The sequence below is a fragment of the Patella vulgata genome, chromosome 7 (genome assembly GCF_932274485.2).
Source record: "Patella vulgata chromosome 7, xgPatVulg1.2, whole genome shotgun sequence".
NCBI classification, from domain to species: domain Eukaryota; kingdom Metazoa; phylum Mollusca; class Gastropoda; family Patellidae; genus Patella; species Patella vulgata.
In genome coordinates this window covers 33,997,523-34,115,831 of record NC_065885.2, presented here as the reverse complement: position 1 = coordinate 34,115,831, position 118,309 = coordinate 33,997,523, and the positions used below count along the sequence as shown (strand labels likewise).

At 33.4% G+C, this 118,309-nt stretch overlaps 3 protein-coding genes and 2 long non-coding RNA genes across 12 annotated transcripts; 1 reads left to right on the top strand and 4 right to left on the bottom strand.

Annotated features, from left to right (window-relative positions):
- Nucleotides 1–2,037: 2,037 nt before the first annotated feature.
- LOC126828631 (activated Cdc42 kinase-like) lies at nt 2,038–81,684 on the bottom strand. Of its 7 annotated transcripts, XM_050558517.2 has the most exons (18): nt 48,264–48,545; nt 39,042–39,280; nt 30,865–31,062; nt 29,900–30,052; nt 26,739–26,930; nt 26,087–26,184; nt 24,986–25,112; nt 24,392–24,541; nt 23,823–23,929; nt 23,359–23,504; nt 18,505–18,757; nt 17,974–18,082; nt 17,501–17,701; nt 14,862–16,344; nt 14,103–14,106; nt 13,380–13,388; nt 8,565–8,616; nt 2,038–6,931 (listed from the first exon to the last, which is right to left on the bottom strand). In XM_050558517.2, the coding sequence occupies exons 1-18, from the start codon at nt 48,388–48,390 to the stop codon at nt 6,716–6,718; spliced, it is 3,864 nt and encodes a 1,287-aa protein (XP_050414474.1). In that variant the 5' UTR covers nt 48,391–48,545; the 3' UTR covers nt 2,038–6,715. The 7 variants fall into 7 exon arrangements, with proteins under 7 accessions (XP_050414474.1, XP_050414472.1, XP_050414473.1 ...); XM_050558515.2 differs by lacking the exons at nt 13,380–13,388; nt 14,103–14,106; nt 48,264–48,545 and adding exons at nt 10,014–10,051; nt 81,540–81,684 and having other exon boundaries at nt 6,793–6,931; nt 18,505–18,772; XM_050558516.2 differs by lacking the exons at nt 13,380–13,388; nt 14,103–14,106; nt 48,264–48,545 and adding exons at nt 10,014–10,051; nt 76,924–77,108 and having other exon boundaries at nt 6,793–6,931; nt 18,505–18,772.
- Nucleotides 49,625–92,263, top strand: LOC126828634 (COMM domain-containing protein 7). Of its 2 annotated transcripts, none has more exons than XM_056102561.1 (9): nt 49,625–49,651; nt 87,215–87,268; nt 87,812–87,914; nt 89,014–89,070; nt 89,175–89,212; nt 89,752–89,842; nt 90,669–90,718; nt 91,078–91,126; nt 92,107–92,263. In XM_056102561.1, exons 1-9 carry the CDS (start codon nt 49,640–49,642, stop codon nt 92,181–92,183), a joined length of 531 nt encoding a protein of 176 aa, XP_055958536.1. In that variant the 5' UTR covers nt 49,625–49,639; the 3' UTR covers nt 92,184–92,263. The 2 variants fall into 2 exon arrangements, with proteins under 2 accessions (XP_055958536.1, XP_050414476.1); XM_050558519.2 differs by lacking the exon at nt 49,625–49,651 and adding an exon at nt 86,583–87,000.
- Nucleotides 84,653–86,161, bottom strand: LOC126828633 (tRNA pseudouridine(38/39) synthase). The gene has a single exon (XM_050558518.2). The coding sequence runs from the start codon at nt 86,054–86,056 to the stop codon at nt 84,701–84,703; it is 1,356 nt and encodes a 451-aa protein (XP_050414475.1). The 5' UTR covers nt 86,057–86,161; the 3' UTR covers nt 84,653–84,700.
- A 10,501-nt stretch (nt 92,264–102,764) lies between the features above and the next one.
- LOC126828270 (uncharacterized) lies at nt 102,765–104,361 on the bottom strand. Its single transcript, XR_007682969.2, has 3 exons — nt 104,228–104,361; nt 103,444–103,572; nt 102,765–102,829 (listed from the first exon to the last, which is right to left on the bottom strand). It is a non-coding gene; the product is annotated as an uncharacterized LOC126828270 (long non-coding RNA).
- A 698-nt stretch (nt 104,362–105,059) lies between these two features.
- Nucleotides 105,060–106,838, bottom strand: LOC126828489 (uncharacterized). Its single transcript, XR_007683100.2, has 3 exons — nt 106,717–106,838; nt 106,271–106,411; nt 105,060–105,131 (listed from the first exon to the last, which is right to left on the bottom strand). It is a non-coding gene; the product is annotated as an uncharacterized LOC126828489 (long non-coding RNA).
- Between the last annotated feature and the right edge of the window lie 11,471 nt (nt 106,839–118,309).

Below are 118,309 nucleotides of genomic sequence, written 5' to 3'. Positions count from 1 at the left end.
TATTGATTCGGTGTTGAAAACATTCCGTAGCATCCAAAGCAGATTATAGATAGAATTATTTTTTTTATGTTATCTTAAATGGCCACTAATTATAAAATCTTTAATGCGAAAGAGATGCTTGTGTGATATGTATCTATTAAAGCTGGTTTCCATTACGATTACATGTGATTGTGTCATCACTTTTTAATTGAAACGTTCTGTCGGAGTTGTGATAATATGCAGTCGTAAACCAATAATTATATGGGAGAGAAGAAAAGTTCTGTCCTAGAGCGATAATGCAGATCACTTAAACATGCATTATGCAAGAGCTAAATCTGCCTATCGCAGGTCTTTCTTTAGGCCATCCCAAACTTAGGCTGCCTATCTACAGCTAGCTCCGGCTGAGAATAGGGGGAAGTATGACGTGGATGGGTCGCTGCGTGCAGTATGTCTTTAGGCCTGAAATGTTATCAATCTGATTAAAATATAGATCTATCGCTAGTCTGCAATATTTAGCAGATTAGAATACATTTTTTAAAAAAATAATTAAACGTAAAAGTAGATAAGCGAGACTTTGTTTTTTTTTTATCGTACCGACTTTAGTAGTAGCCTAAAATTCAAAAGCTAATATCTCGGTTCAACGTGTTCCAATATGACTGAAATTTTTAGCATATTCTATTTATGTTATTTATGTTTTACTTTTATAGCGAGATTTGTCAACTCTTTATCTAACCTCCCATAATGCCCCTTTATCATACTACTGAATAATGAAAAGTCTATAGAAATGTTGAAAGTTTTGTACTGAATGCCTTTAAAAGACGAGGAATATAAATATAGCTTTGGCAATGAGAGAGAGAGAGAGAAATGGGGTTTAAATATAGCTTTGGCAATGAGAGAGAGAGAGAGAAATGGGGTTTAACGTCCACTCGACACAAACTAGGTCATTTCGGGACTAACATATGGTTTAATTTTATTTCAATAATTCGCTTGCGCGTAGGGGTCTTTAGCAGTGGGAGGAAACCGGACTTTAGCAATGATGATCAAGGATAGACTAAAAGCTAATATCTCGGTTCAGAGTGGAGCAATTTAACTGAAATTTTGAGCATATTCTATTTACGTTATCTATTTTTTAACTGCTGTTAATGTGCCTTAACCCCCAACATATCCCATAGCATATACGATGAAATCAGACTATTAAAAAAAATCAGTCGTTATTTAATTATCAAATGGTTAACGTGAATAGGTGTGAATGTGATATATCCTTTCAAGCTGGGTTCCATTACAATTAAATGCGATTGTGTTATGGCTTTTTTGAAAGCCAAGAATTAGGAGCGTACTGTATAAATCAGGAACCGACCATGACATCATTGCGCAATAGTAAGTCCTGTATAAAACAGGAACCGATCGTGACATCAGTGCGCAATAGTAAGTCCTCTATAAAACAGGAACCGATCATGACATCAGTGCGCAATAGTAAGTCCTCCAGGAACCGACCATGACATCATTGCGCAATAGTAAGTCCAAGCATATAAAGCATGCGAAGTTTCATGTCCATCTGTATTCGAATGGGTGTGGCCCAGCAAGAACAAGTTCGACAGCTGGTTTGCAGCGATGTGTGGTCATGAACAGCCGATTCTGGTCATGGACAGCTGAGGAATAGCTCGTAGAAGCTGAATGTCCCAAATGGGTCGCTTTACGTCTCCGTTAATTCTTTGGGTGATGTTCCAAATAATGTCCATGGGTCATGGGATAAAAACAGTACATTTTACGGGCCAAAACTGTAACATGGAAAATCTCCACACGATCAATAATTCTGGCAGTAATTATCAGAAATGAGGTTTACCGTCCCACTTTTCTGCACCAACTGGGATAATTAAGACGGGCATGTGCCATGAGGGAAACACTGTGTATAAATTCAAGGTCAACCGGGTGATAATTATAGCTTCTGGAGCAGCGACAAGCAATTGTGGACGAGGGACAGGCAGAAAAGGGAGACAATATGACCACATTTCAATGTGAGGTATAAAAAACACTCAAATAATTCAAGGAAGAAGGATGTTATGTTTGTAAAGTTTAATAAGAAGTAATTGTTTTACTACAAAAAACATATCTATTTACAAGCATATGTTTCAGTCAGTATAATGGTTTGAATATGAAGATTTATTCAGATCTATAGATGATAACAAATTATTTGAAGCCTAATAACAAGACATGTTCAACTTCTACACATCAAAGAAGAATTAATTCACAATTAAACAATTTAAAAATAAATGCAATTGATGGTTTTTGAGAGGGTGAAAAATGTGCACAGGCTAATGCATTACACATCATGATACTAGAAAATGATTTTTTTTTTCTTTTTAATAACTGCAGAAAATTTATAAGATCAAAGCTTGTTCATTTTCTTAATATGTCAAAATTAATAAACAATGATTAAATGTATGTACAGTTTTGAGGTCGTATGTAATGTTGTTTTCTATAATAATGGAAAGCTAAAAGAATAAGAAATGTCACTGCAAAACCTTACATTGTACATACAAACCTTAAAGATAGAAGAATGTTATGAATTTCATACTGAGCATTGGTATTAATTAAAAGGCAAATATCCACATATGCTTAAGATAGAAGAGCAGAGATAAGCAATAACATTTACAACAACTAATGGTAGGTAATCAATAATTAATTATTTGAAGCAGCAGCATTATAAGAAGGGTTTGAATAAGATGTCTATAATACAAACATGAATTATTTAATATACAGTATAAAATAACAGCAATATACAGGTTAATACAAATAACATAACAAAAACAACTTAAACTATAAGAACTATTATGCCTGGAGAAAAATATGATCACCTCTTGTTAGTTGGGAGCTTATATAAGGCCAATATCTAAAACATTTTAAAGTAAACTTGAATAAAATAGCAATGTAAGGGGTTGAAACAATATTTCTTATAACACAATTTTCAAATATAAAACTCCCCATTGCTCCCCTCTTCATAGAAGTCTGTTCTGTAATGGTTATTTTCTTTTTTGATCAGAATCATTTACAATGTGTTTTAAAACATATTTATCATCTCCTAATAAATTCTTTTATGCCACCCTTATTATGAAAATTCCCAGGTTTTGTTTTAAACCAAAAAAATTTTGATTGATTGCCTGAAATCTTCTAAGAAGAAAATTTCCTAAATGTCAACCTGTGATTAGACATAATATAATCTGTGAGAAAATAATTTCCTGACACTATATCATGGAAAATATTTTTTATAACTCATCTTAAAGAGTCTTAACCCAAATTTGCTAACCAAATACAAGACAATGGCAACGAGTCATTTTGTTTTAGCTCCAATCGGTTGTATTCACTTCAATCCATACTTTTCAATTGACAATCTGTGAACAAATTAACTGCTTAAATTAACTAGTTATACAGATATCCCCATCAGAATAGCTATTTGGAAATACGGTGACTGTGATTTAAGAGGTACAGTAAATATCCTGTAATCATAATTTTACACCACTCACAAAGGTGTTTTTCCTTACACAAACTATTTATCTCATTTTGTTGCTATGGAAGCTATAAAATTTTAACCTGGGATTGTAATTTTCTATATTAAAACATTAAATTACCTAAAATGTTGCAGTTTTCTCAATATATTATCAGCATTAAGAAGATTATCTATGAATTTAGGGTTTATTTGAGAATGACACCCTGTCAATAAATCTTATTTTAAATCAATTTAATTGAGGTATGTTTTTAATCAGATATATAAGGTAATGACATGATGAACGTAAATTTGAAAGATATATAGATAATATGTTAATATTTCCAAATAGTTTCCTATGACGGAATGTCTTTCATTGTTTAGTAAGTGCGTATAATTAAAGGAAGAAATTACAAAATTGGTTGTTACATGAATAAATGAGTCCATTCAAATTATATATGCTGATATGCAATTTGTTACAAACAAAAAAAGGCAATTGAGCATTCATAAATATGGTCCAAACTAAAACCCTAGGTATAAAAGGCCCAATATACAGGACATGTTATATCAGTTACCTGTCCTCTTGGTAAGTGATAAATTATTAGTTATGAAAATATATTACATTTATTCCTACGCACTGGTAAAAAAAACATTAAGAGAGCATGTACTTATGTGACCTGTACAATCACATTAATAAATAATTCCCTATTAACCTTCTTCAGATATTATTAAAAGTTCTATCAAATGTTGATTAGCAAAAAAATAGTCTGTGATAAATTGGACAAATTCAGACATGATTTAATTATTTTAATCAGTTCAATGATGATTTTATTGTCTGTCGAGCAATCTGCACTATATTTTTGCCTATTACTAAATGATTGCTTTTTTCTAACAAATGATCTAACAAAGCCTACAAAAAACAATTGAAGCACTAAATTTTACCTCTTAGACATTTAATGTATGTTTCGAAATACATTGCAACTACATGTATGTTTCTGTATTTCATTACAAAATGTTAAAATTTATGACTAGTTTCGTTTATAATCAAAATACAAAATTATACATATACATCCATTTAAAAAAAAGAACTCTAGCTAAATTATTAACGGCCAAATATATTGCACTAAAAAATTGGCAAGTCTAATAAAGATAAAAAGAAAAAATTTATTTTTTTTATACATATCTACATTATAATTTACACTTTGTTTTTTTATTCCTTATTTGTTACCTTGTACAGTTGTAGCAAAAGTAGTTTTTTGATTTTCGAGTAACTCTACAAGTACCGGTATATTATTAAGGTTCATTATAACTACAGAAATTATTTAATTTCCATTATTTTTAATATTGGATAGGCAAAATTAAAAGGAAGAACTATGAATTTATACAAAATCAACAATGGCACAATATTCATAATAAATTTCAAATTTTCTATGACCAAAATTTCTTTTGGCAAAGCATACAACATCAATTTATAAACATTTACCTAAATGTACATACTTTTATAAAATACTAGGAACAGAACATCACTGATAATGAAAATCAAATTTCTTATTGGATATCAATCGTGCACACTGATGTATTAATAGGGAATTAAAGATACATTTCCAAGAGCATAATTGGATAGCTGGTTCTTTAAACTGGAAGGATTATCTTTGTAATGACTACAATTAGTTCAAACTGCCTAATAAACAATTCAGCTCCAGACAGTGATCATATATATATATTATATATTATATATATATATATATATATATATATATATGGCAGCCATTTTTCTATTGTATTTCATAATAAGTCCTTTCAAAGTGCCACTCTTTCTCAGTGACATCTCTTCTTTCTAGCATTTGTAACAACATATTTATATATGTTATGTTCTACATTTATACAACATTTACTTGTAAATATTCAGTGAAATTACATATAGTGATCTCCATTATAACTGTGAAATAATCTATTCCAGCAGTTGTTTAGGACCTAAATGTTTAATTTTAGTATGAAGTTGCTATAGTTACAAACAGAAAGGAAGGGTATTGCTCACTGACTGCCTTTGTTACAATATTCTTAAGTCTTTTGTTCCTACTTAGTCATTGCATAACAATTCCTTTGAGATTTTACCATAACCATTTACATTAATCATTAAAGACATTTGACTTTAATTCTACTTCACTGAATAAATATAAAGGATGCAGAAGCAGAAAATTAAATTCACTTTGTTGCATTTTTGGCTTATTGTATCAAAATTTAACACAACATACATTGTATTTCAACAAAGAGGTGTAGCGTTTTAAGATAACAATATAATGGACACACAATCTACTAACCTATACATTCACTTCTAGAATAATAAAATTTTATTGGAAATTAATCAGCTTATTACCTGGAGTTCTAATCAATAGCAACGAGGAGAAAACAATACTTGAATTGTGAATTAAGTGACTACTGAAATGTTTACAGGCTTACTGGTTGATGGTTTGATACTTATTGTCTTTGTGTAATAATGGCAATATATTTCTATATAGTATGTACAGTATAAATATTTAACTATATGTTAGTAATACCATGTTTCCTATTCACAAACCATAATGCTGACATATTTAAAAAGTTATACATACATAATGAATGATACCATAACATAAAATATGATATCTGTCAATGGGCTAAAGTTGAATAAAAAGAAAATAGACACCGATAAATAGACCCAGTAGAATAATATTGGTATAAATGTGAATTGCAACATATTTTTCACCCAAAGACAATCTTGTAAGGGAAATAACTCTTATCAAGTTATAGTTCTCCTTTGACAAAACTTTCAGTCCATAATTTTAGTATATGTTGTACAATATCCTTAATGTGGGTTTTATTACCAAAGTATATCCATAAATTCACCAAATATGATTTCTAAGTTAGGCCATATATGTAATATTCCTTTTAGTACAGCATACAGTCATTCCATATTCCAGGTAAATGAGATAAAACTGTATGGTGCCAAAATATCCTTGGTTGGAAAGCACAAAAGACCCATGTATTATAGCACTGAATAAAAACATCAAGTTTTTGAGCCACTGTTTGAAATCTATTTACCAGGCCAAAAGATGTAAAGAAAACGATAATGCCTCTTGAAGAATTTCACAATCTCATTTGATTATATTTTGATGATGATCCGCAGCTAAATGTGTAGCCAGACTAGTTTTGTTACAATGAATATCCACCAAGCTAAAAATCACATAAACACTCAATTGGTTATTTCATTCTGGGTCAAACGTCCACTGTTTCAGGGCTTGTCAATGGATGGCTTAACATGTAATTAGCCGCCTCCCGTACATCCCAGTTTGTCCTTAGTAATGCCTCTTTACATTGACTAACGTCACCTAACTGAACGCTTAAAAGTTGTTTTAATTTGACGTATTTCACAGCTTTTTGTAAATCCCATCTGGTATCTTCCAAAGCTTTCATACACTTCTCTACACTAAGCTGAAAGTAAACATCAATACAAATTTAAACTTTGGGGAAATACATTCCGTACAAATGAGCGTACATTGCAGGGGCTTATTGACTGATATGACTACCAGCACTAAAGGAAACTATTGGGATTGCAGTGTTTTTTTATTTATTGAGTTTATTAATCATTTTCAGTCTTTAATTATTTTTTGATGAGAAGAAGAAATATATAAGGTACTATATATGATACACTCAAAGCCATTAAAATCGCAATGCCAAATGCACAAAACCGAAACGTCAGAGAACCATGAAACAAAGCAGGGGTCAGCTGAAGTCAATATCGGGTATGTCCACTCTGAGCTCTTACACATGCCTGAAGTCGCCTTGGCATGGATTGGCACAGCTGTCTCACTACGTGCTGTGGGATTGTTTGCCTACTATGCAACAGTTCGTGGTGGCACGGCTTGAGTTTGAACCCGTCGTACAAGTTCATCCCAAAGGCGTCCAAGTTCATCCCAAAGGTGTTCGATCGGGTTCATGTCGGGAGACACAGCGGGCCAATCCATAACACGGATATGATGATTGTTCAGAAAGTCTCTTGTCAACCTGGCAGTGTGGGGTCGGGCATTGTCATGCTGGAAAACTATCTGTCGATGGACGCCATGTTGAGCCAGCAATGGAATCAACACCGGACGAAGGAAGGCGTCAACATAATGTTGAGCGTTGAGATTGCCTTGGACCACCACCAAATGGGACCGGAAGTTAACTTTGATAGTGGCCCAAAACCATGACGCCATCTCCCTCGAAACGATCCCTTTCCAGCACGCAGTTACGAGCAAAGTGTTCATGTCGACGTAGGTAGATACGGTGACGTCCATCAGGTAAACTGAGGTTGAATCGGGATTCATCCGAGAAGACGACAATTTGCCATGGTGTGTTGTGCAGCTACCCCTAATTTGTGGCCCATTTCTGTCTGGCAAGTCGATGACAATGCGAAAGGATTTGACCTTGGTAAGGTCGACGGCAGCGTAACCCGAGAGCAGCCAGGCGCCTTCGGACTGTTTGAGGGCTGATCTGACATTGCCGTGTTCCAACAGTTCCCTGGCAGTAGCAGTAGCTGACTGGAACCTGTTGCGCAGATGCTGTAGTTGGATGTGGCGATCTTAAGCGGCAGTTGTTACAGGTGGTGCTTCAGGTTGGGGTCGATCGGCAATTCTTCCAGTGGTGTGGAAGCATTGTCTGAGGCAAGCAATGGTTGATGGGTGGACATTACAGTATCTGCCGACGGCTACCTATGAATCTCCCTGATCCAGCATGCCAATAGCTCTGTTCCTGTTTTCTTGTGTAAGGCGTGGCATTTTCCAGAAGTGATAAATGTTGAAATTTTGTATTTAAAGGGCCAGAGTGCAGGGAATGCACGTGCAAAACATGTGACATGCTTAAAATCGTGAAAAAAGACAAGTGTTGCGTTTGCATGAACAAAGTTCATTACCGAGAACTGATATTGGATACAAACCCAGAACTCCACAAAAAAGAGACCCATCACAAGTTTCACCTATTTGCCATAAGATAGGAAAGCCCAAAAAACGTTTACCAGAAGTATTTCACGAATTAGACATTGTGTTTTTAATGGCTTTGAGCGTATATAATGAAATCTTTAACTCACTTCATTTGAAAATATTTTTTGCATGGTTTCTATCTCTTCACAATTCTTCTCCCTAGAAAAATGTAATATTAATATTATGAGTATAAATCATTAATTTATGAAATACAGTTGGTCACAAAAAAATATATCCAAATTCTTAAAAATCCCCACAAATAATAAAAATAAAAATAATTTAGATATAAATAGCAAAGAAATTTCATAACAATATCGTCAAGTTTTCAACATTATCCCTATCAGTCACATAAATGGTGTCATTTAAATCTAATGATTTGTTTCTTTTCTATTTGGTCTTAAAACATGTACATTGGAAAATAATGTACTGGTCTCTAACAAATGCACTATCAATTTTGGGAGAGATGCCATTCCGATTTTTATTTTTAGGTCTCTTCGGCAGGTTATAAGATGGCATTGTAGCAATACATATACTATACATATAGCTAGCATGCATCATTCAGTCCTTGCCTCCCTTTTTTATGTACTCTAGTTGTTACTAGTTTGTACTGATTAAATAATAACAATGGTATATCATTCTAATATCTATCAATACATACAAATGATAAATCTAAAAGCATTAATGGTTTTTTTTTTAAGCTGATGTTAATATCAATCAGGAAAATGAATTATATATAAAAAAAAATAATAATAAAAAAAAAAATTATCAAATTGTCTACATAACACTTTTGGTAATATCCTAAAATTCTATATATAAAAAGAGAATGTAATACAGCAAATACATGATTTCTAAATTCATCATGACTCTGGATCTTACAAATATGCCAGCAGTCAGAGCTATCAAAAATAATATTTTTAGAATTAAAATACTAGAGTTGTTAATTTTCTAAAGATGGAGTAATTAGCCACCAGCCATAAGGTTCTTAGACAACTTCTGGGGAAAATACAAGATACATGTACTGTAATACAAACTATCTGAAACCAACTTTACCTGTACCTTTTTTACCATAGAAAAATTCTTATCTATTTTGGTTCAAATATTGGAAGGGTGCAACAAAAACCAGTGTTAGCATAACAACAACAAAATAACAAGATAACAAGAAATTCATAACTGAATCAAAAGATATAACGAAAGAATAGAAGAGAATAGAAACAAAAGTAATATATTTGAAGTTTAAATTTTATTTTTACTTGAAGGGTATTTTTTTTTTTTAGAAACATGTCTTTCTGAGGGATCAGAACCAATCTAGCAAGATGAAGTCATTGTTAATTGAAATGATTTTCCATGCTTGAAACACTGTCAATAAAAATTATGTGTATATATAACGATATATTCATGAACTTTCGTGCAGAAAGTGTTATTGTTGTTGTAACAAAGGTATTAAAGGGTATAAAGATGATTTTTTTTGTTTTATTTCGGTCTTGTTAGCATTGATAAATAAAACAAGATAAATTATAAAATAAAGAAATCAGAATGGAATCAAGTGGAAATCTTACGTCATTATACTCTACCATAATAGTAACATTGTTTTGTTCTGAAACACAAAGTCCTATAAATCAGTGAAAGCCAAAAGAAAAGAGAAAAGAAATTGAAGATAAACCAAAAATAGAAAAGACACCTCATGATACACATACACATATACTTAAATACTCGAGAAGAAAAAGAAAAAAAAAATAGAAGAAAAAAATTCAACAAAAATTAAGTACACATTTTACTTTTGCAAAATAATTCAAGCTTATAAATTTGCTGTGGACATAATAGATCTATTTACGAGTGCAGACAATTCAGTTAAGGACTGATTATTGAACATTAAATATAACAACCTTTAGTTCTTTTATCAAATATGTATATTCACTTTTAAGAATAAAACATAAAAATATCTTAATTAGTAATTCCCAACTTCTGGCCAAATTTTTATGTTTATTTTTACATTTTTGATTAAAAAAAATAAGGGTTTTTGACAAAATAAAGGGAACACTATCCAAGACAACAGACCATGCCTCCTCAATCAGTAGAAATGACATCTTATCTAGTCAAATTCTTTCCATAAATATTATTACATGTACTTCAATGATGGGAGTAATGAATTATTGAAATAATAATGAAATTCTTTATCTGAAATATACAGTAATAATTGATTATTAAGAATTTGACTAAATAGAAAAACCAACAAAATTAACCATGCCAAAGGAAAACTGAACTGAACATTAAAGAAATATCAACAATGTAAATACATGATTAATAGTAAGAAATGGCTGTAAGTGTGATTGTGTTAGTTGGTATAGGGCTATAGACATATTAACAAAGCTGTTACATTACTTTAAATATAGCAGAACAATTTCAGTTCCATAGTTACACATAGCTGGGTAGATTTGAGGCATTTTACTTTTTAAAAAACGAGAGCATCGCTAACGCTGCAATATACGTCCACATTCCAGCTTTGATTGATATGGTACTTTTTAAAATGAAGAGAATGAAATATGAAATGGCTGTAATATGATAAGAGGCAAAGTAGGCTAGTCGTTGGGTTTGTTTTGCCAAATTTACAGACAAAATACTAACAAAAAAGTGGGTGTGACACTGCCCCAGGAGGTCGGAGCAAGCATCAAAATAAATAGTTGCTGTCTTTACAGTATAAGGAATAAATATGCAAAGTTCCATTCAGAATTGCAGCCTGTAGACGATAAATACAAAAAATGGGCGTATCTCTGCCCGTGGGGGTTGAACATGGAAACAATATAAATAGGTACCACCCTGTTATTGAAATGACAACATCAATAGTTGCCGTCCTTAGGGTATAAGGAATAAATATACCAAGTTCCGAGATAATCCATCCAGAATTGGGGCTAAAGGCAAAAATTGGGCGTGGCTTTGCCCCTGCGGGTCGGGGCATTCACCAAAATCAATAGTTGATGCCCTTAGGCTATAAGGAATACATATGCCAAGTACCAAGTTGATCCATTCAGAATTCCGGCCTATAAACGATAAACACAAAAATTGGACGTGGCTCTGTCCCGGGGGGTCGGGATATGCAGTTGTCGTCCTTAGGCTATAAGGAATACATATCCCAAGTTCAAAGACAATCCATTAAGAATCGTAGCCTGTAGGCAACTCACAGAGACACAAAGAAAAAATGGGTGTGGTTCTGCCCCTGGGGTTGGGCAATCACCAACAAACAACAGGGGACATCCTTAGGGTATAAGGAATAGGTATGCAAAGTTTCAAAAGGATCTGTTAAGAATTGCGGCCTGTAGGCGACACAACAGGCACACAAACATTGAGTGTGGCTCTGTCCCAGGGGGTCGGGCATGCACCAAAAATAATAGAGGTCAGCCTTAGGGTATAAGGAATAAGTATAAAAAAGTTTTTAAGATGATCGATTAAGTATTGCAGGCTGTAAGTGACATACAGACACACAAAAAGAAAATGGGCGTGGCTCTGTTCCTGGGGGCTGGGCATTCACCACAAACAATAGGGATGTTCCTTAGGATAGAAGGAGTAAGTAGGCAAAGTTTCAAGGTGATACGTTAAGAAATGCGGTCTGTAAATGACCAACAATGAATACAAGAAATGGGCGTGGCTCTGCCACTGGGGGTCGGGCATGCACCAAAAACAATAGGGATCATCCTTAGGGTATAAGGAATTCATATGAAATTTTTTCAAGACGATCGATTAAGAATTGTGGCCTGTAGGCGACACACAGACACAAAAAAAATGGGCGTGGCTCTGTCCCTGGGGGTTGGGCATGCACCACAAACGATAGGGATGTTCCTTAGGGTACAAAGAATAAGTATGCAAAGTTTCGAGATGATACGTTAAGAAATGCGGCCTGTAGACGACAAACAAACAAATACAAGAAATGGGCGTGGCTCTGCCCCTTGGGATCGGGCATGCACCAAAAACAATAGGGGTCATCCTTGCGGTATAAGAAATAAGTATGTAAAGATTCAAGATGATCACTTAAGAATTGTGGCCTGTAGGCGACACACAGGCACACAAAAAGAAAATGGGCGTGGCTCTGCCCCTGCGGGTTGGGTATGCACCCCAAACGATCGGGATGTTCCTTAGGGTACAAAGAATAAGTATGCAAAGTTTCAAAATGATACGTTAAGAAATGCGGTCTGTAGACGACAAACAAATACAAACTAGAAATGGGCGTGGCTCTGCCCCGGGGGGTCGGGCATGCACCAAAAACAATAGGGATCTTCCTTGGGGTATAAGGAATAAGTATACCAAGTTTGAAGAAAATCCATGAAGAATTGCGCCCTGTAGGCGAACCACAGACACACACACACACACACACACACACATACATACATACACACACACACACACACACACACACACAGACAGGGGCGACGGCATAATACGTTCACATTATGAATGTGGACGTATAATAAAATTGATCTAATTTATTCATGATTATAATTTATATATCTATAAATGATTCATGTTATGATCTATTCTAGTAGTTATATTTCATAACCCATGCATTTATTAAGGGTATTATGGAAATTAAAATCGTAGTTTCACGCTAACCATTTATCGGTAGTGGATATAACTGTTGGATTTAAATCTAATAAGATACACTATGCTTGTGTTCTATGTAATACAAAACTAAAAATTCAAAATTACCCAGCAAAACCAATAACATAACATATAAACTAAAATTGAGAATGGTGACTAGAGTATCATCCATGCTACCTCACCTCTTTGCTGGAGAACAGCGTCATCGTATTGTTAGAAGGAATAAAAGGGGTGTGGGAGATTTTTTTTAAACAGGGGGAGTCTACAAACTACTCAAATTAAAATGCTATGGGTCAAGCATTCACACTATAGCAACACGCCAAACTGTGGGTCACCTCACATCCCTGACCTTGACAATGAACTCGAGACAGCTTAAAGCTCAACAATGTTTTATAATAGCTAAATTTACGTTTTAAAATGCTCAGGCATATATGATTGTTTGGTAAGATAATTAAAAAATTCCATTCCAAATCTGCACTTCGGAATGGAAATTATGAAGTGCAATTATCAGCAGGAAGATCTATGCTGATAAAAAGTGGGCAATCTATGTTCTAAGATATGTAAACTCACATCTATCTTAAAGAAATCTATGAAAAATATAAGAAATGAAATTATGGTTACTCTATGAAGTGACACTAATCAAATCACACATTAAATTATATGAATACTAGATGAATCTGTGCTTTCATGGATAAGAAATTTTAAAAATGAGATTACTGAATTAAATGTGTTTTGTTGTAGCAACAACATCGTCAAACTAATTAATTCTTATATCAAATCTATTAATGATTTGACTGAATGAAATATTTTAGATATCATTAGTGTATCAATGAGAATATATGTTGATTATACTAGTATGTTGATGTTACAAGTTAGGTGAAAAGTCTGAAATATATAATGAACAATGAAAATGGTGTTCCGTCACAAAAAAAGTAAGTGATTTTATATCAGAAAAATAATTTCTCTCTTCAAACTACAAATACAGTTTGTTTTAATAGGATTCCTGACTTATAGCATCATCGACTTCTATTCAAAATGAGTCAGATTTTGCACCCAACTTGTCTGTAGGCAACAAAATAAATTCAAAGCGGTTATTGGAGTTGGAATTTACCTATCAAGGGCCAAATCGAGGAGATCTTCGTAGCTGACACCCATTGAGTGCTTGTAGTGGGATAGAAGTAGAGGTGATATATCATCGGAGCTCATTGGATCAGAACTATTCCTTTCTGGCAGTAAAACCCTCTCTACCCAAAACTGGTCATGACTGTTATAAAATCCTAAATTCTCAAGACTGCACTTCACATTATCAAAACCAAACTTTTCTCGTGGAAAAGTCGGGGAGCTTATACTTATCATATTTGGGAAGGTTTCACTTTCAGTAAATACATTATCATCATTATCATCGGGATCAAGGTCAAGGTTAGGGTCAAGAGGTGGGGGAGGGGCAGGCGGGAGGTTAGGGGTAGGATCATGCATGGATTTATATCTCCTAATAACAGAACTAACAGAACACATGCCAGTGCTATTGGGACCTGAAACACTGCTGAGTGAAAGAGGATATTTGCGTTCTCTAGGTTTAGCATTCAGATTCCCTGGTCGGTTTGGATTTCGGGGAGGAAGAGGTAGTGGGTTAGCTGAATCATCCCCAGTACTCAAAGACCGTGTTGGTATTTTGGATGCATGCAAGGTCTTCTCTTTGGCAGCTTCCTGGCGACGATGAGCACTAGAATCCACACTGATAGAGTGCTGAAATGTAGGATTTCTAAATTCTAATTTAGGTATTCGAAGTGAAGACGTAGTAGTAACAAGATTTGTACCTGCACCACCTCGACTACTTCGCAACGGCAAAGCACCACCACGTAACATACGTAGAGGATTTGTATCAACTTCATCATCTTCTTCTGCTGTAGCTAGAGGTACTGATTTAACAGGAATTCCTTGAGGTTCTCTTAATTTTCGTGCGGCAGATAATTCCTCTCCAGTAACACCACGTTGATGATCTGCAGTTCTTCTCAAACGACTTTCCCGTGCAAGTTTATTCATAATCTCTCTTGGTGTGGGTTCTGCGATATCATCATCATTGAACAAAGAATTAATGATGGATTCTTTCTTTTCTTCTGCTGGTTCTGATTCTGCTTCGGAAGATAAATCTTTTTCAGCACTATTTTCCTCTTCACTAGGTTTATCCACAATGTCATCAGGTGAATCCATTCGTACAATTTCTATCGATTTTTTTACAATCTCGCGATCGTACGGTTTGACGGATTCTGTTGGACTAGATGGTAGAATAACAGAGGATTTTTTCTCCACTTTCAAGTCTTTGGGACTGCACTCCGGAGAGGGTACAGAGAATCGAGGTACAGGTTCAACACGATTTACATTGACCTCAGGTCGAGGTTTCGGAACTGGGATCTCAGAGCGATGCATTGGGGGAATTTCTGGTCGTTTGATGTCTATTCTAGGCTTAGGCATGGGTTTAGGAGGGGTTGGTCGGATATCTCGAGTAGGGATTTCACTAGAGCTACGTAATACTGAGTTAGAATTGTTCGTACGGTCCACTGTAATAGTACTATATGTAGCGGTTGTTATGTTCGATACGGAACGCTCTGGAGTTGATCTGGGTTGAACAGCAAAACGTTCTGGGGTCGTTCTTGGTTGAATATCTGAACGTTCCGGTGTTGTCCTGTTAAGTGAAACAGAACGTTCCGGTGTTGTCCTGTTAAGTGAAACAGAACGATCAGGTGTTGTTCTAACTTGAGTTATGTTTACAGAACGATCTGGAGTGCTTCTTGCAGCAATAACTGGACGCTCCGGGGTTACTCTGCTGAAACTTTTTTCTGTGCTACTAGTTGAATTAAAACTTCTCTCGGGACTTGAACTTTTCAAATCTTCAGTTCCTGAATCAAAGTCTTTCGAACCTTTAACCACTAGCATGTTGTATGCTTCTTGTTCCTCAGGTGGAATTTCATCACTTAAATCACTCTTTGTAGCAATATCATCTGAAAAGGTTCGTTTACGTTCTTGCTTAGGGCTTCGTTTTATAGAATTTTTTAATTTCGAAATTATATTGCCCGAATCATTAAGAGAAGAGTCAAAGTCAATGCGATTTTTATCAGTTTTAGGGGTATCAGGGGGACTTTGGGAAGAACATGTATCATTCATCATCTGATTTCTAGATGACTGGGCTGCAAATTCATTTGCCATGGCAATGGCATCCTCCATCATCTTTTGGTCGGAAGCAGACATAGGTTTGACTTTTGCCTGTTTCTTGGGTTCTGTTCTAGAATCTCTCTTGTTTTCCTGAAATAACAAAGACATATTTTACATTCCAATAAGTTTTGTCATGAAGAATACTAGATATTGTTTTATGTGCCTGAGAGAGAGAGAGCATGCTTCATTTTTCTATAACTAATCATTAGTTTACTATATTTTTATTTTATGAAAGTTCAACAACAATTTGGGGTACGATATGTCCTATATATTGAGAGAGGAAAATGAAATAGGTCAATTTTGAGATTCAAAACAAAATAATCTGAAATTCTATAATCGTTCTAAGAAAATGTTTATTGATGATATTCATGAACGTACACTTGATACCTCAAAATAGCTCTTTTTTTTTTTAAGTAACATCAGAAATGGACTGAAATGGTATCACACTATAGAAAGTGTTTATTGGCTGCCTTCATGACAAAACTTATAAATTATATTAACTTCAACTAAACTATCATTAAAATAAAGGGGTTTTCCTAAAATCATTATCATTTTCAAAGTAACATCAAATAAAGCAAAACAGCATGATATTAACAGAATATACACTGATAATTTAGATTCTGCTAAATTAAATATATAGAAGACGAAAATATTAAATACAGAAATAATTTTTTTGAGTCTAGGAAAACCCACATAAAAAAGTTAAAATTTTTGTGCTAAAGTGCTAAATGTTTACCATCTATTTACGATTAGAAATTTCAGTGCTCCTTCTAAGGTTCTACTTTTGCACTGTAAAATGAATTAATCTAAATACTGTTTAATAATAATGTGAGTTTTACCTTTAATAAAAATAAACCCTAAAAAAAACTACATTTCTGTCTCTATAAAGGTTAGTAGTAAAATCTTTATTTATAACTAATACCAAATATTAGGACGTCTCTCACAACACTAAATATTTGACTTACATGTAAACACAGTCTCAATTAGACTTGAACTGATGTGATCAGTCTGATAGAATCAATTTCAATAATAAACTATTCCTTTCAGTAGATGTATTGTATCTGTTAATTGGAATTAATCAGAGGTCAAGTGTCAATAGAAGTTTTACACCAATAACCCAAACAGGAAGACAATCTGATAAAAAGACCAAATTCCCTTTTACCATAAATAAAATAACTGTGCTTGTGTGACTAGCTGCTACTTTGTAATGTTATACAAGATTCAAGTATGTGATGGAAAAACTCACAGTTCTCGGTAGAGTTGTAGGTAATGGTGGGGGACCAGGACGTGAATCTCTATCATCTGGAGATGTAGATCGACTATGATCTTTGAGAGTTTTGTCTGGGCTTCCAGAAGATTTATCTGATGAGGCTTCCAATTGTTTCTCTTTTTCATCCAGTGCTCGTAATACTTCATCCATAAATGATGGTCCGAAATCAAAGCCTTCCTGAAATTCATAAAGCATCGTCCTTGATTTTCTTTAACAGTCAAAAATAAAATCTACATTATTTAGTTAAATGAATCAGAGAGATATAGATTTAGAGATGTATAAGACAGAATAATTCACACAAATAATCAGGGTTCAAAGAACTGCAATAAGGCTGTACAAAATGGGTTAATTTTAGACACAAAACTGTCATTATCTGCTTCACAGTGGTGTTTATGAGCACAATGAAAAAGAGTTACATGAGTTAGGCAAGTAAATTAAACTTTTATTACTGAAATGTCTGGAATTTTAAAATCAAAGAGAGCATCATCATTGATATCTTGATAGGGTGGGGTACCACGACCATTATGAGCATGACTATCCAGAGATTCTTGACTCATCCTGAAAATAAAGAGAAATGATTATAATAATCTTTAATTTTAACACCATAAATAAATAGTTGTCAGGTAACAAAACATTTGTACATAGCAGCATACTAACGTCAAGTATATAGCCTCATTTCATATCAAACCTTATCTTTACATTGTTCACATTAGTTGTATCATTTTTGGGAAACTCATTACACCTAACTTGTGCCATATTCTAACATGAAGAACTTGACATACAAGAATTTAATCATGGCATGTACTTCTTGTCCTTTGTTATCTTAGAGGGGGTGAATGCACAGCATCTATGTATAGTTATGTAAGCTGAATGGAGCTTTACAGTAAAATACTTGTGAAATGATTTCTTGAGGGTTCTAAATGACAAAAGCTCATTTTATAAAGGATAACTTGTGGGCGATCTTCTCAACAAATACTCACCAAGAATGAGCATAACCATTAGTTCCTTTATGACCATTTTCTCTTTCCGGACTATCACCATATCTTGGTATAGATGCCATAGATGATGCCTGACTGCTAACTTGAAGTGGTAGTTTATCATAATTGTCACCAATGAAGGAGACATCACCGAACACAGCACCATCATAACCAATGTGTCCAGTATGACGAAGATCTTGCTGTGGGCGACTGATCATATCCGCTCGTATCTTCCGTCCTGATTTACGACCAGACTCTGCAACATTAGAATCTGGATATGTTTTCATAAGAAAGAATGGTTCTCATGCCAAGACAAGGTTAGTAAAGTGTTAGAAAGCAGATTATACTATGACTAGGTGGAAAAGGTGATTTTGAGATTATGATTATACATTTGATTTTATTAGCTTTCCAAGTAGATCTCATCATTCTTCTCACAAAACTTTTTACAGATTCAAAATCGGATGAAAACTTTTTTTTTTATTGAGGCTCAAAGTTGCGATTTTTGACTTTTCGCGGAAGAAAGGTTTTTCAACACTTTGAAAAAGCCATTTTTGGTGTTTTTTGTGATGACATATTTCATTTCATATCAAACCTATTAAAAATGAAGATGTAAATTCATGAAATACAACTTTAAGGCTAATTATGCTTCAATTTTCACATTTTTGTAATAATTACACCGATTTCCACAGTAACTGCAAAATACATAGGTTTTCTCAAAAATTCCATTTTGTCAGAGCGATTTTGGTCAATTTTTTCATCAAAAATGGTCTTGTGCATGTTATATCTGAAATTTTGAACCTGGTTGTTATGCATTTTAAAATCAGTAGCTATCAAGTATGATTAACGAAAAAAAAAGAGTAAAAATATATATATGCCTTCTCTCAAGAGCTGAATATATGTTCATTTTTGAACAATTTTCCGCGGCACACAATTGCCTATTTTTGGGGTGTTTTTGGGACATTAATAAAATAAGAAGGAATGGAGATACACATGTGAAATTATGGGAATATGTCAAAAAGTTTGTGAATTTTTAAAATCACTTTTTTCCAATCCGCCATATATTATCAATTTTGGTTGTCATAGCAACCAAAATGGAAAAAATGCAATTTTTGACCATTTTCAACGCTACTTACCATAACCCAAAAGGTCATCACCACATTTTAAAGTAAGCAGTTTAAAATATTTGAAACCCATGTAATATTAAATGATATGGATTGTGTAAGTTTGAGAAAAATATGAAGGAGTTTGGGCTGTTACCATAGCAACCACATTTATTTTTTTCCGAAAAGCATTATTTTCCAATAATCATGACATCAATATTGATAATTGTATTATTTTAAAAACAGAAGCTATTGGACAAGATTTTAAAAAATAAATAAAATGAAAATATTTATATGTCTTCTCCCAAGAGCTGGAAAGGGGTTCCCTTTTGAAGAACATTCTGCAGTAGCTAGTTGTCCATTTTGGCCATTATTAAGACATAAATAAAATATAAAAGGAATTAAGATCTTGAAGAGAAATTTTGTTTACAAGTAAATATGTTTGTGAATTTTTAAAATTACTTATCTTTACTCTTATATATTACTTAATATTTGGTTTTTATAGCAATCAAAACGAAAACAAACACCCCAAAAAAGGCAATGTTATTCCATTTTCAATGATGTTTACCATGACAAACCAATTGATCGCCACATTTTAAGTACAGTAGCAGAAAGCTTTTTAGCATATATTTATAGCCCATGTAAAACAAAATATAAAGAATTATATAATTTTAGTGAATTATTAAGGATTTTGGATGGTTGTCATAGCAACCACATAATTTTAAAAAACGGACAACTCTTGTTGCATTATCATTGTTCTCAGCATTCCTTGCTTACATTATTGTTAGAATTCTGCTCAGAAGATAACATTGACCAATAAAAAATTATTCTCTAAAGACTAAAGAGTAAAAGTAGGTTACTCAGTTACTGATAGGCTATGGTAGGCCTAGTCATGTTTATAAAGGCCTAGGCCTAAAAGCTACAATTTAACTCAAAGAATTGTTATGTTTTTACTTTACTTTTGAATATTTATATTATTCCTTCAAATTGGTATGTAGCCCATTGAGCAGCTTCCTTTTTTGTATATTTTAATCAATGTAAACAAATATCGAATCAAGGCCCAATTAAGGCCTTAGGTTTGTCGGTTCATTCAATTGTTTAACTGGCCAACAAATATGTGATACTCGAGGTGTTAAATATATTTTCCTAAAAAAAAGAATTAAAATTATAATAATAAGTATGACAACTGTTCTATAATGCTAAATTATTTAGTAAAAACTAAAACGTTTTGCGAAAATTGGGTATCCGTATCAATACTGAGTGATGATAGTAATAGTAATTAGTATTGACATGACTGACCTAATTCATAATCTATGTTGGTTCCATCATCTCAAACGAAATGTTGCAAATCGCCAAAGGCAAATCCAGAAATTAAGCCATTTTTCAAATTATTTCAGCTAGTTGGTCCAACTTTATATATTTGGGTATAATATCCGTTTAAGTGGATAGAAATCAATGTACTAATTATCAGTAGTACCTATACTGTCTTCCTCACGCCTGCTGTCAGTACCAAGACCCGTGTGGATGTTTTCCGGTTTCATTTCCATTCGTGTGCACAGAAATGCTTTAAAATTGGGCTTGAATAATTCAGTGAACAGCGAATTTATGATTTCAGAGCATTGAAACATTCGTCAATTTTACGGAATTGTTCAATTCTTGAAAAATGTTTGGTGTTAAAAGTAAAGACGTGTGGTCGCCGATAGGAAATTTCCATTCGATTTTATATTTATATCCTGTCACATGGTTATAAAAGCGCGCGAATATGAGTCACGTGATGTAAACACAGTCAACCCAGCAAAGCCAAAAGGCGTGAAAAAAATGGAATTAACTATCCTTATTTATTTTCAGGCAAGTCCTTTATTCATATAACATAACGCTTACTTCATAAATAAACATCGGAGTTGCCTTTCGACGTAATTTACCGCGAATATGAGTCTAAGGAACATGGAATACATTTTAGTTTTGGTGTTGAAATGACGTCATAACAAGGCTAAACTACGCGATTTATTTTTGACAAAATTTCTCATTGTATACCATTTTCAATTGCTTGGCGGGCGCACTTGCCATGCTCCGATTTTGTTGATTTTAATAGCATCAAAACGACAATAAAACGAACTTTCAATTGGTCGGGGGTGCTATATTGACAAATCGCCTAAAAAAAAGATTGCGTGAATTGAAGCGTTCAACTTGCAAAAAATGCATGGTATTTCGAAATGCCAACAAAGCACCCCCGACCAATTGAAAGATCGTTCATTTATCTTTCTAATGATATTAGAATGAAAAAATAATATTAATAATAAGTGCGGCCGCCGTTCACTTGAAGTGGGGTACCCTCGTTTAAAAACGTGACAAAATTTTTCAGCGTAACGTCAAAACACGGGAAATTAACATTGTTCAACTTACGTTTATGAAATTAATAAAATGAACACATATATAAAAATTATATCAAACAAAAGAACAGGATATCGGCTTCCAAAATATTTTAAAATTATTACAAAATATTAAATAGCCACCGTATGACGTTAAGTTGAAAAGGGGTTACAAATCGGGAAAAAATGACTTTCTTCCAACGTGGGCAATGGAGCTGTGACACCTACTATGACAAAAATGAATGACTTATAACACTATAACACAAAAAGTAAAGCTTACAACATATAAATAAATTAAGTTTATTTTTTGCCACAAGAAGCACACAGAGGTCAAGACATTAAACTATGACAAAAGAAAAAGATTTTTGAATAGCAGACCATGCAAATCTATAAATATTGATAAACACTTTAAATTCAAACTTGGAAAATATCTTAAATCAATTTAAAATTCTTATATGCAAGATTTCAAAATCATGGGAGAGAGAAAAATAGACGTTAGGGGCACACCATGTTCCTGAAGCAATGACCGCGAGTTTTACAACATCTAGCCGTTGCTTCAATACTCAACAATTCCCAAATTTTTGTGCTCGTTGTGTTTACACGTGACTTATTAGCATTGTCCAATCAGAGGTCGTGGCACATAACACACTGTAAACAAATAGGGGCACACCATGTTCCTGAAGCAATGACCGCGAGTTTTACAACATCTAGCCGTTGCTTCAATACTCAACAATTCCCGAATTTTTGTGCTCGTTGTGTTTACACGTGACTTATTAGCATTGTCCAATCAGAGGTCATGGCACATAACACACTGTAAACAAATATGGCGGCCTCCATAGAAAAAGAATTAGACAAGTTTACAGCCTTTGTTGATCAAATATGATTTCCAGCAACCTTGACATTGATCAAACCTTGAACTTTGCAACTCGATTGTCACATGTAGACATTTTAGCTAGAAGTGCGAGACTTGATAATCGTAACCATATTTTTAACGAAGGAATCTGATAGGATCACAAGCTGGGCTTATACCCAATTGAAATTAGTGCTAAAATATGCGGGGTATTACGTGAAGGGCTTGATAAGTTGTACGTAGTTAAGGCGAGATCAAGCCTTCTATTGAAGATGGGGGCACACAGAATCTGGACAAATATGGCAATATCTCAAACTATCTGTAATGGTTCTCAATCTATAGTTATTCAAGACTGCAGCAGGGCATATTCAAGCACACTTATTTGATTAGGCATTTGATAAAACTTGTCATTTTAAACCGTGACCTCAACTCCCCCGACAATATTCATGCCAAACCAAACCATGCAAAAGAATAATACAATGATAAACCGTATCCAATGAGAAGCTGAAGGACCAAAAATAAAATAAATTGAACATACCTTTTCTAACAAGTGAGGTTTTTGGTAAGGCTATAGGGCTGGTTTTTGGTTCTATAAAGGGTACTGTATTAGTTGGATCGAACCAACCACATTTACCATTATTTAATACACCCTTCCATAAACCTGGTATTGGTGGGGCAGCTGGTCTAAACAAGAGAGAAAGAAATTGGTTTTTACAGATGACAAACTATTTCATAGTCCCAGAAGCCCTAGATAATATCTCTATTTTGTGTAAACAGTGAGACAAAAAAACTTACACTAATAAAAGTCTGTAAAGAGTAATCCTTTAGAACTGATCCGTCCTTATTGATTATGTTTATATTTATTATTTAAATTTTTGACCAGACACTCACTGTTGACAAGAAATCACCACACACATTGTGAAAGATGATTGTTCACAAAGCATATATTATGACTTGGAAAGGCTGTCACAGTTACCTGGTGTATAGACTTATCATACTCACTTTGTATCTAGCACTATTATAACATCATAAGCTTTATAATATAAATAATCTTTCTGTAAAGTAACCGCAGGAAAATCTTTCTGGGCTTTAACTTGTACCGGCCTCATCTATAATAAATACAATTATTATTAAAGATCAACAACATTACATTACTTTTGTAGTGGTCTCAAAATTGGTTGCAAGGTCGTAGAATACTGAAGATCAATAGAGTTCATCCTCTGATTATGATGACTCCAAATGTTGTTATTAACATCCTGACGGGTTGTGTTTATTTCTAAGATAATCCAGATATTCATTGTACATATCAAATAGTGGTGGCAGATTCTAAAACCTAAGCAAACCATTCAGGGAATGTTATACTCTATTTCCATTTTTAGAGGTCAGAAAATGGGCCATCCAACAAATTGTGTTAAGCTTAAATATATTCAAGGACATGGAATGTCAACAGTGGGTGTATGAAGCGAATAAATTACTACAGTGTAAAATGCAGACTTAACAGCTAGAGATTTGGTGCAGATGTCTAGACAAGAGACATCAAATATATAAAGATTGTAAAGTTTATTCTATACCTGAGGTATTTTTAGAAATATTTGACTAAATGTTGGTCTATCTTCAGGTTCATGGTCCCAACATGTTAACATAAGATCGTAATAGTCTTTAGGACATAAATCTGGTTTCTCCAATCTCTGACACTGTGGTTTATCAATGGTATCTAAAATCTATATAAAAGATAGAACAAAGATAATACAACATAATAATTACATATCAACTTTCAAATTCAAGACCAAAAAAACATTCATGAGTTAATTTGTCACTGTTTTGGGTTTTATATTACACACACACTAACAACCATGCCTGTGTTTATTTTAGAATGATGTATCAGAAATATGTCATCATGCCACAAGTCCCTTTTGAGAAAATATTCAAATGCATAGGTTTGAATATCTAGACACTATATAATATGGAATGCTGTTCTATTTGGGGTTGACTAGCTGAGACATTAAATATTTACCACCTCCGACAAGGGAAGGCTGTGTTGGAAAACTATTCCCAGCTTAGGCTGCGATTCAAACCGAGGATATTCTAGTTGACTACCACAACCCCCCTACTCCCCTAAGGCAGTGCAAAGGAAAACCTAGCTATTCATATGTAATTTAATATACCTGTTGCCCCGTTAAACCAGACCAGGGTTGGAAGCCATATGTAAACATCTCCCATAACGTAACACCAAACGCCCAAACATCACTAGCAGATGTAAACTTTAAATAATTTATACTTTCTGGAGCACACCTGTAAAAAAAAACATTATTACATTACATTACTTCTACCCAAAAAGTATAAATAATTCTACCTCCTTGATTCTACAGCAATCAAAGATTGAACAATATGATAACAATTTTTATTCTAAAAGTATAAATGATTCTACTTCATTGATTCCAATACAATCAAAGATGTACAAAACCGTTTCAACTTATAAATCTTATACATTAGGTTTTTTGTAAATTTAGTTTACCGGTATTTAATACCTTATCAACTAAATTATCTTCCTCAGCGTTCAATTAAAAAAAAGAAAATTTTTTTGCATACACTCCAGACTAATTTTGTGATATTACTTCAAATACTAAATAAATGAAAATATAAATTCCTTTCGGTCTACAATTATTCTGGTCTTAAAGGTCTATTCCAATTTGTTCAGATCAATCAATCATAGCAATATGTAGGTCCACTGCCACTCTGCTGGAATCAATTCCAAGTCAACTTTGAGGCTTTAGATTGATTACTAAATAAATAAGTATAACTATCCGTCTAGGACATTTTGACATCAATTATTGTCATCGTAATAATAACTAGTCAGTCCTCTAAATTGACAATTTTTGCCAGTCAATTCCCAATTGTGAAAACTAATAGTCCATCAAGTAGAATGCTAAGAAATTCAAATATTTTACTTAATTCCACTTAAAGGGTACTAGTTCTTTGAAATAGCGGATACAAGAGTCAATTACCTATATTCAATTTACCGAGTTGCTTTGAGGACTGCCTATCTGCCCAAAATTACATTTTCCTGTCTGTAGATCAAGTCAATATCTAGCCAAAAATGATACCAATGTTAGGTAACAAACTGATATCGGTTTAATCTGACTCAATGAAAACGTAATTGTATGGAGCTCTCCATCACATCACATCAATCCCATTCAACATTGTATTTTTACTTGCTTTAATAGCTTCAATTCAATTTTTTTTTAAGTAAAAGACCTGTGACTTACCATGCTATAGGAAGTTTTAAACTTGTACTAAAATTACTTTGATAGTAATCTTTACCAATACCTAACGCTCGCGATAATCCAAAATCGGAAACTTTCACCTAAAGATACAAATAAACAAATAATAAGTATAAATCTCAAATATTTCAAAAGTATAATTTTTTTATCCGGAACTACAAGATCAATCAATACCCAAGGGGAAGCAACTCTTTCAAGCATAGCAAACTGATATGCATAATCAGCTGCGCATTTGTCAAAACATGGATTCCCACCCATATCAATATCATTAAGTAAACAGGATTAAACCCAGTGTTGGAACCTGAAAGTTTGTTATACTGCACTGTCGTCCGCATAATTACGTTAGGCAAGATGTCTTCACTTAACCCATATTTTACAGCAAGATATTTATTTCAAGATAAATTTTTAATTCAAACTCAAATTCTAAATTCCGACAGCTTATTTCTAGCAATATTTTACGCCCCAAACACTTTGCTTAAAAACATATGCTCCCCACAACACTATGAACAAACATATCAAATTATATTTAATATTTTCTCAACCTCATATCATGTTGTTGACTTGAATTCTATCTTATTTTGGAATGGTATATAAATGTCCATATGGAAAAATAATCAAGCAAATGGGCATCTCATACCTTATGTTTAGAGAAGACCAGAATATTCCTAGCTGCTAAATCTCGATGTATTAACCGTTTACTTTCTAAGTAGCTCATTCCATCACATATCTGTTGAGCGAAGTCACAGAGTCGAGGAATGGGGAAATCTAAACGTCTTGATGGTTCTTTCAGACATTCTAATAACGATCTCATAGGTGCTAATTCTGTTACCTGAAAATATTAACATTGATTTTGTATATAGAGTATTTGACTAAATAGGAGGTCCATCATATTGCTTGCAACAGATAATATAGAGAGTTACATGTGACGAGAATGAAACATGCAATGTCCAGTCAAATTTCTTCCTGTGTTTATTTCTGTCCACCAAATAGTGAAATAAAAGGCACATGCTCACTATAGTAGCCTATATGTGCACCTAATTGGCCAAATTGGATTATGTTGTTTTTGTAATTCACAGACAGAACTTATGTTTTCGTACTATAGACACAAGTAATTCACAAATAGGACTACAATGTTTTCTTAATCACATAAAGGACTACACAATGTTTTCGTATTATAAACACAAGCAATTCACATCAACAGCCACATCAACACATATTGATAGGTAATAAACACGCTTTTTCTACACATGATCCTGAATAACCATTAGTTCTTCAATCTTATAATTTATGACTATATGGGTGAAAGCAAATAAATCTCTGAATTAGAGCCCCATGAAGATAAGACATTAGCAAAATTTGTGCTGAAAAGCATAAAAATAATTCCCAAGTTTGTTAGCTACAAAGTCGTCTAATTAATTATGTTGTATTGGACACCATCTTATACCTTATTAAATCAATTTTCTGATTTTCTAATATCATAAGAGGAACAATTGATTATTTCCTTTAAACCTATCTCTTTGATGCATTATACCACTTTATACAAATTTTATTCTGGTGTAAACTTAATTATTTAAATACTTTTAAAGAAAATGCTAATCAACAGATAAAGGCACTTGAAGTAAAAGTGTATTACACGTCTTAATGAAGCCTCTGATTGCGATAAAAGGGATTTTGAATAGCTTGCGAACTACAATATCATTAACGAGGAATTTCTAAAAGGAATATCAGTTCAAAAATGGATCAATTTCATTCAGAATATCACAAAGATATTATGAAATGAAAATTCCCCAATAATCAACAGGCAATATAATGAGCCCAGTGTTGGGTAAATTCTTTTTAATCTGATTGAATCCAAGCTGGGAGATTATCTACTGCTAACAATTTAGTGCGTTTCCACTATGCCGGCAGACTGTTAATCCTTTAATTGATCTTAAAACTATACTCTGTTTAAAAGTAGTCACTCAAGAACTGATCACTAGTGTTCAGCATTAGTGTTCAGTGCCATCCTAATATTTACAAGTTCATTAACTTAATAAAACAAGAACAATCTTATGTCAAAATCACCATTTCACAGATATTATTTGGTGGTACCAAAAGGCCTTGAGTTAAGAAATATCGACAACTTTATACAAGAATTGACCATTTGAAAACACAGTTATTAAATGGCACTTTAAGTGTAAATCAGTATGGAACAAATATTTCCTATTTAGTAGGGCTGTAAAATGATTGTTATGTTGTAAGGCATTTATTTATAAATTATATGATGCTATTTAATGAAAGTTAAATGTGTAAATTGTAATGCCTTTTTATGAGTAAAATATTTAATTTTATTTAATAAATTTTAAATTTCATATTAAAATCAATACATTTTTATATGTGTAAATTATTTAATGTTATTTAATAAAAGTTAAATTTGTTAAAATCAATACAGTTTTATACTTAAAAAAGATATGGACTATAGTTTATAACATCATTGTTCTAGGATTAACGGCAAAATTTGACATCAAAGCCTGCCGGCAAAGTGAGTGGGAACACCCCGACAATTTGAGTACATTTTAGAGTTGATTATACTGTAAATATTAGATAATACAACTGATGATCAGCATCTTTAAAGCAAATATATAAGCAACCAAATTCATTTAACGATTTTGATATTTTGAATGTTAAAGATACATTCCCGGGTACAAACTGGGTGATTAGATGATATATTTGGACTAAAAACATATTCAAACTAATTAATTTATCATAATTTTGCTTCAAATCCTTCTCAAAACATTGCAATTGTCAGGGAATACCCTGGCTATAAAAAATCGATCAAAAGAGGTCATATTTGTGTCTCGTGACTTACCTCTCGCTGACTATTTATTACAAAGAGAGAGAGAGAAATGGGGTTTAACGTCCACTCGACACAAACTAGGTCATTTAGGGACTAACATATGGTTTTAATTTTATTTACACAATTTGCCTGCGCGTAGGGGTCTTTAGCAGTGGGAGGAAACCGGAGGCCCCGGAGAAAACCCACGAGGTTGGACAGGCGACCCTACTCCTTGCCACGTACAACCGGGGATTCGAAACCACGCCAGTCGACTCAATGACAGACTTTATGATACAGCGCGCGCACGCTAACCATTCAGCCATCCAACCCCCCTATTTATTACAAATATCGAAGCCTAATTAAATTTTGGATTATCCACTGCCCGCGTCTTTTTCCACGATTTTTATCTCAGAAAGTGTTGTATGTCTAATTCTTCATAAAGTTTAACAAAATGTACATCAAGCGCTCAGTCTCTGCATGCAACCTTCGACGTCACACGTGCAGACACTCTTAATCGTCGGGATGTCGATTGGAAACCCTTACATTTTTGTCCTGTATGCGCTCCATGAGTATTTTTCTAGTAAGATTGGATATTTCTACTTTGCATATATACCAAAATTGCCATACTTTTATTGGAAATAACCACCCGATAAATACTTTTCTGGGAACGTAGCTTTAAGCAAGTTCAAGGTCAACATTTATAATCAATGTACACCACTTTACATTGACAAATATAATCAATATGATACCAAATCATATAATATCCAGAAGACATCCAATGACAGGAATATTGTATAGACATCTATCTAGTCTTGGTTCTTGGAGTAAACATATTAATCTTTGTATTAAACACCAGAGAATATCTATTACTTAAAAATGACTCTCCTACTACTCCTGTAAAAGTTGTGCACATTATTTTTACATTGACAACGTGGAAACTGACTTTGAGAATCCTGTTTTTTTTTTCTTGCATCAACACTTACCAACATTAATGAATTATCTTTATCTAAAACTACACCAAACATCCGAACTATATTTTCATGATCAATTGTCTGCATATTAGCTGCTTCTTGTAAAAATTCCTGGGTTCCATTCTGCATTCTTTCTTTACTTAAACATTTTATTGCTACTTGAACCTGCAGGCAAAAATTAAAAGATGTCAAACAGCCATATCTAAACATTTTTATTAATATTATTTTGACAATTGGTTTTCATGCAACACACATGACACTTCCCATTTATCACGGATCTCCCAACATAGTCAAATCAGTAATCTGAGTATAACAACTATTTTTTACAATTGTTTGACTCATTTATAAAGGGGAAGTCACAGATTTCATAAAATGCATTAAAGATACAGTATGGGAGATTAGATAAAGAGCTGGCAGTTTTTACTATAGTTAAAAACTAGATAATGTAAAGGGAATTTGCTGAAAATTTCAGTCAAATTGATCCACTCTGAACCAAGATTTTAGCGATTGAATTTTCGCCCTAGCCTCGATCATCATTACTAAAGTCGGTACGATAAAAAAAATTAGTCTTGATTATCCATCCATGTCATGATTAAATTACGAATGGAAGTCCAACAAATCGGAACCTAATCCAACAAACATTGCAGACTAACGATGACATCGAGAGTTGATTATGGTCTGGATAAGTTAAATAATATCTAATTAATAATTTAGATAACATTTCAGGCCTAAAGAAAGACCTGCAATAGGCAGATTTAGCGCTTCTATAATGTACATGTATGTTTAAATAGAAGTAGGTTAATGCCAAAAGTTACAAAGTACCATATCTCAATTGCCTGGTCTGAAAGTTTCAAATCCTGTGGTGGACAGCTGGTGTCAAGCAAAGTTTTTTAGCATTACAATCTGGGTTTCTTTTTCATAAGTTTGAAAATTAAAAGAAATTTGGATGTTGATGTTGCCATTTTAACATTTCTCACCTTATCACCATCCTCAGTCGTCCAGACACCTTGTTGAACGACACCAAACTCTCCTTCACCTAATGTTTTATTGATACTGATACAGTCTGCTGGTATAATTTGTTTACCCGGTGTACGAATATAAGATACTGGGCGATTTTCTGGTGGTGATGGACTTGATGGTCTGTTTTGGGCTGTAGAATTACCTCTTGTTATAGCCTGTAAATAAAGTTATGACATGTCATATATCTTTATTTCCATGTTATTATTGCTTGTTTTGGTAGCAGTAATGAAAATGCACCATAACCCACAAAATCTAGAAAGGTAGACTTGTTGTTCCAAGAAAACTAAATAGTGGGTCAAATTTCAAGTTCAGATATGTACTGTACTATTAATTTACAGTTTCATTTGATCATAAATGTAACAGAAATTAATTCCCACAGGATCAAATATTCATGTTGCCATGTAGAGAAGACCTAAATCTCTATCAACCAGTCTAGATTGAATCACAACCAAAAACAAATCAATATGTTTAGAAGTGGGTCAGTTTTAGAAATAATATACAACTTTCACTTTGGTCGGTCATTAATCAGTTTATTATTCAGTTTAGGATATTAAATGTCAATTGTTATTAGTACTATTACATGTAATTTCCTTTCAGTAATCTTAATTTTTCTTTTAAATACCAATAGCTCCTAATATCCTCTTAGTCTAAATGGCTTCAATCCAAATTGTTTCTGCTTGGACTGCAATGAATATTGGTCTGGACAAGCAACAACAGTTGTGTAGGAAACTGTCTGCCTGGCTGTTGCAAATACAGTTCATGTAGGGATTAATGGAAAATTTTGTCTCAATCCATCAATTAACAATGTTTTCTGCATTCTTCCAATTCCAAGGCAGAATTGTTCAATGTTATTGTTTGAATTACAATTAAGATAACATAATTTGGTAATTATCAAAGCCAAATGCAATAATAAATCCATGCAATGTATATTACAAGCCACTCAATTTGACTAGCAATATGACCATTTATAATCTCAAAAATATTTAGCCGATTTTTTTTATCACTGTCTTTGTGGACTACACTATATTCCTCGTCAACCAGTCTACGTGCAATCTGATTAAAATACAGATTTTTTTGGTTTCATTTTTTTACTGGAAGGTCACGTCAGGAGTCAAACAAGTGGCTTTTGACCTTATGACATCAGACATTGATTAATCAATCAGCGCGGGTTTGCCCAACATTCCGTGCAGAGCACGCCAAGAACTCGCTGTAATAAACTGTTTCATTGGCTAATTCCTCACATCAACTAGAATGCCTGTTATTTAACAACTTTTCCAGATCCTAGTGTTGTGAAGACAAGTAAAATGAAATTTTGAACTATAAAAAATGAAACGAAATAGAATCTGTGTTTTAATCAGATTGGTCTACTCATACTATGTAATTAATTTCCCAAACATGGGCTTCAGGTAAAAAAAAAAAAAAAAAACGTTTGAAGATCATAGAAAGATTTTGAAGCACAAGAAGTTCATTTCAAAGAAAAATTTGTTCAGAGCTACTTAGCTCTGGTGGTGATCACAATTACTGAATGGTTAGGTGAGAATCTGCATATATAACAGAATAAAACACTGGGTAACAAAACAATAACAATTTTTTTATGTAACTGTTTATGTTTGTTTTTTTGCTAATCATTGGAAATATTATACATACATGTATATAAGTTTTGGCACCTTATCTAAAATATATTTTTTTTTTAACAGATCGTTTCGCTGAATTAGTACCTACAAATTTATATAATATCGAAAGCTAAGTTATTTTCTAAATGTACATCTAAAACTAACATATTTAATAAGGTAAGATGTAACCATTTATTTATCCCTATTTCATATGTTTTTGAAGATGTTACAGGTCTATATATATGCCTCATTAATTTTTATCTCAGCTCCAAGTACTATTAAAGAGGAGATTGCAAGACAGCACCACCCACTTCCTGCATAAGGTACATGGCCTAAATCTAAAGATATGAACACTTCAGTCAGAGTTAGTTTGAAGTAGTAGACTGTGGAAATATTTATTTCAAAATGGCTGATAATACAATATCTAGTTACTGATAGGTAGTGTTTTATTATCAGATATAGTTCTGATCTTTGATAACCCACAGAGCAGATAAAAGCTTTAAAACTCATGGAACTTGTTAACTAAATTTTCACCAAACTTCTTTGAAATAAATCTTTCAAGAATTTTAATTCAAATCAGCTTTTCAATCATCATATTGCAAAGCTCAAATCAATAGAAATACCAAAATTTAAGCAAAACACTTGAGGATGAGTTTATAAGTGTCAGGGCAACTAAAATTATTAAAATAGGTTAGGTCAAAATGATCTCTTTCCACAACTTTGCAAATTATGAATGGTTCAGTTATATTTTATAGATTAATGATAACAGTAATCACAAAATTTATACCAATTTTACAATTACAGCTGTGTAAAGGATTCATCACTTATCAGTTAAAACAGTTTTCCAATAAAAATAAAATGTGTATATATATGTATGTATGACAACTAAGGTTTAACACAATGAGAACATACCAAGCCTCTTTATTTCCTGTTAGAAGCACACAAACACAATATCAATGTACTCTATATGTCGTTTATCTCACACAAAAAATGATTGTACAGAAACCCTGTAATGTCAATATTAGTTGAAAACTTGAAAGACTTTGAAAAAGTGATAAATTAAGGAAGAATATATGAGTAAGATAGTTAAAATAGAAAAAAAAAAGGTGTTACATTTTGCTGGGGCATGCACTGAGATTTGAGCCTTTGAGTTTAGAAGTGAAGCATGTGTAACATTGTGAGATTTGCTGTGCGAGTTCACTCGACTCCTGCTGTCAAAAAGATGATTTAAACGCGAAAAGCAGATGTTGGTGTTCATCTTGCATAACCCAAATCCTACTTATTTTAGTCCTGTGAAAACTTGATGTGAAACATTATCAAATTTCACAATGTTGTAGCTCTGGGTGGCCTAATCTTTTCAATGAAAAACATTCCTTCTGATTAGTTATATGCAAATTTAATTCATTAGAAAGTATTAATAGGTTAATGAGAGTAATTTTGGAAATGAAGAAATAGTCTAATATACTAATAACTTTACAATTTACATGTATGTTTATCAAATTTACATTACCAGGATATTTTTACACAAAATATCTATTACAATTACTCCTTATTTAGAAACTTATTTTTCTTACAGTTGATTTTCATCATATATCATAATTGATTGGAATAATTTGGATTTTATCATTAAAATTAGTGTGCTTTTAATTGAAAATTTTAGTCTACAATGTATATATTGATTTTCATTAGAAATAATATAAATATTTCCAAACACCAACACAAAAACAACAGCCAGTGAGAAATACAAATTGGTCCCTGTTACTAACTTTAATTAAATGAGATCAAATATTTTAAAAACTAGATACTATTTCAAGTGAATTCATAAAACTGGGTTTACGATAAATACAAATAAAACAAAAACTATGTGCCTAACACACTCCAAGTTAACAAATAACTCACATAATTTTATGTATAATGGAAAATATTTAGAAAACGTTCATGAATTCAATTATCTTGGAACCGTCATATCAGACACTGGCTCTTGTTTAGCTGCCATGGATAACTTGACACAGAAAGGAAGTAAGGCATTTAACATTATGATTAACAAATTATAAAAAATAAATCCAGATCCGTATCTTGTAAAGAAACTTTTTATCTCCCAAATTCGGCCGATCATTACATATAATTCGGATATATGGTTCATGGATATAGACGAAAAACAACAAAAAGCTAAAAACAGATGTACTTTAAAAGACAAATATTTTGATCATCTTTCGTATATAGATTCAACAATGATAGAAAAATTGAACATTAAAATGTGCAAATATGCCTTAGAAACAAGCAGAAAGAGTATCAACATAGCTGTATGTGCAGAAATGGGATGCACGCCAATTGAAAGCTTTATTAGATGTTTAGCACTTAAAAATTATGAAAGAATTACGAAACTACCAACTTCAAATTTAACAAGACTTGCTTTGATTGAAAATCAAAAGATGCATGCAGACGGAAGATATAGCTGGTTTTCATTTATAAAGAATTGTGAAAATATAAAATCAAGCATAGATTTGAAATCGTACTATAATAATTTACTGTCCGAAAAAATAAATAATAATAATGGCCGTGATGGAACGTCCTTCAATAAGTTAAGGACATATGCAATTATAAAAAATGATATAAATTATGAAAATTATTTAGATGTGATAAGAAATCGAAAACACAGAAAAGCACTAACAAATCTAAGAATAAGCGCACATAAATTGAAAATCGAAACAGGGAGATATTTAAAATTAGAAGTAAACGATCGTTTGTGTAATGTATGTCAAGAGGTAGAAGACGAAATTCATTTGATAACAAATTGTAAAAGACATGACGAAAAAAGAAAAGAACTGTACAGATTAATTCTAGTTCGTGAACCAAATTTTTATAAACTGAATGATTTACAACAATTTAAAATACTGATGATGAATAAAAATACAGAAATTTTAAAATGTTTAGGAGCATTTGTATACAATTCGTTTATGTCTTTGTAAAGCTGTGTATCTTTGTATAATTATGTCCATGTATGTATCCTTTGTTTGTTTCATGTATTTTTTCTATTATGTTTATTTGTATATGCACATAGCCTTGTAAGGTTTTTATGCAATAAAGTTTCTTCTATAATCTTACAATTTTGATTTGGTTCCTTCAGTTGTTAACAATTAGTTTATTAAATATCAAATTACAGAAACATGATGCTATAGGAAAGTATATATAATATTTAATGGTTGTGAAGGTGGAAAATATCTCTTATCACCTTATAATACAGGCTAATTATTAATCTGGTGGTATGGTATTAATCTTGTCAAGATATAAATACATGAACCTATATCCAGCTATCATTAGTAAATTAACTTACTCTGACATACCATATTTACCTCAATAATTGATAAGATACAATAACAGGGAGGATTCATAAAATTTGGGTTTTAAAGGGATGGGAGAATGTTAAAATGAAATGGGGTTTAACGTCCTACTGTTCTGCTCTGACTGGGCTAATGAAGAGTCATATACCATACAGTGTGCTGAGAGAAATTTGCCAGGACAGCGGCACTGCGGCCTACTCTTATATAGAATTCCAACTGCCAAGGGATCTTTAGCATGCACGCCAATGTGAACACTTGACCTTGGTTTTTCATCCCATCCAAAGGACTATACACTGTCCGTTGCCAGGCCCTCTGTCCTGCACCACTGACAAGGGGAACCACAGCGGAAAATTCTCAATGAACTTTCTTGGCCAGCGCATGGATCAAACATGGAACCTCCGGGTTAGTGAGCCAATGTCTTACTCACTGAGTCACCGTGGCTCCCAGGAGAACTACAATGTAACATAGGCTTTGTCTCAGTATATAGGCCCTAAATAGTGAATATAAATTTCAAGTAAATCTGATTATAAGATTAGTTTTGCTAGAGTGCCCCAAGGACCTTTCAATGAGATCAAGGGACATAACTCTACCAGTAATAATCAGAAATCACTGAAAATCAGCAAAAAGCATATCATGTCAAAAACTATTTAAATCATTTAATGCTTGAGTATGTTTATAGACATTTAAATTTCATATTACGTTCTATTAATTCCATGAGGTCATCTTCAATCTTTTGTTATTGTCTGTCAATGTGTGAACCTGGTTTATCCTTGAACATCAAGACCAAGAATGTTTAATCACCTGAAATACTCTCTCTAAGGGACAATTTTCAACCCCATATATTTTTTTTTTAATTTAAATAAGGAAAATATTTAATGGCCTCTGTATTGTGCCTTTAATATATGGTACATTTCACATTCAAATCAGTTTTATTTAAATTATGAACCATAAACAGGATCCATCAAGCTAAAGCTGTAAGTTTTTAAAGTCTCTTTAACTTTAACAATGTTATGCATTACAATTTTGTTTTCTTGTCTTTTGCTTTAGAAATACGAATTTCAGCTAATCTGCAGCTCAAACTCATAAATAATATAAAAAATGTAATAAAATTTTATTGCTGTATTAGCTTAATGTAATTAAAGTTTTCCACACTAAATAAATTATTGTGAATTTACCCAACTCCTTGTAATCAATAATTGTATGTTTTGGATTAGACGATTCCAGAAGGCAAACATAAAAGATTATTTGTTTTTCTCACTATCAGGAGAATCTGACTTAACTTACAGATCACTTAATACAAAGTTACTTTATTCAAATAACATCTAAAAAAAAATCTATTAATCTTTAACTGAAAAGAATGCCAATATATTTTAACATTGTTTGGGGTTATAATAATTGAACCAATTAAAGACTCAAAATGGACAAATACTCTTCTGTCACCAGCCTAACAAAGATCTCTAACAAATTAATAATGTATGAGAAGAGAGAAGAAATTTCAATCAATCAATCTATGATCTCTATGTACATGATACATTATTTACTTTAAAAAAAGCTATGCCATACTGTATGTTATTTGAAAACCATCAATCACTTCTATAAATATCTTGACTGACAGTACTTCATATAACAAGAATGTAGACTGAACACATATTTGACATTGTCAGCTGAATAATTTTAAATGTAATAAAAATGTTCTATTTTATTAACAACAAGTAGGTCAAACTTGACATTTATTTTGATTATACTTTGTAAATTGAATAAATTAAAATATTAACTGGATTTATTCTAAACACAGCTAATCTCGAATTGTTCAAGCTGCTGATTATCCTTTGTATTTTCGAATAACATCTAATTTTTCACAGCTTAATAATAATCCCATGCTAAAATATATTCAAATTAATTATTCAACATTTAATGAAATAAACAAAGCCAAATTATCAATGGTAGGTTATCTTGTGACATGGATTCAAATCAAATTAAAAAGGGTCCATCAAAAGATTAACCGATTTACAAATTCAATTTGCACAATATTGTAGTTAGCAAGGAATTTAATCCCTCAAATGACAATCAGAAGCTTAAACAATCATTTTTCATTGAACAGCCATTTCACGTTATAAATGAAATCAAGAAGTAATGTTTTAGTTTGTTTTAAACTGCCTTAGGATATATATTTAATGACAACACCGCCAATCACTTGCAACATCTATGATGACGATTTTCAAATTTGTACAGCTTAATACGCACATTTTTTAATGGCTAGTAAGCTTCTTGAGCATGACGATAATACCTGTATGTATATATATGATTCAACTATAAATCCTTTCCTTGTCAAAACAAATATATTTAAATACCATATAATAGAATATTAACGGGGAAGATTATATTACAACAGACATAGGGGATTCATTGCAAATATTTGCAGAAATCCAAATTTGTTGCTTTATGGAGCCAAAAAAATTGGAATAAGCATCATCTGAATAAAATGGCTACTGTACTAAATTTGAATGCCATAAATGAATTTGTTTCGGACAAGATATCAAAGGTGACTCTACCCGGCACCAGATCAATCTCAGTTTAACAAATGTAAATTACTGTCATCCAAGCCAAGCAACATACCATCAAATATGATTTAAATTTATAACGTGGTTAAGGAGAAGAAGTCGTTAATGTGAGAAAATGTCTAAATTTTACCCATATAAATGTAGCCTTGCCCCATCCCAACAGTGCTGATCAACTTCAGTTTTACAAATCTGAATAAGCACCACACAAGCAACATACCTACCAGCTATGTTTAAAATGAATCAAGTGGTTTTAAGCAGAAGTTTTCCAAAATGTATGAAAAAGTCTAATATATTTTACATTTAAGTTGTCCTGTCCTTGCCCCACCCTGTCCTTCGCTTCCCCCATCGCACCAATCAACTTTAGTTTTATAAATCTGAATAAGCAACATCAAATCAATATATATGTCTCAAATATGTATGGAATAGTCTTTTCTTGTATAATGGGCTTGCATGTTATAATGCAAATTTTTATTTGTAATAAATTTGAAAGATCAATAAAAATCAAGTACTAAGATAAGCGAGAAAGTTATTGTGAACTGACCAGGTACATTCATAAACACATAAATAAAACAATCAGTTTGATTGATAGATAGGCTAAAACATAAATATAACTATTTACCTTTCTTAATTTACCAAATGTGCCTTGTGGACACTCTTTTTTGTAGAATTTTTTCAAACGTCGCATTTCTGGCTTGGCCATGCCGACAGATTCTAAGTCCTCTTCCTTCACGTACTTGAGGTGATCAACACAAGTGATTTTGAGCTCGTTTCTCAATGCGTTGTAGTAGTGACCTAGCTGGGCCTCCATCAGGAAGTCCTGAAGATCACGACTAGATGACATAGCCGCTGCTTCTTGGCCTGGATAACAGGAAATAAATAATAATGAATCATAGTGTATACATTTAGTATAAATAAGCTTATTACATTCATATAGTCAATACATCATATTTATATACAGTAATAAACATTTAGTTATATTTGTTTATAATCATATAAATAAATAACATACTTGTCATGATACAATATATATATATATATATTATATACATAAACTGCCATGATACAATGTAAGGACTATAAGTACATGTATAATAATACATAAATAAATATATATATATACTATTGATGGTACTGCTTTTATTTATAATTCATACTATTACTATGCCTAGCATACATTAATTGTGCACACAATATTAAAACTGAAAAAACTGTTTATTTTTAATAATGTTCATACAGACATTTACATAATTTTATTGGGACAGTTTCTCACAGACTTTATCCTCACAATGTCAAGGAACATGGAACCCACTGGCATGATATACATATTTAGATGTTACATTGACTGTGTTAGCTGACTTGCAGCTTCTAAAACAAGTGAAAAGTGAAATAAATGTATTTCAGCCCTATATTATGCACTCTTTCTGTTTTCTTCCACATAAAACAAAACATGAACGGAAGGTAATTAAGCAATTTATCTACAATTGTAGGATGACCAATAATAATAATTGTATGCCTCTACAGCTACTTTTAATGACATTTCCAAAATAGTTTTTGAATGATGCATACAGAATTTGTCATGATATTCTTTGATATATGTATTAATTCATATCCGTGTCTATTATTTCCTGTGTTTTATATTCAAACAATATACCATGTATCTAAACAGGATAATTACATGTACATGTACAACACTCTGGTTATTATCTTTTTGTTGTGTCATTGCTAAATAAAATTATATTCTTACTACAAACTATAAACAACTCAATCTAGGTTGCAGCAATGTTACATGTAGATATCTCACGGTATGGTAATAATTTGATTGACAATTATTATCCCAAGCACATCGCTCATGCCCCGCAGATCCAATCCAGTGAAATGAGGTTCTATTCCTCAGTAAAAAAAAAGTTGCAATATCAGCATATGCTTCACTTTCAGTAATCCAAAATCAACCAATGGCATAATTTTGTCCAATTCTGGACAGAAAATCCCTCTACTGCACAAAAGTTACAGTCCTTATGGTATGATAATTTGAAAATGTACATTCAAAACAGAAATATAGTCAAAACTGTAGCTATCATGTAGTTTTAAACTAGGAAAAATTATATTCAATAGAAGAATTTGATTCAGACCCGGAAATAAAGACAATAGTTGTGCCTAACTAAAAAATATCAATGTCTGATAACAGCAAGTACAGAAATAATAATTGCACCTGACTGGCTGTTTTATTCCAAGCTTAATATTAATATGCTTTGAACTTTAGCATAAAGTACACAGATATTGCATTCACTGTCATATATCTGACAAAATTACATGTTATCTTAGTTATACCTTCTTCATCTGTGCTGCAACCAGATTTTCCCAATTCTTCATTATCAGACATACTTATTGATACGCTAGAAAATTTGCTGCCTTAACATGAAGGTGAACAGTAATAATTTGAAAGGGGTTTGCTGAATTCAAGGCTATACAAGTGTACCTCAGCAATTCATAAATAAAGCAAAACTGCATTCAAACAGTTGAGTTGCACAAGTATCTTCACAATACGTCCATATATACCCAGTAATATTCACTTCTTTGTGATTTATAGCAGGGTTTTTTCTACCCTTTTATGTCCCACTTATATAAATGTAAATCCAGTCTGGGTAAACAAACATGTGTATGTGATAAGCTTACAAGATAAAACTAACATCCACTTTTGTTTCGTTTTCCTATGTGAAGTCGATTAATTTAAAAATGAAGAATGATTCATAATAAAAACATTGGGGGGGGGGGGGGGGGTTAATGTCCACACAACACAAACTAGGTCATTTTGGGACTAACATATGGTTCAATTTTATTTCAATAATTTGCTTGCACGTAGGGGTCTTTAGCAGTCGGAGGAAACCGGAGGACCCTGATAAAACCCACAATGTTGGAAAGGCGACTCTACTCCTTGTCACGTACAACTGGGGATCGAAATCACGCCAGTTGAATCAATGACAGACCGTATGATACAGCGCGCACACGCTTACCATTCAGCCATTCATACCCCCCCCCCTCCTACAATAAGACAACTTCAATGACAACGAACTGATCTAGTTAACAACCCATTTAGTGTTCATTTCAATATTAACCGCTGATCTGAAGGTAAATTAGGTACACTTAATATGTTCTGAGTATATGTTATTTTCAAATGAAATTATAAATGCATCAATCACCTATTCATCACAATAACAGACTTAGCATGTCATCCAATCAACAGAAAACAATTTAAATGATAAATCAGGTCAATTAGTTTAATATGATCACAGTTCAAATATTTATTACTAATCAATATTTACAAATCAAATAAACTGATTGACAACATGGGCATATATTTTCTTGTTTGTCACAATTCTAAGTATGTACTTTAATGGAAGCTTTATTTGGACTATCTACAAATTTTAAAGTAGCCACAATTTTTTAGTATATTTGCAAGACACTGGTTTTTACTATGGTAACAACAGCAGATTCAGTGGTTGATGCTCTGCAGTATATCTTTAAACAGCTAAATGCTACATATGTCCGACAGGTATATCTTATAAAATACAAATTGTATAACAATTTGTTACCTATATAACTTACATATAACACATTTTTACCTGCATGTATGATGCGACCTCTACAAATACATGTAACTGAGAAGTGGTATCAAGTGCTTAGAAAGAATAAGCATGCCATTACCTGGAATCCTACATATAAATGGAGGGAACTTTAGATCTGAATAGTAGTAGAAAGTACCACAATTCTCAATCAGGTTACACAAGGTACCGGTACATGATTCTTTTTGATCTTCTAGAACATCTGATATCAATTCTCACTAAAGTTCACACAGCAAAATATTAAAGAACTCTAATCTGAACATCATTGATAACTGATATAGTGGTAGGGGTAAGCTACATGTACATACGATATATGTATATGACCTCATCTTTGCAATCAGTACTCATCAAACAAGAATGAGAAACAGGAAGTCATTGAAGGAAATGTCATTTTTGTGACAAAGGCTTGTAATTTGGTGTTTTAAAGTTCAAGTTCATGTCGGTTGAATCAGTTTTCTGTGACATAAACTATTCATATTCTTTATTCAGGATGAGTAAAAATATGAATTGATTTTATTACTTCAAAGGAAACTAATATTACTAATGTTAATTATCATTAATTTTGTCAAATCCAATATAGTGTGAACATTTTTCAACGGATTAATAAAAAGCAAAGTCAGGCATGTATTTGGGGTACAGGGTGCCACCCCACTATATCTTCTCCACTACAGGAAGACGTTTACGATTATACAATTACAAGTGTAGACAACATAAACATTTTCAAAAAAACCCTAAAAACTCATTTTTTTAAAGAAGCTTTTGTGATTCCTCGGTGCGATTTTTAAACTTTTTCCCCCCCACCATTATGAATATTGTAACCGCCCACTAGAGCAGCTAATCTAGCTGGATGTTGGCGCTCCATAAATGTCCATTATTACTATTATTATTATTATATCATTATATTGTCCTATCAATTTTATAACTAAGTCAGTCTAAAGTGCATTTACTTATCTGTCTTTAGGATCCAAAAATTTCCTATATAATATAATTCTTGACTATAGGAACATTGGATTTTTATATGTGTGTGTTTGTTATGTGGGGGATAAAGTCCAAAAACGCTTTTGACTCCCTATGCTCGGCAAGACTTTCGGTTGCGGTCCCTTTTTCCAAAATCATGTATCTAGCCCTGCAAAGCTGCTAATAGTTTTTATTAAGATATTTAAAGTGTTAATCTAAAACAGACCACAATGGAGAAATATCTTGATTTTCTTAAAAGAAAAGATATACAACATAATTTTGATGTGATGGATTCCACCTGTATATGTTCAGTTTCATAGATAAATTAAATTGTGTTGATTGTTTACAATCTGTTTCATATTACAAGGCAGATGCTAGTACTAGCATAATGTTCTATCAAAATTGTTTAAGTAAACATATTATACATGTTGTTTTTTGGGGGGTTATTTTCGTAAAAAGAAGAAAAAATATGTACATGTGCATGTGATTAGTGACTACCTTTATGTATCTGAACATGTAGGGAAAAAAAGGTGTCCTGGTTTTTACAGGGTCACTCACCAATACCAAATAGTCTGTTAATTATGCTAATTAAATGCCAAAATGTACACAGAAGCAGTCACTCAAGATGTTCAGGCAATCACGAATTGATTTTGAATCATGAAGCTTGTCTCCAACTCTGAGGAGCGACTCAGAGAGAGTGAAATATTTTAAACATTTCAGAAGCTGTAAACGACTAACAATAATAAATACTGCATGCACAATTGCTTTATCACTGTTTATACATGAACTGCACAGTTTGAACAGACGAAAGATTCTTTATTAAACATCAGAAAGGCGAGATATGATCTTATCTCTAGCATTTATGGCACCGCTTAAATTCTGACTTCATGTTGCTCTTGATAAGGTGTACCAAAGTCAGGTAGAGGTTTTTTTTAATCATGTTCTACAAATCATGAATACAGGTATATTCTTTCCTTTTATTTGTTAATTCAGATTCTGTATATGGTCTTGTACCTTCATAAGCATATTTCAACAAAATGTTATGCATAATCCTGCCATCTGTTAGGCAGCCCCTTTTAGGCCTAATAGTGAAATGCAGTCTGGGACCAACAGGGAGGTTTATCATGTTTACAATTTTTCTGTCAAATACCTTGAATGGATTATATTTTGATCCTTTATCTAGAATTTGAAAACCAGTCTATAGAAAATTGGATCTTTTAGCAAGATTATGCATTCTACTCTCTAATTTGTGTCTTCTCAATGTAGCTTGAAACCACAGAATCAAATAGGGATTCCAATTGAATTAACGTGGCATCTCTAATTTGTCTCTTTTCAGTAACTTGATTTCTGCCAATTTGATCATTACACTTGATCGAAAAAACATAACATGTGATTAAAAATAAGAAGATAACTAGTATCATGGAGGCCAGTCCAACGTCAGTGTGGATTATTCAAGAAGTATCTTATCATACATGTGGAATATTATTAGCATCACTGCTCAAATAATTATCAATGATTTTATAAGATTAATGAACACCCCTGACACTAAAATGAAAATGATGATTTTTCTCTAAATGACCCAGTCTGCAAAATACATTTCTAATTTTATTTGAACTCAATCATCACATGTGGTGACCCACTATAAGTATATATCTGTGTAAACTTCCTCAATTAAAGAAGAAATTTACTTTAAAAGATTACCAGGTAGAATGATAAAATGTATCAATGTGAACATCTGCTTCTGGCAACTATTTTGGTCGATGGTTAAGAGGTTTTTTTTACTTTTACATCATGGCTTGTTCTGTGTTGTTAGTAATAATTTTCTTTTTGTAGAAATATACGAGTAAGATAATATTTACTTGATAAATGAAATTTGTTAGTGTGTCTGTTTAATGTATAAGACTGACAAGTCCTCATTGATTTATACAAAGATACCTAAAAATTTAAGCCAAGTTTACATGGTTAACTTCTATTATGGATCTACAATTAATAAGAAAAAGAAAAGTTTTTTGTATTTTCATTAAGACAATGTGCCTCTTCAGAACCAAACAGATTCTTAATAATAAACAAAATATTCAATGGATTAACCAAGACTAAATATGTATTGGGTAATGCTGTGCAAGTGTATGCTCAGTCAAACAATTCAAAAGTAAGATCATACAAGGTAATCTCTGCTTCAAGCTAGCTCCAAGAAAATTGCAAGGTCCATTCTTCATCTATGGTTCTTCTTGCACCTGGCAAGAAAAGCATTAATTAAGCTTACAAAGAACACTTTTTTTCCAAGTATTTCTGTTTTAATCTAAACTGGCACATATTCTAGAGCAGTTTAACAATGCTATTTCCATTTACATCTATTTCATTTCAATAAAAGTAATATTTAAATAAAAAGTATAAGCTTAAAGATAAATTATGTAAGATTTTGATAGATAGCTAGCTATTCTTGCTATAATAGTTCAAAAATAGATAATGCAAAATGAATATATTGAAAATTTCATTCAAATTATTCTGAGCAAAGATATTAGCCTTTGAAGGTTTGACAAGATGTGTGCATTGATTGTAATATTTAAGGCCTAAAAAAAGACCTGCAATACACAGATTTAGCTCTTCCATAATGCCTGTTTAAGCTTCCAAATAACTTACTGACTGAAATGATGAGTTAACCCATATAGAAAAATTATTTTAATTTACCAATTTAGCTGGGTCAGTATTATTAATTTTCAACATTATATAGCCTACAATAAATGGCAAAGGGTCCTCCCTTCAAACCCTTCATTTAATCATGTAACAGGAAATGAACACTCTACTTCTGTACCTAATACACCTACATGTGCATGTAAGTAAAATTATACTTACAATGTATGTCAATGACTTTAAATTAATGCCATCAACCCACAGCAAGCTAAATTACATGTTATTTTCAATCTCCAAAATTTTACATTCTCTTGTACTGTTCACTTTAAACATTAACTATTATTACCATTTAAAATTTACGGTCAATTTCAATATGATGTTATTGTATTTGAATGTGACATCCATTTTATAATCACGTATATTAAAGGAACGAAGTCTTTAACTCAATATCATCCACAGTTTTGGACATAAACACAACTTATTGGTCAATTTAAATCAACATTGATGTTGTTATCTTACGGTGAAAAGTTGGGCTTCTGATATCCAATATTTAGGACAAAATGAAAATTTAAAATTGAATGCTTTTGAATGCCAGTTGTATGAAGCGACTCAATGAGCGGGGCTAAACATGTCACATGTAGGAGAATACTACCAGTGTAGACTGAAATAACCAGATGCCAAAGACTGGCAGTCAATTCAGATTTTTCCTGTATTTTGCTGAACGTAACTGATTAGAAATTACAGTAAAAACAGAAACGATTGAATGTAAATCAGTTAAAATACATTCATATTACATTATTTTATGCACTGCAAACCATTTGTGTCCATTTCTTGGTGCCAAAGAATAGAGATTTAGCTCCTTTAAATATATACCATTGTCATGTAATTTCATCAGTAAAAGAGTTATTATGAAATATTGAAATATATTTATTTAAATTTAAATATTCTAAGAGATGTTCAAAATAGAACAATAATTTTTACTCTTATCCAGGAAACTTTTCTCCAGTCATTATCATAAATAAGTCTATATCAAAATTTTTGTGTAAGTTTCACATCATTCTGAATCTATACAAAATATGATATTCGAGTCAGTGTTTATAAACAAAGAGCTTGAGGTTCAAAATCTGGTGAATATTATCTGATTCTTATATACATATATAATTTAATCTAACCATGAGAAAATATGTAAGAACATTTTGAAATTGACACAAAAACTTCCTGTTGTCATACTTGTTTTTAATTCTTGTTGACAAGCAGTTTCTCAACCTACTTTTATTTTCAACAGACTATTTGGCACCTTCATTTAAAATAGAGAAAGAGTTCTTGAAGAGATGTTGTATTCAGCATTGCAGAGAAACAATACAGTACAAAAAACTGTACTCTATATCTTTAAAAATAAACAGAAAGAATATCTGTAGATTTAATCTTGAAAGTTAATAGGAACTGGAACCAGATGAATTCAAGTAGAAGGGCTGTCAAAGAGTAAAAAAGACAGGATATGTTGGAACTGCTTTATAATATATACCACATACGTAAACAATAAAATCTATAATTTGATACATAAAAATAATATCCCCTTAAGACAAGGAGCTTAAACTAAAGCTTAAATATCAAAGACTTAGGAAACACTGGCAGTTAAGGATTTATGGTATACTCTTTTGATAAGAGCTTTCTAACCTTTCTTATACTCTTACCTATTGTTTTGAAATAATAACTGTTCTACTAGAGAATAGGGATTAGACTTCTCAACAAATAACAGCATACATAAACCAATTTAGTGTGAAGGTGTACAATAAAGAGGACAATTCCAATATCTGCGAAAGCTTACCATGCATTATGCCAGAACATGTACATTTCACGAGGCATTCCTGATTTTATGAATATTATTGGAAACAGAACTGCTGATCCAGATAAATGAAAATGAAATGAAATGGGGTTTCATTGCATTATATGGGTTGTCACAAAGAAATTGTTACTATCAAATATATTTAATATGGCATGCGTGCCTTCTGTAACCCTAGATCTATTTCCAATAACACAGATAAATAGTCCTGGATTTACTTAACTTATGTAGAGCAGCCTACAGGATACAATGTACATCAATCCACATTATTGTAAGTTACTACAGATCTAGTTAATTATTGTAAGTTACTACAGATCTAGTTAAACTATCTATTAAAGTTTAGTAGTAAATACTTTCAAAAATCGAACTGATCTAGTATATTACATTTTAGTCAGTCTTGCTAGATTGGGCAGAAATGTCCATTACTGCTTTAGTAATTAATATCAACATGGGCCTCTACAGAACATTTCGCAAATAAAATTTACACACAGAGAAGCTAATGGAATCTGTTCAAAATTCAAATAGAGACAAAGAATATATATTAAACTGTGCTCCTTCAGTTAAATCCAAGAGAGTCTTAAAAGTTCTAATATCACAAATATTAATTTTGATATTATGTAAGGTCTTTTTAGCACATCTTTGATAATGTCTGTTGTGACCAAGAGCCAGACTGACAAACAAAGAAAATTGAGTAGAAAAGAAGCATTAGAGTTGAGCAATAATCAAGTCTGACAGCTCTATTACTACACAGGCATTGATAGCCTACAAATAGAAAATATTAAAAACATACCATTAAGATCACTGTCATCATTACTCCAGAAATTGAATGTCGACAGCTTGAAATTTTTGGGCATGGAGGGTAAACTGAGAGAAAGTTTTCTCAGTCGGGCTAACGAAAGAGCCGGGGAGGAAGCCATTGCTGCCTTCTTAAAATCACACTTCTTTTAATAATTATATATCCTGGTATACACAAGAGGGTGAATATAGCTCAAATCCATAGAGCAGACGGCTTGTTACTAGCAGAAATCCAGCTGCCAGTTTACAGAACTAGTGGCTAGCTATATCCATACAAAACACAGTAGCGACTAGCTCATCTCCAGTAAATTATTGAAACTGTTCAGTTAAGGCCGAGACAAAAACTTTAAGATTGGTGATGTAATTTTGAGTATGATCTGGCTTTGTTATATTAATGGCTACACAGCAATCAAGTTTTTTTTCCTTTGCATAATAATAGTATAGTATGCATGGACATGCCATAAATATTAGTAATTTATAATCTAGGTTACACATACAACAGTATTTGTATGAGACATGACCATATTATATTCATAGATTGTTCAATATAAAAAAAAAAATTAGAAAGGAAGTTTATTTTGAAAATTTAATTTTTTAAGATAACCTCAGTTTACAGAACTGTACATCATTACATGTATGTTATTTAAAATTCATAAAAAAAAGAGCTAAACTTACATGTACATGTGACTCAATATATAAAATTTAATAATGCTTGTCATTCATTCCATCAAAATCACTTTTTCTCACTAAACATACAAGGAAAACTTCAACTAAATCTAAACAAATAGTTATTTTTGCTTTTAGTATTTTTCAAGAAACTTTAAAGTCTAAAATTAAATTTACATGTAACTGGATCATAAACACAACAAATTTTATTTCCTGCTTATATTAATTTCTTGATTTGAATAGTAGTTATTTAGAATTAGTATATATTTGTACAGTAGAATCCAAATCATACTAATTTAAGCAAACAAACAGTGGATAAAAACATGATAGTCTGATTCCAATTATCCCATATTTGAACTCGGTCATTTGACTGCTATATATAACTTTCAGGAAACTATTAAATACAAAAATTGATATTTGTAGATGCTCAAATTGTAAATTAATGCATACACGCAACTGAAGTATCCCAGTGCCTCAAATTTAGTTAAAATATTTTAAGAAGCAGATAAGTTAAAGTTACAACAGGGTGGCCTTAGTATTACTGATAGAATTGGTGTTGAAAATTTCTTCAATGATGTGTTATGTGTCAGAAGTTTAATAAGGCTTACATAAATAAGTAAAGTATTTCACTGAACTAATGATATGTAAGAATTAGTAGGATGTATTACAAAATAAATTTATTTGGATTTCTACAATGTGATTAAAATGATTTTCCAGGTAAGCTGTTTTTAATTAACTTTAAGTTTTAAAAATTGCTTTTGAAACGCCAAATATTATGTGCATACAATTTATAAACTTGAGCATAACAAGGATTTATAAAATTGACAAAAATCACTTTTTCATTTTGCGCAAAGCCTGTATTATTATTACAAGCCCGGAACTGTGCAGTGCAGTGGACACTTACAGCTAGTTCTCCAGATCCTTTCACTTGATCTGATATGTGGGTTTGTCTTGTGTAATTGCTGGTGTGTTGTGCGGTCCCTCTTCACTTACTATTAATCACTTAAAGGACAATATTGGTGCCAGTCATTATCACATATGTGATAGAGCTGGTTAAACACAATCCAAATATAATTCTAACACAGAGATCATTGCTACGCTACGATAGCTGAGTAATACAGGTTTCCTGAATCGGAAGTGACGAACGCCTAAGGAAAACACGAGTCATCTCTCTATATAACTGACTGATGTGACGAGTGATAACAGATACACGGCTGAATTTCTGCTCACTAATAATTCCTAAAAGTTGTTATATGGGACTGTAAGATGATACCTGACAATTGAATGCCATTAGATAAGAGAACACAAGAAAAATAGAAATCGTCCGTACATTCCCTTGTTTATATTCATTCTATACCTTATAAAAGCATGGTAATGCACAGACTTTTTCTGTTTTTCTTTCGTGTTCACTGATCTAGTGGCAGTCAATTCTTTTTATGAATTGTCAGATATCCTCTCACAATCTCACACAACAACTTTTGGTCTTCGAAGGAATTATTAGTGAGCAGAAATTTGCCCGTATATCCGTTATCACTCGTCACATCAATCAGTTGTATAGAGAGATGACTCGTGTTTTCCTTTGGTGTTCCTCACTTCCGATTCAGGAAACCTGTATTACTCAGCTATCGCAGCAAAGATCTCTGTGTTAAAATTATATTTGGAATGTGTTTAACCAGCTCTATCACATACGTAGCGTGACCCACCATAAATAAATATCTCCAAATATCTCGACAATTACGCCACAATATTTATATATATGCCAAGCCTCAAATCAGTTTCACACAATTATAGTCACTAAATAAACGATCATGTTGTACTTAATAAGCTATGACCATTAATCATCTATAAATACTAGACTGAAAACTGGTTCCAAGTTGCGTCCATAACATCCAGACACTTTTGAGTAAAAGATAGGTTACGTGCCCTTGTTTTGAAATTAGTCTCGCTTAACCAGTCTATCGACCATTCTACGTCTGATTGACAGGTCGGGATAATCAAGACTACTTTTTTACGAAACATAACAGAAAGCTAGAACAAGAAATTGAATTTAGAAATAAGCACTTTAGACAACTCAACAATTGTTTTAAGAAACTTGTAAAAGTAAAATGAAACTACTGCTAGTATCATGTTCCTGCTAAAGAAAGTGATTCAGAGATAGTATTTGTACTAAACCAAAAGATGCCGCTCTTAACGGTACAGTTAATGATAAAGCAATTTAAAAAGTAAAACAAACGTAATTACTAAAGCTGCTGTAATAACCAAGAAGCTAAATTTTACTGCTATTCAAAATCGTCAACAATAGATTTTTTACGGCTGTAATAGTTGATATATTTGTAGAGAATTGCACGTGCCATGGCTATTTATCGACTCAAAGCGAGTGCGGGGTAGTCAGAAATCAGTTCGAGACACGCAACTGAAGCGTGCACATTTAGCCGTGTCGAGACCAACTTTCTGTAAAGTGCACGGGTCATCCTAACATACGTGATAATGACTGGCACCAATATTGTCCTTTAAAACCCATTATAATTCAACAATGATGCCTAGTTAACACTGTATATAAGGTGTCAATAAGCCCCATCAAAATTATATAAAAAAATACACAGATCCTTAGTAAAGATAAAAAGACATGTTGTTTGAATACCAATATTATTATTGTTATTAATGCAAATCACGTTTGTCGTCCAGTCTATGTGGAAATATAATATTTTATGGCTATCTGCAAATTATTGATCTTACAAAACTGTACATAAGCAATGGGCATTATTCAAGGATGTTCAAAAATATTGCAAGCACCTCTGTAATGTGCCAACTCAGAAACCTTTAGGTCCTGGGTGCGATCTATGTGTTGGCCAAGAACATTCGTTAGGATCAAGGGCGTGACAAGGAATGTAGTCTTGATGTGTGAAAAGGACAAAAAAACTGAGCTCCCATGTACAAATTGGTGTGCATGTAAAAGAAACCCTTGACAGTAGGAACTTCTATGAAGAGAGTAGGCAGAAATGCGTCTGTCCAAGCAAAAGTTTTCCCCATTGTACACTACTGGTGAATGCATGTCTTCCTTATCCCGGAATGTGCAAAAAAGTAGGACATTAATTACTCCATTTCATTTCATAAAGCGTAGTATGATAAAAGTTTGTATGCACTACATACATGTAGTAATACTGGACACATCAAAACCGAATACCATGTTGTTGGAGAGGTAATAGGGAATATTCAAAACCAAAACATTGGGTATTTTCATATAATGTAGGAGCCAGTCAGTGAGTCACATAGCTGCTGGTATTTTTATTCATTCATAAAATATTGACCACATTATGCTCTACATGTAGCTACGAGACTGATGACCAATAAATATAACATTTCATATAAAGGTGTACAAGACATATCACAGTTATGAATGATTTGTGTCTTTAATGGTTTTAATGTTAAGCACAGGCCTCAATACAGTAATATACATGTAGCAGCCTCAAATGTTTCTGGTAGTCATCTTGTTTCCTAGGCAACAAAATGCTTGTCTCGCTAACACAACCTAAGAACTTGCACCAATTGCAATTAAAAAGCTGGACTATCAAAACTAACCAAATTATTATGCCATTCAGCAAGTTTAAGCATGCCCTGTTTTTGAGCAAGAAAACTAAGGTAGTTGCAACTGATCATGGTAAAATAGAACATGTGCAACTTAACTGCTACTGGCTTTTTTCAGTCGAATCAGATTGAAAAATCACTTAAGAGGCATTATGGGACATTAGATAAAGAACTGGCAGTTCTCGCTATAATTGATAAAAAATAGATAATGTAAGTAAAATATGATGAATATTTCAGTCAAATTGCTCCACTCTGAATCAATATATTAGCTTTTAAATTTTAGGCTAGCCTCGATCATCATTACTAAAGTCGATAAAAACAAAGTCTCGATTATCCATTTTTATGTTTAATCATCCTCCACAAAATGTATTCCAATCTACTAAATATCCCAGGCTAGCAATGGCATCATGATTATGGTCTGGATAAGTTAATTAATGTCTAATTAATAATTTAGATAATTCAGGCGTAAAGAAAGACCTGCAAAAGGCAGATTTAGATCTTGCATAACTGTATGTTTTTAAGTTGCCTTTTTCATGCAACTCTCAGTTGCATTCAGTTGCAAAGCCAACCCAACCACACTATTTCTGAACATAAGAGCCACATAAACATGGTGAAGTTGGGCTTATAAACTGTTTATTTGACCTGTAAAACATTTTCAAGAATTTCATGACTTTATTACCAAAAGAGTTATTTCCCTTTAATAAGATAACTCTTCATGTCAAACATTTTCCACTTTAGCAACCAATCCTAGAATTTCTGACTTATAAATTATATGACAAATATAGATTAATTATTTCATCATGGGATTATTACACGATTAATATGTTACTGCGTTTGCATATATAACCAGGATATCATTTTAATACTAGGCGGCAAACATTTATATTCATCTACTGAGCAATTCTAACACAACAGCAGAGGACCACATAAATAATATTTTGAATTCATGTCATAAGTTTCAAAATATTAAATTTAAGGCCACAGCTGGAAAATACAGATATCTTATTATTAAATGATCAGATAAAGAACCTGTAACTTTTATTTAAGAAGATGTGTTTTCAGTTTCCATGTACCTGAATAACAAATTCTTTAATATACAATAAAGGAACATATTAAAATGCAGCCCTTTTATATAAAATTTACGAGCGCTGTACAACCATCAAAAGAGAAGTGTCCAATTACTTTATAATGAAATATGTCTATACTTTCTCAAATAATAAAGGCCTGTAACTAAAAGTACCAGTACAATGAATTGTGAAAATGGTGTTCAGATACCGGTGAATAAACAAATGGTTGACACATCAAGCAAACATAATTATTAAATTACATGCATACCACATTCACATAATTGAATAACCATCATGAGACAGAATGATATTGTTCATTGTCTATTCAACTGCTGAAAACAAAAACTATTCATAACGAGAAAACAATGGCCTCTAATCAATTTTTGTCATCATCTACAGCAGAAACTATCTTTGACAACGTATTCTCCATTTAATGGAATATTGGTAATAAAAATATTTCAAAACTTAATTGATCCAAATTCCAATCTACAAATACAATGCCATAATAATTGATTATTATAACATTAACAATATGGATAGTTCGTTATATTTGTTTATACTAACACATCAGCTATTTCATTAGTCAAAGATTAAATTGACTCCTTCCTGACACCTCAGATTCTTCTATGGTCAAGAAAGACAAATTTTCGGTCAGAATACAAAGTACTGATTGATGTGCGTCACTTGCATATATTGGACAAACTAGTAAACAACTTACTTCCATACCAGTACCCAATTCAATCATTCACAAATATATGAAATTAGAGAAACAAGATTCTAACCAAGTAAATAATACACACTTATAAAGAACACACATGGACAATAAAAAGTTGTAACTTAATTTACATATAATATATGTATATGACCTATTATAAAAACAATAACTCAACCACTTCAAACTTACTCAAATAAACACAATATAGTTTTTGTCCATCAAAGTCAACATCAGAGAAAAGAACATTTGTTTTGGGTTAATTATAGTGTATAAATCAATAAGGAAATGAGCTATATGCACCCTATAAACTATAAATATGTTACAATCTCTATATAAGATAGTAATAAATCACCTATATAATTATCTTAAACAATTACTTCTTGTCTTAATCAATTATATCATAACTCTATAAATAATTAAATAAGAACAGAAAAGGCAACTATATGTTATCTCCCACAATCTCTCAAATTATCTCAATATTATTTGTATGATGTCTTTATGATAAATCAATGTACATGTACATCATACCAATTCAATATAGCCCATTTAATATCCAATCAAAATAGTTTCAGTTTAAAATCTGGATACTAGAAGTTTCTCCCACATGTATTTTCATTAGTGTTCATATACAATGTTTCATTTTTTTTCATTTTATGTAATTGACTGGTATTTGTTATAATTCATGTTAGACTTTGTCAAATAATTGATAGAATTTGGAAAGTTTTAGGCCCTTTCTTTCTGATTAGAATGTGGGAGCTATTTCTCTGCACAACAACATATATTAGCAGAGAATAAAATGGTCACAATGATTTGTATACATCATGATAGTCATAATTTCCATGTACAAGTTTAATGATGTTGGTGACCTTTAACTGATATATACATTGTACCTGCAAGCTCATTTATATATTAACATGGTCATACAGATGGACAACTAACCCACTAGCTTTGACCAGTTAATTAGCTCATAGAATACACATGCATCAACTTAAAAAATTTCTCAAAATTTCAATGCAATTTCAACTGCAACCACTTAAGCTAAAGGAAAATCTGAAAAATGGATGGGGCTTATTTATCATTTTTGTAATCTTTCAATTGGTCATATGCTTTACAAAGCATGACATATTTTGACTTTCCATATGGTGAGCTTTGATCTAATCACACTAATGGTTTGCCAAATCATCACCGGAATCGGCCAAGCTTCCTTAGCTTCTGGCCTTATTCCACTCATTAATTACTGCTAATGTGATCTACTTCAAAAAAACAATATTTAGGATAACCCTGGTCAGTTCAATCTCTGGCATGGCATCAAGGTTCTGTATTAACTATCACTATCAGCATAACTAAATGCATTAATCCTCAACAATATCAAGGATCAAAAGATCTGTGTTCAGAGATTTATAACTAACTTTCAGTAGAGTATACAAGCAGACAGGTCAAATTAACCTGACAATAAACTATTAGACATGTACATGAACATGTATTGATGTATCACATACCCAGCATTAAAACAACTGACAGTGCTTAATTATACTTATTACAATAGTGTCAAAGTTTTTCCTCTAAATGGGATATTAGTCCAAAATCAGTTCAATTCCGTTTATTATTTACAAAGATATGACAAACTGAAAATGTGTCAACATTTGGCATTCCATACAGACAATGTAAATGGAAAGATATCGTCAAAAGAAGCCAGTGCCACCTTCATAATCCATGCTAAAATCGTTTCATGGACCACATTTTAACCAATTGAATCCAAAGTTGGCAATAACCCATCAGTAACATTTTGATTTTATTTTCTAATTAATTAAATGTTAAACAATCATGGTTTAACCCGTGAAAAATTAGATATTGTGGAAAAATGCAAATGATGATAAGCAAGTTCAACTAATTGTTAACTGAAAAATCATTGACAACCTATTTACTTATCAGTGACAATAGACAAATAAATTCAAGTCTTGTGTATACACAGATTTTTGGAAATCGTGCCTGTCTTAATGTACAGATACATGTAGATTTGATACAGAAATGGATGAGAACTGGGTAATAAGTTTTTCAAGTAGAGAATATATCTGACCCTTGATGTCTATTTATAATAATAGATAATACTATCTGTCAACAAAACATAATTTATCACAATGTAACCAATACACAGGGCTGGTGAGGCTGGCAAGGCTAGCAAAATGTGTGGAGGCCTACTTTACAACTTCAATTTCATCCCTTATTATCAGAAATCACACCAGACACATCAGATACAAAGAAATTCACTGAGTAAATATGATATCTCCTTAACTGCCCACTTTAAGAACCCTTTTATAACAGCTTAGAAAAAATAAATCTACCCTAAGACTGAACAAAGGTAGACATGTTTGTCTTTTAGTTCATCTCATGAATAAAATAGGACCAAGTAAATCTCCTTGTCGAACTCTTAAAACACAAAAGCCTCATCTTACTGTTTTCAATGACCTGCAGTTGAATAATAAATTAGCCACATCAAGAATCTGGTTTCACTTGAGGGTGAAGAAAAACAAATAGTTAATCTACTCCAATATGGCTTACATTTTGACATTGATTTACTTGGTATACTGTACTCTACAAGCAACTGTTTAGCCTCTCAGTCATAAAATAACCTTCTTGAAATACAAAAAAATATTAAATCATGGACTTTATAATGTATTATACAGTCCATGATAAATTACATTATGTTAATTGATTTAATTAAAGCATATCAAATACCAGTATATAGACATTGTTTTCAGTAATTTCGTGTTCAACACTTAAATGTTACCACCAGCCAACAAAAATATTCAAATCCTTCTTGGCCACAACAACATGGAGAACAGTGTCCGGTTGTCACTATAAACTAACAAAAATATATTGTTAATAAAACCACTAATCTAAAAGACAAATAACAACCATTCCTTTCACTACTAGCACAACAATCCTAAAAATAACAAAACATGAACAAAAATGTCACTTGAACAAACAGTGTTTGTGTTTTTGGTTATTTCCGGATCACTGGACAGTTAATACATTAGTATACAGTCCTTTAGATTACGGTATGATATTGGAAACATACATTTTATAAAAAGTTCATTTTATAAAAACATCATTTTATATGTTGCCACATAAATGTGTGCACTTATGTAGGTTAATTTACCTATTCGATGACGAAGATTATTTCACAAGTTTATTGACTAAATAATTAACTGATCTTTACGAATATCATTATTAGTACACAAATCTTATAAAATATCATACTACAAACCTGCTATAATAAATCCACTATGACCTCTATGGTATTGCTTGAACCGTTAATGAATGGTTGCTGAATATCACTATATTTTACACTACTTGTATCCACACCTTAGTTTAACAATTGATGAACTATATTATACTTAACATACCTTTGTTTACTCATATTGTGACCTACGTCACTTGTGAAATAAAATCATTTTTATGATATAGTTTACTATACCAGTGTAATAAAATATTTTAACTACGAAATTCTTATTGTTTATGAAATACAACGCCATGGTTGATGATTAGGAAATTCCAATTAACATCATTCTTTAGTGGGCTATCATCAGATATTAATCCAAATGTATCTTAAATCAGAGATCAATACTAATATTCACAACTTCTTCACAACAGTCATAATAAATAACTCAAGTCTTATTTACAGTGATGGAACCAGTTACCAAACTAAAGGAGTAGATATTCATACTGATTTATTTATCATAAAATATAGATTGTTATTATTTAAATATCATGATTTAATAATAAAAACGTAAATATCAAAGGTTTATTTATAATACTCATACATGTGTCAGCAAACCACTAAAATAAAATATAAAAGTTCATAGATATTAGGATTCACGAAAATTCATCAGCATTTTTTTCCATTTGTAGCCGGTATAATCAGTATTCTTATTGTTTATTGAAATAAAAAGGTAAAATTATATCAAAAATATGATGATGAAATCATAGCCACATGTACATATAGAAGCTGTTGTTTGCCATTGCCAATATGCTAACATGTGCTTTCAATAATCAGTCATATTGCCATTAGTTATAATACATGTTATGGACCTCTCTTTTTTTCCTTCTTTTCATTTAGTCACAAAATTTTTAAGTACCTTAAATTGAATTAGACAGAATAAACATATTTACCCAATTATCAAGGTGAATAGTACAAAAAATATACCAACATCTTTATCTTCCCTTTGACCAACACACCAGATCATTATTGCCATGGGTTATAAAATTATTTGCCATATCCTTCAAAAACAAAACTGCTCTTTCATGTTTAACCACAAACAATTAAAGATGATTGACCTTCCTACAAACTCAACCAACCCTAGATCAGATTGCTGATGTGTTGTCTGCTATGGTGATGATTTTCTAAGTTTTAAATATCAGAAGCTTTGTCATGGTGGGGTTGTGCTATTCACTCAATTATTTATTTAGTGTTCTGTACAATCGCCTGTGATCCTGGATAATGGTCCAGAATTACACTGATTAAAGAATATTAACCGGAAATGCTACTTCACTATGATCAAGAGTTTTTCTTCAGAGAAGGCGACTGGCTTACAATACAACTATTGATTACTATCCACTAACTGTTCTTCAATGATATCGAAGTGTTCTAAGCTGTGTGTCTGGTAAAAGCAGCTTGCAGGCAGTAGTTTTTGTATAAAATAACCGTGAATGCCTTTATTCCATGAGGAGTTGAATTTTATGTACGTATGTAAAATAGTGTTCATATTTAATAGTTTCGGCAAATTTGCCCTTTTCTCAATGCGAATAGAAAGGTTGGGATTAAGGTTGGTTAAATTGTGAAGGCAGCCTAAATTGTACCCTTGAAATATTATTTAATGACTTCACACAATCTGACATGTCAGATACATTGATGTTGTTAATCATATAAAGTCATAAATGTATACACAGCTGATATTTACCTCTCAACACTGAAATTAGTCCTTGTAAAACTTACACGGAGGACAGACCGTCATCCGACAAAAAAATACACACAAAATTCAAATTGCAATTGACAATTTTATTTTTCCCCCCGTAACCAAAGGTTTAATCAGGTGCAAGTACCGAACATAAAATATCAAGCGATGAATTTAATAATTCAAACATTGTGACATTTGAATTGGATCATTCAAATTAGACGGTTTTATGATTACATCTTATTTCACTGGCCCTAGGCAAGTACACTGACGATTTTCAAATACACCCACAATCAACCAACTGTTTTTACTATCATTAACAATCAATCATTAGTTTAAACTTTCAAACACTCTGTGTTTACATAACCACTAAATCTCATCACAGAGATGAAATAGACAAAATATCAAAATTTAATACAGTACAAATGTATATTATTTTGTGACTAATAACATAAATAATTTCATCAAGAAGAAATTACTAATTTGAGAGTACAATATATGTATCGCCAAGATAATAGCTTGTTAAATAGTTGCTATCTTTCAACTTGCCACAATAAAAGTGATTTGGCAATGTTAATGAAAGGTTATATTCTGCTTTTAACATCATTGATACATGTAGGTATGGTAGACTATTTTTCTTGTTATTGAGGAGTGAAACAAGGTAAAACTAACAGCTGTATATATACATGTATATATATATTATTACTGATACTACTAACTAAACATCAGTGTGGTGGATGACAGTCTGACACGATTTTCAAGTCTACGTAGACCTAATAACTATGGTTGTGTTGATTATTGGATTAGCATCAAAAGCTTTATCAAATCCAATTGGTGTACAGTATGTGTACGCAGTATTTCATGTAATTTGTTTCGTGTAAAAGGTAGGAGCTAGATCTAAAGTTCTTGGGTACAATGCTTCCTACAAGAATTCCAATCCATGCAGTATTAACGCAAACGTTGGCCCTTTTTGGTTGGGTTATATGGTTCAACTAATGCAGCCTAACATATCTGGTTCAAGTAATACCAATGTGAATATAGTAGCCTAAACCTATTTGGTTCAGGTAATTTGGATTGAGTTACACCAATAATGTGAATGTAGCTTAAACTTTTCTTTGCATTTACAAAACGTAGAAATGAATGGGGTTTAACATCCTACTTTTCTGCCCCAACTGGACTAATGAAGACGGGCATATATATGCATGTCATCGTAAAATGAGGGTAATTTTTCCTGAACAGCATCGTTTACCTACTCTTTTTCAAAATTCTAGCTGCAACAAGGTTCTTTTAAGTACACACTATTATAAATGTGTACATGACAGCTCCTTTTTGTCTCGTCCAAACAACTTGACTACTTCCATCCTACATCACTGATATAAGGGGAAACCCTACTGAAAATTGCAGAAGAACATTCTTGGTCAACACCAGGATGGATCCTAGAACCTCCAGGTCAGTGAACCAGCACCTACACAAGTCACAAATTTGGTTGAAATCTATCAAATTATGGTTCTGAAGAAGATGAAAATGTAATGGCAAACATGAGTTACGACATAAGCCCTTTTGTTGGTGGCCCTATGAGGTAATAAAATGAATCGGATTGCATTGGCAGATCTTTGCTGAATTTTCGTCTTCGTTCTGTTAAGCAGTAAACCTACATTGTCTAGAGTGCATTATAATAAGTAAATTACTACATCATAAATATGTATTATTTTATAATCATTACAGACCTGTCATAGAAAAATCTCTAATACTCTTTATCTAACAAACACTGTACAGTAAAAGTTATTTTCGTTTACTAGACTTCTCATAATTCATGACTTTATCTAAAATACTAACCATGCCAAAATTCTACAAATTACCCACGATCCTCTTGGGAGATTTTCTGATACATAATGTAGCTACTGTGTAATATCCTACCATAATATTAATATCTTTATTGCCACAAAACAAGTGAATTTTGCATCAGGTCATAATCAGCATACAATCAAAAATTCTGAATAATGCACTTAAGTGTTTCTATGTCAATGGGATAAATAACTTTAATCACAGTTTAAATAGAAGAAAGTGACCTGTGGTCAGCCACTGAATGAACAAGCTCATCAAAATGCAGCCACGTTTTAACAAACATATGGCTTTAAATCAAATGTTTGACTAACATGACATGAAATATAGCACGAGAATACAGAACTGAACTATATAAGCTGAACAAATTACACTCAATTTAAAGGATATGTCCCAGATTTATCAGGGTATACATTAAAAGTGGGTTTACTTTAAATATGCAAATTAAATGCAAGAAAGCCATTTATCAATTTTCTTTGTTCAGTTGTATGAATGACTTGATTAATTGCAAACCTCACTCACCACTGTGACCCAAACACTTAAATAACACAGAATTTGAGAACTTACAGTCAATGCTTCATTGAAACTGAAAGTTTGTAGTTATACTGGACTAGTATACAGTTCTTCTAAGAGTCAGTCTTTTGCTTATAACTAACAAGTTTTAGTAACTAAAGCATAAATGAAACAGTTCTTTTAACTGACCTTCTCTCTAGAAATGTTATGACAACAACTGACAAAACTGCAGGCCTGTTCCATAGCCAGTGTTTACATTTATAATTCATAATGCTATGAATGCGAAGACAAATATGCTTGCAAAGCAAATAAACAACCTTTGTGGAAAAAATATTGATTTATCAAAAAAACTCATCTTATTCACTGCATACTAAATATCTGAAATTAGATTTGGCTCAATTTGTTATATTTTGTAAACCTAACAAAGTTCACAAAAAACAAGTTAAAGTAAAAGTATTCAGTTTGTTTGAATCATGAGATTGGTGGCTTTCAGTTCTCAAATAACCACTACTAACATGAGGGAGCTGTAAATGCAAAGCTGTCAGGAACTCTAACAAGATAATGGATAGTAATTTTACCTCACACTGTAACACAATCACCATCATTTAACAATATACTGACATGATATATTGTATTCTGTCATCGTACTTACCTTACTTTACAACATACACAATTTAATTACTTACCTATATAGAATAACAATAGATTGTATAGGCCAACTACTGTACCTATATGGTGGTAAGTATAATATGACCTAATCTATAATAAGATAATAGTTTGTTGACATTGTAAGGTGAGACGACAGGTAGATTAAAGATTATAAGAAATCTTTCTAAACCTATCATATAATCATTTAGAAACCAGTGTTAAGAACCCTTCCTTGCCACATTTTGTTCTAATGTGATGAAAATTAATCTGTAAAAGGAATCAGTCGAAAAATGTTTCAATACTATTTGTGCTTACAAAGATATGGTGATTTTGTAATATTTGGCATCCTCTGCAGACATTATGAACAAGTCAGCACCCAAAACAAATTTGTGTTCTACAAAACCTTTTATTTTAGCATGACTTTAAATTTGTATTTGAATCAATTGCTATACTACATGTATGTATAAATGTAAAGATATTGTTTAAGCCAAATTTTAGCAAATCGGTCCCAGATTAGAAAAGGATAGAAAACCACTTTGATGTCCCATCAACATTAATACTTTGGTTATTCAGATTTTCAATCGCTTAGTATCGATACTAAGAAGGAGAATTTTACCCCGACAGCTACATTTCCGACTACATGTATTCTTCATCAAATTCCAACTGCCAAAGGCCCTTCTGTGCAAAAAACACTGCGAACCAGTTTTCAAAATCCTAAGGTTCTTCTTGGGCTAAGCTGGCATTCAGACCAGGGACTATTCAAATGCATGTCCAAGTGCCCTTACTGCTAGACTACCCATTTCCAACCATCAGAGTTCCTCTATCAATTTTCCTAAATATTAATGATTTTAAAATCAATCCATAACTTCATGTTTCACTCATGACCTGTCCATCTGATAATAATTTGTGGAATGTCACGGCTAAATTAACAAACAATTTGATAATCAATGTGTCTAGCACTAACCTAATTGACCATGAACAAAATCATTAGCAGCTGCACAACAGCTATTTGATTTACTTGCTTGTCCTAAAAGACACTTCAAGTTTTGTGACTAAATGAATGTTTAAAGACCCTGGGATTAAAGGTCAATTTCTCAACTAACACAAAACATTCTTGAACAGGTTTTTAAATGAACTGAAGAATGTTACACATGACTTGACCATACTGTCAGGTGTCTACAGATAAAGGTGAGATACATGTATATACAGTGTTAGTAGATTGATGGCTAGCCTGTCTTATCACTTTGTCTCACTCTCAATCAAAAACAGTTTTAACATTCAAGCCGTATTCTTTTTTTTAGCTTATGAAGTTCCAACCAATTGCTAGTTTCAAGCTGTGTATGACCACAAATGTTTTAATCAGTCAAGATCAACTATGCATCAGAAAAATAAAGCCCAAAAATACATCTTTAGGTATAACTAATTGTTTGTTGAAGAATTAACAATATAAGCCAAAATGAAACTTAAATTAGTACATGAACCAAATTAAACATTAAACACTTTAATTTACAAAGTGGTTCAACCCCTTTAAATTGTAATTTTTTAGAAAATTTTGCAACAATTGTACTATCATTACATTGTTTTAAGTTACAATTAAATACACAGTATGTCATTTTTAATAAATTAAGTCCATTAGGTTTCCAACATTAATATATGTCTTTCGATTGATGTAGTAAGCTAAGGTCATGTCAGTGTATTTTCAGTACAACTGAGTTTCCATGGAACAAGCAAATCAAAGTATCCAATATTTTGCTAATAATAATAAGCCATGAATGGAGAAATATCTGACCATCCTTGGCATTTGTACCAGGAACTCGATTTGATGTATCAATGGATCAATATATAAACTACCTGAACTCCTACCAGCAGCTGAAACCTGGATAACCAAATAGTTTATAGTTATTTTGATTCAAACATGAAACCTGGATAACCAGAAACATAGTACAGGCTTTTCTCATGGTTCTCTGGTATTAGGGTTACCAGATTAATCATTGAAGAAACCGGGACATGTATTATTTTAAGCAGACTAAAGCTAAATTTAGCACGGAGCTCCCGCAGGATGCAACAAAATGAGTGGCCAAAGGGCATGATACATTGAGCGCCGCAGGCGCAAACTTAGTAGGGGGGTTTGGGGGCATGCCCCCCCAGAAATTTTTTCATTTCTAGAAGCCGGGAGATGCGGTAGTTATTTTGTGGCGGTAGTTACACTAGAAATATATATATGTTGTTGAATTGGTCATTGACGGGCATAATTTCAATTGTCATATGTTAGTAATATTTGTAGGAAGCCATCCAGTTTTAAGCCATTATTATGCACATTCGGCACACCTCAGTGAATTCTACAAATCTAGATGTACGGTACCGCAGCCTGCCGAGGTTTGCCGAATGTATTGTGCACTGAACAATTCGCATCAGAAGTGGTGTGCTGAAGTTAGAGTGTTTGTAGCAAACGCTGTTTTATACATTAATATTAATCACTAGTTTATGTGTTTTGTGTTATTATTTTCAATTGAAAAACACCTGATTTAAAACCAGGACGTATGGTAACCCTATCTGGTATCCTCATACCCCTAAAAACCCATGCAAGTAGGCAAATTATTGAAATAAAGATATAACATGTTAGTGTTCAGTGGACATTACCCCCACCACTCCCTGCTTTATGGAAGTAGTACCAGGTCTTAATAAACCCTATTGAATTGACTGTAAATTTGTCAAATATATTGATGCACTGATACCAATGATCTCCATATGACATGAGATACAATCTCCACATGTAGGTATTTAACCACAGCTGTATTACTTCCGATATCTACAAACATTTATATTTTAAATGGCCAATTCTGTTTGTCTTGTAAGTGATACAGACGATGATCTAGTTTTATTTCTGGTTCCAATCCACTAATAGCATGCAAGTCACAGACAACTATATTAAACACACATTGGAACCATTCTATTCCTAAAACCATGCAGCACAAGGATTGTTTATTATAAACCAGTAGAAGCGAGTGAAGCAGAGGCAATGCGCAATTCTGACTCATTCGTGAATGCCAAAAAATCCTGTCTTTCTTATTTTGGACTAGGTCAAATAAAAACCACCATATGAAATTAAGAATTTGACAACAGCTTAGTTTTATTCTTGCAAAGCTTTCACAAGTTCATGTAATTTAACAGACAATTTGTAATCGAATAACACATTGTTTAAACAATTATTGCAAAAATCTAAACACATTATCATGGAATAAACATGCTGGAAACCATAGAAACCAGAAGCTATACAGGCATTCACTATCTATAAGTACAAAATTTCAAGAATAGATTTCTTTTTAACATCAAAAATTGCTACTGTAGATATCCATTAAAGCTGCTGATCATAATTTGAGGGATTCTGTTTCCCTTGTAAAGTACTACATATATATTGTGTCCAAAATGGTTCAATTCCAATCAGTATCAACACATGAAAGACATGATCAACTGAAAATTTCGTAACATTCTGCATTATCTGCAGACAACATAAATATGCCAGTGCCATCTACAATTATTTGTTAGAAAAGTTGATCTACAGATTTTTATAACCCATATTTTCATGTGGACATATATTGTCGTCGCCAGATACAATACAGGTCATAAATTTTATACCATTTTGACGAAACTAGAAATATAGCCATATCCAAAAGATCTTGGTTCCTTTTGATATTGGCATGTATCGGACTGTAACTTCATAGATTATGTAATACCAAGGCTGTGGACCCTTTAGAAGTCAAAATTTTTACACTATTTTGATGAAACTTGAAATGTATGTTCATAACCGAAGATCTTGGTTCTCTTTGATATTCGCACATATCGGACTAGAACTTCCTGGATTATGGCCTCCGATTGTATGAAAAATTGATTTTTATTTTAGCTTGTCCTCTATCCATCTCTTTCAAAATGTGGGCGTAACTTGCCTGGCAACCGCTCATTTTCACCCGCGTAACATTGCGTAACAGTAACACGGTAAGTGGTACATGTACTTAAAACGTAATGGCACCACAAAACATCATATCGTTGTATGTTTATAAATGCATTACACGTAGACAAATCAATGAGCAACTATTTCTATTATTGTGTAATTTGTTCAATGTATATGAGTACATGTAAGTGTGGGTGTATGTATATTATATTGTCATTTATTGATGTGTTCTCGTCACAACATGGAAACAATCTTAACAAGATCAATATATATATATATATTTTACATACCAAATACATGTCTATAGCAAAAGATTATAAATAAATTATCAACTTCTTCTCTGCACTTGTACATGTAGTTCCAAATCACTGACATCTGCAGTCACGCATATGTCTTGTTTGAAGATATTAATTAAAGCATGATGATCTACTCTGTTTCTCAATAAAATTGTGAAAGTTAGCTATCTGGAAGAACCCATCATTTACAAACCAAATATAGTCCAAAAATTAAAGAGGACATAAACATAATAAAATAAAGAACCTCATTTAGTCCAGGTAATCAATCTCTACTCAATACAAACTAGATTATTTTGGGACGAACATATGGTTCAATTTTATTTCAATAATAAACTTGCACATACGACTAGGAGGAAACTGGAGGACTTGAAGAAAACCACCTGATGTTGAAGCACCTACCCTACTCCTTGTGATGTACTAACTTGAGATCAAAACTATGCCAATGGACTCAATGACAGATCTTATGAACTAAAGTGCAATAGCCACCCAACACCCAAGCAAAAACTGAGAAACAGGTTGACGCATTTACATTGATCGAATTTAACTTAGCTTTATCGTTCACCTAAATGTATAATAACAATTCCCAAAACATTTGGTAGTCTTGGCAATATACAAGCTCAGACACAGATCGAAAACATTTTTCATGGAATGAAACATAGTTACATGTATTCTACCATAAATTTAAAAGGGTCTCTAAAATTAAAATAAACTGATAAAATAAGCAAAAGTTATACATCACCTTTTGTTGATACACATCCCACTAAATTTAAGCTTCGGCTTCTTTTTAACATAGTGCAAAATTTTCTCACAAAACCACTCAATATTTTTTATCAACACATTACATCAAAATAATGTTTGGTGCATAAATAGCATTAGCAGTATTAGCACATTAAATTTGTTCATTACAAACTGTTATTCGTATCAGTTGATATAACGATAAAATCTTGTATATTCAAATAGCTTCTGTAAGTTCTAATCTACGCATTCTTTAAATACCCAAAGTATTTGCAGCAGAAATTATAAACAGCAAATATTCTGCCTATCTAATTTTTAGAAGAGTTCTACAAACATTCATAAAGATGCAAGGGCTATAAAAGCTAAAAAGACATTTTTAGGGTTATTTGACATCTTCTATTTACCGAATAATTGAAAGTATATATAATAAATGAAGTAATCTATGAATCTATGTTTTCAATTAAACAAGAGTTCAATCGGTTTAACAAAATATTCAATCAATAAAGCAATCCATTCAGTTTAAAACATTTTTGTCGACTGCTCATGGCTTTCAAACTTTTATTTAATTACTATATCCATTTACTTCCATCAAGATGGGAGAGTGGTTCAAAACAACCATGGCGGAAGTATATATAACTCCATGTCATCTAAAACTGTAAAGCTTCACAATATCTTTATCGTCCTAAACAAGCTCACTTGCAAAAGTCACCAATAGTTCCAATTTCGTAATATTATAATAGAATACCTTCACATTTCCCAGATAGTCTAACACAATCTATATTGACTGCCTTTCACTTCACCGCTGATCCAATCAGATTATAACATTGACACATTTATTATTGGTTTAAACCAGTTCACAAAACCCTTAATACAAAATCATAATCTCAAAAACCTCTCAATTACCATCATAAACTCAAGCACAAGTACATGCTCATTATTTATAGCCTGCCAACATTTTTGAATTATTAGTAATGCAAACGAAGTTTACACCTTAAATAAAAGATCAATATCACACGATCAATATTCAAAGAATTTTTTTATAGCCGATAAAAAATGCAGGTATAGGATGGCTGACCCAGCAGTAAAATGCTGCAAACTACTCAAAAACACTCATGAAGTGGAAAGATATTAAACTTAAACCAATCTTGAAGATCTCTTGACTAATCAACATGAACCAGACAATATTATTATTATTAAATCTCGCTGAATAAAATGATACTTACAGAGATAAACAGAGCGAAACGAAATCTTCACCGACTATACAATAATAATATACAGCAATCATTTCTTCATGTGTGTACTATTAAATGAACATTTAATGTTTAGAAATGGATAGATATATTTTATGACAAGCTTGACAGGACATTTTGTCAAAGCAAGATTTCTATCAAAAAGTATTCACTTGGGGCCAAGCCGCAAAGACATGACTTTCTTGTTGTGCTAATGCTGACCCAACAATTTAGCTATTTGTAGACTATAGCACTAGACTAAAAACTTTCACAAAAGATATATAAGCTTTCAACACTGTATCTAAAGGTCATTCCATTATCATTTCATCAATACCACAATAAAAATATTTAATGCGATCCAATTAATATTTTTAAAAATCTCACCCTGAGAACATTTTAAACAGGTATACATCTTTTATAATCCTTATTTGATAATATAATGGTCCTTGATAATAAGGAGGAATGGATTCAAGAATGAGACAAGGGCAATCAGATAGAATTCTACAACAGATGCACATCAGATGTTGTGGATTCTATCTTTAGAATCGACATGTATATATGTAATATGTAGAAAAATTTTGCATTATATATAGACCAGTATTTTATCATGTTCATATGATTGCATACCATTCATAATGATATATTTACATTGAAACAAAGTGGCAGACTCCTCTGATTGTGGTCATTGGCATGATACATGTAGCTTACATTACATGTACCACCAAGTACACATGTAGCTTGGTTTCTATCTGACATCAAATCTATGCTCCTGGCATAGTGACCATTGTCAAACATCAGGCAATGTGTGCTTACTCTTTCTAAAGCACCTGATACCACTTACCAAAGTCTACATAACAATATTAAATTGCCATTGTATTTTATTTTATCTAACTTTTGCATTCTAACTTTCAGTGTTTATTACATGTACCGGTACATTATACATATAAATCTGATGCACCAATATTTTCTTTTTCTGTTACGGAATTAGCATTCTGCTATTAATTCACTGAAGTCAATAAAATTGATTGGTCAGGCGACCGAAAATTACAGTCATCGAACTGGTCATTTTACAGCACCACTTTATGACATATTTATGATCGTAGGGCCAACAGTACATGTAGCTTATGCATGATTAAACCAATTTTATCTGTGAAACTGTCATGGTGTATCTTTATAGCTTTTATGTGCATTATTGTCGTATAGAAATCTAGTCATAACTCATAATAGGTTGTTAACGCTCCTAGTAATCATTGACCACAACTCAATAAAGTTGTATAGTACAAGGAGTCAGGACAGAGAGTAGCCATTTATTCATGGTAATTTGAATTCTTTGAGCTTATCAACCCAACCATAAATTACTGTTAACCACAAATAGGATCTCTTCATGACAAATTTGAAATATATTCAACCCTGGTTAGATGTATTTTAAATTCATGTACCTACATGTATTTAGAAAGGATGTCATTTAACAAAGCCATACAGGTGGAAGTGAATGTGAGGGTGTAGAGGGGTGAAGAGCGCACAGGGTAGTAAGTTTAAAAATACACTTAGTTTAGGAACTTGTATACAAAATGGATGGACAGGGGGTCTACATAGGCTTCTGCCTGTTCTCCATTCCAATTTCTGTGAATAGATATTGTTCAGAATTTTTTTTTTTAAAAATGGATGGGGTGGGGAGCATAGTTCTGCACACCATTCTTGATCCATACTTTCAACCCTCCATACACATCACACCAATATCTCTGGAGATGTCAATTTTACTTCAAAACTAACATGTTTTCGAGTACTATTTTTACCTTGTTGTGCTAGCACAATTCGAGGCCTAACAGTCGCTCACATTCTCTTATCCTCTCTTCGGTGGACAAAGATCACTGAAAAGTGGAAACCACAGGGATGTTCTAGCTGGAGTTGAAATTGTTCAGCACATTTTAACAGTTGGGACTATTGTGTGCAATGTAATTGGCACGCCTGGATTTTGTTAAGGAAACTAAGCCTCACTTGATTTCATTCAACATACTTGTATCCAAGAGGTGGCACACCCTTTTTTAGGGTCTAAAGGCAAATGTGGTACTCAAGCCCCTCTAACCTCTACCTCTTCAGTGAGCTTCTGGTATCCAATGTGAATGAAGTTAGTTAGCTCTGAATAAAAATTTCTACCTCAACTCTAGTAGTGCCAAAAGTTAATTCCCTAACAGTCCTAAAAATAAAACCAATTTTCACAAACTAACAGTAATGGTGAATCTTATCAAAGGCAGCAAAAGATAAAGGAAACTATTTTAATGAAGATGGAACTGTCTATTTTTATTTGTGATTCTATTATAGTTAGACCGACTACTAGCGCTACAGTGTAGCTAATATTGACTTTATTACACAAACCCAATTTTCTATCAGGTCTATTGATCTTATTATAAGACCACATTCCATCCAACGCATGGTTGATTTTATAGAAAATAACAGTCTAACATCTAACAACATATTTCAATGTAACACGTAGATCTTAAAATAAAAAATACTACCCATTTGATATATAATCTATTATGATGTAAATTCATTTGAAATGAAAGAGTTCAACACAGAACAGGGTACTATACAGTACATTTTAATACGATATGCATCATGTCGAACAATATAGTTATTTGTTAACTTTTTTCCCCAAATGTATATTTAAACATAAATACACAGTGTTAAATAAAACCATAATTGACTTCAAATCATAGAAGCGCTTTCAAATGTCAATAACCAATTGAAGTATTTTTTTATGTATTTTGTATGGCAAAACATTTTATAAATGTATGACTACAAAGTCTATGGAAAGTCAACAGCCAATCCATCTAGATTAGTTCAAAATCTGATTTGCACGCATTGTTTTTTGTACATATACATGTATGTATTAATATCTTCCACCCTAATAAAACTAAAAGGATGCAATAATGACTATAAAAAAATACACTAATAAAGACTACCTACCAGTACCTTAAAACCTTCTTAATTCTGGTTTTCTGATAAACATGTGTAAAACAACCATATATATCCAAATTATGTACATCTAGATAAAAATGCTTACCTAAAAATAAAGAAAAATTAAAATCAGTTGCTGCTACAGCATGTTTTAATCCTAAACTCCCATTGATAATACAGTTAGACAGTGACCAGATGGTATAACATCATTGGTGGTTACAACTAACAGATGGTTTGACTAAATACTAAACACAAACTAACTGTTGCCACATAGTCATCATCATTACACAGGCTACCATTCTTTATAAGGCCAACCAAAGACAGATATTTGTTTCAGGCGTTGGCAATATGGGTGAAAAATAATGTATTTTTAAAACATTTCCATCTAATTTATTCGAAAAAATGACTGCATATTGTTTGTTGAGCTGAAAAAGGAGGGTTTTCATTAGACAAATATCCTAATTAGTTACTATAGACCATAAAATTAGCAAATTACAACATACAAAAATGTGAATTCGCAATTGTTACACACACTATCAAATTTACAGAATTTGGTCTTATGGGTCTGAACAAAGGTGTTTAGTATCCCTTATTAACATGCTCTATTAACATTGAATGCTGGAGAAATAATGTCTAAACATAACCAAGAATGGCCTAATTATGTTGACACAATACCTCTACAAGTTCTGATATGTTAATTAGTTTATTCTGGGATAATTTGGCATGGTCAACTATTTAACAGACCATCATCTGAACATCTTCAGTGCAAATTATAATCATTATTTACCAATATCATCTTTATGTCTTACAACTCATTGTTGTCTTAACAGCTTTAAGTTTTAGCACAACTACTATATGAACTATTATTTGAAAATATTTGACGACAGAGAGATCATTAATTACATTTAAAGAGATACTACTTGCTGGTTAATTGCAACCTCCAAATGTATATTTAAATCAACTGAAATTTTTACTCCAGAAAAATCAGCTCACAATAAATAAATAAAAATGGTATCCTATGCAGTCAACCCACTGGAGGTCAAGGGTTATTGTGTATAATTAACACTTAGAAGTGTCAATTGTTAAATGTAATGGCAATATTATACTAGATTTGAAGGAGAAAAAACATCCCAATGAAATATTCCTAAAACTTACCATTTTGAGAAACCAATACATATCTGAATAATTTGGCAATAAGCTTATATCGTCTTATCGATGGTTACATAATTAGAACTTAAAAAATCTAAGGAATATAGGCATATATGTCGAATTCATAAATTATTAGGTTTGGATCATATAACAAAAGATAATTACATACCATATATGTACTTATATAATTATAATACATCAGTAGTTTTATTATTGTTGTGAATAACCTGACAATGAGTCACAATATTAAATCAATGATTTAAATTTATTTATCATAATCTATTATAATTATGTATCTATTATACATCTAGCCAGTTTTAGTAGGCAAATAATCTATAATTTTTCTCGGGAAACCATTTATGAAATCAAATGAAATGGAGTTTAACGTCCTACTGCTCTGCATCAACTGGGCAAATGAAGATGAGCATGTCATGTGTGCTATGAGGACAATTTTGCTCGACAGCATGTTTCTGTTTAATCTTCATTGAATTCCAACCGTTGAGGATTCTTTCAAGTGAACACATTGATCAGCAAGTATACAGGTGAAACTCAGTTTTCCGTACCATCCTGTCGACCAGACACTTATTATCTCTTTCATAGCTGACAAGGGGGAAACCCGGCTCATAAATACTGAGGAACTTTCTTGGCCAAAATAGGGATCAAACCCAGAACCTCCTAGTTATTGAGACAGTGGGATAATCACTGAGCCAATTGTACATGTAATTCCCAAAACCATTTACAATATATTAGCAAATTATGTTTATAACCTATTATAAATCACATTTCCCTTCAAAAATTTCAAAATCATAATTCTCGTTTTTCTTTCAGAATTGTGGAATGTTATATCCTGTATAGCTATAGAATTCATAATGGCATTTGATTATAAAACCTATTCAAATATACATTGATAAAAAATTCCAATCAATACACATTCCACTGTTTGTTGCCTAAAACATTGTAATCTCTATAAAAGCTCAAAATAAACTCAACTAAGCTAACTCATAACAGACGGGTGAATTTCAGAGGCACAGACTTAGAGAAACCTGACCATGCTAATTTTCAGTAATCAAGTCATCGGGAACAAGAACAGAGATACAATATAAGAACTTTGTATTTCTAATGAATTTTTTCAAGATACATTTTCATACCTGGGAACAATGGTTTCTTGGTTCTTGAATTTTATCTGAATCTTTTCGGGTCCATTTTGTTTTCAAAATGAAATTAATGACAGTTCATTACTTTTGCATGGACATACATGTTCACATTTAGCATACCAAAGTTTGCCATCCCAAGAATGACAGGCCATGGGTTTGATATGAGGACCTGTACTGAGTTTGATATCTGTGGCATGTGAAGCATAAGTTTTCTGTGTTCCAATCAGGATTAGATGTAGATTAAGCCATCTGATATTGGGGGGGGGGGGGGATATTGTTACTAAGCTACCTCTAACTACACCAGAATGATAAATTTAATGGTTTACCCTAGTTGCATGCAACTGTTCACCCAGCCAAATCTACACAGAATCAACATCGCAACAAGATCAAATTTGCATATTTCATGAATGGGCAGACATTATAGTCAAATATTGATTTTCTTTTTCCAGTAGTAAAAGGCACTCAACACAAATTTGATTTTAATTGAGAATACATGTATCACTTAGCATCTGCTTGCAGTTTGTGACTGTTAACATCTGAACATCAGACAAAAGTTTTTTATACATAGATATAGTAGATCAAGCAGTGGAAGTCTAGATTTACTAATAAAAAAAATATCAAATTTCACATAAAAAACACCATTTGATATAAAAAATAAAGAAGACTGTTGTATGAAATTGGGTGAGTCTGGTGAGTCATTATGAGACAAGCAGATCCTGATCATATTACTATCGATAGTGTTCATTAAATAACAGAGTGGTTTATCTTCCATCTCATCCTTAGGAGAAGCATTAAGGAACTTGTACATTGCTGAACTTTGGAGCATTGTTATAATATGTAATTTGTACATGTATATATGATTGATGCCTGGTTCAGGCTTTGTTATCAACAGATTTTGACTATAACAATATAACTGATCATATTTATGCCTACCAACAAGTGAAGTACTGAAACTCAATGTAATGCATACCAATTCAAAATTTCTATAAATATGGGGATGACAAAAAATGTATGCATTACAAAGCTTGAAAGATGTGTTCAATATAATTATAGTAAGAATGACATGAACCTATATTTACCTTTATTCAGGTACAAAGTTTATTCTATTTGAGCCTAGTTTATGCTAACAATGTATCTACAATGTAGGTATAACACCTGAACATCTATTTAGGTTAAATGGGTTTAGTTTATTTTCGGTATTCACAGATTGAAATCAACGAATTTATCTCTCATTTCTGGAGGGCTTAAAGTACAATGTTGAACACTCTTAGTGTAATCAAGTAAAATTTGTTCAATCTACAAAACCTACTTTTATTGAAACTATGATACTTATCATGATCGAGAAAAATAAAATTATAGCCTTAATTGTAAATTGCACAATAACATTTTTTTTTTTTAAAGTGACAACTATTGTGTCTGTCACTTCTACATGTATACTGTCAAATGCATTACTTACATGTTGCCTGCCAGAAGCATGAAAAAAACTACGTAGAGTACTTTGTTTCATTCACAAGATTCAACAAAGTGAAACAAGGGCCATAACTCTAGACATAATAAATGGAAATTGCTGTAATTCAATAGGATTCTTCTTTTTACTAACTTAAAAGACGCATATAAATTTCATACAGATTGACCGATAACTTAAGATGTTAGAGCGTTCACGAGGTGTAACAAAGTGAAACAAGGACCATAACTCTAGAAGTAATTAACATAAATTGCTGAAATTCAACAGGCTTCTTCGTTTCACTAATTTAAATAATGCATATAAATTTCACAAAGATCGGATGATAACTTTTGGCATTAGAGTGTTCACAAGTTTCAACAAAGTAACTCTAAACATAACAAATGGAAATTATTGAAATTAAATCATGTAAACAACATCAATTTTAAAACAATCGGATGATAACTTTTGGCATTAGGGCGTTCACAAGAAGTTGTAGACAACGGATGGACAGACCGGCAGCATTTCCATGTGGGCGTATAGAAAGTCATACACTGTCAATCGATCAAATTAGAATATTGTTATGAAATAACAAGTATTCCCCTACACTGGAGGTCAGTCTAGTACTAGTAGCAGCACACACATAACACAGCATGACGATTTACCAATAACTACCCAAACTCACCACATACATTGGGTGGTATTGTGCAGTATTGGGTAAATCGTCCATCTTCATATATATAACCCATGAAATGTCAGATATATTTGCAAGTCAGTAAAATCTCAAAATGCTGAATGGGTATTATACCTGCTATATTTTACTGCTAAAAAATGTTTTCACCATAAAATGTCAAAACCTATGAAATTATTTTCTCCATAATTTAGATAACATTCCTCAATGGTATAATTACGTGACATCATTCTATTACTGTCACAGTGTTGTCAAAAACATTAAGTGTACATGAACAAGGTCTACATTTTAAGTCTGTGAATAATCCTTTTATATACTATAGTAAGAGTTTAAGCTGACATTATATAAGCAAACCTTTGATCTTATCACAGTTTTGGCCTACAAGAGAAAGTTCTAATATTTCTTCAAGTACCAATGGTGTCAGATTCCTATTATAGTGTGAAAATTCACATTTTTGTGGAGGTGTAACTTTTAACATTCTTAATAGCAAGCCTTGCCTTAATTAGATTATTTATATTACCATTAGTCTCATGTACATCATTGTACATGTTTAATAGAAAATGGAATTAGAAAAGTGACAGAGAATGTACAGCTATTTTGATTAGTTAACAATAAAATTTATCAGATCAATGCACATAATTATTAACTGAATGTGGGATGGTTAGTGAGCACATAATACGTAATATCATTGCTGTAAATAGGTGTATGTACAAATGTACTCTGGATGTTGCATGTTGTGTTGGGGGGGGGGGGGGGTCTGAGCCACCCAAAGATAAGTTGTATCATCTCTGTATGTGCTGCCAACACTGCTACATGCATACAATGATAAAAAAGGTATGGTCTAATTTTATGGAATGTCTGTAGTGAGGCCACTCCAAATATCTGACTTTCATTAGGAAACAAATAAACACAGTGGAGAAAATCATAGACATTTTGTAGCCTGACTTAGGTGTTCTGGTTATTAGAATAATAGCACTTGGGTCAAAGCACAGAATAATTGTAGCCCATTACTAGAGCCAGTCTTGAATATATTATAGTATAGTCTTATAAACCTAGCCTTACCTGTTAAAAGATAATAATCTACAATCTTTCTGTGCGTTAATGGTGTAGAATATGACTGCTAATGTTTACAGAAGTACACTGTTACCTAGCCATGATCTTACATGTATATTCCTTGATATGTAATATATACACACTACCTCGTATTCACCACTCAACACAACATTTCAGCTATACAATCCTATTTATAGTAATTCAGCATCTGGTTAACTGCCAACAAGTGAATAAGAAAGGTTTTAGACTGTGTTTATGTTCTCTTAAACCACTTGTGTTTATACATTTTCCTCTCCAGAAAATGTTGTTCTACACATTAAAAACTGTTAAATTCAATGTTACAGTAAGAGACAATATTCCTTTTAACTGGGAAACAAAATATCTTTAAATACATATTGTCTGTATTATTGTTGTATTGTTCCTGTTAAAAATTCTAAATTATTCAATTGAAATGAAATGGGGTTTAATGTCTTACTGACACACTGTTCCGACAGGGCTGCTGAAGACGGGCACATACCATTCAGTGTGCTATATGACTAGTACGAGGGAAATTTTGCTCGAAATGGCCTACATGTACATCAAATTCCAACTGCCAGGGGATCTTTTACAAGCATGTAAATGTGTACATGTAAATGAGACCTCAGTGTTTTGTACCATCCAAACCAGGCCCTCTGTACTGCTCCACTGACAAGTGGGAACCATGTTGGAAAATCCTGATGTATTTATAAATATGCACAGAGACTAATATATAATAATAAACAATAGGTAATATTAACAAAAGCTATATTCACAACATTTGGCGCAACTCATTGTTTTTGTAAACCTCTAATCAATTGATTATTCAATATATTTTTTAAGATTTTGCATAAATTTGACATGAATAAGACAAATCAGATTTTTCCGAAATTTACACATAGTATTTTACACTACTCATACTTCATTAATAGTGTAAAGCAGAGTTACTCAATGACAGATAGATCCACAGATAAACTGCCTGTTGCCTGTCTGTGTCAGATCAACATATTCACTCAGCAGTATTGATTTTAACCCAGGGTGCTTCATATAGTTTTCTCTCATCTTGGCTGCGGAGAATTTCATTATTTGACACATGTGCGCCACTCATTCAGAGATAAGATCGCCCCCGAAATCGATTGTTTGATTAGGTAGTGATGCACATTGTTCGGAGATCAGACTTCCATACTATAATTTATTGTTAATATTAGCTTGATAATAGCCAGTTAAATAACATTAATACATTATAATACAAATCAATTCATGCTCTCTGTTATTTTGACAAAGCTTTAGTCCAGCTGATTTGAATGTCTATAGAAAAGAGGCAATATTTGTATTATTTCTCTAAGTAAATGTGATTCTTTTGAATTCTTCTGAATGCTTTCAGCATAATTAGGTCAACTATTTGACCCACAAAACGTACAAAGTATGATACATTTTAATCTAATACCAGACTGGAAACTGCTTAATAACTTTACTTTTTGCAGATTGTTAACAAGTGTTATGCTATTTGGTCTGTGAAGTATGATTTATTCGGTCAGTGACAGGCAACCCCAAAAGCCCCATTCCATAAAATTTTATTTCAGTTGACAAACTGCAAGCCAATTTTTTTTTTTAACTTTTTTCACTTACTGTTTAACTGTCAACTGGTGAACAAAAAATAAAAAATTGAGATACATATCAATATTGGCTTAATCTGCAGACCTAAAATTTTCAATGTTCACAGATTAAAGTTGGTTATAAAGTATCCTAATTCCTAATCCTTTTGCATTCACCACATGTATGCAACAAATCTTATCAGCTTCTGGCAGCTGTAAAATCTTATCGGCGCTGATTGAATAGCTCTGAGCAAGGTGTAAAAGTAAAATCTAACTCCCAGCAAATACATCCCTAAATAACCTTTGAGATATGATGACATAAGACCAAACTCACTGACATTTAAGTACCATTGCTAGCAATTAAAAAATGTTCTTATTTTTAATACTGTGATACCAGATTACAAGCTATAATTATAAGCTAACATGCTCCTTAATTGATATATGGTAGTAACCTGTACCTGATTACAGGTGTTTAGGTTAATTAGGGCAGTAAGGTGATACTATAATTATTGTACAATAGACCAAAGAATTATCAATCACTATAATATTAACATTAAAAGGTTATCCAGGTGATAACCGATTTGTTCAAAATATCCTTTTTAGTCCTTTGTGATTACAATGTAGTTAAAATATCTCCTTTTTTAGTACTTCAGTTTAGTTAAAATATGTAACTATTCATACTTTATAAATTTAGTATAATAACCTTAACAGAACCCTTACCTTTTTCTGGACAGCAAAAACAACAAAATTGACACAGAATTGACATTCAGTTGATCTTACCAAGACATACACATGTACCCTTTTCAGTGTTTATCAATTTGAAACCAGGTTCAAGGAGATGACCTGTGGATGTATACTACTGCATCCTAGGCTAATGTTATGAGGATACATGACATAATGTACTATTTACCATGTGAAATTGACGTTTGTGTGAAGGAAAAGGTGAAATTCACTGCGCACTAAACTATTCAGCATCACCAAATGTCACTCCCCATCAAAACAAATTATGCAACTCAGTTACTCACTAAACCCAGTTGAATTTTAAACATTGAAAACCTGTTCGAAGCCAAAGGAGTTTCACCAATCTAATCACAACTTCCTATGTACAAACAAGCCAACCCAAGAACTAAACAATACATGTACATCTATGATAAGCTGGACACATCAGTTTTTATTAAAAAAAAGTATCATGAATGTCACACTTAAAAAGACATTTCATCTTGTTACCTATGAACAAATGTATTTTCAAAAGAATTTGTTTATTTCTCTAGGGAACTAATGATAGTAAGCTTAAGCCATAGTAAATCTTACATTCTCTACTGTGATTAAGTCATAGAATATTATCTCATGAAAACCACTATATTTCTATTTAATCACTGTTATCATTGCTTGAAAAACTGATAGTGATAGCAAAATGAAATCTACATGTTGTACATTGTTTTCAGCCTTGTAAGTATCCATCCATGCCGGACAGAAGTAGCCAATGACACCATCTTAATAGTACCATAATTAACTAATTTGGTAAAAAAAAAAAAAAAAAAAAAAGAAAAAAACCGAAAACAAACAAAATCGGACCTTGTAAAATGTATGTTTATCCAGAATTACATGTAGTTAATTCTCTTGCGTGTGTATGTATCTTAACATATAATACGTTTCTATGAAATTATAGCAATTTTGCCTCACAAAATTGTTGGCTCAAATATGTCTATTAAAATACAATTTTGATGTGTAATTGTATGGAAGTAAAATTCTGCTTGCTCTGTCAAAATTCTCAGTTAAAGCAATGCCACAATAATGTATATAGAGTAAACAATTTTTATGTAATCTCCAGTGCCTGTGATTTAATTTATCCTTCTGCTCTTAAACATGTGACACCCAATGACTCAATAAAATCAAACATTTATGTCTGAAAAGACAATCATGAAAAATATTCATAATGTTAAGTGCTAGTAAAAATCAAAGGTGGTAATCAATTCCAATACAGTATTTTAAAATATTACAAAGGAAACTAAGCAATGGACAAGATAAAAGTTACTACAATGTCAATAAACCGTAGAAATAAAAGACATCAGGTTTATGTTGTAATATATCCTATACACATGTAGCCTAAGCTCTTCAAATAAACAATAAATTATAGTCAAAAGGACAATTCCTTGATTTATCTCATTCAGCTGAACTACATGTATACCAGTATTAAAATATAAGTAATGATGTCGTTCTGTCAACATGTATACATTTTAACCAGACTATCAATATTTTGAACTTTTGTCCGGTTAATTATATTTTAAAAATAGTCACAGAAGAGATACATGTACCTGAATTGTTATACAAAATTCTCTACCCACTACGAAAATACATTTTTCAATTGTTGACAGATAAATCTCTTCAGTTTACATTTACAGACATAAGGCCTACCTATTTTTTATTCTACATTTATCACTTTTAGTTTGGGCTAAAACTACTTTGGACATGATTTCTGTGTTTGTTTACTTTTTGTTTACAATAAAAATGAATAATAAACCAGTTAACTTTATAAAGTTTATGTAGATACCAAAAGAATTATACGGGAACAGAATAAAAGAGAGAAAAAAAACAAGAAAGGGGGGAATACAACTCCATTATAATGGGCGTAAAATGATAATTCAATTACAGAAGTCAGAATAGAACATCACCAGACTCCCGAGGTCTGTGGCTGTGGGGCAGTGTTTATAGGATAAATTATACTTTCGGTATCAATCCCATACGATCGAGACAGGGCCATCGTAACGGTAACAGTCTAGCTTCATTTGGTGTTTATAAATTTAAAATACCATTTAAAGTGTGGGAATCTGTTTTAAGAAAATTCACTGGTTGACAGTTAAAAAACCCTATTATTATCATCACTATTACAGTATACACAATCAGGAGACAAAAGCTGGCTCGTGATCGGTGTCGGCGAGACAAGAGAAAAATAACAAACACCTGCAGGCTGTTATTTGTCTTTTCAAACAGAAGGAAACAAATAAGAAAACCTACCTTTAGTATTCTAAAAATGTTAAGTATACTGTCGTATTTCAATGTCACAGTTAATCAATAAATGACTCATGAAAACCTAGGTTTGTCAATAAGTACGCCAACATCTTTCGAAGAACAATCCTGTAAATTCGCAGCCATTCATTCATCCAATCATACCGGATATAGGATATTTATGTGCGCAAAAAGCGAAGCGCAGAAGTTAAATTGGAGTTGCCTCCCCTGCATCAAACACTGACAAAGTTGCCAGCACCTAGTGTTGCATCCCAAACTTCTAAGGCTGCCTGTCTACAGCTAGCCCCGGATCCCTGCGTGCAGTATGCTAATGTTGTTATATTATTGGACACAATTTATTAATAATATTACTATTTAGACTACTTCCCATTATTCAAATCCACAGATACAATTGAATTGTAAATTACAATCACAGCTCGTTTTTAAGAAAAATTATTTTTACAGGCTAAAAAAGGAATTTTTTACTCAGTTCCACTGTTTATTTTTATGTGTTTTATCAATATCATTCATCTTTCAAATTTTATTTTTTTTATTTTAAATAATTTTATTATTCAGTTATTTTGTTAACATTTAATTGTATGTGAAGCACATCATACTACTTCAAGGCGAAGACATGCTGCGCAATAAATGTTTTGTAATAATAATTCCAGTAGGGCAATTATAACTTCAGAAAATTTCTATATTTCATAAATTTCTGTACTGATAAAAGGGAAATTTTCTGAATTTGCCGATCTGTATATATATGCACAGGTGTCGCAATTCAGAAAATTTCTGAATTTGGCGATCAGTATAATATACGAAGTTAACAATTCAGAAAATTTCTGAATTTGGCGATCTGTATAATAATTAATATACGAAGCTAACAATTCAGAAATTTTCTGAATTTGACGATCTCTATAATATACGAAGCCCACAATTCAGAAAATTTCTGAATTTGGCGATCTGTAAAATAATTAATATACGAAGCTGACAATTCAGAAAATTTCTGAATTTGGCGATCGGTATAATAATAATAATATACGAAGCTGACAATTCAGAAAATTTCTGAATTTTGCGATCTGTATAATAATTAATATACGAAGCTCACAATTCAGAAATCTTCCGAATTTTGCGATCTGTATAATATACGAAGCGCAAAATTCAGAATTTTGCGATCGGTATAATATACGAAGCTCAATGTGATCTACCCATATCTCCTACAGGAAGGATGTATGTAAACAGCATGGGACTCAGGAAGGACTTTGATGACCCAACGCCATTGAAAACCACAGATGGGAAACGATCAGAGGGACGGGATTTTATCCATTAGAGGGCATCATCGGTTATTCCTATTCGCCTTTCTGGAGTTTGCAACAATCAGCAATCCCAAAATTTCGCCTAAAGTATCAATAACAAACTATTTGAAGCAGTCTTGTTGCCAGGGAGTATAGGGTTGCCTGCGGTGCCTGACACCCCCTCCCTCTATAATAAATATGTCCCCTGAAAAGCACTGTTTTAGGCATAAAGGTTTGCCCTCATTGTTGTACAGATACGTGCCAGAAATCCCCAAGGACTTTCAAAATATCAAATTGGGGTGTTTGGGTTCTGGTATAGGTATTGTTTTCCACATAAAACCATTGACAGACAATTGAACACACAAAGAATAGAATGGATAACAATTTCATTTAAACATGCATTATGTAAAAGCTAAATCTGCCTATTGGCGTATTGCAGGTCTTTGTTTATGCCTTAAAGTAGTGATTCTCCACCAGTGTGCCGTGGCTTCGTATATAATACAGATCGCCAAATTCAGAAAATTTCTGAATTGTGACATCTGTCCATATATATTATACAGATTGCCAAATTCAGACAATTTCCTTTTTATCAGTACAGATTATTAAATATAGAAATTTTCTGAATATATTAGATCCCATTCCAGTATGGTAATAAATTAATGTAGGTATAGTAGTAGGTTATGAAACAAGCACAATCAAAAGTCAAACTGTTAAAAATAATAAATTGGTTTGTTTACATTTAATACTGATCTGATGAGGTGATTTTATACCTAAGTTTGTAATAGACAGAAATGCAATATGTTTAAAATGCTACATTTATTTTGTATATAATTTCAAATGTTTTAGGAATGTATTTGCAGTGAATAAAAATTAATTAATATTGCTGGCTCCGTAATCTGGCCTTATTATCTTTCAGTGATTGTAGTGATCAAGTGAAATTTTACTGTGGCTCAGCTTCATAATGAATCCAGTTAATAATTTTAGTACGGTGTGAGTTAAAGCAGGGTTGTGATTCGTGAAGATGTGGAAAATGGTTGTTTTTTTTCACGTATTTCCGGATACACACCCTCCAAGTCATCTTGCTTATACCATATTGTTGGCACATTACTTAAACCTTATTACATCCCTCTCAGTGACAGTGATTATTTATAGTGACCAAGCAATGTGGCTCAGTTTCATAATGAATCCAGTTAATAATTGTATTATTGAGTGAGTTAAAGAGAGGTGGTGAAGATGGGGAAAATAGTTTCGCTCTCAACAGGCCATCGCACTTACCAGTATATCATTTTTTGAGAGAATTGGGGGGGGGGGGGTCTAAGTATGGAAAAAGAATGCTGTGTTCTTTAAATAAAGTGAGATGAAATGAAGTGAAATGGGTTTTCTGCCCCAAATGGCTAAAGAAGACACAGTGTGCTATGCGGGACATTTTGTCTTTAAAGGGTGATTTGGTCTACTTTTACATGTATTTCAAATTCCAACTATCAAGGGTTCTTTAATGATGTGCATGCCAACCTGGACAGGGCCATTTGGTCTACTCTTATATGCATTTCAAATTCCATCTATCAAGGGTTCTTTAATGATATGCATGCCAACCTGTGCAAAGTACCTTGTTTTTTTGTTCTAAATGAAGAGGGATATTCTATTGATACCTTTCCAGCCATTCTAACAAATGATGGGATTATCAGCACTCAGAGTTAGGGGTGGTGTCAGGACTGGGGGGTTATATTTTATGAAAACATTGTAGCATCGTATTTTGTCCAAAGTTGTACCAGTAGTTAACATCCTGTTCTAAATACTTATTTTTGAAACAGGTTTATAACAAAATATTTTGAAAAAAAATGTTTATTTTTCACTCATTCAAAAGATTATTTCAATTTAAATACTAACAACACTGTTGGTTAGAGTTCTGTTTTTTCTTTTACTAACACTTTCAATTTTTTCTTCCAAACTTTCACAAGTCTGTCGAGAAAGTAATGGTTGGTGAATTTTAGGCTGTTTTGCTTCTGTTATCCAAGAAGACTGCATTAATACATGTTCTTTAATTCCAGCTTTTACATCATCATGTTCTACAGTGGGTAACGGCACAGTATTTTGTCTAGTCAAAGAATCTAACATACTTTTGATAGTCGTAGCTTTAATTGAATATTGTGCCCAGAGTTGTTGAAGGTGACAGAGGTTATAATTGTGCACATCGACTTCATAAATCCATTCCAGATCGTCAAATTGACAATCATATAAAACTAAAGGAAGATCAGAAGCCATTGTATATTGAGGTTTTCTGGGATGTTTATCAATATCAAGCAAGTCATCTATAATTCTTGGATCTTCCTTTCCTTGACCAATATAAAACAAGATGGCCACAATACATCGAATTTGATGCCATAGAAAAGCTTGGCCCACAACTGTAAATTCACACATTTGATAACCATTTTCATTAGAATCTAATATTCTAATATCTGTGGATATTATTTTGCGGTCATATTTTACAACACCGTTATTCACATCCATTTTACAGAAATTACGAAAATCGTGCTTTCCAATTAATTTTTTACTAGCATCTAACATCAGAGTTGTATCTAAATCACCCTTTGGAAAATAATATTTATAAGTTCTTTGATTGCAACTAAAACGTGCACTGAATGATTCCATAACAGGGGTCCATGCTAAAACCCTTATTTCTGGGGGCAAAAGTTTATTTAAAATGTAGGCATATCTAATCTCTGTTTCTTTATCACCATCGCGAAGGTCAGCTGTGCCATCTTCACGAACTTTGACACCTATTCCTGTTAATAGATTACTTCGAAGATCTATAGAAATGACCTGTCCAAAGGCACTGACTCCTTTATCAGTTCGTCCACATCTATGATAGTTGGAAGTCTCCCTGGACTCAATTAATCTGGATCTCAAAAGTGCATCAAACAAATAATGTTCAACAGTTTTTTCTGTGTCTTCCTGGACTACAAAACCCTGATAGTCCCAACCAAGATAAGCTATTCGAAGAGCTACATGTCTAGTGTTAAAACGCTTAAAGTCAAATGGTCTCTGCTTTTTATTGGCTTTTTTGGATAAATTTGTTTCTTGTGTATTTTTGCTGATAATGTTTCTCAGCTGATCGACATGTTTCTCAAGTTGCCCCACTCTGTTTATCAATTGTTCACGTGTAAATGTTTCTAGAGATTCGGCTGTTTCTTCTAATTTTCTTTTCTTTTGCTTACTTGTGGTTGTTTCCATAATTATTTATAGGTTGAAATAAAACTCAACAAATGTCTCCACACAAACAACCCAAGATATTACTCTCACGTGTAACTTCCACTGAAAAGTCAAGACTACAAATTAGAAGAAGTTCGATCTTTATTAGTCAACAAATATTCGTGTTTTTCATAGAACGGAACCTAATGTAAAGGGCAAAAAATGGTTATTATTGATAGAGATTTATTTGAGTAGTTAAAGATTAAAGAAGTACGTTTAGAATATTCAATAATTTACAAATAAAAGAGTTAATTGGTGAATTCGAATAAAGAAAGGCTAATAACAAGCTATGGACGATGCGTGGTAATTATTTCCCCTTATTTCGCGTAGTTGGTCTATTTGTAGCATTTTTTTTTTTTTTCATCTCCTCCCTAATTCGTACGTAACTGCTCCACCCGTTTGTGTGATAAATATTGTTGACTTTTTATGTCTAGAATCGAAAAGGAGTGTTAGAATTTCTATTTTCTGTCAGGCTCAGATGGATATTCGCATTTTTTATGGGGAGGGGACGGTCATGAACCGGGAAATCCATGATATAAAATCTACGTCACTGGGGAAATCCATCCTCACAAAGAGAGTTGTCTTCCCCTGATAGGGAAATCACCTATGAAATAACTAACCACGCATAAAAAAGAAAAATTCAGATTGTCAATCCTCTTTCAAATATTTATCAGATAATTGTGACATGGTGGGCTCTGTGTGGCTATAAAGATTAGATCATTGGTCTTTTCAAAATATTTTTTTTTTATCCCGCCTCTTTTCAAGGCTTATCTTCCCCATGAGTCCGAGTGTATTTTAAAATTGGGGAAACCCGAACGTCATACAATTAATTTATCAAGATGGCTGCATCCTACAACTTCAGCAAAGAAACGCCCCCGGATTCTATGTTCAGTGATATTCAGACACTAAACAAATTCCAAAATGAAGTATGTTCTCTTTTTAAATGAAAGCAAATCAATTAAGCCCAATTGTGGTTTCAAAATCGATGTTGTATATATAAAGTACTTGTATGGTTAGCAAAATCTGTGAATATAAACATGACCAGGGCAAAATAAATTTTGTTAGTTTGCATTAGTAGGCCCACTATACAGGAGTAACTTGTAAATCCTAATCAACATGTTTTTGTTTTTTTCATTCCAGCAATTTAGTCAGTTGGTGGAGTATGTATTTTTGTTCTTAATTGAACCAGCAAAGGTAATATTCAATATTACATGAAATTTATATATGTAATTGTGGATCCAATTATTTATGATGAAATGATGATCTACTGGAATATGTATAGCATATAAAACTTTAACAGTATATAAATTATACATCTTGCTAATTTGGTAAAAGATTGTTGACGTTATTTATTAATTTTTAGCCTTTTTCCATCTATCTGGATTGTCGCCTGACATTATTTGACAGACTATCAACATCCTGAAGATGACCACTATCAAGACCAGTCGCATGACATCTTTCTTGTATAAAATAATTTGGTTTTTTTCCATTTTGAGTGAAAGCCTGTGTATTATTTATTTATTGCAATATGTGTAATTTTTCCACACGTTTGTCTTATCGGTTTTGTTTTGTGTGTACATGTAGTGCAATTCTCTTTGATTCTTTTCAATGAAGCTATAATATGCCATTCAGATGCTGAAGCTAGTATAAAAAAACAACGTATAAAACATGCTTAAGTTTTGATTTCTTGTCTTATTTTATATTGGCTTATACAGAAAGTTTCACCTTCTTTTACAGTCTGAGAGATTATTAATCCAGTTAGATGAATTTGCAGAAGAAAATGGTTTAGGTGCTGGGCCCTTAAAAAATGTTTTTAAAAGTCTATTAGTAATACCTAACAGTAAGTTTATTATAATTACTTGCATGTGGAACTGATTAGTGAATATACATGCATTTGAAAGGTGTTCATCTGAGAAAAGTACAATTTCATTAGTGATAGATATAGTTATTTTCAAATATTCATACTAAGTAAGCTGAAAATATAAATCTGCATATAGCATTGTCTTCTCCATTAGTATGAGTAATATTAAACATACATTATGCAAGAGGTAAATCTGCCTATTGCAGGTCTTTTTTTTAGGCTTGAAATGTTATTTAAACTATTAATTCAAATTTATTAACAAAACATGACAATAATCAATTCTCGATGGCATTGGGTACTTACGATATTAACTAGATTATAACGGTTCGCCATTTAAAAATTTAATTTAAAATTGGGAAAGCGAGACTAAGTCGCGAATATACCAGTGTCCAGTGCACTAGTTACATGTACCACTATGCACACATCTTGTCAAAACAATAAACAGTGATAATTTGGCTCAGAATGAAGTAATTTGGCTGAAATTTTCAATATTTTCTTTTTTTATCATCTATTTTTGAATTATTATAGCAAGAATGACCAACTCTTTATTAAACTCTTAACTAAAGTATCTTTAATTAATTTAATATTTGAAGTTTATATGCGTCATTTACACTTCTTGGAAAGTATCAAATTTTCCATGGCTTAGCCTACTAATTTTGGCATCGAGGACTACACTTCTGTAAATGCCATCCATTGGGATGTCTCTGCAATCCTGTCTACAAGCTAAACATGTACATTGAATAGACCAGATTGTTTGAATTGTTTGTACTACCGGTAGTCATTCTAAAGAACATCTGTATGCGCCCCAATGATTTGGGGCGGGGGGGTGTTGGAGGGCACTATAAAATTTTGACCAAATTTATCAATTATTGAAATTGAGAGAAAATAGTACTGGTACTTTTATCCTAAATATCTCTGATTATTGCCCCCAAAATATGTGATTTTTGCTAGAATAAACCTGAAAAATTGTATCACTGTACACATGTAGGGGGACTGCAGACCAACAGATTTTCACCTAATGTCCGCTTACATTATCAAAGTTTTTATTATTATTATGATTCTGTTTCTAACATTCCAGGTGCTTTGAAAAAAAGTTTAAGCCCAACTCAGATAAATGAAGATTTAGTAAATCTAGGTAAGACAATAATTATACATAGCAAATTTGTCATCATAAATACATGTACATGGATATGATAGATTTTGATGAGCCGTCAATGAAATATTTTGGTTCTTTTCTAGGATTATCAGCAGAAAAGGCTAATATTTTTACCGACCAGGTATGTTATTGGTTGAATTTTATGTCTTCGATTGTCTTAAAAACAATTTTTTTTTTTTTTATCAAATTTCTGTTTTGTTTAATTGTTTCTTTAAAACTAAGGGGGTTTAATATCCTACCTTTCCTGCACCAGCTGGTGCTAATGAAGACAGGCATATGCCAGTATACTATTAGGGAAATAGTGCCAGGTCCTTTTACATGCATGCCAATGTATACACGGCATCTCAGGTTTTTCTTCCAAAAGACTATACACTGTCCTTGCCAGGCTCTCCATCCTGCATCACTGACAAGGGATACCACCCCTGAAATTAATGAGGCACTACCTCAGCCAATACCGGACAAAAACCTGAGACATCCTGGTTAGAAGCCAGCGTCTTACACACTGATCCACCACGACTGCCTCGCTCTACTAATTACTATGATAATATTACTTTTAAATTACTTGATATAATAACAATACCTTTTATTATACTTAATATATTACTACTACTTTCATATTACTTGATATGATAATAATACTTTTCTATTTACATACAATAGTGGAAGACTAGTTTACTTCTGTTATCTAAAAGTGCACTTGGTCAGACTCTGATGGTAAATCAGTTAGTGGATATGGAATGGAAATTTGGTGGTAAGTACATGTATATTTCAGTTGAAAATTACTAGTATGCAGATACTAATAGCACAGATGAAAAGTGTTTTAATAGACTGTAAGCCCATAATACTGCACAGTTCATATATCTTGGATATTCCTCATTTAGAGACAACTCTCAAACCTTTCTGTGACAGAGACAGACAATAAATAAAATGTACATTGCTTGACAGTTGAAAAAAACATTACTCTCCTAAAAAGGCATTTAATAATCTGGTTAGAAGTGCATTTTATCTTCTGTAGTATTACTTAATCACTTTGTTTTATATGAAAGGAGCTTTGAGGTATAGCAGTCCATTTTTTCTATTATTGTTCAGTTGTGGCATTGTCCGCTAAAACACCTATGTGAACAATTAAGTACTATGTAGTTTGGCAACTGATTTATTCAGAAGAGTTTAATAAAAAAAAAGTTCTGTAGCATTTCTTCTTTCATTTAAAGCACTGATTGTAACAATGTGTTGATTTTGAAAGTGCTTCACTCTGAATAAGAAACATAACCAATACTTGATTACAATATACATTACATTATTGGTACTATTTCCACATGGCAGTAAAGTGATACACAAGTGGCAATCATATGGACCAACTGGACCACAGATGTTTTCATTAAATAGTTTTCTTTTTTTCCATTAAATTTTATTTTTTCTCTGTAAATATGTATCTAATTGTGCTGTCTATGCTATGTCTCGATCAATCCAGCCTAAATTGTATTCGCTTCAACTAGAACGAATATTAGTCTAGACAAAACAAAAGGCATACAGAGATTTCAATAACTATTGTGATTGGTTTTTTTTCCTTTTTTTAGTTACTGCTTCAAGTAGTGAACTAGATAAAGTAGGAAATACATTTTTACAGGTAGGTTTTTATCTCAAGATCTTTTTATAAAATAATTCACAGTGTGAAGTAATAATTGTTTGTGATATTTCATTTTATAAATTATCACTAGTTGACTATAATATGTAATGAAATTAAATAGAATTTTGTATCTACATCAATGATTAATATATATGGTGCACTTTCAACTAAGTGTTCCTTAGTTTTAAAAAAAAATCCCACTTAGCTGCCCCCCCCCCTCCCCCCCCCCCCCCTATGAATTGCGTTCTGACTGCTGGCCTGCATTAAATAGGTACTAATAGAGATAATAAAGCTTGACCGTAGAGAACACAAGGTCAGTGAGAAGATGATGAATTATAATATTATTCTGCTTTTTTCAGCTTAAAATGGTGATAAACACAGGAAATGGAACCAAGAATACATACATGGGTAAGTTTGAGTGTTGTTATTTATGAATTATTTAATTATTTATTTATAATTGATAAACTTTGAGGATAAACCTTTGATTGTTTTAGGGGTCTTTCAAAAAAATTTTATCTTAAAATCATATATACTCTTCAAAAAAAGTAGGGGATATTCAGAAACATACAAAACTGCGGAAATGCACTGCTGTTTTTATTAGAGGTAACCAGTGTATGTTAATAACAGGCCAATTGCCTACACATGAACATAAACAGTTCATAGGGGCGGCTTATCTGACGGCCCCATTTTCATTTGGAAAGTGAAAATGGACGTTTTTGATTTTTGTCTTAATAATGAGATATTGCTCCAACAATCCTCAGACATTCAGCAATTCGTCGTGGCATGCTCCTAATCAACCATCCAATCACGATTTGGGGCAATCTGACCCATTCCTCTTGCAGTGCCACGGCCAATTCTTGCAGTGTTGTCGGTTGATGTTGACGAACACGTCTCCCTATCAAATTAAATGTAACACACTAAAACAAAGATACGCTAAACAGTAAATCTTATGCAAGAACCGGTAGGAAAGCAAACATGGATAGGATAAACCAGCACACCGCAGTTTTCATCAACCCTTCCTTGAAGTGTCAAACTTGACAATGAACCCCTCCCACATGTATGGCACTGTTGCATGTCACACATGCAGCTCAGTGGTTCTGTTGGGGCGATAAGTTCTTCATCTGTGAACATACTCTCAAAGCATGTCAAGTATCCATGACTATTTATCATATCACAACCTGCATAGGTATTTACATTTTAATATCCCCAACTATTTTTTGAAGAGTATATATAGTCCTAGTGATATTGAGTAGTATACATACAATAATATTTATTTTAATTACATTGAGAATATTTGGCTGGAAATGCATTACAGTACGACGCATATATTCATTTCTACAATTAATTACAACTATACTATAATATATATATTTTTTTTCTCTCCACAGAATTATCTCTACCACAGTTTTATTCTTTTTTACATGAAATGGAGAAAGCCAAGGCCAGTTTAGAATACCTCAGTTAAAATAAGATTGGTCAAAATTTTGTTAATTTGTATATTGTAATATATTTATTATATAAAATATATTATTAAAAACATGCAGTATTTTATATCTAACTATTCCACAACCACAAACAAGGCTTTTAATACAACATTTATGTTTTTTGCAAGACAAGAAATATTTATAACAAGCAAAAGCTGGAGACCAGGTTATAATTTAAAGCTGTATCTTTGTCATACTGGTACTAAATGTTTATTTTATGTCTAGACATTTTGGTTTAAAACAGGGGAAAAACTTCTGGGGCAATGACATTACAGCTTTCAATAATCCCTATTACTCTGAAATGACATGTAATTGAGTTTAATGTCCTACTTTTCGGCATCAACTAGGCCAATGAAGACTAGTATATTAATTCCGTGCAACATAAACACCAACATATACACAGGTGGAGCTTGATTTTTTGTTCCATCCAAATGGCTAGATGCTTTTGCACAGCCAGACTCTAAAATGCTGAGGCTCTTTCGCGGCAAAGACAGGAATGGAAATTGGGGCTTTCTGGTGAGTGAGATAACTTAGTTCTCCTGGCCAATGTGCTGCACTGTGGTCTACTTTCAGAACATGAAAACGCACTGAACAAGTGATCTTAGACTTTGTTCTTACCATACCAGTAGATTGGACTAATTTCATGTTTGGTTTAATTAATAAATTTTGTTTCTTACTCGCATAAAATGGATGAACTCAAATATTTGATAATAGACATGTAATATTTTATAAATTTGTTCATATGAAGACACACAGTAATACACAATTTAAAGCAATAATAATTGAAATACGACTATGAAAAACCAAAACTTCATTCAGTAACTTAATCGATTATACATGTACATGTAATTAGTATTGGGTACTTGATAACTTTAATTTTAGTGCTGGAAAAGCTTTTTTATTCGATAGTAGCAGTATAATAACATGACTTCAATGATTTCAGTAGAGGTTATTACACTAGCTCCTAGAAACAATCCCATCTGACCACCAATAGTACCTAAAAAAAATAAATTTAATATTCATGAAACATAACTGATATTCATCAAGATTTTAAACATGGCAGTTGGTTTGGTCAAAAAAACAAAATAAAGCTAAATTTAAAAATAGCAACTAGTGATCAGTTTGGTTTCTTATGGTGGATCTCAGTCAATTTTGGAAATTCTTCAAATGGATAATTCCACTATAACCCCGTTTACATTATAAATTTTAAGCGTGCCAGCTACAGCACGGTTGTTATTTTCTTTAGTGTGAACGGTTCAAACATAAACGTGTAATGCCAGGTAGATAGGAACCATGCCAATCTGGCCCACTGAAGTGAGGTGGTCTCTGCACGGCACGCTTAAATTTTTGTAGTGTAAACGCTAACCGGTCTGAGAACGATTTCAGTACAGATTACTGCGCATGCGCCAATGAACCTTGACCTTTTTTTCCCGCGAACTTTGACAGCTCTGTCATCAGTTCTGTCGAAATCAACCGCCATAATTGTTTTCATCCGGGTAACTTGCTGACTGAAATTAACTTTTCTGTGAAGAGTTTCACATTTGGCCTGCCTGGCACGGTTCCGAGACCGGTAATGTAAACAGGTCAATTTCTTGAAATTTATCGCGGCCTGGTACCGTGCCGAGCACGGCACGCTTATCGCGGCCAAGTGTAAACAGGGCTTATGACGTCTCAACAACACCTGACCCCACTGGTCTCAACTTCTTATACCCAGTAGTATATCATCTCAGAACAATGGTTTGTCATATGTGTGATAATATTGGACCTATAAAGAAATTGTTTTAGACAGGCTGTGCCTGACACTGTTTCCTGAAGTGTTTCTGCCACTTGTTAATTTACATGAACCTATTACTTGAAGGAGAACAGTTTGCATATAGGGTTGTGCATATTTGAAACAATTTTAATACTAAAAAGTGAACAAAACATGAAATATCTGCAGAAACGACTGGAATTTTCCTTTTAACCCGTAAATGTTTCATCAGTGCTATACAGCTGAGTTAAATACCGGAATTTATAACAATCTCAACTTACCCAAAATTTCAATGATGTTATATTCGGGTATATAATTGATAATGTGTGTTGTCATATCTTTGTAATTTATCATGAACTTCATTAGGTTTTGTCTGAAACATTTTCAAAAACTATTTGTAATTTTTAAAATATAAAAAAGAAGTATGTGCTACCAGACAATGGTGCAACATCGCCGACGATCTATTTTGTGAAATTAAATACAAACTAAGAAGTCTATGTGTAATTCATTAAAAATTACACATTCGTTTCTATGAATATAATGTACAATAGAGAATCATGGGATTCACATATTCATCTGCGACGTATTAATCGGGGATTGTAGTTGGTGTTTTAATTGTCCCATGTATATGTTCAAAGGGTTATTGTGGGGCGAAATAATCCACGAACTGCTTCCAGAATATAACTTCACCAATGATCAAAATGTTATGCATATATGGAGAATCTTAACTTGCATATTTTATGAGCACCAATTACAATATACATTTTATGAGCACCAATTACAATATACATTTTGTTCACTAACCTGGCATACTGTTCATTTGGAATTTTACCAAGTTCTACCAGTCGTTCAATGTTAGCTTGGTTAGGAAAATATGCAAATGAGAGTTGTGTCTGGAATTCATTCTTCAGACATGGATCTGGACAATCACACAGTTCGCCCTTCTCGGCTAAATATACCAATGCCACTAAAATTTAAAACAGTTTGACAAGCACGGCGACAGACTTTCGATTGAACGGTTATGTCCAAAAGTGTTCATGGTGATCGGATACATTGCAGCTAAGTTTGTTTTTCAAACCCGTTGGAAATTTGACTAAACAGTCGTACTACTGGACTTTGTAGGGCTGCCGACAACCAGTATCGCAGCGCAATTTGCGATACATATTTTGTCCGTTGCTAATCAAAAATTAAAATCTAAAGTTTTTGATTCGCAGTAACTGCGAATCATTAATATGCCTGTCATTTTGGATATTGACACAAGGATAATCCACATTTGAAGACTAGAAAGCTTTCTCAACAATTTCAACGAGTATAAAATGTTGAATAAAATTTTATAAACAAAACTGAATTCTCCGTGTGACATTTTCTTCTCGAACTACCCAGACACAATTCATTATACGGTACTATATAATACAGGGACATAACTCTATGAATAGGGACTATTAAACCGGAAACAGGGAATCAAGTAGTACCACTCACGTTGCGAGACATCAAGTAATTATATGATATTTTGAAAGAAATAAATCCAGTGTATCCTCTACGTATTGTAAATAAAATATAAAAAAATAAATGTTAACGTATTGTAAAATGATAAATCAAAGTAAAAATTCCCGTAAAATATCACGTGTGTCTAGTCAATCGAGGTGCGCCCGATTGAACAAGAAAGGCAATACACGATAAAAAGCAGACGAAATTGTTTTCTAACGAAGATTTCTAACGTACAAAAAATAACAATTAAAATGATTGGGGCTTCGGAAGTCACTGTTAAGAATTGGCTTCAGACATAAGACCTAACTAAATGTCTACATCACATTCACAAACTGTCACAAGTACTTGTGGCAGTCCTAAAAAAATCTAAGATTAGTAAGAATGGAATCTAATCATATTTGTTATGAACTAAAGTAATATCTTGTTATTTAGGTGTTTTATGTTGAAACTGAAAAACTGCTAATCAATTTTTAAATTTGCTAATCAAATTTGGCAAAATTGGACTTTTTGATTAGCAGTGCTGCTAATCAACCGTGAAAAATTACCGACAGCCCTGGTCGGCAGACTAAGAACTATTCAACAGACGAAACGTTTGGCAACATATAAGTCCGATAGTTTCTTCACGACCACGTAGTCCAATATTGCCAACCAAAATATCGACTGCAGTCTCTAATAAACTAAATGATTACTCTGAATTTGACAAGATATACTACACTAGGTTTTCGGTGGTGTAGGTAATGAACAGGGTTCTCCTCTGAGCTTTAAATAAGCCCAGCAAGCATTAGAATCTATGAAGTTCGATCGTAATTTCTTTCTTGGTGTATTTCTTGTAAGTAAAACGACGTGTCTATGCGACATTGTCGTTTTGTACTATCCGAACTATAGCCCGTAGCTCTTGTAAAACAAGAAACCAGACATAATAATAATAACATAGATTATTTAGGGGCAGAATTATGCCAAAGATCCGGTAATGTCTAGCGTTAACAGGGACCGGAAGTTCTACACGGCCATCATCTGGATTGACGATCAGGGTATTCCATTCATATGGTATCCTAGTAATAGTATACTCATTACATTCAGAAAATAGCGTTGCAACAACCGTACCTTGATTTTCTATCCAGCATTTCGTTGCCGCATTTAGATCTTCGCACACTGATTTTGGAATATCTATAAACAAAGAAAACACATTTATGTAAGCTTACATTTTCTTGACCCTTTGGGTTCCTCCCGCTCGAAAAGATTCATACATACAAGCGATTTACCCACATTGAAATAAATATGTATGTTCTTAATCCTGAAAAGTCCCCCGTGGACATGAAAACCCATTATAGACATTATATCGTTTTATGTATGTCACTTTTAAATGCGTTGGTAGAAACCTCGTTATAAGTTAACTGCCCGTTATAAGTTAACTGCCGCACCTACCTTTCTCGTTGAACTCATCCGAGGATGTACAACCACAAATTTCCCCCAGCTTGGCCATAACACAAACTTCCAAACAATAAATTTTGCTGTAGTTCTTGTATTCTAACGTAGAAACGTCTAAACAATACTGATCCCCGATAGCTTTATATGGGTAAGGAAGGAACTGGGTCTGTGTGCATTGTAAGTGAGAAGACAAAAACGTAGTATCAATGAGATAATTTATTACTGTTTAATTGTAATCTTAAGTATAAAATTCCGGGGTGGTGGGGATTTATCTGGACAGCTTTTAGTTGGAGTTTGGTTTGACACCAAAGCCCAGCTTAACCGGAGCGGGGCCCTGGGCCTGACTAGAATCGCGAGGCCCTTAATGCGACGAAAAAATTATTTCATATCCTTTTGAATGGGTTTCGAAGGTTGAGGGATTGTAGACTAGCCCAGTCACTGCCAATCGCGCCGCTAGAAGCCTAGACCGATCACCGAGTGGAACTTCACAGAGAAGGTTGAGGGATAGCTCAGTCTCCGCCCTCGCGCCGCTATATCGATTACCGTGAAACTTTCATCTGGAATTTAAATATTTTAATTTTTTCTCTTTGTGCCATGAACCGCGGGGCCCTGGGCACCCTATTCGTTAGGCGCTACTGCCGGTCCAACAGACACTCTCCTGATCGTAAAATGAGGCCCGTGGCTAGAGGAGGGTGAGGGGCAATCCCCCAATCCCTCTTAGTGAGGTGCCTCATAATGAATCACGCGATTAACACCACCACTTGATTGATGGCCAAGACGGTCTTCTATGTGGACTGCCCGGTGGGGCGCCTTATAATGACAATATATGATTTTCGGGCCATGCATAATATCGACTGAGATTGGTTGGGCGCCCACCACTTGATCAATGGGGTGCCTCATCTCGGAGAGGCGGCCATAATGCCGAGATTAGTGGGCCGCCCATGACGGATCATATAGGCGCCCAATCAAGAAACCGACCGCATACCGACACCCCAAGAAACCTACCATTAAGAAAGCCGTTTCAGGAGAACCACAGCCACAGCAGTAACTGTATTCCAAAGAAATGTCCCCTGTGTAGTTCTAACATCTTGTCGGTGATGTTTGAATGATATAATCGCCTATCTTCACATGCAACAGACTTCGCGCATTGGGACGCGAAAAGCCTACTTAAAATCTACATCCTTGGAATGACGTACCCTTTCAGATATTAACAACAGATAGCTGGATACGGTACCTGTGACTTTTGAAGAGCAATAAATGTAACAGAACCAGGTGATATGATCAGATTAGGTGATCTTGGTGGTACTCTATCATTAGGTGATAATATATACATCTAGAAAGTAAGTTTTACAAATAGTTACTGTCTTTTAAATACATACACATTTATTAATGTTAAGCACTGCATTTTTATTTTCATACGTTCATTGTTTTGAGATCTCAAGACAATTAGTATCCAGCAGATCCAACGTTGTTGTAATTACCAAAATACAATATTGAATATTGTCTGTAAACGTTTAAGTGGATATCTGAACTACTTAATAAGCACAGTAGACCCCTAAGCCTAGCCCAATGACAATGCTTGAAAGAGAAACTGACTGTAGATGGTGCTGTCTAGAATATACACTGAGTACCAAACCTCTAGAGGCTGCTTTGCTTACCAATTCACCAAACACGATGTAAATTCAAGACTAGAAAGCCCCCCCCAAAAAAAAAAAATAACCTGCGAGAGAACATTAAGTTATCTAGGAGTCGTGAGCCCTGCTCAGTCCACCCCTGGATATAGCTAATTGATGACCAGGTTCAACCGAGATCATATTTTGCGTTACTGCCGATTGTTCATCGACGATTTAGGGCAGACGACAAAACAATCAGAACAAGGACTCTTTAGTAATGCGTGGTCTGACAGAACTGTTGTGTTACCTTACACTAAAATGTAAAGTAATATACTTCAAATTCCAATATAAGATACCGTTGTATTGCTTCTTATATTATTCTGTTATTTAATGGTATTAAAATTACTGGTCATAGTACAACCCGTTTTGGTGATATCTTAAACGTCATTGATTCAGGTCTAAATAAGCATTAGGCCTACATTGTATTGACTTGGTGTGTTTTTGTTGATTAGTGATGGGGCAAGCTGTATATGACTAAATATCTGTGATAAATAGTATCCTTGTTTAACCAATTTTGGTTTAAATTTTGGCTTACTGTGTTGAGACCAGCTTCATCTATAGACAAAACTCTTAAAACAAATAAAATTTCACTTTTGACCCAAAACAAAGAGGACTAGCTATTTTAAAGTTTTTAGTATAGTAAGAATGAAATATTAGAAATACCTGTAAACCGGCTGCTTCATATATTCCACCAGGGCAGCCATGTTGGTGTATATCAACTATGATTTCCAGTCCAGCATTGGTGCCTCCAATATCTGATACAAAACTCCCATTTGTTCTCTGATATTTGGCACCATTGAATTCAAAACATAGTCGATCGGGCAGAGACATAATACGAAGAACGGCCGAGGGCTCTAGGTATTCGTCATTCCATCTCATTTGTAAAAAGGTCTCTCCAATGAGCTTAGGTGATTTGTGTGTCAGGGCTCTTAAGAACGAAACAGACACATTGGCATTCAGACTCGTTAAATTCCCCCGAAGTGTGAGCCAGGTACTACCAGCCATAATAAGATTTTGTAGTTGTTGGCTGCTGTTGGCATGGCGTGGTATGTTCAATGGACACATTGAGCAGAATGTCAAGGTGGGGAACTCGAGAGATTTATTTTGGTTTACTTTAAAAACTGTCTTTACCGAGTATCGATTCACTATAAGGATTAACTCTACAGATGTATAAATGAAACCAATTAACGAACCAAGAACGACCAAAGCCCACAACCACCTGCAAAAGGAGAAAAGATCAAAGTGTTCATTATTTTGAAAATCTGTCCGAGAAATTCTAATATCGTCAATTGCTGTTCTGTTTCTATATAGGGACACTAATCTTTCTTGAAAAACTGATGACCTGTTTTATATATAATCTTCAAAAAATGTAGGGGATATTCAGAAAAAATACAAAACTGCAGATATCCACTGCTGTTTTCATTAGAGGTAACCAATGTATGTTACTAATAGGCCAATTGCCATGAACATAAACAGTTCATATGGGCGGCTTATCTGACGGCCCCATTTCACTCGCAAAAAGAGATACACTGTTAAAAGTGAAAATGGACGTTTTTGATTTTTGTCTTAATAATGAGTAATTGCTCCACCAATCCTCCGACATTCAGCAATTCGTCGTGGCATGCTCCTAATCAAACTTCCAATCACGATTTGGGCCAACTGACCCACTCCTCTTGCAGTGTCACGGCCAATTCTTGCAGTGTTGTCGGTTGACGTTGACGTTGACGTTGACGTCGACGAACACGTCTCCCGATCATGTCCCAGACATGCTCTATAGGGGAAAGGCCAGGATTCATGGCTGGCCAAGGCATATAGACAATATGGTGACGCTGGAGGGGGAAGTCATTCACGACACGAGCGCGGTGGGCACGGGCATTATCATCTTGAAAGATGAAACGTCGACCTCCACGTTGAGCAAATGGCAGAACTATCGGTGCCAGGATGTGGTCACGGTAGTACACACCAGTGACCCTTCCTTGAACAATATGCAAGTCCGTTCTGCCAGTCATGGTGATTCCTCCCCAAACCATAACAGACCCACGCCCGAATCTGTCATGCTGTCTGACGTTAACGTTAGCATGACGCTCATTTACACGCCTCCAAACGCGAGCACGCCTATCGGTGAAATCCAAAGTAAATCTGGTCTCATCTGAGAACATTACACGCGCCCATCGACGATTACCCCAATTTTTACGCTGCATACACCATTGACGCCTGTTTGTCATGTGCTGGCGAGTTAATGGAGGAACAACACACGGTCGTTGGGCTGTAACTCGAATTCCTGTAACTTGGTACAAGTTTACAGAAAGCTGATTGGCCGTTTGTCCTCGATTTCACAGCACCTGTGTACGAATGTATCGATCCTGGGCTTGTGTAGAGGCTCTAGGACGTCCTGAACGAGGTCTATCGTCAACATTGTGTGTTTGTTGGTACCAGTTCCACAGTCTGCTGATCACAGACTGTGACACATTAAGCATGTTGGCTACTGCTGGCTGTGTAGAACCCATTTGAAGCATGTAAATAGCACGTAGACGTTCATCATGTTGAAGACGTTTCATTGCAAATTAAACGTAACACATTAAAGCAAAGATACGCTAAACAGTAAATCTTATGCAAGACCTGATAGGAAAGCAAACATGGATAGGATAAACCAGTTTTCATAAAACCCCTCCCACGTGTATGGCGCTATTGCGTGTCGCACGGGCAGCTCAGTGGTGCTGTTGGGGCGATAAGTTCTTCATCTGTGAACATACCCTCAAAGCATGTCAAGTGTCCATGACTTTGACCTGCATAGGTAGTTGCATTTCAATATCACCTACTTTTTTTGAAGAGTGTATTTGAGAGGATCCCGTGGTTAGTTATTTGACTTCCTCATTTGCAATACCTGTACCCGTGACTCTGTTGGTAGATGTTTGATCTTCCCCTATCTGCCCCCTCTGTGATCCAGTTTTAAGCGATCTCCCAGTTTAGCACGGATTGGGGTATACGTACGCTTATTTTCAGTTTTTATTTTATTCGGGGTGAACAAAGCTATCTCAACCCTTTCGAAGATATAAACTTAGAACCAAAGGCATATGAGCAAAAGCCATCTTACCTTATTGCCAATGGCCGAGATTTATCCGAAATACTTTTAAAGCCATGTAAGCTTGTATCCCCGGAAAACCTCTGCCATCTTGTTATGGGGATGTCCTGAACGTTTGCGTCTGCTATCTTCATGTTCCATTTAAACTATTTTTTTTACAAGAAAATGAGTTGATAGATTACGCTTGAATTCAATTTCAACTATAATCAAACCCTTTGTCTCATATGCGGTGCATTTTTATAAAATCAATCTCCATACCGTTATCTCATTTTGAGTTCTTTTATTTGGACAAATACATGATCGAATGGGTAAACTTCAATTCTCTTAAATCATTATTATTGGCAGTCTATTGATTCTTAAAGAACGTGTGTATAGGACCATTGTATTTGCATTATGCACTCGTGAAAATCACCCTAGTCACGATTATTATATGCCAATTAACATAAGAGCCATATTTACATAGTCCATAATTATTTATTAACATTTTTTTTTAAAAGATCGTTTAAAAACCAAACATTTGACCCTGCGATTTTGGATACTGGAAATAAGTTTAAGATTTTATAGTATCTTAATTACAGAACAGACCAGATTTGCCGAGACTAAATTAGTGTTATTTGAAAGGCCTGTTGGGCACTTGACACAAACTGGATTATTGGGACTCACTTACGGCTCAATTTTATTTCAATAATCCACTTGCGCATAGGGGTCTTTAGCGGTGGATGTAAACCGGAGGGTCCAGGTGGTTGGACAGGCGACCCTACTCCTTGTCATGTAAAACTGAGAAATCGAGACCACACCAATCGACTCAGTGATAGACCTTATGATCTAAAGCGCACGCTTTAGACCATTCGGACACCCAACCCGGACCCAACTGAGGGTAGATGAAATAGAATTCAATACACTTTGAGAAGTTAGCTACTAGTACTACGTACATAATTTTTAGAAATGAAAAAGAATGTGGTGGACCTAGGCGATGGCATAGGAGTGAGGAGGTGGTTTCAATTTAATTGAAACTGACATAACGCATGCTTAGTAAAAATATTGAACAAACAAACACAATTCATTTCTAATTGTATTGTATTTTAATATTATCTTTAACATTATTCTTGTTAACGTATTGTATATCGTGTTATAGATTATAATAATTTGTTCAGTGACAGTCTGGCGTAGTCCACCTTTTTTCACTTCGTCAATATCGCATTGTACCTGGAAGAAAAAAGGGAAATGCATAACGAATTCGATAAATAAATAAATAAACGTTGCTTAATCAGCAGAATGTTTAGCTAATCTATAAAACATTTGATTTAATTGGTATATTATCCATGGAAGGTATCTGTGAAATACGTTTTTCATTCATTAATAATTTAAAAAAGAGAAGTACTGCTAATCAATGTATATGGCTAGCAAAAAATGGATTAATATCCATACTTCTTTAGATCGATCAAGTTATTGCCATTTTAAGTTTACACTGGATTCTATTGATTTCCCATCTCTTTACCGCTCTTAGACAAATATGATGGTATTTTGTATACTCAAAGGTGTTTAAAAACATAATACCAGTAGTCTTTAGTGCGTATTATCGACGTTTGAAATACATGTATATGTGACATATGAAATTGTTCTAAGTTTAATATTTTAGTATTTAACATTCTAGAAGTATAATGCATTAATTTTCAATCTGTTTCTAAAATTTGTACTTCCATTTGATTTTAAATATTTAAATAAGCTAAAGTAGGACTATGACATACGGTCCCAAAAATTATATGGTCATTGCATGCATATAGCATTTGATAATACGTGAGAAAATGAGTTATTTTTACCTTAACAAAATCTACACGACTTTTTACACACTTTTTCAACATATGGTTTGTAAAGTCCAGTTTCACAGTATCTCAACTTGGACCAATATTCACACGAATTGTGTTCATCTTCGCAAGCTCCTTTTAATACTGAAAATTAAATTAAAAAATGTATTTAGATTGAGCAACCACGTTTTCGTTGGACGAGCTATAATGATTGTTAAGTTCCAACTTCGTCTTGGGTAGCCTCTTGGATACTGATGAAGCCCACCATTTGTTCTCACCTTGCGGGATCTCCCGAAGTTATTGTCCATTCCTGCAATTCGTTCCGAAATGAAGAAAACCGCAAACTTGTGGGATGTTAACCCCCAACATTGTGATACGATTTGAGAATTTCAAAAGATACAGTTTTCCGCGAAAAACGCCCAATAACTGGCTTTCAGGTCAATTGGAAGCTGGAGTAGTTTGAAGAAATATGGGTACAGATTCAGAGACCTGTTTGAAATGTGTTTATCTTCCACATTGTTACTCTATCCAGCAATCAAACCAACATTCAGACAATTTTCTATTACAGGTAATCAATTTTATCTCTTTGATTCAAACCTGTCTTATCTTGAACAAATATTTTATTCCTAACAAATACGTTTTATCTCACGACCATCGCGTTAACGTGGATGCTAAAAAAATACAATTCAAACAAATTTTTAAAAAATAAATCAGTGTTTTATACCGCAATGTTTAATATAATAATAATAATAATAATAAAAAAATCATTAGACATCTCAAGAACTACATTTTAACTTACTTGAACACACACCGCATGACTTCCTGCAATTTCTAGTCATGTAATTTATATAGGAAGGATGTTGACAGAAACCCCGGCTAGTCCACCCAATACATGCTTCTAATCTGTCATTACACAGATCTGTCTCTGCCCCTTTAAAAGATCATAAATATAATATATATTATAAACCCGCATGACTTCCTGCAATTTCTAGTCATTTAATTTATATAGGAAGGATGTTGACAGAAACCCCATCTAGTCCATCCAATACATGCTTCTAATCTGTCATTACACATATCTGTCCCTGCCCCTTTAAAAGATGATAAATATAATAGTATAAACAATCAATTAGAACCACCCAATAATACATCATATATCGTTATGTCTTCAGGAACTCTGAAAAAGGTAAACAATGCTATTATAAATAATAACCATTTTGGTTTGCTGTTATAGATGCATTATTTCATAATAGGCAATTGACATCACATTATATTACATATGTTTATATAATTATGGAATTATATCAGAGGCTAGAGCAGCATGGCACATCATATACTATAATAGCAATGCATATCAGAGCATAATGGCAAAGTGTAAACATCATAGCACAATATGGATAAACCAGATTACAACATAAAATAGCTATGTAAAATAAGCGTGTGATAATGATTTTGTAATGTATTCTAGGACGTCTTAGGACATCGAAATTTTCTAAATATATGCATTATTGATTATTGGAAATAAAATAAGTAAACTGGACAATGATAATGTCGATTACCTGGGCAAGAATTACAAGATCTCGGACAATGTTTTCTTAAATAAGCTTTATATACATCGTTGGTACAGTACCCGCTGATTTTCCATGAATCACACAATCTCTGTGTATCGACACATTCAACTTTTGTAACGGTCTCCTTTTCTGTGGCTGTCAGTGGAAACCATAACGTTAGGAAATTCAATATAATGATGTTTAATTTACTTTTTACTTATGACAACCTAACAAATAGGTTATTTATTTATGGATATGAGTTTGACTTAACATTAAAAATTATGCGCTACAACCAGATCCAGGTGGTTTGTTTATACTCCAAACCAGATCAGCGTAACCTGTTTCATTCTAACGCATAGGTAACACGTCCATTGTCAGCCAGAGTTCCAATAACAATTTACTAACAATAGTAAACAAGTTAACTTCTCCTCTATATTTAACTGAATACATACCTATAGAACATGCCTCATCGGTACTTAAAATACCAGATCAGAATTCAGCACTTTATTTTGACTTTATCAAAGTGGGTTAGTGCTTTAAACTCTATAATTAAATTTTATTATAGCGTGTTGCCCCTTACACGATTTACAAATCAGAGATAAATTTTACATTAGAAGTTTATACTTAGTCATGTCCCACTAAAATTAAGAACAAAAAGGTCTTTTAGTGTGTTGACATACTGAAATATATCAGATGGTTCCTAAATAGAAACGAGTTCCGAGTGAATCACCGTTTTAATAGTATCCTTGTGCAAAATATTAAAATAGAAGTGGATGAAAACCGTAGAGCTAATTTTGGAACCACTTAGGAAATATCTTTTTTATATATATTTCATCATGAATGAACGTCTGCTAAACTCAATATTAAGAACATAACTTGTCAACCAATTGTTCTAAAACATGAATCATATTGTCGTTTAACAAGGAGAACGACTTACCCCCCTGATCTTAAACAAGGCACCAACAGCCTTAGTCAGGATGGCAAACAGCGCAATAGTAGGTTTAGGAGTGTTACTAATTCAGATTTGACACATAGTTAGTAATTCTAGAAAGCCAAGTTGGTGATAAAATCCCTACATTTCTGAACAGTAAAGCGTTTACACTATTTTTGAGACAAAGACAATTCTCTAACATGTATAGCGTTTATTATTTAAATCCTACATTAAATTAGAATACATAATATATTCAATAAATTTTGCATTTTGCTGTGATGTTAATCAGGCTTGAAAGTTTTTAAGTTTAATAGGTAAATTTTATAAGGTGTAGTTGGTAGGTGGGGGATATGAAAATACTTACATGTGCATATACCACACGTTTTCTCACATTCTTTCCTTACATGGGCCGTGTAAATACCGACTTCACAATAACCCTTTTTCTTCCAGTTAATACAATATTGAGAGTTGTCCGAACAGTTTGCTCGAGCATTTTCAGCATTACCTATATAAAATTCTTAATAATTAAATATTAACTAGAAACAATTGGATTTTCCGCTTTTGATTTATTCAAATCAACTGCATATATATCAGTTTATGGACCAAAGAATAAAAATCAATGATTTTCACAGAGTAAGTTTATTTGTACTTTTGTTTTGAAATATTTTTCCCAATGAGACATGGCAGGATTAACAAGGCAACTTTATATACCAATAAATAGACAGACCATTCAAGTTACATTCAAATGTAGGTATTAAAGAACGACTATATATAAAATGTAAATGATTAAAGTTGATGAGTATAATTTACCTATATTTTTACACATGCCACACGTTTTCTTGCAATAAAGTCGCATGTAAATTCGATTAGACTGACAATTACCAGAATCTTTATATAACATACAATTTTCTTCTTCATCATCGCAATACTCCCCATCTGTTGATCATGGTTTTAAAACAATATTAAATCAGCACAATTCAATTACAATATAAACAGTAATCATTGTTAAATGGAAATAATTCGGAGCTGCCAGCAAACATTAAGATTAAGACTATATAATGAAATTAATGCTTTAAATATAATAAATTCAGATCAACATGCGCTTACATGCATAATTAAAATGCACCCTGCTTGCATTACGTTTATAATACAAGCAGTCTACCTTACCTGGCACACAAAGCCCTTCTACAGAACACTTCATAGTGGGGCATCCCGAACAAGGACGTCCCACTTGATACAAAATTTCACCAGGTATATTTCCCCTAAAAGTAGTATACAATAAGTATTAATTCAATTGACATATTTCCACATTTTTTGCTACACATTTGATGAAGCCAAAGTTCTTTGCACTCACATCCTCTAAAAAATTTTGAGAAGGTAGACTAAGGCGCGCTAGGCTCGTTATCTAGAGAAGTCATGGATTAGACTTCATGGCCATACAACACAATGGCCGGGGTCACCTGTCTAACTTCGTGGGGATTTCTCCGGGTACTTCGGTTTTATTCCACCCCATAGAGCCCTTGCTCAATGTACCGTATTTCAGTTTAGAATGGCCTAGTTCCTATTAAGTTAAACACCTAGGAATTATAACCCATACCCCGAGAACTTGAAAATCATTTGATGTTAATCATGTTTACAGCGTCTCAATACTTACATAGGGTCATATTTACAAACAATCCACCAAGCATTGACCATATTCAGTTCTCTTAAAAAAGAACATCTTTTCATCCCGCACCCCAATTGTCGTGTTTTATGCCACACCACCTGTATAAGAAAAATAAACTAACATGTGCATGTTGAACCCCCTAGATACAACTACAATAGAACAATACACATTAAAGTAATTATGGCGTATTAGCCAGACATTATTCCATTGATACTATCAGCCTATAGGATACCGTTTTAGATAGACTTATATTACAAGTTGGGTCGCTATATAGTAAAAAGCGACAGGGGGAGGGGGGTCTTAAAAAATAGCATTATAGGTCGTATTAATTAAAATGGACGACTGAGTCCATCGCGTCTACTAAACACCATGCCAACAGCATAACAATATGCGATAGTACTTCCGGTCAGAAGCCATCAATTGTCAAATTTACCATGATCATAGTATGATAATAGCTCGATATTTACCAACGGTAGCTAAGGATAGAGAAAGGAAGTTGCGAAACTATCGTCCCGTCATTGTACCATGCACTGTGCAGTGTATGTCCACTATTTCTATAAGATACCACTTGTTTGTATATTTCCAATTACTGTATTGTGCACCGTGTAGATTATGCACACCATTTCTAGAAGATACCACTTGTTTGTAAAGTTCCTATTGTTAATAATCATATACATGTAATTCGTAAAGCTGGTAGCGGTTATCATGGCCCACGCCATCAGCATGGGCTCTTGGGATAAAAGAATACCGTAACGTTGCCAATTAGTTACCTGTGTGTAATGACAGGAACCAGTACGCATACATTCTCTACTACCAGGTCTATGATCTTTCTTCTCATCCATCCAGTTATATACTGCATTCTCTATAAGACCTTCAACAGTGAACTTTCTTGAATCTGCTGCAAGGTTTTCGCCATATTCATCGGTACTGTGTTCAAAAATACAGCTGTTGGCCATCTCTTGGGACTGCCTTTCTAAGTCTTCATCCCAAACCTATAACACACACATTTCTTATATAAACTTAAAGAATAAGACAAGATTGACTGATAAATTCCTAAAATTAATGAGTTTATATTTTATTCAGCTTCGGCTTCTAAATTTAAGTCCAAACTATCCTACCGTTTAAGTCTGAATAATAGCGGGTGTTGTTCACGCTGCCTGGTATGCTTATCCTTTCAAAGCACTCGATAACACTTGAAAAGGATAAACTAAACTTATGAACAACCCACAGTGTAAATCGTAGATGCAAACTAACAAAATACTTTCCCGGCCATGGTTGGTTTCCTGATCGACAATTATAAAAGAAGTTCAAATAGCAGATGCTCAAATGTACACCCTTGGCCTTCATTTAGTTAGCCAAGCCGGAGCAGAACAGTAGGACGTTAAACTCCATTTCATTTCATTTCCTTCATTTGGATTTTTGTAGTCGTAAATGGGTATGATTATAGTACTACACTTCCTACATCCTTTTAAGAGAGAGAGAACGGGGATTTAACGTCCACTCGACACAAACCAGGTCATTTCGAAACTAACATTTGGTTCAATTTTATTTCAATAATTCGCTTGCGCGTAGGGGTCTTTAGCAGTGAGAGGGAACCGGAGAAAACCCACGAGGTTGGACAGGCGACCCTACTCCTGGTCACGTACAATCGGGGAATCGAAACCACGCCAGTTGACTCAATGACAGACCTTATGATACAGCGCGCACGCGCTAACCATTCGCCCTTCCCCTCACATCTTTTTAAGACGACAGAGTAATATATAAATATTATTATTTAATTTATTTCGTAGACGTCACCATATGTTTGGCGCAATATAGCCCAGTTGGAGCTGACGTGCCATAAAATCACATTTCATTCATTCCATTTATTTACATCAGAGTTGAGGCAAACTATATAATTTATAGCAAAAGAACAAAACAAATAAGTACAACTTACTAATTTGATCATGTCACCCGCTCCTTCTTTGGCTCTGGCATCATTGTGCAGCTTCAACACCAAATCTCGATACCGAGCTTCCATAGACATAACAAAATCCATGCATAGATAAATGCTAAAGATATGAAGGAGTGAACAGAATGTAGGCCTATTCATTTTATGAGTCCCTGAAGTCAAAATTTCTTGATTACCCGTAAAACTGATGAGTAAGAATCTTATATAGAAAATCTTGCACAATTCTCGGCATATGTAAACAGTGTGTTGAACTAAAACGACCCAATTTTACAATACTTAAAACACTGCCGGCATAATGACCTATCATTCAACGACCTCAGTACTTTGTTGCCCTTTCTTTTTTTTCATTCATTAAAGGCTACAAACAATGACGTACTAGTTTTTCTACAAAAATCAAAATACAATTAAATCTTGTAAGTGTTACAAGGTCGTAGCCAAACAGTAATCTACCAAGTACAATCCTGTTTTTTATACCAAAATCTGGCATAAAGAGGTGCAAAAAGTTCCAAGTGTACACTTCTCAAAATGCAAGTTACTTATTTATATTGTACACTAGTTAACATATTTATATTTATAACAAACAACATCACACACAGATGTTTGTAATGGTAAAATGAATATGTTTATATTGATTGTTTGCTTAAATCTTTCTTGACTTATTACCACCCATGCATATATCAATCGCAACTAGTTAAACTACCACTGTTTATTCCGGTAGTGTGTACTCGGCAATTCTCCATAATTTTCATATTTCTAGTGCGTCTTTCTTCTTATTCACTGCTAAGTTTGTCTATGTTTTTCATTTTGAGTGTTATTAAATACATACTGCAAACCTCCGTCCTTTTTGGAAAGATGTGATAATGTTATAATCTTTCCTTTAAGTTGAATTTCAATATTAGATCCAAATCTGAATAACATCACTTAAATATATAATCTGAATCACTTGCATTGCCATTTGCATTATGAACGCTTGGACACGTTTACTGACCAACGAACAAGTCAACGTTCTGCCAGGAGATGCTAAATAGTTTTTAACATGTATGCTAATTGATTAATAAATAAATACAAAATGATTACACATGGCTTATCAATAACGAATTCGGGGCATAATAGGCAAACAAACATTGATACTAAATCTTTAATAATTCGAACAAGCAGGTCTAGTGGAGTGCGCAATAATTTGACACCAAGTGGTCAGTTCTGCAGATATTGATTAGCAAGTTCCAAAGCTCAAGTACCAAAGGTGTGTCTGATTCTCTAGAGTCAGTTTGTTTTGAACAATCACATTTCTCCATATTATCTATAGGGGTCAGTCTATTTTGGACAATTACAGTTCTCTGTTCTACTATCCGAAAATACAGCTACACCCCATTTTTTTAGAAATTAGCCTATGTATGCAGCTCTACAAAATGTTGAAAATGGATGTACAATCCCATTGATAGCGAGCGACTTTGTCTTCGAATCGATACTGTCTGTATCTGAAACACAAAAAATTGAACAGCAGGTGACGGCAGGTGCTTTTTCCGAAGCTTAGTTGTTGGAATTGATTCACTTCAGAATAAAATTTCAGATTTGTCAAAACGCATTAAAGTCGGTGGTTTAATGTCTTAGGTCATACCATCAATGTGTGATAACTACATGGAAAATAAAAGGCTTAGTTTGAATACTGTTAGCGTCGATATGCCAAGTCACTTACAATACTCATCTAAGACAAAATTGCTTCCATTGCAAAACCACTGTCTCTTCCTGGAGAGCTGGAAATTATTACAGCAAGTAAGGTTCTGAAACGACCCATTCGCGTTTATAGGAATGGTACTATGATTGCCAGATATGGAGAAGAATTTCAGTATCCATTGTATGCCCAATTTTCTAAGGTTGGAACTGACGTGGGCCATTACGATTGCTTGTTACCAATCACAGAAAGTCTTGAAAAGTGTTGTTCACTAATAATAATATAAATTTGTACGACCAATCATTGATAGTCTCGTCCGATTCACATGTAACAAAACAGACTCTACCCAAGAAATCCTGGAAATAATACAAGAGCTCTCACCAACTCCTAAGTAAAGGCCAAGCTATCCAGAATAAGGAAAGTCTAATCCGCGGCTTTAATAACATCCTCACCATATAAGTTATAGATGGAGAAGAAAATAAAATCAAAGAAAATTTCGAAATCAAAACCAAAGATCTCAAAGGTGTTTGCGCGACCAATTAAAACCGTTTGCAGAGATGCCAAAGACGGGGATTCTGAAGAATGGGCAATGTTTCATTTGTGGCGAACTAATTCGGATGATATTTGAACTAGCCTACTGTTGATGAAACTGGAGCAAAGTTGTTCAAATAGCACCAAATAGTTGATCAAATAGTGACAGGAGAAAACAAGGCTACTTTGCGCAACTTCATTTATGGGGGGAAAGATAATTTCGATATTTATATTTGTCTCACAACAGCTCAAAGGGACAGTATACAAAGTAATTATAACATGTATTAATTATAACAACATGTATGAGAGACAATACAATTAACACACAGGTAAAATTTCACGTTTCACCTTTAACCATTGAATAAAAATAATAAACTTGGTCCGATATAACCCATTTAGTTGTTGAATGGACAATAAACCCCATTTCGATTAATTTTCATTCTACACTACATGTACAAAATAAATATAGCACATAACATAATAACATACAAAATAAGATGGGGAGCAATATTTGTAAATAGATGCTGGTTGTGTCTTTAAACTTTAATTTTAATCAAGGTGCGGGGCAGTAAACCTGCTTAAAAGGCATTTTTCCCCATGTGTGGGGTATTCCGCCAATTTTGTGGTTTTTCGAATTTGGTCATAAGGTTACTAATTATAGACATATAAGCTGATAAAAATATGTTATAACAGAATATCATTAGTAGACCTAGCTTGATATAGCCTACATGTAGGGCCTAAGCCTAATCCTGAATTGGTTTCAGAAGGTTGAGAAATATGAATTGGGCAGTGAGTTTCCCTAAAGATGGGCGCTTTACCCCACGTTACTCTACCGTTATAGTGCAGGAAATGTGTATTAGGCTAGTGTAGGCAGATCTATGTATCAACGTCTACCATCTCAACGTTGAAGATTGCTTTTTTCGATGATTGGCCACAAATTCTCCCTTCAATTTTTGTAGGCTATTCGTCTTCTGACAATTAGATCAATAATTAACAAGCCCAGAATGCCTACGGATGTATCCCAGTGTTTTCCGATTAACCTATTCCCAGGGCCATAGAAAGAATTAGAAGTATATTATTAGTGCATGCGGACCACACCACACATCCATAATATCAATAAACAACAAAATTAATAATGAAGAACTATATTCGGGGCATAGAAGTCTATTTATATATTTCTATGATTCGGGGTAATCTATGACGTCATATAGTTAACGTCAAATCTTATGTGACGTAACTAGGGTAAGTGATAAATACTTTGTTAGCGCCATTTTTATTGATGCACCGGAAGTCTATGCATCTATTAATTATGTTTTGCCACGCAGACACCAGTTTCCACTGGCTATTTATAATCAATATGTTTTACGTCTTCATCGCCATGGGAAATGCAAATGTGCTCTATAGAAAAGGTAGACTACTACCAGTGACGGTTAAGATAAGGGGATAGACAGACTAGTTAGCCTAGGACTAGTGACTGTCCTAGGCTAGGACTTCGGGCTACCCAACACCTTTTTTGCCCATATTGTTGGTCTAAATCTCCATAACAGCTAAGCGATAAAGGGATTAGGTTACTGAACTAACGATTTAGTAGCGTAGTCCTGTTGGATAGATTATTCTTGTATTTAGAAATTTTGAAATACAGAAGCTAACCGGTTTGATAAAAGTTTAAGCCTTTTGATTGTAAAGTTGCGCCCCCAGTCCAAAAAGATAAAGTTAAGCGAGATTCAGTCAGGAAAACTGCAGTAGCTTCACTGTTGAATGGGTGGGCTTCCCAAGTAAACTATATTTTACGTAGTCAAACAGAGAAATGTTTCCTAATATAGATTACTTTTCGACATTATTTGTTTCAGAAAGTTTGCCCAGCCTGCAGGAAAACCATAATTTTCGCATATCAGAAACTAATACTTCCAGTGCACGGCTACACAGAATAAAACGTTTCTTTGATTATGAGGGGGATGAAGACGATAGTCAATCACTAGAGGAAGGTGAATTTCCCAAAAATTTAGAAGAAGACGTTGAAGAATTCGTCCATAAAATGCATCAAGCATACACCATAACTGACGGAGAATCGTTGAACCTAAAATGTGCGAACAAGCTAACACAACGTATATTCGATGTCTTCCCGAAGGCAACTTATCGCTGGACGCTTAATAAAAAGGCATTTAGTATGGATCCAGCTCGGATGATTATGATGGCAGGGGCTCTGATTTTTCAAGCGGTATTTGTAGAGGATAGTGGTGTATATGTCTGTGGTATTGAATACAGCCCAAAGGTCATCAAAACTGTATCATTTTATTCTTTGGTAGTTACAAACCCAGAACCTACAGTAAGAATTCAAGCTACAAAACCTTTTGAGCTTCTCTGTCCAAGCCAGTTCATTAGTACAATATATCCACATTCCTTCAGAAGTTGGGTATTAAATGGAGTAATATATAAGAAACTACATAAAATTCCTTCAAAGAAAGACGGGGCCGATGTCATCCCGGTACTAGAAGCCGATATGACCGGTAAATGGACATGCGAAGTTCGAGAACCGATGGGTGGTAAATTGTGGACCGTTGCTTTTTATCATCTTCGCGTGGACGTAGCACCGCCAATGTGGCAGCAAACTGTGGATTCCGTCAAGAAGAATATTATCCCTATCTCGGTTTTCTCGGCTATAGCAGTAGGTAGCATTCTGACTGTACTTTTGTTAATGGTATACAAAACTGCTAAAGACGACGCAGACCAAGACATTGCTATCGAATCCCTGAAAGGTAAAATGGCAGAATTAAAAATGGGAGGGGTTGAGTTAAACCCTGAGAGTGGCAGTGACAGTGATAGTGATTCTGATTCAGAAGGGGTTGGGTTAAATAATGTAGGTGGCAGTGGAGGTGATTCGAAAGGGGTTGGGTTAAATAGTAAGACTGAGAGTGGCTCTGACTTCGATTCTGATCCAGAAAGCGATGAGTAAAAAATAATGAGAGTACCAATGACAATGATTCTGAAAGTGACTAGCTGTTGTTGTTGCTGTTGATACGTGACAGTTTGGTTTTACTTATTTAGTTCTTGACTTCATTTATAGAAAATAACAAAATGATAGAGAAAAACAAGAAATAGTTAAAATCCTGAACCCTAGCCCTTTCAATTATTTCTGGATGAATTGAATGTAATGTTTAATCTAGTGCTATGTATGTTACTGTCTGGGCAAAATAGTCAACTAAAATAATGACACCAGCACTATCGTTAAAACATGGAATTATATTATTCGAATTGCATGGTTGAAGAAAGGGTGATTACGTCATCGCCGTGACGTTATTTTGACGTTATGGTAACTTCTGGACAAACACCAAAGTTGGCGCTATGTGTTCTTGCAGCATGTTTTGAGATTGTAAATGATTACTATGAAGAATGTTTATACATTTGTCCCGGTTTATTGTTAAATTATTAATCATTTCTACTGCTCTTACGGGTAATGGTACTATTGGGCATGATGGTAAACCTAAAAGAGGTAAGATTTTACGGAAGCAATATTATTTACCATTATCAATTCTATTTGTTCAAACTGGATACTGATCTGGCCACGCTGGACTAGTATTGAAATTGCTGGTCTTTCTCAGTTTATCAACAGTTCTTTATAGACCTCTTAAGATAAATAAACAATGATAAATCACAAAATTAGATAGTACATGTTCAGCTTACACATTATCTGATATGTCTTAACTTTTATATTTTTGCTACAGGTGACAATAAAACAGGGGAATCGGGTGTTCAAAACGACACCTCTTGTTTCTTATGTCGTTATCGGAGATTTTCAGTGGAGAAGCCAAAGCTACTGACTGTCAAAAGGAAGGGGAAAACGAAAGGAGGGTCAAAATCTATGAGCATGTCTGAAGTAGAGTTCCCATATTCAATGCAACAACAACTCGATGACCACTTACTTAGTATCAACCTCGACTTCCCTTCATCAGCAGGAGACGATGTCGACTTAGACTGTGAGAGTGATATTACCGATACTATTTTTAAAAAATTTCCTATGTCCGAATACCACTGGATTTTTAACAGCAGGCCTCTTCAAGTCGACGACGACAGGATGACTATAGACGGTGGGTTACTGTCCATTGCGGAGGCACAAGCGAGTGACAGTGGTATCTACGTCTGTAAACTAGAATTTTCGCCGGGCAGAAAGAAAACCGTGGCTTTTTTTTCTGTAGTGGTTGATTCACTTACAACAGACTTTCATTTGGACGTACGAAAGGAGCTGAAATATAGATGTCCGAGTTCCGTTTTCGGATTGCTTTACAGTAAGGCATTCAGAACATGGAAGCTGGATGGGAAGGTTGTGAAGAAAATGGGTAAACCTAGTGCTAGAAACACATCCATTGAAACTTTTTCACCCTTATCTACATCTATGTCTGGTCGTTGGACTTGTGTTGTACATGATGGTTTAACGAGCAGAGAATGGACAGCTGCGGCCTTCAACCTTAAAGTAGATCCCGCACCTCCGATGCAGAAGCAGGTAGAAGAATTTTTCGAGAAATACCCAGCGCTGTGCATCTTAGCTGCTGCAACCGCTGTCGCTTTCGTCTTAGGATTCGTTGCCTTACTTTTCTACAGGGCCTCTGCAAACCAACAGGACCCATCAAAACACGACGAAGACAACCCTCTCTTACAAGTCATCGATAAAGAAGAACCGTCAGAAACCGAACTTCAAAATATACAATAATATAATTTCCCGTTGTATAATAAAAATGCAATTCAGTCAGCAAATAAATTTAGTAAACAACACCATACCCGTTCTTATTTCAACGTGCCTTTAAGTGTTCTGTTATGGACATCTTGTCAGACACGAAGAACACGCCAGTGACAAGGTTGGGCTCGGAAATTTAGTTTATCGGGTTGGACGTTATTGTTTATAATTACAATATAACAACATCAGTCCAGGGTCGTAGTATGAGGGTGGTGGTGGTGGTGGTGGGGGGGGGTGATTGGGCTGCCGCCGGAGGCCCCAAGTATTAAAGGGGCCCCCAAATTATAAATAAATATATTTCATTGTTTGTGCCAAATAAATCTACGTATTTACCATACAGACATACAGATTGCATTTGGATAACTGGTCGGCATATGTACTTATAATACTGTACCCAATAGACCCAATTTGACCTAGTAAAATTAGTAAAGTGACAAAAAGGAAATAATATAAGAAACAAAACGAATTAATAATAATAATATAATATAGTACAGTTGATGATGGTAATGCACGGACTTTTTCTGTTTTTCTCATTTTCTCTTATCTAGTGACAGTCAATTATTTTTTTCAATTGTCAGATATCCTTCCACAGGCTCATATAACATCTTTTGGTCTTCGAAGGAATTATTAGTGAGCAGAAATTCGTCCGTGAATCTGTTATCACTCATCAGTCAGTCCGTTATATTGAAGGATAACTCGTGTTTTCCTTTTGCCAACGTCACTTCCGTTTCTTGAAATCTTCATAACGCATCCATCGTAGCAATGATCTCTGTGTTAAAATGATATTTAGAACGTGTTTAACCTGTTCTATCACATATGTGATAATGACTGACACCAATACTGTCCTTTAAAGAAGCAGTATGTAAGATTTCGATAAAGAGTTGGTCGTTCTTGCTATGATAATGAACAATAAATATATTGAAAATTTGATCCAAATTATTTTATTCTGGGCGAAATTATGACTATTTGAAGATGTAGCTTAAAATCATCTATTGTCGTAGCAACGGTACTTTAAATTTCAAGGTTGTTTAAATCCACATAAATGGTCTAGAGAGTTGTTTATAGCCTTGCCATGCAAATAAATGTCTAAAAAATAATATACATACGAGTAGAAGCCAGAAAAGAAGACGTGCAATAGGTAGATTTACCTCTTACACAATGCATTTTAGATTTAATCAAAATCCCTGATAAAAAAGTTCAGTTTTCAGATTTATTTGAAAAGATTAAAAGTTGTGCAAGCTTTTGTTTGTTCTAATATATGCAATTCCATATAAATGGTTCTACGGATAAAAACAACCTTGCTAATGATAGTGTACATTTTAAGGTACAGGTTGGGGTACATGCTGTTACAATTGAAATTATGTTTAATCCAATTTACGTCTAAGCAGGCTTTTCGATGTTTTAATACACTTTCACTTTCAAATGTCGAGCTTAATAATATAACCATACATAAGCCGTAAAATTTCACCAAATGGAGTTGCATAATCCGTATGCAAAAGCCGACCAAGCACGAATCGTTGGTGTTCCCCAAATTTAAAAGAAGGCGAATCTGAAGCATAGTTTGTACTAATAATAAATAGTTGGGCTGTTAAAAAGCTCTGCAGCTTAGTGTTTCCCCATTTACATCAACGATATTGTTGAGAATATGAAATATTATGTCAGATTATTTGCCGATGATACCCCGCTCTTCCTCAAAATCGATGACCCGATTGCAAGCGCCAATACCCTTAATACTGAGCTCGACACTTAGTGACTGGGCTAAACCCTCTCCGAACAAGACTCTAAACCCCAAAAACTTTTCTACATTGATTCTAGAAAAATTGAAATTATCCACAGCAAACTACGACTTTCATG

What these genes read in the sequence shown, in the direction of transcription:
- LOC126828631 (XM_050558517.2), bottom strand. Translation starts at nt 48,390, where the DNA reads ATGGCTTCCTCCCCGGCTCTTTCGTTAGCCCGACTGAGAAAACTTTCT. An exon ending in AAGATAATTCATTAATGTTG is followed by an intron (nt 26,931 to 29,899) that starts GTAAGTGTTGAT and finishes TAATATTTTCAG; the next exon opens with GTAACAGAATTAGCACCTAT. An exon ending in CTACAACTCTACCGAGAACT is followed by an intron (nt 16,345 to 17,500) that starts GTGAGTTTTTCC and finishes TTGTTATTTCAG; the next exon opens with GAAAACAAGAGAGATTCTAG.
- LOC126828633 (XM_050558518.2), bottom strand. Translation starts at nt 86,056, where the DNA reads ATGGAAACAACCACAAGTAAGCAAAAGAAAAGAAAATTAGAAGAAACA.
- LOC126828634 (XM_050558519.2), top strand. Translation starts at nt 86,914, where the DNA reads ATGGCTGCATCCTACAACTTCAGCAAAGAAACGCCCCCGGATTCTATG. An exon ending in CTAATATTTTTACCGACCAG is followed by an intron (nt 89,213 to 89,751) that starts GTATGTTATTGG and finishes TACATACAATAG; the next exon opens with TGGAAGACTAGTTTACTTCT. An exon ending in TATGGAATGGAAATTTGGTG is followed by an intron (nt 89,843 to 90,668) that starts GTAAGTACATGT and finishes TCCTTTTTTTAG; the next exon opens with TTACTGCTTCAAGTAGTGAA.